The sequence below is a fragment of the Eucyclogobius newberryi genome, unplaced genomic scaffold (genome assembly GCF_026437365.1).
Source record: "Eucyclogobius newberryi isolate DKJ021-1_F unplaced genomic scaffold, fEucNew1.0.hap1 SCAF_227, whole genome shotgun sequence".
Lineage (NCBI taxonomy): Eukaryota > Metazoa > Chordata > Actinopteri > Gobiiformes > Gobiidae > Eucyclogobius > Eucyclogobius newberryi.
Window position 1 is genome coordinate 1 of NW_027315865.1, and position 133,949 is coordinate 133,949.

The following is a 133,949-nucleotide window of genomic DNA, read 5'->3' on the forward strand; positions in this document are numbered from 1 at the left end:
TCTTCCCAGTCACTCGTGAGTTTAAAACGCGCCGCTCTCTGATCTTTAGCTCCTGCAGGTCTGGAACAAGCTCCATATGAAACAAAAGCGCCACAAGTCGTTCCGTGCGCGCTGCGTGGCACAGATTCACGTGTTTTTGATTTAATATGTAAATTAAACGAATCATCGAGCCAATGAAATAATGAAGCTTTTTTGTAATCAAATTGCTCTATTTACTCGAGTAATTGTTGTAGCCCTGCTACTTATTGCAAGTAATTGCACCTAAGACATTAAGGTAGTGCAACTCTTGCATATTAACTTGCTGAGCTACTATACGACAGAGAAGGTCCTAAATACTGCAGTAGGAAAGCTCTTATTGTGCTCCTCAGTAGAGCGGCAGTGTGTTGGATAGTAATAGTGAGTAAATGGCTGGAGCGTGCTCTGTGATCTGTGGAGACGTGTCTGTACTAACGTGTTAATGTCATGTCAGTCCAGGGCCAAAACAGAGCCTGCTTTCTGCTACTTGGGCTGAATAGATGTGGGCTCAGTGGCCTTTTCCCTGAGTGATCATTTAACAGCCTTCCAAATCCATCCACTCCCTGTTCTCTTTCAGAAGGGCAGCAAAACTGATAGCAATAAGTCTAAGAAGATATTTGTAGGCGGCATCCCCCATAACTGCGGAGAGCCCGAACTCAGGGACTATTTCAATCGATTCGGAGTGGTAAGTATGGATAAAGCACCACACAAGCCTTATTTTGTCATTGGCCTCGTTTCCGTTGGAGCGCTATGGCAGAGGTCAAGTCACTGCATCACCAAAGGACTCTGCCATGCTAACCCAGCGCTAACCTGAGCCACACGATCCCCAGCCATGCCAACTCAACTTGAGCGGTGCTAACTTGAACCGTGCAATAGCGCTCCAGTAGAAACCAGAGTATGTATTCTATTTCAGTCAAATGAACAGTGGTCTGAGGGGGATATGAGTCGGGATGTTTAATTTCTTTATGGTGCTCGGTGCATGTCCGACTGCGCTCACTGTTTTCTTTTGTCCTGTCTCAAGGTCACAGAGGTGGTAATGATCTATGACGCGGAGAAGCAGAGGCCCCGAGGTAAAAGCTGATCCCACATTCACTCCCTCACCCCCTCTCCATCTAAATCACATGACAAACTATTATGGCCCAAAAGCATACCTCCTGTTTGGTTTATTGTTAATGACCTTGGAATACACAATAGACACTATCACTTGGGGGTAACATACTTTGTGCAATATACAGGCTTAGATGAGCACAGCAGGCAGGTTATCAGCCAAATGGAAGTCGATTTTTTTTCAACTCATTAGATTAATAAGGTCTTTAGGTTTCTATTTCAATTTACAAGCTTAACAAACTCCTCTTTTTAGGAATCCATTATTTATTACTCCGCAGCTTGTGTTTGTAAGTTACTTCTGAGGTCACAGAGTCAGGTGAGGTGTCTTGTCCAACTGTCACTTTATCACCTGAACAAAGTGGTCACCTTAACCCTTTATTGCCCCCATTATGTATAAAGTGGAAAAACAATGAATTTCATGTAAGAAAAAAGTTTAAAAACGTATATAAAAATAGCAAATTGTACATGTTGTCTATGAAATTAGATTGGTGATCAATAAAAATGTTTTTAGTTTATTTAGTTTATCTATTATTATTAGATATTTGAAAATGAAGCAAAAATCAGAGGAAACAAAATGCCCCATTATAATCAAAGGGAAAATAACAAACATGTAAAACATGCCAGTAATTGGTCAAATATATATTTGAGTGATAAACTGCATAAATGATAAATTTAGCAAAAATGAAACTATATATAAATAAAACATTTGTTATATTTAATTGTTATTAAGATGGTTGTATAAAAAGCTTTTTCTCCATCTTCATCAGAAGGTTCAATTAAAATCAATCAGAAGGTCATCACAACCGATTGTTATCTAATTCTACACAACTAAAAATTCCCTGTGATACTTTTGCTTCAGTTTGGACATTTTTGAAAAATGTTCAAAACTGGGATTTAAAGTGTTAAAGTTTGATTTTATATTTGGGATCTTTCATGAGGCAAGGATAGATCTTTAGATTTAGCCAAAACAAGCTAAAATATTATTCTTAGCTGTTTTTCTGTTTTTATAACCGTTTTTGTTTGTGGACATTAATTACTATTGTTGTGAGAAGAAATTTCATAATTTAACAATTATTCACAATTATTGTTGTACAGTATACAGTATTGTCTCATTCAAGTTATTCTAGATTCCAATTCCTCTTGTATGTGATTAGCTTAATGAAATCAAATTATAAAGTTATGCTAATAGGTTATTAGTATACTTAAAATAATATGTTTGAATAAGTTAACGTAATCAGCCAAATATAATGGCTTTATACATTCAGGTTTACTTTTTTTAGTATAGATTGAACTGAAATTACTTTTCAGTTAAGTTGTCAACAGTTAACATGACAATTTTACTGCATGTGTGAAATCCAAGTTTTCAAACTGGCATTTAAAGGATTTAAGTAGTATTTTTATTTATTTTCTGATGATGAAAATATATTAAAATTGAGAATACATTGTTTTTTTTAGCCGTTTTTGTGCATGTACATTTTTGTATTTAGGGTTCAGAGTGTGTCCTATTAAAGGGAAGCCTTGGTTTATTTTATATGGATTTTATACTAATGTTTAAAAAAGTTGACAAGCCTCTTTAGATGAAGGGGAAAAAACACACATCACAGCGAGGAAAGTATTCAAAAATGTATTGTTCAATATATTCATCCCACTTATACCAAGTGAAGAGAAGAGAGTGAAGAGAACCAAAAAGCAGGACAAAAGGGACAAAAGGGAAACAGAAGAGAGAAGGACGGGTGTTTCTATCCCTTATGTCTCGGGACTGTCTGACATGAAATCCCTGTTTATTTTAAACCACGCAACACTTTAAGACAAAAACTAGTTCACCCTAAGGACAAGATGCCGACGCAAAACAGAGCAATGTAGTTTATTCTGTCCAATGCACTGAAGAAAATTGTGAAGAGCGTTACATAGAAGAAACTAAACAGCCTTTGCTGCACAAGAGGCTTTATCAGCACAGAAGACACTGGCGTTCAGGACCACAGAGCGCCGTGCATCTTCATCTTAAAGCCACAAACCACTCTATCAAAGACAGTGAGGAGAAGATTCTAAGCAGGGAAAAAAGATGGTTTGAAAGAGGAGTTAAAGAGGCAAACTGTGTTAAAAAAGAAAAAAACATCATTAAATGGAAACGGGGGTTAAGATTCAAGTCGTTTATTATAGAATTTTGAATCCCTGCAGAGGTAGACGCCCAGGGAATTCGGATGCTAATCAATTACACAGGGAGGTGAGAGAGTGAGCCAGGGATAATAGGAGGCTTAATGCCCATTAAAGGACAGATAGTAAACAAAGAGGCTAGTTTGATAGGAAACAAAGAGGTTTAGTTTCTGGTGAAACCAATAACACCTTTTCATCAGGAGGTCCTGAGTACCTAGAGTAGGATAAATATCTGAGTTCCCGGTCCCGGCACGGGAGGAACAATAAATAAGTTAATAAATTCATGAAGAATATAGGACTGATTGACATCTGGAGGGAGATGAATCATAATGCACGCCAATATACCCATATTTCTAATCCACATGCAACTATTCCAGAATAGACTATTTTATAAAAATCAAAAACCACGGAGGCAGATTCTGACGTAATAGACTTAAGGGACCATGCTAATATCTATATCACTCTAGACTTGGAGGAAAGACAAAAAAACACAATATGGACGTTCAATGTCACTCTGCTTGATGACCCCTTGTTTAAAGAAAAAAAATTAAAAACGATATTAAGACTTTTCTGGAGGAATACACTTCCCTGCCCATCCTCTGGAATGCTTCTAAAGCAGTTTTGAGAGGAAAAATCATAGCCATAGCCTCTGCAAAAAAGGAAAAAAGGGAGAAAAAGCTAAATGATCTGCAAGAACGACTAAAATTGCTAGAGTTAGATAATGCCAAGAAGGGGAGTCCTCAAATGCCACAGGAATTTAAAAAGATACGAGGAGATAACTTGACCTCACAAGAAATGGTTAAGAAAATGCTTTTTACCAAACAAAGATATTATGAGAGTGGATCAACATTGTCTGAAATATTATCCTGGAAACTGAAAGCCTCAAGCTGAAAGATCTATTTTTAAAAATACGGGATAAAGAAGATTATATAAATTCCTTTATGGACACCCTCAATTTGCACGTTTTTCATGAGGGGAAAATAAAAAATTAGGAAGTGAAATAACAGAATCTGAAATACAAGGTGCATCAAAAGATTAAAGAACAATAAATCTCTGGGGAGTGATTGGTTCACCTCAGAGTGGTACAAAGCTCTTAAAGAAAGACATAACCTTGTGCTTTCAACAACATTTAACTGGGCACTTAAAAATACTGATCCCTCCAAGTTGGAAAGAAGCCATCATATCTCTAATACCTAAAGAGGGGAAGGCCTCATATAGGCCCATTTCTATTCTGAATGGGGACTATTGTATAGACCCCTCAATTATGTCCAAAATAATGGAACAAATATTCCCAAATTGAACTTGCAAGGATCAGACAGGATTTAGTAGCAGACGACAAACACAAGACAACATAAGACAATCTCTACACATAATGAACCACATACAAAAACAGCAAGACAAGGCTGTGATCATTAGTTAGAAAGCTTTAGATCCTGTAAGATGGTCTTATTTATCTAAGTTGCTAAACAAATTTCAAATTGACTTGATTGTAAAAAATATTGGGGCTCTTTATCATCAAGAATTAGAATCAATGGCCACTTGATGGACCCTTAAGAGAGGGGTCAGATAGGGCTGTGCCTGGTCTCCTCTCCTGTTTATGTTATATATTGGGCCAGTGGTTCCAGATGTAAAGCAATCAAAAACATAAGGGTGTCACAATGGATGGGATGGAACATGAAATTGCCTGTTACGCACACAATGTTAAAATCTTAAACTGGATGGCCTATGACCCAGGTTTTGCACCTAACGGCACACGTTTTTCATCAGATTGTAAAATATAATCATATGAAAAGTATTGACATATTTAAAGAATTATAGGACTTCGAGAAACAGAACTTTTATAGATTTGAACAAATATGGAGTTATTGTAACCAAGAAATGAAACAAAGCAAGAGCACCGAAAAACGACATTCAGACTTAATTTGGAAATAGACAAATTAGAATGACTTTGGACCAAATAGGGCTAGTATTTTTATGCAAATAAACCTTGATTTTGTTTGTATTTATGTTTAGTTGATGTTTACTTGTGTTTTTCATTTTGTGTTTTGTTATATTTAAGTTATGTTCTATATGTTTATCAAATTGGAACTGGATGTAAATGTTAATAAAGAGACTGTGCAGTGCTTTATTAATTTCAGCCCAATATTTATGAACAGTTGAACAACTCCAAAATGCATAAATTAGTAGTGAGTAGCTTTCACTTAATGATACATTTTCCAAACTAATTCATTCAAAACCTGAGATTATTTATGAGTTTTGAAAAGTTTTTGTCATTTACAAAGGTTGAGCAGAGGAGGAAGAGTTTTATTAAAATGGTTAAAATCTCAGTTTAATAGGGATTCAATGCTGGTCAATTTCCCAGGTTACAGAAAATAGGTGGCCTCTGCAAGTAACAATGCACTTCATCACACGTTCACTTGCTGCTCGCATTTTGAGAGCAGTTTGAATATCTCGAGGAGGCAAACGTTTGTCTTGTGAAAGGAAATTGCTCAGGAAATCACTTACAAACCTGAGCAGCCACTATGAGATCTGTCCACTTCAAAGTCCACTCTAATGAGCTAGGCCTCCCTGTAAACTGGCAACTCCACTCATGTGTAAGTAGAATGCATCCAAATAGTTTGTCATGTGGCTTTAACATGACCTTTGCACTCTCCAAACCTAGATTGTTATTGTGTATTGAACTAAAGTTGACTTTAGCTTTAACCTGATGCTCTTACATAAGAAGTATAGTATGTGTTCTCCCACATAGTTTGTTAAGTATTTGTAAGTTTTCTGTTTTCTTTCTCCTGTGCCCTGCTCCCTGTGAATGTTTTGTTTTGGATGTGATTTACCGTGTCTCTTCAAGATATGTCTTTTCTTCTTTAGGTCACTGCATTGACCAGTGCCACAGAGATACAGGCTAAAGCCCTCATTTGTCATTCCATCCATTACATTGGCCAGAGGCTGTGCACAAAACTGAGTTGGCCTCTTTTGTTGACTATAGTGTTGCCAAACTGTCATAGTTTCTACAATCCAATTTCACAAATAACTCAATATAATTTAAATGTAATTAGAACATTTTACATTATATCTGGTCACATTATGCTGTGGTTGACGCTATTGGAAACTAAAACGTGACGTCTCTAATATATACTGCATAGCTAATACAATATTAAATTTGTTTTATATTGAAGTTCTGCGCAGCCCTAGATGCATGTGTGCTCGGCTTATAGAGAATTTGTCAGTGTAAGCGCACAGTCTCATATTTGGATGTAGGACAGCTCATTGACTGATCTCTGTACGGGACTCTTCTCTGAGGAGGTTTAATTGGATTCAGGTTAAGTCCCTGGGTTGAGTAGCTCTCAACCCAGTTCTACCATAGAGCAAACTTCCCCCAATCACAAGGAGATTGCTGCGGAGCAGGACATACAATGCCAATGACTTGAGCTTTCATTTGGCCTTAATATTATTGTGTATCCAAACAACAATCTGATGTATTTTAAATTGCCCTGTATTTACACTCCTAAAACTTAAATCTCACTGTTTTGCCTTTATCTCTGTGTTTCTGTTTGTATATCTGTAATATTTTTATTGTCCATTGTTCTACTGACTCAAAGTAAATGTACTATAAAAACACAAAAAAAATTTCATAATTTGTTATGCATTAACAATGGCTGCTGCAAGTGTGCGTCACAGCAATTTACCAAAGGGCAGGTTCAGGTGGGGTTCACATGAGATGACACAAGGACCTGCACACCATTCTGAACACGGCACCTAACATTTAAAGCTGGGGTACCCCAACTTACTTTCCCTCATAATTAGTCAATTCTGTGTCAAAAAGTGTTTTGTAAAAGCTTCAACACGCTTTCTTCATCTAATTAGAAAACATGTTATCTTTTCAAACTTGAAAGAACTATGTTAAGTCACTTTGATGCTTTGATGCTGATCGGCGCTGCAGGATTATCACCTGCTTCAATTACATGTCTGAAAAAGCCGTTTCAAAGGTGTTCTAGTGGCCAAAGGTTTTGTTGGAGCTAAGAATGAGTTCGACATGTTAATACCAACCTTCTTATTTCACTGTTTGAAAATTAGGCACCTCAGCTTTAAGCACCAAATGCTAAAATGTGCACCAAATACATTAATATTAGATTAAGTTCAATCTGGTAAAAATAGTGAAAACTAAACCCATTTGTACCAAGTGTGTGCTATTTGCATCGTCATCTGAACGTCACTTGCCGCCCTCACTGCTGAAGCCTGATACTGTTTCATCTTGTGTTGTCACAACCCCTGCTACCTTGATTCACTCTTGGTCGTTGGCTAGGTTTTGGATTTATTACATTCGAGGCTGAACAATCAGTGGACCAGGCTGTCAACATGCATTTTCACGACATCATGGGCAAAAAAGTGTGTAGTTGTAGTTTTATTTTACCCTTCAAACTGAACAAAGGCTTGAGCGATGAGAAGTTTCCAATCATTGTTCATCTATCCATCAAAATATAATCCCATATTGCTATTGCTTTAGCATTTTTAGAGTATTTCTATAACGTGTGTATAGAATAATTGATGTATATATCAAAGTCGCTCAAGCCTTTGTTTAACTTGACCTCTCCTTTAGGATGTTATTGGGCGTACAAAACAACTATGAACATATTTCGGTCTTGAGATAATTACATGAAATAAATGCAATAAAATGTACAATACTGATTCTAACTAGTCACCTACAGGATTGGTCTAAGTACTTTGTTTCTTACGTGTTTTCTAATTTCTTTACATATCAACATTCTTTTCTCTATTTTTTTTTTTTTAAATCCCGGTGACCTCAGTTTAAGAATCTCCATACTGTGTTTGCTCATCAGGAATCACATTTACATTTGAGAAAACGTTCCAAATGCTGCTGCGTCTGACACATGCTTCAGTCAGAATATTGGGCTGTGAGGTGACATATGGGTGTTTGGGGCCTGACTCCAGCTGTAGAGGCTTAAAGTGAGCTGCTGACCAGAAGAAACACGTTAGTTAAGTTTACTGTTGCTGTAAACTGCGTAACAAACCATTCAGGATTGACCTTCCATCCATATGTGGACAGTGGGTTGAGTTAGACACAGGTGGACTTTGGACAAATACATTTAACTGGTTTGTCTGGATTGTTCTGCTAAAGAATATTCTCTTCAACGTAAGTGAGCAGCTTTTCTCCATTGAGAGCTCTAGGTGTGTTCTCTTCTCTCTCTCCAAAGAAAAGGACACTTGAATGACATTACGACATAATCTGGTTTCTGTATTGTCCTTTTTTGACTCTTCAACTAGCATTTTAGATGGGACCTGTCTCCTATCACAATATATATCTAATCTGACTGATCTTCTAGTAATGATGAGTAAATCTTCATCATTACTAGTGGAAAGGCTTGTGTCCTTGGGTCTGGGTTAACATGTTCAGAGGTCGTCTGAAACTGGTCATTTGGGGAATAAAGAAACCCAGATATAGATTGATGATGAAATTCATATATTTCATGTTACTTCCTTGAACATGATTGAATGTTGACCTCGTGATTAAAAATACTAAAAACTCATCAGTGACTATTTGAAAAGCTCAGATCTTGATTTGATTAAAAATGGATTATTTGCCCAGCTCTATCTGAGTTATCAGAATAGAGCTCTTGACTGAACATTACTTTACACTGGGACTTAAAGGAGACGGGGAGATCTGAGTTACAAAATTAGAAATTGGAGCACATCAAACTGTGTCACAAGTCCCAGTTCAGTTGTTGGGGACTGAACAAAAGTCATGTTATCCATCAGTGCAAGGCGTGATGCCCACGGGACAGGGGCCAGGTAGCTGCCGGAAGCATGTGCGTGTATTTAGGTCAACAGAGAAGGAGGACAGCCTACACCTTAAAGCGCCCAGGAATTTGAGATTCATTTTCCTCCTGCAAGGTGACCCCAATAGCTCAACCCTAAGTCTATTTCTGGTTGGCTCCCTCAGTAGCAGGCTGTTTCTTTGCTCTGGTTAATGGCAGGAAGCTTCGCCTAGTTACTTTCTTACTGAAGCCATTTATTTTAAAGCATGAATTGTCCGTGCAGCTTTACAGGACTAAACTCCTGTTAGAACGCATTAATGGATAATTTGCTGGACTAGTCAAAGGTCCATTGTAATAACACATGTAAGGTGAAAAGACATTCACCAGAATTGACTCTACTAATTTGAAGTAAATTCAATTGTATTTTGTCCATGCATGACACAGTATGAAGATGATTACTTTACCGTTTTATGAAACCCTGCATGTTTGATATTCTATCAGATGTGAGACACAAATTTGTCTCTATTGTCCATTCCCTGCTAAAACTGAAGTAAAAGTCATAATTGCCTTTTTGAAAAGTGTTAGCTAAAGAAAGGTAAGTGTTGACCTTTTTAGATGCCTTTTAAACAAATAGTGTAGATGTCACATATCCAACCTGTGTTTCTCAGGTACAGCTTGCTTAAAAATATGTTTGGAGAATAATTATTTGCTCAATGGTAATATCAGTTCTCTCCTAATATACTTCCATAGTACCTGCAAAACACAGTTTTAGACTCCTTGTTAGTCAGAAATAAAATTAGCATTGTTGACTTTTGCCACAGAAATATATAAAGATAAAGGGAAATCTTGGCCCAATGTTGAAGATTATAAAGGAAGGTGCTCGTGTGTTTGTTCTGCAGTGATACCAAATGTGCTCTGCATTTCCTTTGTCCAGGTGGAAGTAAAAAAAGCCGAACCTCGTGACTGCAAAGCTCCAGGGCAGCTTGGCCCAGGCCAGTGGGCCCCCAGGGGCATCCTGAGTGCAGCTAACGGCTGGGCCACACAGCCAACCCAGGGTTGGACACAGGCCTATGGCCCACCGGGTGAGTGGTTCAAAGGGGGGTGGGACACAGGCCTATGGCCCACAGGGTGAGTGGTTCAAAGGGGGGTGGGACACAGGCCTATGGCCCACAGGGTGAGTGGGTCAAAGGGGGGTGGGACACAGGCCTATGGCCCACAGGGTGAGTGGTTCAAAGGGGGGTGGGACACAGGCCTATGGCCCACAGGGTGAGTGGTTCAAAGGGGGGTGGGACACAGGCCTATGGCCACAGGGTGAGTGGGTCAAAGGGGGGTGGGACACAAGCCTGTGGACCACAGGATTTGTGGAACTTTATTTGACAGTCATAACGTGAAAAGAGAGTGGTAAAGACAGTTGGCAAATGTCGAGGGCTCCTTAAACCCAAACTAGATTTTATCAGGAGGTTCAGAAAAATGACCCGTTTTTTCGGTTTCTGTTTATGGAACTCAGGACATTTGGCCCAATTAAACTGATGATGAACTTAAAAATCCTATCAAAACAAAACTATGGTTCTATGAGTCCTGAATGACCACCAGAAACCCATTACTCCTACCAGTCAGTAAGGATGACCCAATATTTTAATAGATAGGATAAACTGGAACAAAGAATAAATTGTGAAAAAGTGTTGTGTCTACATGGAAAAAAATGATTTTTATATATTTCTTTCTGTTAGAAGGGATGTTTTTAAGGTTAAGATTAAGGGATACTTAATTAATCTTTCCTGAGGGAAATTCATTCTCTGTATTTGAGCCATCCTTTAATGCTGCTGGTAAAGCCTGTCAGGAGCAATGTGCAACTGCTGTACAACGCTCAGTGACCCATCTTCAGGCTTGCTCAGGACGACCAAAGCTGGAGGATTTGATCTAGTGCATGTTATAGGTTACTGAGGGTAACAGGTGGGCCAGACCTGTTTGCCATGTGCCAATATCATCAGCTCTTGGAAGCTAAGCAGGGTTAGTACTTGGGAGACCGGTGAAACACAGCGGGATGGTCAGAGGAAACTTCGTTGTGTCCTTGGGAATGACACTTCACCTACATCCCTCGTGAAGTGGTTTGAGTGCCTTGAATGTGGAATAAAAAATAATATGGGTTGATTGGGGAAACCGCAGTGCCCACCCAGACAAAAGGAGGCAAGAGTGCTCGCCATTCTGCAACTGTGCCGAGTGCAGGCCTTTTTCACATGGCGTCTGTGGTCAGGAAATAGCAGAATTTAAGCCTAATTGGTCCCTGTCATTTTGAAATGGAAAATACAAAATTGGAAACAAACCAATTTTCATTTCACGCTGTAAATCAAGCACCATGGCAAGTGCCCAGCAAATCTCTTCCTGGGAGTCAGAGGCAGCACAGAGGCAAACCCGCTGAGAGGTGCAGGGTCTGGGCATGTGCGGTGTGCCTCTCGGGCTCAGCTGGACTTCTGACTGCCCTGGCATCCTGTGAAAAGCAGCACTTCCCTCTCCACTTCTCCTGATGCTGTTGCCCCGTAACAGACGGGGGGATTTTGAGCAAGATTTGGATTATTTTATTTGCACTTGCGAGCAAACGGAGATTTGAGCATGTCCTGCCCTCTTGGTTCAATCTGTTCAGTCTACGAGGTTAGAGCTGGTGACTGTCCTCGTCCTCGATCTGTCCTCTCAAAAATACGGAGCTGGAAGATGAAGATGTCTGGGCAGGCTGTCTTTTCTGAGCTGTCATACACAGATCTCAAACTACCAACTTAGACCTCCACTTGGGTTTCTGTTGTTTCCTCTTCGTCTCAGCAACAAAACTCCTTGTTAAAGACTTCTTATAAAAACTTTGGGCACTCATCATAGAAGTTAAAGATGCCATGCGAAACACCAGCTCCATCCTCCAAAAGCCCTGCACCGATGGTGGCAACGGATCACGAAGATGCCATGGAAATAACAGCGCTGACAACCAAACCAGCCACTATACACCCACAATGTCGTTATTTCAAACAAGAACTATCAGAGCTGGCAGTCCTCACTTCAGCCATTCATAAACTGACTTCCAGATTTGATGAGTTCGAAGAGAAACTTTGGGACAGCTTGGTAATACTCGGCAACCTGACCAAGATCACTGAAGTGAACTCTGCTGAAATAAAGAAGTGTAAAACCAACTCCGTGTTCTGGAGAAGGCTGTCCCTGGTTCAAGAGAAAGCTGATTTGAAATAAAGGGTTTTTGAAATTGTCCGCTATAATGCTGTGTTAAAGTTCTGAGGTCAGATCCGATTGCTTACTGTCCCCCCTGTCGTGGCACCCTCCGCCCCATGATCATGGTCCTGTCGTCCGTTCGCCAACTCTCTGGCAATATCAGGCTAAATGTGCCTAAACTGCTAAGTTGTACACAGACTAATGTTGATTAAGTGATTAAATACTTTTACAAAATACAAATTTAGCTTGTAATGTATTTGGAAAGGCTAAACTACCTGCTAATGCTAGGCTGATTGAGTTATTAGCTGGGAGCTAATTTACCTTAAAGGGGGTGTGGCTATGTTAAAAGGGATTCATCTTGAAGAGTTGTTGATCGATTTACAGATTCTACTCAGGCAGTTCATCAAAGGCAAACACCTCTTGCAAACAAATTGAACACTAGGGCTATGAAAGAATGACCTAAGATTTATATCCCAACAAAAATAATCAGCTAAAATTGATGCAAAAAAAAATCTAAAACCTAAGCATTGACTGTCTGTTGTTCAGAGTCGCAGTCGTACTGAAAGCAGTAACCTCAGTGAAAGGAGAAGCGTGCACGGGAATGAAAGGTTTAAAACAGAAATTGGTAGGAAGTATAAATGGCTCCCTCTTGTGGTTAAAGAAGGGATTGTTGTTGCTCGTGGCGACCCTGAAGTGTTTGTGGGTTTAAATTCTGTCATCATTTTCTCTAAGGACATGACTAACCCTGTTTTGTGTCCATTTACAAAACAGAACCTGTGTGTCTCATGTTTTATATGCTGGACATTCATTGTTTCAGGTCTTGGAGTCAGTTCAGAAAACTGATATTTTTACCTGGCAAAAATACTATGCTATGCTGATTTTGTTTAGGCAAGTATTTGGTTTTCCCGCTTTTGCAGATTTTTCTGCTTGTTTTCAGTCTTATTTTTGGGTTTCACATATTTTGATGGCAATTTGAAGATTGGTATTTGCTACAGGTGCACCTTTTTCTTGTGTCTTTTATCACATTCACTTTTGGATGTGGTCAGCAGGGTCCTTATGTTTGAGTGCCTTAGGGACCTGACAGTGAGGTTCAGTTACTCCCCCCTGTGGTTTGGATATATCTTGAGGGCATGCGAATTTAACACATTCAAGTGGACAATAAGGCCTGTGGGCTGAATGTGTGCATTAAGGTAAAATCATAAGTGGTTTTGTCAGCAATGATAAGGGAGGAGGAATCAGAGGTGACCACCGAGGCCAATGGACTTGTGGACTTGGATTCTGAATAAGCCTGAAAAGAGTCATAAGTGACACACGGCTGTGCCAAAAACAATTCATTCTGAGATTAATTTTGTCCATTAGACATTTTGTGTTATGCATCAATGTGTTGGCTCTTGTAGAGTTGTGTTGCTGCACAAAGCATTGAGTTAAGCTCTCAAAGACATGTTTGGAGTCACTTTAAGGCCTGTTTTTCTGTGTTTGTGATAAAATAACAGGATCCAGAATTCAGAATTAATTTGTGTGGTTCATTTTTCGGATAATCAAATCAGCAGTGTTCAAAACAGCATTAAAATACCCAACAAGTCAATTTAATGGACCAAATCCTGTTGTTACATTTGAATTAATATTAAGTTAGTAAGTTTATCCTATTGAACAAATCAGTAAAAATAAATAATTTAAAATCACTCGCAGTCATGGTCCCATAGGGAGCGGCCCAGAACAAAAAGTCCAAGGTTTTTATTCTCCCATTAGCGGGGTTCAGAGGCCATCACAAAGACATGGATGACACCGACCTCACCAACGACCAAGGACTGGATTAACATATCATAACTGACATCAGACAAATGGAACCTGGGCGATAATTCAAGCCTGGAACACGACCTGAGGCTTCATTACTTCATTTTTGCCTTACTTCTCACCTGTGCAGTGGCAGGTCACTCCCTCGGCTCACACACCCCCCAGCAGCAAACCAAAGCCCAGCTCGCCTTATTTAAACCCCACGACCCAAGTCCTCCTCATTATCCTGGGCCTTCTCGACCACCACCAGTGTCCAGGCCCCGGGGGGGAGGCATCTCATAAATGCTCATCAATCCCAGAATGCTCATGTCTTCTGCCTGGGTCTGAGAGCCAAAGAACATAATAATACAATAATGCTCGTCGATTTAGTCTGAGTCTCTCCAGGTTGAATTGGTAAAACAGACTTTATTTTCAAATGTACAAATTTGACCAATTTTGAACTAAATGTGACTTTTATTTTAAGTTAAATGTCCTGTGATTTTGTTGCTTTTGATGCTTAGTTGAGATTAGTCTGTTTGTGTTCAGATTTAGATTTTCACTCTCTGGTCTTGGTGTGTTCTGGTTTGTGATGTTATGTGTTCCACGTTTATTCTTTAAAACATTTTTTTTTTGAGAGACAGATTCTGTAAGTTATTGCTGGAAATAAGTATTTGAACACCTGAGAAAATCAGTGTTATTATTGGTACAGAAGCCCTTGTTTATAATTACAGAGGTCATGAGTTCCCTGTAGATCTTTTCACGGAGCCTCTCCTTGGTTATCCTGGCTGTGTGCTTTGGTTCATTGTGATGTCGGAAGACCTACCCACACAACCGATCTTCATGGGTTTCAACATACAAATACATGAATTGCAAAATTGTACAATGTGATTTCGGAATGAAAAAAAAAAAATATGGGAAGGCATCATGGATCTATTAAAATAATGCATTGCACATGAACCAGACATTGCTGATTCATGTGTAGAGTTGCTCCGATCAGGATATTTGGGCCGATCACGATAATCTGACATTTTTATCTGCCGATACCGATCATGGCCGAGATGATCACACTGACTTTGTGTCCATTTTTTCCTAATCATATAAATAATAAGTATATGTTTATATTAAATATACATAATTTCTTATTAAAAGGCTGTTGATCATATGAAATTCTACCAAATCTATCGACTTTATTAGATCAACAGTGTTTCCTTGGCAATTTTAGGCTTTTTTAACTGCTCATCAATTCACCTCGTGGGTTGAATACTTGTGGCGTTCACGTCCGCATCGTGCAGCGGTGTATCTGGCGCTGCTCGCAGCCAAACAAAGTGAATGTAGGAGCAGGCTTTCATCCTCTGAGCAGTTTGGACAGTTTGAGGGAGGAAAATGTGCAGAAAAGAGCAGTGAGGACTACAGTGTTTCAAACGTGACTTTGACAAAACCATGATGTGCTTTCACTTTCCATACGCAGCCATTTGGTAACTGCAGCTTCAAAAAGCACATTTTCTCAGCTAAATAAGACAGGACAACTTTCACAGGGCCATGGCTGTTGTATATCTACGACACGCATGAAATTATCGTTTTTGTTGAGTAAATCACCAGCTTGTTTGTACTTGAATTTCGGGCGTTCTGTGGATGCAGTGGGAAATCATTTGGCTCAGTCTGAGTCAGTCACTTGCTGATGGACGACACATTTGGCTCTGAACCTCTATTATGTTTTGCACTAAAAGAGCAGTTCCGTGTGTGTTTACAGAAACACTTGGCTACTCGGTGTTGTTGTCCGCTCCGGGAGCAGGCAAGGTTTGAACAGGGAGCTGACGGTGGATGCATCAGAACTTAAAGGACCCCATCAGAGCGCGGTTTAACCAAGAGGATTCCATAAGGAGCTTTAAGCGACACTACTGCAATAACTTACGGATCATCTACCTCAAGGCAAATGTGATGACGACTTAAAGCCTGAGCGGCCCATTTTGCAGATCACGATCATGTGATTTTTGCGTCATCGGCCGTGTGCGTGTGCGTGCGTGTGTGTGTGTATGTGTAAAGTGAAGCTGAGCACTACTGCTGTGCTTCTTAAGCAAAGGGAATTACAACAGTGACCTTCTTTGTGTTTTTGCTCTATATTTGATGTATGCTGATCATAATGTAAGAGTCACATGACACGGCAGTAAATACAAGCATCATCAACACTGGTGCAACTGAGGCCAATCAGATATCAAAACAAGGCAGATTTGGGAAAATGTGTGGCCCATCAGTTTAAAGGGGGTGTAAGAGATGTTGTGCCCGTCGGCTTTATTGACAGGAAAGTACAGTGTGAAATGGGGGTTGAGAAAGAAGCAAGGACATGCAGTAAATAGTCGGAGTCAGGAATAGAACTCACGACATGTGTGCTATGCCTTAACCACTCAACCACTGTGCAGCACAGATCTTACTTTTTCATGGATAAAGATGGGCAGCAGTTCTAAGAAATCCTTCATGTTCCTACTTCAACTGATATATTAACAGTGTTTTTCTTTTCTCTAAAGGAGTGTGGGTATCGACCACAGGCCAGCCCATTGGTGAGTCTTCTAATGACTTAATTGTACTGTTGGTTAAGCATGCATTGATGTTGGTGTCGATGTGCTGGCTTCAGTGTTGTGCGTTTATCTAGACGTGCTTGTGTCAGACCGATGTGCAGACAGTTAACGTGTTCTCACTGAGGCTGCTGATGCTGTGCTTCAGAGACAGATCACAGTCTTGAATGGATCCTGCTCTGCAATTGGTCAAGCTCTGCTTCATAACAGCACCTCCAGGTCAACCTGCAGCCCGGTTGTGCAGGGTCAGCCCGCTCGCAAACACAGTTAAATACATACAGCACTCTTATTTTGACTTTCAATATGGTCCTCCGCTTTTTCAATAAAATGACAATATGTTCCAACAAGTTTGATTCAATTAGCTTCTTGTTGACATGCATTTTTAGGCCAGGTTACAAAAGAATTTCTGCAGCACTCAAGGTTCCTAAGAGCACAATGGTCTCCATAATTCTTAAATGGAAGAAGTTTGGGACGACCAGCCGTCCAGCCAAACTGGGAGAAGAGCATAGTTCCTCCCAGGGCAGCGTAGCTTAAACTGTAGGTTTTTATTTCTGTTCCTGGCCTGACCATAAGCCATTTAAATTTCTTCAATGTCCTATTGGAACTATTATGTTTGTTTATACATTGTTATCTAAGTAATCACAGCTTATTATTATTATAGCACCGCTTGTATATTATTGTTAGTAGGTTACTATACATATATATATTCACACGCACACACACGCACGTGCGCGCACACACACACACACACACACACACACACAGCCCGCGGAATAAAGCGCTTATAAAAATTCACCATACCTAAAAACTCCTGCAGGGGACACGGAAAAGCTGAAATAGTTTCGGTTTTAGTAGGAAGTTCTTTTTGCTCTCCATTAGCTTCCCGTTTCTTTTAGAATTGATTTAAACATTTTACTTTTTGTTTTTAAAGCTCTAAATGGCCTGGCACCTCCTTATCTGGCCGAGCTACTGTCTGTCCCAAACCCAAGCAGGGCTTTAAGGTCAACGCATCAGCTTCTGCTGGACGTCCCCAGAGCCAGACCTAAACACTGGGGTGATCGAGCCTTCTCTGTCGTTGGCCCCAGACTCTGGAACAAACTGTCCCCGACATGCGCACATCACAGATTTTAACCTTTTTTAATCCAGGCTTAAAACATATTTATTCAGACTGGCTTTTACCACTCTGTAATGTAGTGACATTTTATTGTATTATTTTTAGTATAGTTTGTTTTTACTTAGTTTTATGTTTTGTATTGCCTTGATTATTTTTGTTTTAATTGTGAAGCACTTTGGTCTCTTTGAGTGTTGTAAAGGACTCTATAAATATAGGTTGATTGATACCTTACCCTTAACAGGATACACAATTCAAACAAGGATCAACGTCAGTTATAATGCAAGCTATTTAATGGAAACCGGAGTAACTGGAGGAAAGCTCTGCAGACCCTGTGCCACCTGTTTGTGTTTGACATGGAGGATGATTCTGTGTCATAAGCTTAAGTGTCCCCACTCTTGTTTTGTCAGGTGGCTACGCTCCTGCCCTGACAGCTGCTCGGACCCCCACACAGCCCCCTTCACCTTTCAATGCCTTCCTGGTGACCACTCCAGCGGCCGGCTTCCCACCTCAGGGCTATTCTCACCAGGGTTACGGCACAACGCCACACTTTGGTGAGTACTCTGGTCATTACTGTGCATATTTCAGAGGACATTACATTATCTACTAAATCTGTAGTCGTGTGAGAAGGGAGGGTCCACCATCTCATCCCTGAGTGACAGCTAGAACTATATTAGTATAAAATCATATAATCATAATCAACAACCATATAAATGGGTCAGAATTTGACCTGCTCTTGAAAATTCAGTTTTGTGTTCTGAATCTTTTTTTATTATTATACTTGCGGCAATTCAAACTGTTGAGTGTTCTGTTGAGATAAAAACTATTAAAGGATTTTTTGGCCTGGTAACTTTATTAAGCCCCTTTCACACATGCAACCTTACCTGGGAAGCAGCAACATGTGTAAATGAAGACATAACTGAATTCCCTGCATTTTTTATGTGGCAAGTTCCCTGGTAAATTGCCAGCACTAATGGAGGTGAAGGTACATTATGTGCCATGGCTGCAAAAGAGTCCTGCACAGAGTCCCGCGCCTCTGATGACGTCAGAACCAAGAAGATGAACAGTTTTTACTATGGTTGTGATGGTTAGCCGAAACAAGTTTTAACTTTTGAAATGAACTGCTTACCTTCGTAATATGATCCAAAAGACAATCTTCCAACAGAAACATCAGTGTAAGCTACAGTAGAGCAGCAATTCCTGGTAAGAAATTCTCATCAAGTTGTGTATTAATAAATTAAAAGTTCAAACTTGTGGACCTCCGGTCATGGTGACGCACCTGACAACACTGCTGCAAAACCTGGTTTTAAAATCATCGTTTGACCCACCTAATCCCAAAGAACAAGGACGAGAGATGAGTAAACAAGGAAGACACAATCCGGTAGCGCCACGGGACCAAAACAAACAAAGCTGATGGCCCACGGCTCCATTGGAAAACAGTCCGCATCACAAGCTAACGAGGCTATTGAGGCTAACGAGTCTAACATGGCCAACAAACCTGAGAGCCACACTGCCGCCCCGCTGGAGACGCAGAGTTCCACCAGTGCGGATGGAGACTCTCGCCACTTGTTTGCGTCGGAAGGGGGAGAGAATGTAATTGTGGCTCAAGCCGAGTCGAGTTGTTAGCTCCCATAGCTCCGGCAGCGTCAGAGGCAGTAACCACTGAATTGAAAGCTGATGGAATAACCGGAGCATTGATGAAGTTGAGCAGTGTGTTTCGGACAATATGGACGATCTGCAGACAGTAAGGTCCGAGATGGAGGCTCCAGGACAAAGGCAAGCGTGTCTTCTTTGCTCCAGATATTCCAAAGAGGTGCTTTGTTAAGATATGACTTCACTCCCTTTACGATCTTTTTTGATCAGGTTTTGGGTTCGATACCCATTACCAGCATGAACCCTTTTGTTTTATTTTTTACCTTTTCAGTTGCTCTGTGTTCCTATGGTTCTTGTGTATGTTTGTTGTTTTCGACCAGAGAGATTAAAAATATTCAAAAGTTGTCAACGGTGGGATCAATACAATCAACCCAATGGCATCGGAATTGTTTCAAGTAGCATCAAGTTGCACCCAATCAAACGAACAAACATTTTATATTTACAAGAGACACTTGAATGACACTGAACGTCTAAAACTTGTAAAATTCTGTTATAAAAAATCCTATTATCCATCATACAGAGGCAAACATAAGAGGGGAGTTGCTATATTGATCTAAAACCGAATAGTTTCTGAACAGAGTTTTGAACGTAAGGATACAGAGTGTACTGGTTAAGGGGAATATTGATTAATTAACCCTAACCCTAATTTGTGGTGGCGATTGGAATCTTCGCATTCAGCCTATATTAGACATAGACATTCTTTAGCTATTGAGCAACATCTCTCCCTTTCCTCGGATGTGCAGACGGACAGGGCCTACCTACAGGGACGCGTCACACCTACAGGGACGCGTCACACCTACAGGGACACGTCATACCTACAGGGACACCTACAGGGACACGTCATACCTACAGGGACGCGTCATACCTACAGGGACGCGTCATACCTACAGGGACGTGTCATACCTACAGGGACACGTCATACCTACAGGGACACCTACAGGGACATGTCATACCTACAGGGACGCGTCATACCTACAGGGACGCGTCATACCTACAGGGACGCGTCATACCTACAGGGACACGTCATACCTACATACTTTACATTCCCACCGTCTCCAAGCTAGGCATTGTGGAGTGGGCGGGGAACGCGCGCTCTCGCTGAGATTACGTTATTCCGGGTGGGTGGGGGAGGCAGATCGCTCTTGGCGAGGGTGGGGGCAAATCTCAAACTAAGCTGTCTGCATTTCCGGGTTTGTGAGCGGGGTCCAAGATATGGGTGATATTTTATAAGATGTTATGGGTGTTGCACAACACTTATTATTATTAAATATACCCTTAGGGTAGACTACGAAACGGCCAGTATACTCATTTTTCTAATCCGCATACAATCTATTCCAGAATAGACTCCTTTTTTTTTCTCAATAAAGATCTAAAATCACTATAGTCCTAAGTGACCATCCTAAAAATCTACATTTCTGTAGATTTGTAGAAAAGACAAAAGAACACACTGTGGAGGTTCAAAGCCAGTCTGCTTAACGACCCTTTGTTTAAGGACAAAATGTCCAACAACATTTGGACTTATCTGGGGGATGCTTCCAAAGCGGTCTTGGAAAGCGGCTACAGCCAAATACCTACGCGAGTGAGGCAAGTCCTCAGAAGCAGCTCAATGGTAAGAACAAGTCCCGGGCAATAAACAGCTACGCCCTGCCAGTGATCCGACCCTGCAGGAATAATCAGTTGGCCAAAGGAGGAGATACAGACCACAGATGTTAAGACACGAAAGCTCCTGACCATGGAGGGTTCCATCCCAAATCCAGCACCCTGAGACTGGACACTAGCCGTGAGGAAGGAGGCCTCAGGCCGAGGACTAGTGAGCGCCACTATCAGGACAAAACGTCCAAGATCCAGAAGTACATCAAGGACCCTACAGATGAAGTGCTCAGTGAATGTCTCAGACAATGGGTAACAGAGGATAATGAGGTGCTGGAGGGACCATCATGGGAGGACACGCCCCTACATGGGATGTACCACCGGAACATAACTGAAGTGGCTGATATCACGAAATCCTACCAATGGTTAGAAAGAGCCGGTCTGAAGGACAGAGGCCCTGATCATGGCAGCACAGGAGCAGGACCTGAACACCAGATCTACCACACCAGACAAGACCCAAGGTGTAGGCTGTACAAAGGGGGCCCTGAGACCATCCCACACATAACTGCAGGTGTAAGATGCTGCAGGGACAGAATACATGGAGCTCCATCACCAGGAGCTGGCATAGTGAACAGAAACATCTGTGCAGAGTACGGGCTGGAGACCCCAAGGACAAAGTGGGAAACACCTCCAAAGGTGGTGGAGAACGACCGAGCTAAGGTCCTCTGGGACTTCCAGATACAGACAGACATTATGGTGATGGAGAACCAACCGGACATAGTGGTGGTCTCAGGGGTCAGAGGAAAGCCGTGGTGGTGGACATCGCAGTGCATCATGGGATGGAAACATCCGGAAAAAGGAACATGAGAAACTAGAGAAATACCAAGGCCTCAGAGAGGAGCTGGAGAAGGTCTGGAGCGTGAAGGTATCGGTGGTGCCAGTAGTGACCGGGGCACTTGGGGCAGTGACCCCCAAACTGGAGGAATGACCCCCAAACTGGAGGAGGGGCTTGAGCAGATCCAGGAAAAACATCTCGGTCCAGAAAAGTGCAGTGCGAGGCCCTCAAGCTCCCTGGCCTCTGGTAGAGGACCCGAGCTTGAGCTTGAAGGCGGATAAATAGAGACCGCCCGCAGAGGGTGAGGAAGAGTTTTTATATATATTTATATGACAAATTAAATCAAAACTATAATTTTAATTTCAATACGTAAGTGAGATCATATGTAATATGATATATTACTATAGCTATATCATGTAAAGAATTCAACAATGATTAAATACACACCTAAAAAAAACAACACCTTTTTGTTTTATTGCAGCACAGTCTTTTTGGACAGGAGACTATCAGCACGGCAAATACCGACTCCTGCAGCACTTTAATGTTGCTGTAGGTCAGCTTCCCTGACCAGTTTCCTTCTCGTCTTTTCATATATTTTGGAGGGACGTCCTGTTCTTGGTAGTGTTCCATTGTATATCCAAAGCCTTGAAAATTATTTTGTAGTGGTTGAGCCACGCAGTAATATGTAAACTAGTATTAGCCATATGCTACCTACCTGAAACAAACAGCTCACCGCTCAGTCCGAAGTGATTTCTATAAGTACACTGGTCCCTTCTGAGGACAGTTATCCATTTCTGCTGCCAAACGGGCTCTTTCGAGATGTTAACCAAGAGGAATCCTTTGTTTTGAGACTTTTTGTTGGCACAGCCCACAGTGCAGCATGCGGCTTTTGTCCTCAAGATGGCCCCTGCAACAAATGTGTCACGTCACTTGAATAGAAATGCTTCTCCTGTTGCCACACAGCATTCATAAGTGTGTGTTTGTTTGTTCCAGCAGGTTACAGTTTTGCCACAGCACAGGCCGAGCAGTTTGCCACACAGGTCCCCCCTCCCCCCACCACTCCTGTTAGTGCTCCTCTCGGCTTCGCTCCAGCCACAACTCCAACTCAGGACCTCAGCAAGGCTTCAACTGGGCAGCCTGACTTCTCCTACAGTCAATATGGTGAGCACTGCACTGTGGATACACCAGACATTAGGCCCATGGTTTTCCATGCCCACAGCTTCTGCAGTCATCCCCACATGCACAGGCTGGTGCTTACTGTATAATATACAGTGTATATGCACCAAGACATTGCTGTGATGCTGCTTCAGTGCTCTGTGGACATTCTACATCGTTGTGTTAAATTAGAGCAGCCTTTGCAGGTTTTAATCTGTTTGTGATATTAGCTTTTCCTGGATTAACTCCATTCCACTGCAGCATGAGAGCTCTTCCTCAAAGCCTCTATATCTTTGTGAGCTCTAACCAGCCATTTCTCCTAATTGCAAACAATATTCCCACTCAACCTGAACAATATTTTTTACTTTTCAATTAGAACTAGTTTAAAACATTCTTTTCACCAAAAATGTTAACTCTTCATTTGTCAATTTTGTTTTAATTCAGCATCATTGTTTTTCATCAGAACAAGCTGGACCTCAGTTATCTGTTTTTCCAGAGAACTCTTTTTTTCCTCCAGATTTTTAAAAACGGAACACAGAGACACAATGAGAATATATAATATGTAGTCCAGCGTAATTGTCCCATTTGAAACCAAAGTTTTATCATATGTGCCCTTTTTCAAATTGAAGGAATAATAGAGGATTTTTGGCGACCTGAGTTTAATTTCCTCCTGGCGTGGACAGCCGAGTAGTTCTCCCATTCCCTGCGTGCTACTGCACACCTGCAGGCTCGTTCCCAGCAGCACATTTCCCTGGCTGCGCATGTGTGGTTGATATGCCGGTATGTGTTTAGCGAGTTCTTTCAGTGTACAGTACAAAAATGGCTGAGGGACGACAGAGAAAGACTGTGTTTGAGCTGGCTCCGAAGAGTCGAAAATCTGCAGAGACAAAAGATGCGATACGATCCGTTGCGCCAATAAACAAATGCACGTGTGGCAGGGGAGCTGTCGCGTGCTCACGCACAAGGTTTGATGACAGGCGTCCTCTTGAAAAGAACAGGAGGGTGAGTGTGCTCATGCGCATTTAAAAAAAATGGACAGTCGCTTAAGTTCTCAAATCGGCGGAAAATCCTCTATTATTCTTTTAAGTCTGAATGTAATTTGTTCCATGTATCCATCGCAGGAGTTTTGAGGCCCAAAATTCATACGGTAGTTCTGTAGTCAAGTGGGATGCAGTTTGCAGTTCTTTGTTACTCTCAGTCCAATTGAATGAGAAATGGGACAGTCCCAAAACGCATGATGATGGTGGTCCAATTTCTCTAGCAACCTGTATTTCCCTGTGAGTCGGGCGTTACTTTGACATGATGTTATTAAAACCACTGTGTGTTAAAGATGAGCGGGTTTTAAGGAGCAGTTTCAGACAAATTTAATTCAAAGCTTTCCTTCACGACCCGTCTTGCGTCAGATTGCAGCGAGGTTGGAGAAAGTTTTTACAGCAAAATCATTCTTAATGTCTTTTATAGAAGCGACTGATGAGAGTTCGCTTCACAATACTTATCTATTCCGCTAGGGCTGGGAATCACCTCACGATACGATACACGGCTCACGATACGATAATATCACGATATGGCAATACTGCGATTAAAGATATATTGTCTATAATAACTGGCGATATATCATATTTTTAAAGAAATACTTTTTTTGTTGTAAATTTATCTCAATTTATTTTTTGTTGAAACAATGATAACTAAACTTGTATCCCATTTGTTAAAAAGGTTCTATGAGAGACTGTCATGCTGGCCCTTTAAGGGGCGGAGCCTAGACCACCGGCGAGCGGAGCGAGGGAGAGATAGTTTGGTGCGTCGGAGTTTGCATCACAGTTTAAATTAGCAGTTGGTTTGCGTCCCCAGTGTAGCAGTGTGTGCGTTATGTAAGAACACACACCCACATCATGTGAGACGCCAGACCTGGATCTGTAATATAATAGATCATGGTCTCGCCTCTTTTGTTTTCCTCATCTGACGGCATTTCCGTGTCCGTGTACGACTTCTTCTTTCTTTCCCTAGCTAACTCTAAAGAAGTGTTTCAACAAAGCAACGGGGAATAAAGCATTTATAGCGGCTTTTTACAACGTTAAAAGATCGATACTTGACAAGAAAGCATCAAGAATCGATTGCGGAAGTATATATTGCGATAGATCGCCATATCGATAATTTGGCGCACCCCTATATTCCGCTCACAAAAGCAACAAAAGGAATGAACTGATATACCTGCTGCTGTATGTGTGCACTGCAACAGGCAGCTAGGCTCATGTAACACCAACACCATCGCTGCATTCAGTGAAGTTTCATAATCATAATCATAATCATAATGAGAATGAGAATGAGAGTCAGAAGCAGAAGCAGAAGCAGAAGCAGAAAGGTGTTTATTGTGTTTTGGTGATTTGGTGCAACGTAAAGCAATGAAATAAAACAGTAAAGAATGAAACACCATCCTGCTCCACAGCATGTCAGCTTTATATTCTACCTCAAATCAACTTAAAAATATGTGTTTCAACTCATACATTTAAAAAAACATAACTCACTATTTGCTATTTGAAAATATAATAATATTATAAATTTGTATATTTTTGGTGAAAAAACTAGGCCTATTATAATACTCTTTATATTATAATATAAAAGAGATGCCATGAAGTTCTTGAAACTGGACCGTGGTAAAAGTTTAACGATCCCTGTTCTACGTGTTTACATTGTTCATCTGTCAGAACCAACTTAGCTACCATATTACAATACACATGGTATTGTTTATTTATCAGTTCATATTGCAGTCTTTTCACATGTAAATGCCTCTGGAGTTCTTTAAAAAATATATATGTATTCACATATAATGTATATTCACATATTCACGTATACATACACACATACTAAGTCTCTTATGCTTATATAATAATCATAATAAGAAGAATAAGAATCCATCCATCCATCCATCTTCTGCCGCTTTATCCGGGGCCGGGTCGCGGGGGCAGCAGTCTGAGCAGGGACTCCCAGACTTCCTCCTCCCCAGACACTTCCTCTAACTCCTCCGGGGGGATCCCGAGGCGTTCCCAGGCCAGCCGAGAGACATAGTCTCTCCAGCGTGTCCTGGGTCTTCCCCGGGGCCTCTTCCCGGTGGGACATGCCTGAAACACCTCCCGAGGGAGGCGCCCAGGAGGCATCCGGAACAGATGCCCGAGCCACCTCAGCTGGCTCCTCTCGACGTGGAGGAGCAGCGGCTCTACTCCGAGCTCCCCCCGTGTGGCCGAGCTCCTCACCCTATCTCTAAGGGAGCGCCTAGCCACACGGCGGAGGAAACTCATTTTGACCGCTTGTATCCGCGATCTTGTTCTTTCGGTCACTACCCAAAGCTCATGACCATAGGTGAGGGTAGGAACGTAGACCGACCGGTAAACAGAGAGCTTTGCCTTTCGGCTCAGCTCCCTCTTCACCACAACGGTCCGATGCAGCGACTGCATCACTGCAGCCGCTGCACCGATCCGCCTGTCAATCTCACGCTCCATCCTTCCCTCACTCGTGAACAAGACCCCGAGATACTTGAACTCCTCCACTTGGGGCAAGGACACCCCACCCACCTGGAGAGGGCAAGCCACCTTTTTCCGGTCGAGAACCATGGCCTCGGATTTGGAGGTGCTGATTCTCATCCCAGCCGCTTCACACTCAGCTGCAAACCGTCCCAGTGTATGTTGCAGGTCCGGGTTTGATGGAGCCATCAGGACAACATTGTCTGCAAACAGCAGAGATGAGATCCTGTGGTCCCCAAACCGGACACCCTCCGACCCCCGACTGCGCCTAGAAATTCTGTCCATAAAAATTATGAACAGAACCGGTGACAAAGGGCAGCCCTGGCGGAGTCCAACATGCACTGGGAACAGGTCTGACTTACTGCCGGCAATGCGAACACAGCTCCTGCTCCGGTCATACAGGGACCGGACAGCCCTGAGCAAAGGGCCCCGGACCCCATACTCCCGGAGCACCCCCCAAAGGACACCCCGAGGGACACGGTCAAAAGCCTTCTCCAGATCCACAAACACATGTGGACCGGTTGGGCAAACTCCCATGAACCCTCGAGCACCCGATGGAGGGTATAGAGCTGGTCCAGTGTTCCACGACCGGGACGAAAACCACTCTGCTCCTCCTGAATCCGAGGTTCGACTATCGGTCGGATTCTCCTCTCCAGTACCTTGGAATAGACCTTACCTGGGAGGCTGAGGAGTGTGATCCCTCTGTAATTGGAACACACCCTCCGGTCCCCCTTCTTGAACAGAGGGACCACCACCCCGGTCTGCCAGTCCAGAGGCACGGTCCCCGAACGCCACGCGATGTTGCAGAGACGTGTCAACCAAGACAGTCCTACAACATCCAGATACTTTAGGTACTCAGGGCGGATCTCATCCACCCCCGGAGCCCTGCCACCGAGGAGTTTGCGAACAACCTCAGTGACTTCAGCTTGGGTGATGGATGAGCCAGCCTCCGAGTCCCCGGTCTCTACTTCCTCTTCGGAAGACGTGACTGAGGGATTAAGGAGATCCTCAAAGTATTCCTTCCACCGTCCGACGACATCCCCAGTCGAGGTCAGCAGGCCTCCACCCGCACCGTAAACGGTGTTGGTGAGACACTGCTTCGGGGGTTGCCGCCACGACAGGCACCGGAGACCTTGCGACCACAGCTCCGAGCAGCCGCATCAACAATGGAGGCGGAGAACATGGTCCACTCGGACTCAATGTCCCCAGCCTCCCCCGGGACATGGGAGAAGCTCTCCCGGAGGTACGAGTTGAATACCCTACTGACAGAGGGCTCCACTAGACGTTCCCAACAGACCCTCACAATGCGCTTGGGTCTGCCAAGTCTGTCCGGCTTCCTCCTCCGCCAGCGGATCCAACTCACCACCAGGTGGTGATCGGTTGACAACTCTGCCCCTCTCTTCACCCGAGTGTCCAAGACACGCGGCCGGAGGTCTGATGACACGACAACAAAGTCGATCATTGACCTCCGGCCTAGGGTGTCCTGGTGCCATGTGCACTGATGGACACCCTTGTGCTTGAACATGGTGTTCGTTATGGACAATCCGTGGCTAGCACAGAAGTCCAATAACTGAACACCACTCGGGTTCAGATCGGGGAAGCCGTTCTTCCCGATCACCCCTCTCCAGGTGTCACTGTCATTGGCCACATGGGCGTTGAAGTCCCCCAGTAGAACAACGGAGTCCCCGGTCGGTGCACTGTCCAGTACCCCTCCCGAGGACTCCAAGAAGGCCGGGTACTCTGCACTGCTGTTCGGCCCGTAGGCCGCCACAACAGTGAGAGACCTGTCCCCCACCCGAAGGCGGAGGGACAGGTCTCATTCACCGGGGTAAACTCCAACACGTGGCGGCTGAGCTGAGGGGCTATAAGCAAGCCCACACCAGCCCCGCCTCTCCCCGCGGGCAACACCAGAGAAGTGGAGCGTCCAGCCCCTCTCGAGGAGATGGGTTCCAGAGCCCAAACTGTGCGTGGAGGTGAGGCCGACTATATCTAGTCGGTATCGCTCAACCTCCCGCACAAGCTCAGGCTCTTTCCCCCCCAGCGAGGTGTAGAATAAGAATCATCTAATGTAGCGTAGCCCATTCACTAATTGTTGACAACAGCAGCGCGAAGCGCTGCATTCCTCCAAAAACCCTCCTGGCATCGTCCCGTACGCGAGAATCCATGTCGCAGGCATGGGCCATGCTTGTATCTGCTCAAATCAATGGAAGTCTATGGGGAGTGGGCGGGGCATCCCGACGGAATAGGGAGTGACGAGCGCGTAAGCGCTCGTAATGATGATTACACCCCATGGCGGCATCGGGAAGGCTTAGAGCTTTCAAACGATGTATAATTTGTTGTTATAGTGGAAACAGCTATATTGTTTTTGCTAAAAATATTATTATTTTTATTTTTATTATTTTTCTTGTTCTTCTGCTTTTTGAGCTCTAATTTGACCCCCTGAACATGCTCAAAAACTCACCAAACTTTGCCCAAAATTCAGAATCGGCGAAAAATTTGATTTTTTCAGGGCCATTTTTTTTTTCGTCAAAAAATGGCGCGACAGCGCCACCGACAAAAGTCAAAATACATTGCGCCTATGGGAGACGCCCCGAGGTCAACTTTGTCGTAAAGCTACGAAATTCGGGACACGCATTCCTCTCGTGAGGACAAAAAAAAAAAATCATTGTGACCACGCCCCCAGACTTACCCTATGGCCGCCATCTTCCTTTGAAAATGAAAACACGCTGTGTTAGCCATTTTGTTCACGTCAAACTTTGACGAACTCCTCCTAGGGCGTTTTGCCCACCGACTTCAAAATCGGCGTACGTCCTCTGGACAAGTGGGGCATCTAAAGTTATCCAATTTTTTGAGATACCTTTTACGGTCTGTGTGCGGCGCAGCCGCAAAGTTGGACAACTTATTTTGGAATATTGCAGATCTAAAAATTGCTCCCATTTGATCAAAACGAGTCCGATTAGGACCAAATTTGAATCAGTTGTTAAACTTTCCGGTTTGGACCAGTTTATGATGACATAATTGAAATGGGCGCGATAGCGCCCCCTACAGAGTGACCTTGAAATTAACATTGAAGGTCAAAAATTAGTTTTACCAAAATGTTCTAAACTTCACCCAAAATTCTATTTTGGCGTCCCGATCAAAAAAGCCAATCAGACAAATGCCTTATTTTTTACGGCGTAGTCGTAGCGATGACAGAAACCTCCCATGTTATCCCTATGGGAAAACCGCAAAATCTCTCAAATATCCACATTTTTATGTTTCACACTTTAACGAACTCCTCCTAGTGCGTTTTGCCCACGAACCTCAAAATCGGTGTACGTCCTCTAGACAAGTGGGGCATCTAAATTTATCCAAATTTTAAGGATAACTTTTACGGTCTCTGTGCGACGGAGCCGGCAACGTTTCCCAGAATTCTGACTATTTGGCCTTCAGAGTGGCCTATATACAATAGAGTTTTTCCAAATGACATGATATTTTGAACAAAATTCTAATTTGCCATCCTGATCATAAAAGTATGAGAGCCAAAGTCATATTTTGTACGGCGTAACCGAAGCGTTGACAGAAACATCCCATGTTATCCTTATGGGAAAATTGTAGAATCGCTCAAATCACCACATTTTTACGCTTCACACTTTAACAAACTCCTCCTAGGGCGATTGCCCGATCAAGCCCATATTTGGGGAAAATCATCTTCACAAACGGGGCATCAAAAGTTAGTCATATTTTGATTTTAAGTGGTACGGTCTCTTTGCCGTGGAGCTGCAAATATACTGTCACAAATGGGAAAAACGCCAAATCCTTGAAATGTTCACATTTACGCTTCACACTTTAACAAACTCCTCCGTGGGCAATAGCTCGATCAAGCTTTACTTTGGGAAATATCATCTACACAGGCGGGGCATCAAAAGTTATCCATATTTTTATTCCAAGTGCTACGGTCTCTGTGCGGCGGAGCAGCACATTTGACTGACACTTGTGTTGATTTGCACTGGATTGGCCATGTCCAATGTGTCGCCGTCTGTCAAGTTCTTTTTTAATTCAACACACAATAAGGGCGCCATCTTTATCAAGTCGAAAGCGCAGAGTCGGAAGGCCGGCGGCCCGCGAGGGCCGTTGGATGTCGCTTGCGGCTTTAATTAGGCCCGAGCCCCAGCAGGGCGGAGGGCCTATTGCTCCCGCAACGCTGCCTTCGGCAGCGTTCAACTGTCTGACCAAACATGCGGGCACAGCCCGCATGTTTGGTGCCCCGTCGCCCCTGGCAAGTACAGTGAACTAGCCCATGCCGAAGGCATGGATAATGCATACTTACTCCTGCTATGACAGAAATAGTCAACAATTAGTGAATGGGCGTAGCCCATTCACTAATTGTTGACAACAGCAGCGCGAAGCGCTGCATTCCTCCAAAAACCCTCCTGGCATCGTCCCGTACGCGAGAATCCATGCCGCAGGCATGGGCCATGCTTGTATCTGCTCAAATCAATGGAAGTCTATGGGGAGTGGGCGGGGCATCCCGACGGAATAGGGAGTGACGAGCGCGTAAGCGCTCGTAATGATGATTCCACCCCATGGCGGCATCGGGAAGGCTTAGAGCTTTCAAACGATGTATAATTTGTTGTTATAGTGGAAACGGCTATATTGTTTTTGCTAAAAATATTATTAGGCCCGAGCGCCACAAGCTGGCGAGAGGCCTATTAATCTCGTAAGGCCGTGCGAAGCACGGCTGCGAAAGTGCGCACGTAGTGCGCACGAAATCGAGCGCGAAGCGCTCGCCCACTTCCAAACACTCACTAACGCACTCCTTCACTCATGCACGCCCCGTGCATACTAATTAGTAGTAGGAAAATGGAACATTACCGTTGTAAACGGGCGAAGCCCGTGCAAAAGTGCGCACTAAACGAGCACTTTACATTGAGATGACGACCGCGAAGCGGTCGTCATCCCCATATAAAGCACTCATTTGCGCTAAGTAGCTCACGAATACATTCCCCATCTCTTGCATGTTCCGTGCATATAAGCATGTAATGCAAAAATTGAACATTATTACTGTATAGAGGGCCAAAAACACAAAGTGGGCAGAGCCCACTCAAAATTAACGAAAGTACCTGTCAGTGACCAGGGACCCACACCATGAGGTAGGAAAGCGCGAGCGCTTTCCGAAAATGTATAGTTTATGATTTTTGAAAAATGGGAAACATTGTTTTCGCATCGGAATATTATTAGGCCCGAGCCCCAGCAGGGCGGAGGGCCTATTGCTCCCGCAACGCTGCCGAAGGCAGCGTTGCAACTGTCTGACCAAACATGCGGGCGCAGCCCGCATGTTTGGTACCCCGTCGCCCCTGGCAAGTACAGTGAACTAGCCCATGCCGAAGGCATGGATCATGCATACTTACTCCTGCTATGACAGAAATAGTCAACAATTAGTGAATGGGCGTAGCCCATTCACTAATTGTTGACAACAGCAGCGCGAAGCGCTGCATTCCTCCAAAAACCCTCCTGGCATCGTCCCGTACGCGAGAATCCATGCCGCAGGCATGGGCCATGCTTGTATCTGCTCAAATTAATGGAAGTCTATGGGGAGTGGGCGGGGCATCCCGACGGAATAGGGAGTGACAAGCGCGTAAGCGCTCGTAATGATGATTCCACCCCATGGCGGCATCGGGAAGGCTTAGAGCTTTCAAACGATGTATAATTTGTTGTTATAGTGGAAACGGCTATATTGTTTTTGCTAAAAATATTATTATTTTTATTTTTCTTGTTCTTCTGCTTTTTGATCTCTAATTTGACCCCCTGAACATGCTCAAAAACTCACCAAACTTTGCCCAAAATTCAGAATCGGCGAAAAATTTGATTTTTTCTGGGCCATTTTTTTTTTCGTTAAAAAATGGCGCGACAGCGCCACCGACAAAAGTCAAAATACATTGCGCCTATGGGAGACGCCCCGAGGTCAACTTTGGCGTAAAGCTACGAAATTCGGGACACGCATTCCTCTCTTGAGGACGAACAAAAAAAATCATTGTGGCCACGCCCCCAGACTTACCCTATGGCCGCCATCTTCCTTTGAAAATGAAAATACGCTGTGTTAGTCATTTTGTTCACGTCAAACTTTGACGAACTCCTCCTAGGGCGTTTTGCCCACCGACTTCAAAATCGGCGTACGTCCTCTGGACAAGTGGGGCATCTAAAGTTATTCAATTTTTTGAGATACCTTTAACGGTCTGTGTGCGGCGCAGCCGCAAAGTTGGACAACTTATTTTGGAATATTGCAGATCTAAAAATTGCTCCCATTTGATCAAAACCAGTCCGATTAGGACCAAATTTGAATCAGTTGTTAAACTTTCTAGTTTGGACCAGTTTAGGCTGACAAAATTGAAATGGCCGCGATAGCGCCCCCTACAGAGTGACCTTTAAATTAACATTGAAGGTCAAAAATTAGTTTTACCAAAATTGTCTAAACTTTACCCAAAATTCTATTTTGCCGTCCCGATCACAAAAGCCAATCACAAAAATGCCTAAATTTTTACGGCGTAGTCGTAGCGATGACAGAAACCTCCCATGTTATCCCTATGGGAAAACCGCAAAATCTCTCAAATTACCACATTTTTATGTTTTACACCTCAACCTCAAAATCGGTGTACGTCCTCTAGACAAGTGGTGCATCTAAAGTTATCCAAATTTTAAGGATAACTTTTACGGTCTCTGTGCGACGGAGCCGCAAACGTTTCCCAGAATTCTGACTATTTGGCCTTCAGAGTGGCCTATAAACAATAGAGTTTTTCCAAATGACATGACATTTTGCACTAAATTCTAATTTGCCATCCTGATCATACAAGTATGAGAGCCAAAGTCATATTTTGTACGGCGTAACCGTAGCGTTGACAGAAACATCCCATGTTATCCTTATGGGAAAATCGTAGAATCGCTCAAATCACCACATTTTTACACTTCACACTTTAACAAACTCCTCCTAGGGCGATTGTCCGATCAAGCTCATATTTGGGGAAAATCATCTACACAAGCGGGCCATCAAAACTTATCCATATTTTGATTCTAAGTGCTACGGTCTCTGTGTGGCGGACCCGCAAATATATGTCAGAAATGGGAAAACAGCGAAATCTCCAAAATGACCACATTTTCACGCTTCACACTTTCACCAACTCCTCCTAGGCCGATTGCCCGATCAAGCTCATATTTGGGGAAATCATCTACACAAATGGGGCATCAAAAGTTATCAATATTTTGATTTTAAGTGCTACGGTCTCTGTGCCGTGGAGCTGCAAATATACTGTCACAAATGGGAAAAACGCCAAATCCTTGAAATGTTCACATTTATGCTTCACACTTTAATGAACTCCTCTGTGGGCAATAGCTCGATCAAGCTCATATTTGGGAAAAATAATCTACACAAGCGGAGCATCAAAAGTTATCCATATTTTTATTCCAAGTGTCACGGTCTCTGTGCGCTGGAGCTGCACATTTGACCGACATTTGTGTTAATTTGCACTGGTTAAGCACAGCATTGTACATGTCCAATGTGTCGCTGTCTTAGTTCTTAGACAATTGCGTTAGCGCCATCTCTGTAAAATGCAGAGAGCAGAGTCGGAAGGCCGGCGGCCCGCGAGGGCCGTTGGATGCCGCTTGCGGCTTTAATTCTTTCTTCTTTCTTCTTCTCAGGACCAACCCCCCTATTTTCCACCCAGTGAACATTGACGAAAAGTCACAAAAATGTTCACACCTCTAAAAATCGTGCCTCTCTACATTCTGGCTATTTCCCTTTTCTAAAATAAAAAAATTGGCGCGTCAGCGCCCCCAAATGTACCAAAAATGCATTGAGAGATGGGAAATGACCCAAAAAAAATCTGATCGTAGAATCATGAAATTTGGCGCCGAGGTAGATGGTGACAAGAGAAGTAAAAAATATTATTACGGCAACGCCGTCCGCCCAACCAAATGTCGGCCATATTGCTTCAAAAATGGCTAAACATGACTTCGGAGTTTTTCCAAACGTGGTACTTTTACGAACTCCTCCCAGGGCGTTGGCCCTAAAAAGCTGAAATTTGGTGAAAATGCTACTGAGGAGTGGGACATCAAAAGTTATCCAAATTACATTGATACCTGTCACGGTCTCTGTGCGGCGAAGCCGCAAACTGTAGCAAGAATTTCAGAAATCTCCCAAATTTTACATTTCTGCCGTTTGCGCAGATAAAGTCCGAATTGCGTCAAATTAGAATCAGTTGTTAAACTCTTTGCCCTAAACCTACTTGAAGTGAAATAAATTAATTTGGCATCACAGCGCCCCCTACAGATTTTATATGGTGGTTAAATGTTTAGTTTTGCGAAATTATATGAAATTTGACACACAACTCAATTTTAGCATGCCCATCAAAAAAGTCAATGAGACCCATGTCATAATTGTTATGGCGTTGCCGTAACGATGACCGAAACCTTCCATGTTATTCCAATGGGGAAATCGCCAGAACATGTTTACACTTTAGACTTTCACAAACTCCTCTTAGGGCGTCAGCCCTATTAACCTGAAATTTGGTGAGACTCATCTTCATGGGTGGACCATCAAAAGTTATCCACATTTTTATTCAAAGAGTCACGGTGTCTGTGCGGCAAAGCCGCACATTTTGCCAAGAATTCAAAATAAAATTGCTTTTTGATGGTAAAACAAAGGGGAGAAGATGTGACAGCGTCACAGATTCAGCAGTAGGCGTAATAAAAGGACAATTGGGGCGCGTTAGCGGCGGCGTGGCGGCGGCGTGGCGAGGGCCGATCATTGCCGCTTGCGGCTATATTTATTATTAGGCCCGAGCCCCAGCAGGGCGGAGGGCCTATTGCTCCCGCAACGCAGCCCGCATGTTTGGTACCCCGTCGCCCCTGGCAAGTACAGTGAACTAGCCCATGCCGAAGGCATGGATCATGCATACTTACTCCTGCTATGACAGAAATAGTCAACAATTAGTGAATGGGCGTAGCCCATTCACTAATTGTTGACAACAGCAGCGCGAAGCGCTGCATTCCTCCAAAAACCCTCCTGGCATCGTCCCGTACGCGAGAATCCATGCCGCAGGCATGGGCCATGCTTGTATCTGCTCAAATCAATGGAAGTCTATGGGGAGTGGGCGGGGCATCCCGACGGAATAGGGAGTGACGAGCGCGTAAGCGCTCGTAATGATGATTCCACCCCATGGCGGCATCGGGAAGGCTTAGAGCTTTCAAACGATGTATCATTTGTTGTTATAGTGGAAACGGCTATATTGTTTTTGCTAAAAATATTATTATTTTTATTTTTTTTATTGTTCTTCTTCTGCGCTTTGAGCTCTAATTTGACCCCCTGAACATGCTCAAAAACTCACCAAACTTTGCCCAAAATTCAGAATCGGCGAAAAATTAGATTTTTTCTGGGCCATTTTTTTTTTCGTCAAAAAATGGCGCGACAGCGCCACCGACAAAAGTCAAAATACATTGCGCCTATGGGAGACGCCCCGAGGTCAACTTTGTCGTAGAGCTACGAAATTCGGGACACGCATTCCTCTCGTGAGGACAAAAAAAATATATCATTGTGGCCACGCCCCCAGACTTACCCTATGCCCGCCATCTTCCTTTGAAAATGAAAACAAGCTGAGTTAGCCATTTTGTTCACGTCAAACTTTGACGAACTCCTCCTAGGGCGTTTTGCCCACCAACTTCAAAATCGGCGTACGTCCTCTGGACAACTGGGGCATCTAAAGTTATCCAAATTTTTGGTATACCTTTTACGCTCTGTGTGCGGCGCAGCCGCAAAGTTGGACCACTTATTGCTAATCTAAAAATTGCTCCCATTTGATCAAAACGAGTCCGATTAGGACCATATTTGAATCAGTTGTTAAACTTTCTAGTTTGGACCAGTTTATGATGACAAAATTGAAATGGGCGCGATAGCGCCCCCTACAGAGTGACCTTTAAATTAACATTGAAGGTCAAAAATTAGTTTTACCAAAATTTTCTAAACTTTACCCAAAATTCTATTTTGGCGTCCCGATCAAAAAAGCCAATCAGACAAATGCCTTAATTTTTACGGCGTAGTCGTAGCGATGACATAAACCTCCCATGTTATCCCTATGGGAAAACCGCTAAATCTCTCGAATATCCACATTTTTATGTTTTACACTTTAACGAAGTCCTCCTAGTGCGTTTTGCCCACCGACCTCAAAATCGGTGTACGTCCTCTAGATAAGTGGGGCATCTAAAGTTATCAAAATTTTAAGGATAGCTTTTACGGTCTCTGTGCGACGGAGCCGCAAACGTTTCCCAGAATTCTGACTATTTGGCCTTCAGAGTGGCCTATAAACAATAGAGTTTTTCCAAATGACATGATATTTTGAACAAAATTCTAATTTGCCATCCTGATCACAAAAGTATGAGAGCCAAAGTCATATTTTGTACGGCGTAACCGTAGCGATGACAGAAACATCCCATGTTATCCTTATGGGAAAATCATAGAATTGCTCAAATCACCACATTTTTACGCTTCACACTTTAACGAACTCCTCCTAGGGCGATTGTCCGATCAAGTTCATATTTGGAGAATATCATCTACACAAGCGGGGCATCAAAACTTATCCATATTTTGATTCTAAGTGCTACGGTCTCTGTGTGGCGGACCCGCAAATATATGTCAGAAATGGGAAAACAGCGAAATCTCTGAAATGTTCATATTTACGCTTCACACTTTAATGAACTCCTCTGTGGGCAATAGCTCGATCAAGCTCATATTTGGGGAAAATCATCTACACAAGCGGGGCATCAAAAGTTATCCATATTTTTATTCCAAGTGCTACGGTCTCTGTGCGGCGGCACAGCAAATTTGACTGACACTTGTGTTGATTTGCACTGGATTGGCCATGTCCAATGTGTCGCCGTCTGTCAAGTTCTTTTTTTATTCAACACACAATAAGGGCGCCATCTTTCTCAAGTCGAAAGCGCAGAGTCGGAAGGCCGGCGGCCCGCGAGGGCCGTTGGATGCCGCTTGCGGCTTTAATTAGGCCCGAGCCCCAGCAGGGCGGAGGGCCTATTGCTCCCGCAACGCTGCCGAAGGCAGCGTTGCAACTGTCTTACCAAACATGCGGGCGCAGCCCGCATGTTTGGTGCCCCGTCGCCCCTGGCAAGTACAGTGAACTAGCCCATGCCGAAGGCATGGATCATGCATACTTACTCCTGCTATGACAGAAATAGTCAACAATTAGTGAATGGGCGTAGCCCATTCACTAATTGTTGACAACAGCAGCGCGAAGCGCTGCATTCCTCCAAAAACCCTCCTGGCATCGTCCCGTACGCGAGAATCCATGCCGCAGGCACGGGCCATGCTTGTATCTGCTCAAATCAATGGAAGTCTATGGGGAGTGGGCGGGGCATCTCGACGGAATAGGGACTGACGAGCGCGTAAGCGCTCGTAATGATGATTCCACCCCATGGCGGCATCGGGAAGGCTTAGAGCTTTCAAACGATGTATAATTTGTTGTTATAGTGAAAACGGCTATATTGTTTTTGCTAAAAATATTATTATTATTATTATTATTATTATTTTTCTTGTTCTTCTTCAGCGCTTTGAACTCTAATTTGACCCCCTGAACATGCTCAAAAACTCACCAAACTTTGCCCAAAATTCAAAATCGGCGAAAAATTTTGTTTTTTCTGGGCCATTTTTTTTTTCGTTAAAAAATGGCGCGACAGCGCCACCGACAAAAGTCAAAATACATTGCGCCTATGGGAGACGCCCCGAGGTCAACTTTGTCGTAAAGCTACGAAATTCGGGACACGCATTCCTCTCGTGAGGACAAAAAAAAAAAATCATTGTGGCCACGCCCCCAGACTTACCCTATGGCTGCCATCTTCCTTTGAAAATGAAAACACGCTGTGTTAGCCATTTTGTTCACGTCAAACTTTGACGAACTCCTCCTAGGGCGTTTTGCCCACCGACTTCAAAATCGGCGTACGTCCTCTGGACAAGTGGGGCATCTAAAGTTATTCAATTTTTTGAGATACCTTTTACGGTCTGTGTGCGGCGCAGCCGCAAAGTTGGACAACTTATTTTGGAATATTGCAGATCTAAAAATTGCTCCCATTTGATCAAAAAGAGTCCGATTAGGACCAAATTTGAATCAGTTCTTAAACTTTCTAGTTTGGACCAGTTTATGATGACAAAATTGAAATGGGCGCGATAGCGCCCCCTACAGAGTGACCTTTAAATTAACATTGAAGGTCAAAAATTAGTTTTACCAAAATTGTCTAAACTTTACCCAAAATTCTATTTTGCCGTCCCGATCACAAAAGCCAATCACAAAAATGCCTTATTTTTTACGGCGTAGTCGTAGCGATGACAGAAACCTTCCATGTTATCCCTATGGGAAAACCACCAAATCTCTCAAATTACCACATTTTTATGTTTTACACTTTAACGAAGTCCTCCTAGTGCGTTTTGCCCACCAACCTCAAAATCGGTGTACGTCCTCTAGACAAGTAGTGCATCTAAAGTTATCCAAATTTTAAGGATAACTTTTACGGTCTCTGTGCGACGGAGCCGCAAACGTTTCCCAGAATTCTGACTATTTGGCCTTCAGAGTGGCCTATAAACAATAGAGTTTTTCCAAATGACATGATATTTTGAACAAAATTCTAATTTGCCATCCTGATCATAAAAGTATGAGAGCCAAAGTCATATTTTGTACGGCGTAACCGTAGCGATGACAGAAACATCCCATGTTATCCTTATGGGAAAATCGTAGAATCGCTCAAATCACCACATTTTTACGCTTCACACTTTAACAAACTCCTCCTAGGGCGATTGTCCGATCAAGTTCATATTTGGAGAATATCATCTACACAAGCGGGGCATCAAAACTTACCCATATTTTGATTCTAAGTGCTACGGTCTCTGTGTGGCGGACCCGCAAATATATGTCAGAAATGGGAAAACAGCGAAATCTCTGAAATGTTCACATTTACGCTTCACACTTTAATGAACTCCTCTGTGGGCAATAGCTCGATCAAGCTCATATTTGGGGAAAATCATCTACACAAGCGCGGCATCAAAAGTTATCCATATTTTTATTCCAAGTGCTACGGTCTCTGTGCGGCGGCGCAGCAAATTTGACTGACACTTGTGTTCATTTGCACTGGATTGGCCATGTCCAATGTGTCGCCGTCTGTCAAGTTCTTTTTTTATTCAACACACAATAAGGGCGCCATCTTTATCAAGTCAAAAGCGCAGAGTCGGAAGGCCGGCGGCCCGCGAGGGCCGTTGGATGCCGCTTGCGGCTTTAATTTTTCTTGTTCTTCATCGCTTTGAACTCTAATTTGACCCCCTGAACATGCTTAAAAACTCACCAAACTTTATCCAAAATTCAGAATCGGCGAAAAATTTTGTTTTTTCTGGGCCATTTTTTTTTTTCAAAAAAAATGGCGCGACAGCGCCACCGACAAAAGTCAAAATACATTGCGCCTATGGGAGACGCCCCGAGGTCAACTTTGGCGTAAAGCTACGAAATTCGGGACACGCATTCCTCTCGTGAGGACAAACAAAAAAAATCATTGTGGCCACGCCCCCAGACTTACCCTATGGCCGCCATCTTCCTTTGAAAATGAAAACAGGCTGTGTTAGCCATTTTGTTCACGTCAAACTTTGACGAACTCCTCCTAGGGCGTTTTGCCCACCGACTTCAAAATCGGCGTACGTCCTCTGGACGAGTGGGGCATCTAAAGTTATCCAATTTTTTGAGATACCTTTTACGGTCTGTGTGCGGCGCAGCCGCAAAGTTGGACAACTTATTTTGGAATATTGCAGATCTAAAAATTGCTCCCATTTGATCAAAACCAGTCCGATTAGGACCAAATTTGAATCAGTTGTTAAACTTTCTAGTTTGGACCAGTTTAGGCTGACAAAATTGAAATGGCCGCGATAGCGCCCCCTACAGAGTGACCTTTAAATTAACATTGAAGGTCAAAAATTAGTTTTACCAAAATTGTCTAAACTTTACCCAAAATTCTATTTTGCCGTCCCGATCACAAAAGCCAATCAGACAAATGCCTTAATTTTTATGGTGTAGTCGTAGCGATGACAGAAACATCCCATGTTATCCCTATGGGAAAACCACAAAATCTCTCAAATTACCACATTTTTATGTTTCACACTTTAACGAACTCCTCCTAGTGCGTTTTGCCCACCAACCTCAAAATCGGTGTACGTCCTCTAGACAAGTGGGGCATCTAAAGTTATCCAAATTTTAAGGATAACTTTTACGGTCTCTGTGCGACGGAGCCGCAAATGTTTCCCAGAATTCTGACTATTTGGCCTTCAGAGTAGCCTATAAACAATAGAGTTTTTCCAAATGACATGATATTTTGCACAAAATTCTAATTTGCCATCCTGATCATACAAGTATGAGAGCCAAAGTCATATTTTGTACGGCGTAACCGTAGCGATGACAGAAACATCCCATGTTATCCTTATGAGAAAATCGTAGAATCGCTCAAATCACCACATTTTTACGCTTCACACTTTAACGAACTCCTCCTAGGGCGATTGTCCGATCAAACTCATATTTGGGGAAAATCATCTACACAAGCGGGGCATCAAAACTTATCCATATTTTTATTCCAAGTGTCACGGTCTCTGTGCGGCGGACCCGCACATTTGACCGACATTTGTGTTCATTTCCACTGGATTGGCCATGTCCAATGTGTCGCCGTCTGTCAAGTTCTTTTTTAATTCAACACACAATAAGGGCGCCATTTTTATCAAGTCGAAAGCGCAGAGTCGGAAGGCCGGCGGCCCGCGAGGGCCGTTGGATGCCGCTTGCGGCTTTAATTTTTATTGTTCTTCTTCAGCGCTTTGAACTCTAATTTGACCCCCTGAACATGCTCAAAAACTCACCAAACTTTGCCCAAAATTCAGAATCGGCGAAAAATGTTGTTTTTTCTGGGCCATTTTTTTTTTTTCGGTAAAAAATGGCGCGACAGCGCCACCGACAAAAGTCAAAATACATTGCGCCTATGGGAGACGCCCCGAGGTCAACTTTGTCGTAAAGCTACGAAATTCGGGACACGCATTCCTCTCGTGAGGACAAAAAAAAAATCATTGTGGCCACGCCCCCAGACTTACCCTATGGCCGCCATCTTCCTTTGAAAATGAAAACACGCTGTGTTAGCCATTTTGTTCACGTCAAACTTTGACGAACTCCTCCTAGGGCGTTTTGCCCACCGACTTCAAAATCGGCGTACGTCCTCTGGACAAGTGGGGGATCTAAAGTTATCCAATTTTTTGATATACCTTTTACGGTCTGTGTGCGGCGCAGCCGCAAAGTTGGACAACTTATTTTGGAATATTGCAGATCTAAAAATTGCTCCCATTTGATCAAAACGAGTCCGATTAGGACCAAATTTAAATCAGTTGTTAAACTTTCTAGTTTGGACCAGTTCATGATGACAAAATTGAAATGGGCGCGATAGCGCCCCCTACAGAGTGACCTTTAAATTAACATTGAAGGTCAAAAATTAGTTTTACCAAAATGTTCTAAACTTTACCCAAAATTCTATTTTGGCGTCCCGATCAAAAAAAACACTCAGACAAATGCCTTATTTTTTACGGCGTAGTCGTAGCGATGACAGAAACCTCCCATGTTATCCCTATGGGAAAACCGCAACATCGCTCAAATCACCACAGTTTTACGCTTCACACTTTAACAAACTCCTCCTAGGGCGATTGTCCGATCAAACTCATATTTGGGGAAAATCATCTACACAAGCGGGGCATCAAAAGTTATCCATATTTTGATTCTAAGTGCTACGGTCTCTGTGTGGCGGACCCGCAAATATATGTCACAAATGGGAAAACAGCGAAATCTCTAAAATGACCACGTTTTCACGCTTCACACTTTAACCAACTCCTCCCAGGGCGATTGCCCGATCAAGCTCATATTTGGGGAAATCATCTACACAAATGGGGCATCAAAAGTTATCCATATTTTGATTTTAAGTGCTACGGTCTCTGTGTGGCGGACCCGCAAATATATGTCACAAATGGGAAAAACGCCAAATCCTTGAAATGTTCACATTTATGCTTCACACTTTAATGAACTCCTCTGTGGGCAATAGCTCGATCAAGCTCATATTTGGGGAAAATAATCTACACAAGCGGAGCATCAAAAGTTATCCATATTTTTATTCCAAGTGTCACGGTCTCTGTGCGCTGGAGCTGCACATTTGACCGACATTTGTGTTCATTTGCACTGGTTAAGCACAGCTTTGTACATGTCCAATGTGTCGCTGTCTTAGTTCTTAGACAATTGCGTTAGCGCCAACTCTGTAAAATGCAGAGAGCAGAGTCGGAAGGCCGGCGGCCCGCGAGGGCCGTTGGATGCCGCTTGCGGCTTTAATTCTTTCTTTCTTCTTCTCGGGACCAACCCCCCTATTTTTCACCCAGTGAACATTGACGAAAAGTCACAAAAATGTTCACACCTCTAAAAATCGTGCCTCTCTACATTCTGGCTATTTCCCTTTTCTAAAATAAAAAAAATTGGCGCGTCAGCGCCCCCAAATGTACCAACAATGCATTGAGAGATGGGAAATGACCCAAAAAAAATCTGATCGTAGAATCATGAAATTTGGCGCAGAGGTAGATGGTGACAAGAGAAGTAAAAAATATTATTACGGCAACGCCGTCCGCCCAACGGCCGTATTGCTTCAAAAATGGCTAAACATGACTTCGGAGTTTTTCCAAACGTCGTACTTTTACGAACTCCTCCCAGGGCGTTGGCCCTAAAAAGCTGAAATTTGGTGAAAATGCTACTGAGGAGTGGGACATCAAAAGTTATCCAAATTACATTGATACCTCTCACTGTCTCTGTGTGGCGAAGCCGCAAACTGTAGCTAGAATTTCAGAAATCTCCCATATTTAAAATTTCTGCCGTTTGCGCAGATAAAGTCCGAATTGCGTCAAATTAGAATCAGTTGTTAAACTCTTTGCCCTAAACCTACTTGAAGTGAAATAAATTAATTTGGTGCCACAGCGCCCCCTACAGATTTTATATGGAGGTTAAATGTTTAGTTTTGCGAAATTTTATGAAATTTGACACACAACTCAATTTTGGCCTCCCCATCAAAAAAGTCAATGAGACCCATGTCATAATTATTACGGCTTAGCCGTAGCGATGACCAAAACCTCCCTTGTTATTCCAATGGGGAAATCGCCAGAACATGTTTACACTTTAGACTTTCACAAACTCCTCCCAGCGCTTTAGCCCTATTAACCTGAAATTTGGTGAGACTCATCTTCAGGGGTGAACCATCAAAAGTTATCCACATTTTTATTCAAAGAGTCACGGTGTCTGTGCGGCAAAGCCGCACATTTTGCCAAGAATTCAAAATAAAATTGCTTTTTGATGGTAAAACAAAGTGAGAAGATGTGACAGCGTCACAGATTCAGCAGTAGGCGTAATAAAAGGACAATTGGGGCGCGTTAGCGCCCCCTCCTCTTGCGGCGTGGCGGCGGCGTGGCGAGGGCCGATCATTGCCGCTTGCGGCTATATTTTTCTTTCTTTTCTTTATATGTAACTAAATACTTTTTTTTTTTTTAAATGTCAATAAAAAAAAGAAAAAGAAAACTTCACAAAAATCTCCCTGACTTTGAGAACGGTGGTGAAATGCACTGCCTGCCCAGCACATATTTGCTGTGGCATAGTTTCAGTAAAGCTTTTATAATATTAAAAGATTTGTTTCCATCCAGTGTTGCATTATTTTTCACCGATCTTGTGTTGATGTGGGAGAGAGTGACCACCACAGTGACCACCACAGTGACCACGCCTTAAGCCTCTGTCAAGCATTACAAAGGTGAGACTTCCTTTGTAATGCTTTTAGAAAAGTGGTTAAAATAAAGTCTATAGTTTAGCCCTGGACATTAAATGCTTCCCTGGTGTTCATTAATTCATTTTATTTATTTATTCAGGGAATACCCAATGAGAACACAGGATACTAAAACACAAATAAAACATTGAATAAAATACATAAAAACACAAATAAAACATTCAATAAAATACATAAAAACACATTTACACATAAAATATGAAATAAAATTATATAAAACAAGTGCATTGGCAGTTCTCTAAAATCAATAAAAGGCATAAAATGATTTAATTTAAAAAGTCTCTGTTTTGTTCCACCCTGAGGGAGCAAAGTTGATGAAAGTGTTTTTTCCTGTCTGTATTGATACGATGGGATTGTAAGATAAAAATGTCCTGAGTCCTCAAACGGTGAATACCTGAGCTGATGTGCAATAAACTGGATAAATAATCAGGCAAAATGCCAACTAGAGCCTTATTCACAAACAAAAGGCAGTGCTGTTCTCTTCTTGCATCCAATGATTGACATTCTACTTAACAATAAAATTTACAGTGATGAGTTCTGTGTCCTCCTGTAATGAACCTTTTTCCTGAATGATAAACCGAGTTCAGAGGTTTTAACACTACTGCTGTAGAATTCATATATATAATATCACCATTATATCACAGCCTGTTCTTCCTTTGATAAAGCACTCCCATTTTTATGGTGCAGCGAGTGGCTTTTGCTGAGACGTGCTGTGTATTCAGGCAGGATTAAGAGTTTGAGACCAGGCTGTGCGCACACATGGAGCCTGGAGGCTTCAGCTCGGAGAAAGAGCACAGTATAGATCTTGTCCTTTTTTTAAAATGATAGATTAATTCATTCATTCTCTCATTCATTCTCTCAATCATTCTCTCATTCATTCTCTCATTCATTCTCTCATTCATTCTCTCCCAGATCAGAAGTATAGGTCGACCCTCTGAGATGTGTGTAAGTAATAATACACAAGATATAGATGATTTTGGTTTTGTGGCTCTGCCGTATATTAACAGTGAATTTGACAAACAACATAAAACCCAATCTTTATTTTTGGCCGATATTATTGTCCATTTAATGAAGTGCTAATAATCGCCAACAGAATAAACTACATTGCAAAATCTAGAGTGTCTTGAATCAAACTGAAAGTTAATGCAATGTCCAAAAGCACACAAACTACCACAGTGCAATTTTCAACCTTAACCAGGTTGAAAATTGCACGTTTGATGGTACAGTTTGTGTGGGAGCGGACTTGGCTGTACACGGCCCCTACCAGACCGCAGGAGACTAATGTGGAAGATTTGTGTTGTTTAGTATTCAGGTTCTGGTTCCAGGCGGGTTCTTTGCTCACCATCCGTTATTTTCTTTTGTACCAGACTAGGCACTGGCCGGCATTGAACAGACAGGACCTGACATCAGTATCACTGTTAAATATTAGCTGGCTATTCATCTATATTTACATTCAGTTAAACAATAATCAAGTTACTTTTGTACATAAAATAGTCCTTTAATACTTTTGGTAAAAGTAAGATATCAGCATTTCAATATGTTATCAATGACAGTAAAATGCTAACACTGCATGTGGCTAATGCTGTAGCACAACAAAAACAAGACCGACAGACTCACCAAATTCCATTTTATATTCTGCGCGCTAGAACTCAGTGTTAGTGGTTGGTAATGGGACTTCTACAAAGTTACTATACACTTTAATTTAAGGTGCATTAAATGTAATAGAATTGACTTGTAGCTTTGATGAGACTAACCTGGTGCAGCGTCCTGTGGCCTCTCCCCACGCAGTGAATGGAGAGACGCACGGGAAGCTTGTATCGGCTGCGGCAAAGCGCGTGATTGGCTGAAGTGACGGTGTTTGCGTCACTTCAGAATGCGTAAACCACGTTACCGGATGTTACATTCACGGACATGAAATGATCTTCTTCACCTATATCACCACTTTTAATGTTCATTTTGAAGAATCCCTAAGGACTAGCTAGCAAGTGATCACATGACACTGTTCAAGCAATGAAAAGTCAGGAAACGGGACTTCCGGGATGATGGCAGCCTAGTTGGGTATGTCGGTATGTCGGTATGTCGGTATGTCGGTATGTCGGTATGTCGGTATGTCGGGCTGCGGTCGAATCTGTTGGATTTATCCATTTATATTATGAGTTCACCTGGGGAGATTTGATATTTTTTGGAGGGGGCAGTATTAAAATGAGTAGTATTATAGCTAGAAATGCGTGACTTAAAATCCAAGTCTAACAAACTGGGTAGCCGAGCCACACCTGCCTGAAATTCTAGTGTTGCAACACAGATTAAGAGGGTGGATCATTCTCTCACTGAAGCTGCTCTCCAGAGCGGACAGAGTGTCCTGCAGGGGGTGAGACTCATGGTCCAGCATAGATGTGAGTTTAGCCAAGACCCTTCTGTTCTCCACCTCCTGCACCGAGTCCAGAGCACAGCCCAGGACGGAGCTGGACTTGTGAATTTGTCCAGCTTCTTCCAGCTCTCTCCCTCTCTGTGATGCTGCTGCTCCAGCAGACCACACCGTACAGGAGCTGATGCCACCACAGAGTCGTAGAAGGTCTTCAGGAGTGGCCCTGTCACTCCAAAAGACCCAAGTCTCCTCAGGAGGTAGAACCGACTCAAAGTCCTGTGCTAGTCCTCTGTACGCCGCATCGTCGTCATCCGTGATGAGTCCGATGATGGCAGAGTTGTCAGAGAACTTCTGCAGGACACAGCTGTCAGTTTCATGTCTGAGATCTGCAGTGTAGAGGGTGAAGAGAAAAGGCGGAAGGATTGTGCCCCCGGGCGCCCCCACACTGCAGGTCCGAGTGTCAGACACACAGCGGCAGGAGCAGCGCCTGGATGGTGTTGAAGGTGCTGAAGAGATCAAAGAACAGGATCCTCACAGAGCTGCCAGGCTTCTCCTGGTGAGAGAGAGAGCGGTGCAGCAGGGAGATGGCGGCGTCCTCCACTCCAATGCCAGGCCGGTATGCAAACTGCAGCGGGTCCATGGCTGGGGTTAACCACGTCTCCGTAAAAAGCATGACGCTGCTGTCCCTGTACTCCTGCTGGGGCCGTTTGAGTCCACTAGCTCCACTGTCTTGTTCTGGAGAGATCTCACGTTTGACGATGGCGGGGAGAGCAGGTCTGAAGCATCTCTTCCTTTCCCGGAGTTTGTGTCTGCGCGCCGGCCTCTGCCTGTCTTGTGAAGCCCCTCCGCTGGAATCCTGTGTCGGTCCCGGGGGAAACCACCGACGTCATACTCAAAGAGGCAATCTGTGGCTTGTCGGTCTTCCAGAGGACACTGTAGGGAAAGACGTGGTCAAATTTATAGAGGTTTGGATCCCTTAATATCTAAAACTTCGAACAAAATCTGCCAAAGCTTGACTGTGCACATTGCTCCTTGACTCCAAAGCCGGCCCCGAACCAGCATCCAAGACCTATTATACTTAAGTTCCATAACTTGAGTGATAAACAGCGTGTCTAGATGTCTCGCTGCAGACCAGACCAGACCAAACGAGCTCCATGCCTCATTCTTCAATAACTACTCGAGAGTGGTAAAGAAGTGCAAAGCATTTGATCAAGTGAAGTCTCGCCTGAGACAGAAGAAAGTGTATTAGACTCTGCTTTATCCGACAACGGTGAGGCTCAACGCGGATGGAAAACCACACCGTAGGAGGCATCGGAATTCAAAAGATATGCTGCCAGATCCGTAAGCAATTTGACATTCCCCCTGGACTTTCTTGAAGACATGGAAGTATTTGCCCGATGTATCCCAGTGTGTTCCACCATTTGTTTGTATATATCCAAGTGAAAATTATGGAGGGGTCAGAAATGTTCATCGTAGGTGCATTTCCACTGTGAGAGAGTCTGTACAGTATCCACTGTCTGTATTTAAAAAGTCCACCTCTATTCCACTTATCAATCTAAATGAGTAGCCCCTGTTTGAGCTCGTTAGCTGCATAAAGACACTTGTTGACCCCACAATCAGTCAAACTCCAACTACTACCATGGGCAAGACCAAGGAGCTGTCAAAAGACACCAGAAACAAACTTGTAGACCTCCTCAAGGCTGAAAAGTGTTACGGGGTAATTGGCAAGCAGCTTGATGAAAAAAGATCAACTGTTTGAGCAATTGTTAGAAAAAAGGCTAAAGGTTACTGCCAATCTCCCTCGGACTGGGGTTCCATGCTCAATCTCACCTTATAGGGTATCAATAATGATAAGAAAGGTGAGTAATCATCCAGTACTATACTGGTGGTGCTGGTCCATGACCTTTTTTCAAAGGTTGCTATCAGTAATACACTAAGCTGTCTGGGCATGGAAGTTTCTCCTGCATAAGTCAGCACATGTTCAGGCCCGTCTGAAGTTTTCCAGTGATTATCTTGATGAGCCAGACGAGTCATGGGAGTAAGTCATGTGGTCAAATGAAATCAAAATAGAACCTTTTGGTATAAACTCCCCTCTCCATGTTTGGGGGAAGAAGAAGGATGAGTACCATCCCAAGAACACCATCCAAGCAGGACAGACTTGGCAGACCCAAGCGCATTGTGAGAGTCTGTTGGGAACGTCTTGCGGCGCCCTCTGTCAGGAGGGTATTCAACTCACACCTCCGGGAGAGCATCACCCATAACCCGGGGGAGGCTGGGGACATTGAATCCATCTTCTTCCACTTTTCCGGGGCCGGGTCCCGGGGGCAACGTTCTAAGCAGGGACTCCCAGACCTCCCTCTCCCCAGACACCCATAACTTCTCCGGGGGATCCCGAGGTGTTTCCAGGCCAGCCGAGAGACATAGTCCCTCCAGCGTGTCCTGGGTCTTCCCCGGGGCCTCTTCCCCAGCGAGGTGCCCAAGAGGCATCTGGAACAGATGCCCAAGCCACCTCAGCGCCTCTCAACGTGGAGGAGCTGCGGCTCTATTCCGAGCTCCTCCCGTGTGATTGAGCTCCTCACCCTATCTCCGAGGGAGCGCCCAGCCACCCGACGGAGGAAACTCATTTCGACCAGATCTCTGAACACAGAAACTGACTCTGGGGAAACACACCTACAATGAACATTTCAGACCCTTCCATCATTTCTAAATGGGAGAATTTGCAAAACTGTTTGGAATGTTCAAATACTTATTTTCCTCAGTGTATGTATACTTGCTATACACAATGGCGCAAGAGAGCACCCACGTAAAAAAAATGTGGTGCCTGAGTGAAAGACTATGGACAAAGATGAATCATGCATGAAACTATTGATTTGTTTACCTGCACAAATGGCTAACCTTTGCACTTTAGAGTACTTTAACCACTACAACAGTGCATAAATACAGTGTTTATGAGCTTTCATTCGGCCATGTTGTGCACAACGCTGCTCTTGCACTCTGGGCTAGAATGAAAAGAACAACAAAAGCACTGTGTTAACCTCTTATCGATCGTGAAAGGCTCTAACTAATGGTTAATGACAATTTCTAAATTTCAAAACCTCTTGTGTCTGTGCCCCACATGTTTGTTAGTTTTTTTGAAGGATTTTTGGCATACATGATTGACATGATGTCAACTTGCTTAAGGTTTTTTTTAGCGTTTCGGTTCTCGAGGGGATTCTCCAATCTGAAGCAGAATGAGCCTCATACTGTGGCAGCACTTGGGGCAGTAAGTTTACATATTATATTGACATATTCATTCTTATTTCAGTCTCCTCTGTCTACTCTGTGTTTTACTAGCAAGGATTCTTGGGGCCCCTTCATCCAATCCAAAGTATGGAAATGGATAGACATTTCCATAAAAGCACAGCAGCGAGTTTATCTTCTGTGCAAACGGTGGTGCTTCTGTGTCAGTGACAAGCTAAGGCTCCTTTTGTAAGTCTCGACTGTTCTCCTTTGTTTCCTGATTTGGTGGTTTCTCTGTGAAGGAAAAGAACAATTTACAGAGTATTGTCAAAGTGTGTCGCTGCAATGAATTGCCCTTTAAGGGATTAATCGTCTTCTGACAGCTCCGGCTCCATTTACTATTTCTTCATGTCCTCGCCCTCCAATAATGTGAGGCATCCTTGTGGTGGGTCTGTACCAGCATCAAACCGCAAACACCAACATTTGCATCAGGCCCCAGACTGTTCATTATTTGCTGCGGCTGCTGCAGTTTTTTCTTTAGATACAAGAAGCAAAAATTATTTTCTGCAGTTATTTTGGCCAAAACCTCAATAAAAATAAAAATGTGTTCTGCACCAGCAACTCCGACACCGAGTGAGATCAGAACGTCAGAGCTTTAAAACTCTCGCAACTCACGGCTTCCTAGATCGACCATAGATCCATGAGATCGACCAGTAGATTAACTTAAAGGATACGGGGTGGGCGTGGCTTTGGCTCGGGCTCCCATTCATTGAACTCGTCGTGTTCGAACGAGGAAATGAAGAATACGCGCCTTGACCGATTATATCAGAATCATTTTGTCGTTGTCATTTAAGTAGCACAAGTCGTCCTCATGTGGACATATCCTCCTCATGTGGACATGTCCATCTTGTCTGTGGAGTCACGTGTTCTCTTTTGAAGGCATTGTAAAGACGCTATTTGTCCAGATGAGTTGATCTGAGCTGCACGTCCACGACTCAAGTGTGTGAAGATTCCTACGCCACAGCGTTGGACTGTAGCCAAATTGAAGCTGCTCATTAAGACATTTTCATTCATTGCACACTTTGTGTTCCTGTCAAGACTCAATAAAGTTTATCAAAGCGACTTGTTTGGTCACGGGATGATTCAATTTCTGAGAAGTTGTCAGTCTGGGACTACTTTCTGTCAGTCCGGGACTACTTTCTGTCTGATCACTGTGAGTTCCACCTTCCATTAAACATTTAGTTTATGACATTGCAACGGCAGCGGTCCATCACTGAAACCTATGGAAGGAATGTTTACTTTAAAAACAAAGTTCAATGGATGTAAGTGTGTTAAACATGAACACAGGCCATCATAGCACTCCACAGTAAAGGTGAAGGTCATTCATTCACCAGGCTTAGGGTTAAGGTTAAAGGTGAAGGTCATTCACCAGGCTTAGGGTTAAGGCTAAAGGTGAAGGTCATTCACCAGGCTTAGGGTTAAGGTTAAAGGTGAAGGTCATTCACCAGGCTTAGGGTTAAGGTTAAAGGTGAAGGTCATTCACCAGGCTTAGGGTTAAGGTTAAAGGTCATTCACCAGGCTTAGGGTTAAGGTTAAAGGTGAAGGTCATTCACCAGGCTTAGGGTTAAGGTTAAAGGTCATTCACCAGGCTTAGGGTTAAGGAAAATCACTTTTTGTAGTCTACTTTATTGTGCAGTTGGCCAACATTTAATCTAAATATAGTGAACAGGCTGCACACCAGTGGTGCATCTATTATATATAATAATATGATCTTACATCATTGACATTTTGCTGGAGCCATCTTTTTTGAAGGCATTTTTGTACCGCTCAGTATAATAAGGGTTATTTTCCATTTCTTGCATTGATAACTATAATTATGTAGATAATGTAGAGAGGTGGTAGTAGGGCCTATATTCTAAGAATCCAAGAAATGTATTTAGAATAACATTTTATTTTTAAATTCAACTCCGGGAGAAAGTCCGTGAAACAACTTATTAAAAAACACTTCTCTTTTTTTTAACAATGATTGACTCTTTAACTCCTCCTTTCCAACCATATTCTCCCTGTTTAGAATCTTCACCTCACTATCTTCGATTGAGTGGTTTGTGGCTCTATAAATATCTGAGGTCCCAGACTCGAGTCGCAGATTGAGAATGACTTTTGGATGAGAATCGGAACGTTTTGTTTTTCTAATACTGAGTCCAGATGATACAAGTGAATCTTTTTCTACAATGGAACACTCCTGGACGAATGAGGATTACACTGACACGCCTTAACCTTTACTTGTGCTTTATGCTCTTGAAACCATATCTTTTATTTCTTAGGATTTCACAGCGCGGTGAACACCGGGCCGTGTGCGTCCACAGCGTCCACAGCGCGGTGAACACCTGGCCGTGTGCGTCCACAGCGCGGTGAACAACGGGCCGTGTGCGTCCACAGCGTCCACAGCGCGGTGAACACCGGGCCGTGTGCGTCCACAGCGCGGTGAACACCGGGCCGTGTGCGTCCACAGCGTCCACAGCGCGGTGAACACCGGGCCGTGTGCGTCCACAGCGCGGTGAACACCGGGCCGTGTGCGTCCGCGGCGCAGCAGTGCAGTGCTTCACATCTCGTGTTATTGCGAGATTCGTCGTGTAAAACGTTAAATTCCGCTCTGTTTAGCACATTTCAGACGAGAACAATGAGGCTCGGCTACAGCATGTTACCGGTCTGATGTCACTGATTTTGTGACAGCGGTTAAAGCATTCGGTTACCAAGGCGGTTGCTATGGCGCGTTCTCGGGTTTGGCCGAATTAACTTGGTTAAAACTAACCGTCCACTTATTAGGCCCGAGCGCCACAAGCTGGCGAGAGGCCTATTAATCTCGTAAGGCCGTGCGAAGCACGGCTGCGAAAGTGCGCACGTAGTGCGCACGAAATCGAGCGCGAAGCGCTCGCCCACTTCCAAACACTCACTAACGCACTCCTTCACTCATGCACGCCCCGTGCATACTAATTAGTAGTAGGAAAATGGAACATTACCGTTGTAAACGGGCGAAGCCCGTGCAAAAGTGCGCACTAAACGAGCACCTTACATAAAGCACTCATTTGCGCTAAGTACCTCACGAATACGTTCCCCATCTCTTGCATGTTCCGTGCATATAAGCATGTAATGCAAAAATTGAACATTATTACTGTATAGAGGGCCAAAAACACAAAGTGGGCGGAGCCCACTCAAAATTAACGAAAGTACCCGTCAGTGACCAGGGACCCACACCATGAGGTAGGAAAGCGCGAGCGCTTTCCGAAAATGTATAGTTTATGATATTTGAAAAATGGGAAACATTGTTTTCGCATCGGAATATTATTAGGCCCGAGCCCCAGCAGGGTGGAGGGCCTATTGCTCCCGCAACACTGCCGAAGGCAGCGTTGCAACTGTCTGACCAAACATGCGGGCGCAGCCCGCATGTTTGGTACCCCGTCGCCCCTGGCAAGTACAGTGAACTAGCCCATGCCGAAGGCATGGATCATGCATACTTACTCCTGCTATGACAGAAATAGTCAACAATTAGTGAATGGGCTACGCCCATTCACTAATTGTTGACAACAGCAGCGCGAAGCGCTGCATTCCTCCAATAACCCTCCTGGCATCGTCCCGTACGCGAGAATCCATGCCGCAGGCATGGGCCATGCTTGTATCTGCTCAAATCAATGGAAGTCTATGGGGAGTGGGCGGGGCATCCCGACGGAATAGGGAGTGACGAGCGCGTAAGCGCTCGTAATGATGATTCCACCCCATGGCGGCATCGGGAAGGCTTAGAGCTTTCAAACGATGTATAATTTGTTGTTATAGTGGAAACGGCTATATTGTTTTTGCTAAAAATATTATTAGGCCCGAGCCCCAGCAGGGCGGAGGGCCTATTGCTCCCGCAACGCTGCCGAAGGCAGCGTTGCAACTGTCTGACCAAACATGCGGGCGCAGCCCGCATGTTTGGTACCCCGTCGCCCCTGGCAAGTACAGTGAACTAGCCCATGCCGAAGGCATGGATCATGCATACTTACTCCTGCTATGACAGAAATAGCCCATTCACAAATTGTTGACAACAGCAGCGCGAAGCGCTGCATTCCTCCAAAAACCCTCCTGGCATCGTCCTGTACGCGAGAATCCATGCCGCAGGCATGGGCCATGCTTGTATCTGCTCAAATCAATGGAAGTCTATGGGGAGTGGGCGGGGCATCCCGACGGAATGGGGAGTGACGAGCGCGTAAGCGCTCGTAATGATGATTCCACCCCATGGCGGCATCGGGAAGGCTTAGAGCTTTCAAACGATGTATCATTTGTTGTTATAGTAAAAACGGCTATATTGTTTTTGCTAAAAATATTATTATTATTATTATTATTATTATTTTTCTTGTTCTTCTTCAGCGCTTTGATCTCTAATTTGACCCCCTGAACATGCTCAAAAACTCACCAAACTTTGCCCAAAATTCAGAATCGGTGAAAAATTTTATTTTTTCTGGGCCATTTTTTTTTTCGTTAAAAAATGGCGCGACAGCGCCACCGACAAAAGTCAAAATACATTGCGCCTATGGGAGACGCCCCGAGGTCAACTTTGGCGTAAAGCTACGAAATTCGGGACACGCATTCCTCTCGTGAGGATAAACAAAAAAAAACATTGTGGCCACGCCCCCAAACTTACCCTATGGCCGCCATCTTCCTTTGAAAATGAAAACAAGCTGAGTTAGCCATTTTGTTTACGTCAAACTTTGACGAACTCCTCCTAGGGCGTTTTGCCCACCGACTTCAAAATCGGCGTACGTCCTCTGGACAAGTGGGGCATCTAAAGTTATTCAATTTTTTGAGATACCTTTTACGGTCTGTGTGCGGCGCAGCCGCAAAGTTGGACAACTTATTTTGGAATATTGCAGGTCTAAAAATTGCTCCCATTTGATCAAAACCAGTCCGATTAGGACCAAATTTGAATCAGTTGTTAAACTTTCTAGTTTGGACCAGTTTAGGCTGACAAAATTGAAATGGCAGTGATAGCGCCCCCTACAGAGTGACCTTTAAATTAACATTGAAGGTCAAAAATTAGTTTTACCAAAATTGTCTAAACTTTACCCAAAATTCTATTTTGCCGTCCCGATCACAAAAGCCAATCACAAAAATGCCTAAATTTTTACGCCGTAGTCGTAGCGATGACAGAAACCTCCCATGTTATCCCTATGGGAAAACCACAAAATCTCTCAAATTACCACATTTTTATGTTTTACACTTTAACGAAGTCCTCCTAGTGCGTTTTGCCCACCAACCTCAAAATCGGTGTACGTCCTCTAGACAAGTGGTGTATCTAAAGTTATCCAAATTTTAAGGATAACTTTTACGGTCTTTGTGCGACGGAGCCGCAAACGTTTCCCAGAATTCTGACTATTTGGCCTTCAGAGTGGCCTATAAACAATAGAGTTTTTCCAAATGACATGATATTTTGAACAAAATTCTAATTTGCCATCCTGATCATAAAAGTATGAGAGCCAAAGTCATATTTTGTACGGCGTAACCGTAGCGTTGACAGAAACATCCCATGTTATCCTTATGGGAAAATCGTAGAATCGCTCAAATCACCACATTTTTACGCTTCACACTTTAATGAACTCCTCCTAGGGCGATTGTCCGATCAAGTTCATATTTGGAGAATATCATCTACACAAGCGGGGCATCAAAACTTACCCATATTTTGATTCTAAGTGCTACGGTCTCTGTGTGGCGGACCCGCAAATATATGTCAGAAATGGGAAAACAGCGAAATCTCTAAAATCACCACATTTTTACGCTTCACACTTTAACGAACTCCTCCTAGGGCGATTGCCCGATCAAGCTCATATTTGGGGAAAATCATCTACACAAACGGGGCATCAAAAGTTATCCATATTTTGATTTTAAGTGGTACGGTCTCTGTGCCGTGGAGCTGCAAATATACTGTCACAAATGGGAAAAACGCCAAATCCTTGAAATGTTCACATTTACGCTTCACACTTTAACAAACTCCTCCGTGGGCAATAGCTCGATCAAGCTTTACTTTGGGAAAAATCATCTACACAAGCGGGGCATCAAAAGGTATCCATATTTTTATTCCAAGTGCTACGGTCTCTGTGCGGCGGCGCAGCAAATTTGACTGACACTTGTGTTCATTTGCACTGGATTGGCCATGTCCAATGTGTCGCCGTCTGTCAAGTTCTTTTTTTATTCAAGACACAATAAGGGCGCCATCTTTATCAAGTCAAAAGCGCAGAGTCGGAAGGCCGGCGGCCCGCGAGGGCCGTTGGATGCCGCTTGCGGCTTTAATTTTTCTTGTTCTTCTGCTTTTTGATCTCTAATTTGACCCCCTGAACATGCTCAAAAACTCACCAAACTTTGCCCAAAATTCAGAATCGGCGAAAAATTTGATTTTTTCTGGGCCATTTTTTTTTTCGTTAAAAAATGGCGCGACAGCGCCACCGACAAAAGTCAAAATACATTGCGCCTATGGGAGACGCCCCGAGGTCAACTTTGGCGTAAAGCTACGAAATTCGGGACACGCATTCCTCTCGTGAGGACGAACAAAAAAAATCATTGTGGCCACGCCCCCAGACTTACCCTATGGCCGCCATCTTCCTTTGAAAATGAAAATACGCTGTGTTAGTCATTTTGTTCACGTCAAACTTTGACGAACTCCTCCTAGGGCGTTTTGCCCACCGACTTCAAAATCGGCGTACGTCCTCTGGACAAGTGGGGCATCTAAAGTTATTCAATTTTTTGAGATACCTTTAACGGTCTGTGTGCGGCGCAGCCGCAAAGTTGGACAACTTATTTTGGAATATTGCAGATCTAAAAATTGCTCCCATTTGATCAAAACCAGTCCGATTAGGACCAAATTTGAATCAGTTGTTAAACTTTCTAGTTTGGACCAGTTTAGGCTGACAAAATTGAAATGGCCGCGATAGCGCCCCCTACAGAGTGACCTTTAAATTAACATTGAAGGTCAAAAATTAGTTTTACCAAAATTGTCTAAACTTTACCCAAAATTCTATTTTGCCGTCCCGATCACAAAAGCCAATCACAAAAATGCCTAAATTTTTACGGCGTAGTCGTAGCGATGACAGAAACCTCCCATGTTATCCCTATGGGAAAACCGCAAAATCTCTCAAATTACCACATTTTTATGTTTTACACTTCAACGAACTCCTCCTAGTGCGTTTTGCCCACCAACCTCAAAATCGGTGTACGTCCTCTAGACAAGTGGTGCATCTAAAGTTATCCAAATTTTAAGGATAACTTTTACGGTCTCTGTGCGACGGAGCCGCAAACGTTTCCCAGAATTCTGACTATTTGGCCTTCAGAGTGGCCTATAAACAATAGAGTTTTTCCAAATGACATGACATTTTGCACTAAATTCTAATTTGCCATCCTGATCATACAAGTATGAGAGCCAAAGTCATATTTTGTACGGCGTAACCGTAGCGTTGACAGAAACATCCCATGTTATCCTTATGGGAAAATCGTAGAATCGCTCAAATCACCACATTTTTACACTTCACACTTTAACAAACTCCTCCTAGGGCGATTGTCCGATCAAGCTCATATTTGGGGAAAATCATCTACACAAGCGGGCCATCAAAACTTATCCATATTTTGATTCTAAGTGCTACGGTCTCTGTGTGGCGGACCCGCAAATATATGTCAGAAATGGGAAAACAGCGAAATCTCCAAAATGACCACATTTTCACGCTTCACACTTTCACCAACTCCTCCTAGGCCGATTGCCCGATCAAGCTCATATTTGGGGAAATCATCTACACAAATGGGGCATCAAAAGTTATCCATATTTTGATTTTAAGTGCTACGGTCTCTGTGCCGTGGAGCTGCAAATATACTGTCACAAATGGGAAAAACGTCAAATCCTTGAAATGTTCACATTTATGCTTCACACTTTAATGAACTCCTCTGTGGGCAATAGCTCGATCAAGCTCATATTTGGGGAAAATAATCTACACAAGCGGAGCATCAAAAGTTATCCATATTTTTATTCCAAGTGTCACAGTCTCTGTGCGCTGGAGCTGCACATTTGACCGACATTTGTGTTAATTTGCACTGGTTAAGCACAGCATTGTACATGTCCAATGTGTCGCTGTCTTAGTTCTTAGACAATTGCGTTAGCGCCATCTCTGTAAAATGCAGAGAGCAGAGTCGGAAGGCCGGCGGCCCGCGAGGGCCGTTGGATGCCGCTTGCGGCTTTAATTATTATTATTTTTCTTGTTCTTCATCGCTTTGAACTCTAATTTGACCCCCTGAACATGCTCAAAAACTCACCAAACTTTGCCCAAAATTCAGAATCGGCAAAAAACTTGATTTTTTCTGGGCCATTTTTTTTTTCGTTAAAAAATGTCGCGACAGCGCCACCGACAAAAGTCAAAATACATTGCGCCTATGGGAGACGCCCCGAGGTCTACTTTGGCGTAAAGCTACGAAATTCGGGACACGCATTCCTCTTGTGAGGACGAACAAAAAAAATCATTGTGGCCACGCCCCCAGACTTACCCTATGGCCGCCATCTTCCTTTGAAAATGAAAATACGCTGTGTTAGTCATTTTGTTCACGTCAAACTTTGACGAACTCCTCCTAGGGCGTTTTGCCCACCGACTTCAAAATCGGCGTACGTCCTCTGGACAAGTGGGGCATCTAAAGTTATTCAATTTTTTGAGATACCTTTAACGGTCTGTGTGCGGCGCAGCCGCAAAGTTGGACAACTTATTTTGGAATATTGCAGATCTAAAAATTGCTCCCATTTGATCAAAACCAGTCCGATTAGGACCAAATTTGAATCAAACTTTCTAGTTTGGACCAGTTTAGGCTGACAAAATTGAAATGGCCGCGATAGCGCCCCCTACAGAGTGACCTTTAAATTAACATTGAAGGTCAAAAATTAGTTTTACCAAAATTGTCTAAACTTTACCCAAAATTCTATTTTGCCGTCCCGATCACAAAAGCCAATCACAAAAATGCCTAATTTTTTACGCCGTAGTCGTAGCGATGACAGAAACCTCCCATGTTATCCCTATGGGAAAACCACAAAATCTCTCAAATTACCACATTTTTATGTTTTACACTATAACGAAGTCCTCCTAGTGCGTTTTGCCCACCAACCTCAAAATCGGTGTACGTCCTCTAGACAAGTGGTGTATCTACAGTTATCCAAAATTTTAAGGATAACTTTTACGGTCTTTGTGCGACGGAGCCGCAAACGTTTCCCAGAATTCTGACTATTTGGCCTTCAGAGTGGCCTATAAACAATAGAGTTTTTCCAAATGACATGATATTTTGAACAAAATTCTAATTTGCCATCCTGATCATAAAAGTATGAGAGCCAAAGTCATATTTTGTACGGCGTAACCGTAGCGTTGACAGAAACATCCCATGTTATCCTTATGGGAAAATCGTAGAATCGCTCAAATCACCACATTTTTACGCTTCACACTTTAACAAACTCCTCCTAGGGCGATTGCCCGATCAAGCCCATATTTGGGGAAAATCATCTTCACAAACGGGGCATCAAAAGTTAGTCATATTTTGATTTTAAGTGGTACGGTCTCTTTGCCGTAGAGCTGCAAATATACTGTCACAAATGGGAAAAACACCAAATCCTTGAAATGTTCACATTTACGCTTCACACTTTAACAAACTCCTCCGTGGGCAATAGCTCGATCAAGCTTTACTTTGGGAAATATCATCTACACAGGCGGGGCATCAAAAGTTATCCATATTTTTATTCCAAGTGCTACGGTCTCTGTGCGGCGGAGCAGCACATTTGACTGACACTTGTGTTGATTTGCACTGGATTGGCCATGTCCAATGTGTCGCCGTCTGTCAAGTTCTTTTTTAATTCAACACACAATAAGGGCGCCATCTTTATCAAGTCGAAAGCGCAGAGTCGGAAGGCCGCGGCGGCCCGCGAGGGCCGTTGGATGTCGCTTGCGGCTTTAATTCTTTCTTCTTTCTTCTTCTTTCTTCTTCTCGGGACCAACCCCCCTATTTTTCACCCAGTGAACATTGACGAAAAGTCACAAAAATGTTCACACCTCTAAAAATCGTGCCTCTCTACATTCTGGCTATTTCCCTTTTCTAAAATAAAAAAAATTGGCGCGTCAGCGCCCCCAAATGTACCAAAAATGCATTGAGAGATGGGAAATGACCCCAAAAAAATCTGATCGTAGAATCATGAAATTTGGCGCAGAGGTAGATGGTGACAAGAGAAGTAAAAAATATTATTACGGCAACGCCGTCCGCCCAACCAGATGTCGGCCATATTGCTTCAAAAATGGCTAAACTTGACTTCGGAGTTTTTCCAAACGTCGTACTTTTACGAACTCCTCCCAGGGCGTTGGCCCTAAAAAGCTGAAATTTGGTGAAAATGCTACTGAGGAGTGGGACATCAAAAGTTATCCAAATTACATTGATACCTGTCATGGTCTCTGTGCGGCGAAGCCGCAAACTGTAGCTAGAATTTCAGAAATCTCCCATATTTAAAATTTCTGCCGTTTGCGCAGATAAAGTCCGAATTGCGTCAAATTAGAATCAGTTGTTAAACTCTTTGCCCTAAACCTACTTGAAGTGAAATAAATTCATTTGGCGCCACAGCGCCCCCTACAGATTTTATATGGAGGTTAAATGTTTAGTTTTGCGAAATTATATGAAATTTGACACACAACTCAATTTTAGCATCCCCATCAAAAAAGTCAATGAGACCCATGTCATAATTGTTATGGCGTTGCCGTAACGATGACCGAAACCTCCCATGTTATTCCAATGGGGAAATCGCCAGAACATGTTTACACTTTAGACTTTCACAAACTCCTCCCAGGGCTTTAGCCCTATTAACCTGAAATTTGGTGAGACTCATCTTCAGGGGTGGACCATCAAAAGTTATCCACATTTTTATTCAAAGAGTCACGGTGTCTGTGCGGCAAAGCCGCACATTTTGCCAAGAATTCAAAATAAAATAGCTTTTTGATGGTAAAACAAAGGGGAGAAGATGTGACAGCGTCACAGATTCAGCAGTAGGCGTAATAAAAGGACAATTGGGGCGCGTTAGCGCCCCCTCCTCTTGCGGCGTGGCGGCGGCGTGGCGAGGGCCGATCATTGCCGCTTGCGGCTATATTTATTATTATTATTCCACTTATTAATTAACATTGCAGACCATCTTTAAGGAAAAAGCTTGATACTTGATACTTTCGATACCACAATCATAAAAAAGCTCTTCTTTTAGAGAAACTAAAGAGACTTTTTCAACTGTGAATAATCTAGTCCTGAGTTCTGTTCTTTCTATTTCTGACGATGCTCAAGAGAAAACACAAGATCAACATTTCAAAGATAATTTCCCAGATATTCTTATGAGATCTTGCTCCATCGCTACAATGAGTCATTCATGCCTCTGAGCTTAAATTTAGAGAAGCTAAAACTCTTTATTTGTTTTTCCACATATTGAATTATTTACAGACATTTGCAAATGACATGAATTAGGCTGAGCAAAATAATATGTCTGTTTGCCGTAACCCGACCGACCCGCTATGAAACTAGCCGACTGAAAAATAAATATCAGCATTTTGCTGAAAAAACGCCAAAATCTTTTATTTTTCAATTATTTCGCAGACTCACCGACCAATCTGTCCTGAACCACTGTGTCAAATATTATTATCACGCTTGTTAACTTGACTTTCATCTCAAAGGACTGATAACGCACTGCGTAACACATGCGCATCATCATTTTCAGTCCTCCATGTGCATCTGTTACTAAACGGATCGCGCATAGGAATCATAATATTGCCTTTTTAAAGTAGTAGAAAAAGCTTCAGTTGTAGTCATCTGGACTCAGTTTGAAAAAATAGACGTTTCGACTCTCATCCAAGAGTCATTGTCAATAACAGAATTTATGTCGAGAACTCCGATATTAATACTGTTCTGTGGTAAGACCCGCCCATTGGGAGGAGCTTTCCTGAAGTAGAAAGAGTTGTTTGTTTCAACAGAAACTCCCCCTTGTATCTACCGAGCTAGCCTATTCAGAATCTTAATGGGCTATTAGAAACCTCTTTGTCTTTGTGAGACCCTGGCTCAACCACCCTGAGTACCTGATTAGCATCTGAATGTCCTTTACCTTTCCAGGGGTTCAGAATGGAAAGGTAAAGGACATTCAGATGCTAATCAGGTACTCAGGGTGGTTGAGCCAGGGTCTCACAAAGACAAAGAGGTTTCTAATAGCCCATTAAGATTCTGAATAGGCTAGCTCGGTAGATACAAGGGGGAGTTTCTGTTGAAACAAACAACTCTTTCTACTTCAGGAAGGCTCCTCCCAATGGGCGGGTCTTACCACAGAACAGTATTAATATCGGAGTTCTCGACCTAAATTCTGTTATTGACAATGACTCTTGGATGAGAGTCGAAACGTCTATTTTTTCAAAGTGAGTCCAGATGACTACAACTGAAGCTTTTTCTACTATGGAACACGCCTGGACGAATGAGGGATTACACCGACACTTTTTAAAGTAGGTTTACCCTTGTCGGCGCCACTGACATGTCCAGAGTAATGCCAGGCTCAGTCAGGGTGTTAAATTTGACTTATGCAAATGCATTCTGGGATTAAAACACGCCCAGTAGCGTCATCACAACAAACATGGCGGCGCCCGTGTCCCCCGCATGTTCCCCCCACTCGCCTTAGCTACCAAAATGAAGGATAGCGGCGTACAAAAGGTCGATTGAAATATCTTAAAATCGTGAGATTTAGTCTCCCGATCGGGTTGATAGAGACGTTTTCCATCATTGACTGTTGAAGCCTGACCCCTGGTGGTCACTCTGAATCAAAAAATGACTAAATTTGGATATTTTTTTTGCCTTCAAAGTGAAAAAAAAATAAGAATTTGCCTACCGACCGAGCCAGATGAAAAATGTTGACTCGGGTTACAGCAAACAGACAATTTATTTGGGGTAGCCTTATCATTATTATTTTATATTGTCCCATATGATTAGTGAATGGGAACCCTGTATAATCAATACAGTACAATACAGGTGTTAAATCACAGTTAGCCATGAGTTAGCTACAGTTAGCTTGGCTGGTAGTGTCTGGTCAGTGACAGTAGTTGGTCGGGTCCAGTCATCCTTGGTTTGCTCGTCTTGTCCCGATAGGCCTTGGTAACTACCCCCAGGACCTCTCGGCCTTTGGACCCACACGCCCCACTCACACTTATGGTCAGGAAAAGCAGGCAGGAGGCGTTAGTGCAGGTAGGTCTTCTATGAACTCTAGACTCTCCTCTCTCTGCTTCAGAGCTGCACTAGACTTTGGCTCATGTCTCATTACTTTGTGATGTTGTGCATGTACATTCTGCATGTACATCCTGAGGGCGTGGCCTGCTGCTGCAGTGAGCCACAGCCAGAGGAAGCCTTTCCGCTCCAGAGGATTTGAAAAAGAAATGAGCCTTGAAGTGTGCTCTCAAAGGCTGTGGTTTGCTGCACTCAGACATGTCCTCCTTTTCCACATTTCTGTTGCTTTGCTGATTTTAAACTAAAGGATGATCTAATTGTCAGACACTTTTTCATGGTTGAGTTGTCAATCCATCATCACCCATTGTGTTCTTTCCTTGCTGTCTCCACATGTTTAGCTCAAAGGCTAAAGAAGTCTTTAGAAGGCTAAGATAAGAGTCAAATCTACCTTTTCCCTTGTATTCTCCACTTCTTGGTCCTGTTGTGACCACTCGATCTGTTTTATTGTGAAACTACAAGCACATTGTCTTTGGCAGACTTTGCCTTCCTGGAGCTGTTTCCATGGAGAAGTACTGGAATGTGAACAGGCGCCTCGAGATAAATTTAGCTTATAATAAGTTTGTAAATGACATTAAATACCTTACATTTGATTAAAATAAGTATAAATGTACAGTACCTTAAGCCCAAATTAAGATTTCCTCTCTTAAATCATTTAAGTTCTCATCATCCTGCTCCCAAAAGAATTGGTATGAATTTAGCCTTTGGACAATAAATGGTTACAATAAATAATTATAAATCCTAGCATTTAATGTACAATAAAAACATTACATTTGACGTAATTATAACAAGATAAACTACCAACACTGGTTCTCAACTTTATATTTAATGGAACATAAAATGTAAGACTACATTTAAATCAAAACTAAACTTTGAATGAGCATCTTAAAAACAGACCAGAGCTGTGGACCATTTCGCTCATCAAACACTTATATAGTTTTAAATATGCAGTGTTATAATTGAACTTGTTTTCTTGATAATCACATTATGTTTATCGTTACCGTGACAATGACTGAACCTGGTCTGAACTGACTCGACTCGTACAAACTGCTCTGTGACGCTCCCTGTGTCTTTCAGGAGAATACCACCATCTAATGTTCATAGACAGTCGTTAGATTTACTTTTCCCTCATGGACTCATCGAATTAAGAAGAAAAATCCACCATAATGCAGCATGTTGAGCCTTTTGCAAATTCAAGCCTGGCCGGCCATCTGACTTCCTCCCGTGTTCAACAGGGACGATTGAATGGGATTTCACAGTTGTCAATCAGATAAAGATAAATGTGTATGTGTAAAGACGGCTGTATAAAACTGTTTTTTATGCTTAAATATTCTTGGAGGAGAACCACTTTTAGCTTCTACTGTCTGTAGTGTTAAAGCCAATGGGTGATTAGCTGCAGCGGCCATCTTGTTTCTGAAATCATTTTGGCCTTGGATACATCACGTCTCTAGTCCCGCCTCCTGGCTGTGATTGGTTCAGTGTTCTTGCAGAGGAACTCAAACCTGAAAGAAGAACCAGTTCCTCCTTCCTCATCCACACTTCCACCGCTCTCCGTTTCAGCTTTGGCTTTGGCTTCTTAACCACGCCCCCTCAATCAGACTGAACCGACAGGCATGGCCCGTTACCGGGAGAGCACTGCCCACTAATGTCGCCGATAAAGTTTTACATTAAATATTCATTGTAAGGCTGAGCAAAATAATATGTCTGTTTGCTGTAACCCGAACCAACATTTTTCAAGTGGGTTGGTCGGCAAATTCTTATTTTTTTTACTTTGAAGGCAAAAAAAAAGGTCCAAATTTTGCAATTTTTTGACTCGGAGTGACCACCAGGGGTCAGGCTTCAACAGTCCAGGGGTCATGCTTCAACAGTTCAGGGGTCATGCTTCAACAATCCAGGGGTCAGGCTTCAACAGTCCAGGGGTCAAGTTTCAACAGTCCAGGGGTCAGGCTTCAACAGTCCAGGGGTCGGGCTTCAACAGTCCAGGGGTCGGGCTTCAACAGTCAAGGGGTCGGGCTTCAACAGTTCAGGGGATGGGCTTCAACAGTCCAGGCGTCGGGCTTCAACAGTCCAGGGGTCAGGCTTCAACAGTCCAGGGGTTGGGCTTCAACAGTCCAGGGGTCGGGCTTCAACAGTCCAGGGGTCGGGCTTCAACAGTCCAGGGGTCAGGCTTCAACAGTCCAGGGGTCGGGCTTCAACAGTCCAGGGGTCGGGCTTCAACAGTCCAGGGGTCGGGCTTCAACAGTCCAGGCGTCGGGCTTCAACAGTCCAGGGGTCGGGTTTCAACAGTCCAGGGGTCGGGCTTCAACAGTCCAGGGGTCGGGCTTCAACAGTCAAGGGGTCGGGCTTCAACAGTCCAGGGGACGGGCTTCAACAGTCCAGGGGTCGGGCTTCAACAGTCCAGGGGTCGGGCTTCAACAGTCCAGGGGTCAGGCTTCAACAGTCCAGGGGTCAGAGGCTTCAACTGTCCAGGGGCCAGAGGCTTCAACAGTCCAGGGGTCAGGCTTCAACAGTCCAGGGGTCGGGCTTCAACAGTCCAGGGGTCAGAGGCTTCAACTGTCCAGGGGCCAGAGGCTTCAACTGTCCAGGGGTCAGGCTTCAACAGTCCAGGGGTCAGGCTTCAACAATCCAGGGGTCAGGCTTCAACAGTCCAGGGGTCAGGCTTCAACAGTCCAGGGGTCGGGCTTCAACAGTCCAGGGGTCGGGCTTCAACAGTCCAGGGGTCAGACTTCAACATTCCAGGGGTCAGGCTTCAACAGTCCAGGGGTCGGGCTTCAACAGTCCAGGGGTCAGGCTTCAACTGTCCAGGGGTCAGTCCAGGGGTCAGGCTTCAACAGTCCAGGGGTCAGGCTTCAACAGTCCAGGGGTCAGGCTTCAACAGTCCACGGGTCAGGGTTCAACAGTCCAGGGGTCGGGCTTCAACAGTCCAGGGGTCAGGCTTCAACAGTCCAGGGGTCAGGGTTCAACAGTCCAGGGGTCAGGCTTCAACAGTCCAGGGGTCAGGCTTCAACAGTCCAGGGGTCAGGCTTCAACAGTTCAGGGGTCAGGCTTCAACAGTCCAGGGGTCGGGCTTCAACAGTCTAGGGGTCAGACTTCAACATTCCAGGGGTCGGGCTTCAACAGTCCAGGGGTCAGACTTCAACATTCCAGGGGTCAGGCTTCAACAGTCCAGGGGTCAGGCTTTAACAGTCCAGGGGTCAGGCTTCAACAGTCCAGGGGTCAGGCTTCAACAGTTCAGCGGTCAGGTTTCAACAGTTCAGGGGTCGGGCTTCAACCCGATCCGGAGACTAAATCTCCCCAATTTAAGATACTTCAATCGACCTTTTGTACGCCGTTATCCTTTATTTTGGTAGCGAAGGCGAGCGGGGGGAACATGCGGGGGACACGGGCGCCGCCACGTTTGTTGTGATGACGCTGCTGGGCGTGTTTCAATCCCAGAATGCATTTTGTAAGTCACTTCAGTGGCGCCGACAGGGGCCAATCAACCTGTAAATGAAAATATAGCATTCGTCTTGCATGTTCTGTTTTGTTACAGAAACATGTGGGGGACCAAATATGAAGTCGCACATGCAAGATAGGTTTACCAGCGTGAAAAAAATATTCAACACGGCGGTTTAGGAAAGACCGGTCGGTGAGTCGGCAAAATAATTGAAAAATAAAAGATTTTGACGTTTTTTCAACAAAATGCTGATATTTTTTCTTCAGTCGGCTAGTTTCACACCGGGTCGGTCGGGTTACAGCAAACAGACATATTATTCTGCTCAGCCTAACTAATACTCTTTTCATGTTAATCGACATCCTCATGCTCTCTTTTCTATGTGACTGAAGGAACTGGTTTGGACTAAAACCATGAGCATTAATAAAAGTTACTCGTGTGGTGGATTTTCTTCCTTCATCTTTAGATAAGAAACTTGTTCCATGTTTATGTGATAATACAAAAGCTCCTCTTGTGTCTTGTGTCTGGTCCCGTGCAGGTTATGGCCAGGAGCTGACCGCGTTCACCCACACTTTCGCTGACCCCACGCAGCCTCCCGCCTCTTACGGGACCCACACAGCACAGGCCCCGGCCCCGGCCCCTCAGCCCGCTCCAAGTGCCTTTGGACGGGGACAGAACCACAACGTACAGGGCTTCCACCCGTACAGGCGCTGACCACACGCCCGAGCCACAGGAACCAGAGCGTCAGAGTCAGGGACATGTTTTACAAATGTGGATTGTTCTTTGCAACCGCTGAATGCACACGTTTTGTCACGCAGGGACCCAGGACATTTTAGTGGGCTCAAAAAAGAAGAAAGGGTCAGCAAAAGAAGCTTTTATCCCCGCCCCACCTCCATGTTTTATAGTAGAACTACTTTGCAATAACTTTGATTGTCTGGTCAAACACTAGCACAGAGAATATATGTGAAGAGACTTGTATGTACAGTATATTTATGGTGGACTTAAGTCAAAACAGGGTCTCGACTTTTCTCAGCTTTAAATTCATGGGAAAATGTTTTTATTTTTCATTTGATGAATTTTGTTTACTTTCTGAGTCTTTAAAATTTGTTTAAAATGGAGATGATGAATATATATTATACACAAACTGTGCAATTTAAAAAAATCACTTTTGTACTATAAATGTACACTTTGCTTGTTTTTTATTTAAATATGTAGACTTCCCTCAGGTGGCTGTTTGGGTGCATTTTGCACTAATGCAAAAAGAAAAAAGGAGAATTAAAAATAAATGTTTTAACAAAGTTAAGTTCCCCTTTATTTTCATGTTTAGAAATGACACATCTCTGTTCTGGGCTTGTCACAAGTAAGTGCTGCTTTAAGGTTTTGTCTGGCGCGTCATGGGGAGGTCACTTTAGGACCAACCATGGGCGGAGCCAAGCCCTGGCTTTGGGGCTTGAGCCCTGGATCTTTGTCCAAAAGCCCATGATCTTTTAAAAATGCATCATGACGGCACTAAGTAGTTAGCGCTTACAGGTCGAGTGTAGACAGACACACTCCACACAAACACAACACACAGACACACACACTCACACACACTCCTCACAAACACACACACACTCACACACACATGACACACACACTCACACACACGCACTCCTCACAAACACACACACTCCTCACAAACACGCACACACACACACACAGACACTCACTCACTCACACACACTCCTCACAAACACACACAGACACATACACACACGCCTCACAAACACAGACACACACACACACACACACAGACAGACACACACACACTCCTCACAAACACACACAGACACACACACACACACTCACACACACTCCTCACAAACACACACAGACACACACACACAGACAGACACACACACACTCCTCACAAACACACACAGACACACACACACACACTCACACACACTCCTCACAAACACACACAAACATACACACACACACAGACACACACACACACACACACACACACACTCACACACACTCCTCACAAACACACACAAACACACACAGACACACACACACACACACACACACTCACACACACTCCTCACAAACACACACAAACACACACAGACACACACACACACACACACACACTCCTCACAAACTGAGCTGGTGCAAATGATGTGTCGCTCTCTCTCCCTGTTTATAACAGATAAAACCCCCTGACCACGAGCTTTGTGCTTCCATATTCTCGATAATGTATGACATGTATTTCTGAATCACAGAGTCGTTATAAAACTGTAGTAAAAGTTCACTCAGCGAGGCAACAGTACGTGTGCCTCATGGAAGAGGGCGCTCCTGAGCCCGGCCGTGCGTGGACAGGTGCTGACAGGTGCTCGTGCGTGGACAGGTCTCTATCTTCTTTGTCAATATTGTGTATGTAGAATCTGGACAATCTGGACGATTACATTTCAAAATCTGGATTTTCAATCAAAGCAAGAGGTTAGAACTAAAGGAGCTGCACCGGAGCTGAACAGGTTTGTTCAGACGGAGTTATATCTCTAAAAATGCTCAATCCCTCAAAACGCTTGCCTCAAATAACTTTAGTTTTGGGATGAGTTATGTCAGAGATGAACAGAGGCAATGGTTCTTTAACATTTTTGATAACATCAGTGTCAGATTAAAGTCAGGTTTGATCATTTTAGCTTTCCTTGGTTTAAACTTTAGTGGATGCACAACATTTTGTAAAATCCCAACATTTTGATGACACAAAAGTGTCAAAATATGCAAGTTTTTTTGTCTTTGTGAGACTAAGGGCGGAGCTAGTGAGACTAAGGGCGGAGCTAGTGAGACATGGGTTAGGGTTGGGGATAGGTGTCAAACTCTGGCCCGCGGGCCAGATTCGGCCCTTCAGACATTTTAATCCGGCCCGCCGAACATTTCAAATTTATATTTAAAGAAATGTTTTTTTAAGAAACAATATATTTTAAAATCGATTCATAGAACTGTAATTACATCTGTAACCGTTTTTTCTTATTTTATTTCTTATATTTTTAATAGTTTTATGTTTTACGTTATGTTCGGCCCGCGACCCAGCCTGAGCGTCGAAATTCGGCCCGCGGCCCAAATGAGTTTGACACCCCTGCTCTATAGCATGTTTAGGGCACACGTAAGACGATCTTTTTGTTAGCTATTATTATTTTTTCTGCTGATTTAATTACTTGGTGAATAAACCACTTAAAATAATTCTAGTTTCTGAATTTTATGGTTATTTTATACGAGTCAGTAAAACCGTTAATCTTCCTTCAGAATGAACAGCCAGTGAATAAAACATGTTTATACTGAACTCTCTGGTGCATCGTTTTATTGTTATAGTGTTAATTAACAATCCTAGATAATTAACTTATAAACTCTCATTTAGAGACACAACACCCCCCAAACCAAAAGGCAAAATCTTTATCCAAAGTCTTGTGGGAACATTTCATTGTTATAAAAGGATCAAAGTGCTTAGCGACCTGGCCAGGATCCAGAAAGTCTGATTTTGACTTGATCTATATTATTGAAATGATTTGTGCTTTAAATGAAAGCTCCTGGTCAAATAAGACTGAGGTTTCTTGCAGTAGAACTGGAGGCGACACTGACATTGCTCAGAAGCAAGCTTCACACAAGCTCTACGTCTGTCTACTCAATCACTCTGATCTGGTTTCATTGATAAATACAGCTGAGTGTCATCTGCAGAGCAGTGGAAGTTAATGGCATGTGACGTGATCATGTGACCTAACGGCAGCATATGAAGAGGAAACAGAACTGGACCCAGTACTGACCCCTGTGGAATACCGTAGGTTACTTTAGGTGAGGAGCTCTGGTTTACATGAACAAACTGGTACATATCAGATAAATAGGATGTAAAGCAGTTGAGGATGGGACCTCTGAGGGTGGGACCTCTGAGGGTGGGGCCTCTGAGGGCGGGGCCTCTGAGGGCTGGGCCTCTTGGTGTCAAACGCTGAATTTGAGTCATTTAGATGTGTCATATAATATGTCATAAGCAAAAAGGCCTTGAAAATAATGATTCAGGTTGAAAGAAAAACACTGAACAAAAATTTCAATTTTGACAAAATATTCTTGATTATTATATGTTCTATAACGGAACAGCCCTAATTCAAACTGGTACTTTGACTCGAATGTTCACATGTGGCCACTAGATGGAGACACAGGAGCTGATATGCGTTAAACATAAGTACTGTTTTTTAAAAATATCAAAATAAATATACATTAACATGAAAGATTATACAATTATAAGAAACACCAAAGTCTCCTCATAATATCACAAACAAATTGTATTTAGAAAACCAACTGTTAAAAATATATTCTTGGGTAAATTGGTAAAAATTCTATGTTGAAAATGTGGCATAAAACTGAATAATAAAACAAAAATATAATATATATATATATATAAATAAATTATAAAAATAAATGAAATATATATATATATATATATATATATATATATATATATATATATATATATATATATATATATTTATATAACTCTGAACAGTGTACACACAGGACTTCATGAGACAAACTGCATTATGGGAAAGTAGTGTTTACATCTGTTTGATACTGACTCATAAGTGTGTTCAGTACTGGCACAACACAAATGTACTCATGGTTTTCATGTTCTGTTGAGAACATCGTTAGAGGAAATCAAAAGATAAGTCTTAACAAACGCAACAACACAACATTTACAGTAACACGTCATGTCGGTAAATATATGTGTTATGTAAATGTTCACCAGAGACTTTAAAGCTGCTCTGTGTATTTAGTCACTGTTTACACTGTAGTTGTTTTCTATTGATTATATATTGTATGTTGTTCAACTGAAGTAGGTTTTAAAACTCTAAAAAAGTTGGTCTCTATATGTTTCATCATTTTTGATGTTTAATGATTTGATTACTTCTATTTGCACTTTAAAGTAGGTATTTTGCTGATGAAATTTGCTCAATCCTTATTGCAAATTACTCTTTGTTTAATCTTCAGGTGTTCTTGTGTTCTTGTATTCTTGTGTTCTTGTTCTTGTGTTCTTGTTCTTGTGTTCTTGTGTTCTTGTTCTTGTGTTCTTGTGTTCTGTGTTCTTGTGTTCTGTGTTCTTGTGTTCTTGTGTTCTTGTGTTCTTGTGTTCTTGTGTTCTGTGTTCTTGTGTTCTTGTGCTCTGTGTTCTTGTGTTCTTGTGTTCTGTGTTCTGTGTTCTTGTGTTCTTGTGTTCTTGTGTTCTTGTGCTCTGTGTTCTTGTGTTCTTGTGTTCTGTGTTCTGTGTTCTTGTGTTCTTGTGTTCTGTGTTCTTGTGTTCTTGTGTTCTGTGTTCTGTGTTCTTGTGTTCTTGCATTCTTGCGTTCTTGTGTTCTTGTGTTATTGTGTTCTGTGTTCTTGTGTTCTTGTGTTCTGTGTTCTGTGTTCTTGTGTTCTTGTGTTCTTGTGTTCTTGTGTTCTGTGTTCTTGTGTTCTTGTGTTCTTGTGTTCTGTGTTCTGTGTTCTTGTGTTATTGTGTTCTGTGTTCTGTGTTCTTGTGTTCTGTGTTCTTGTGTTCTTGTGTTCTTGTGTTCTTGTGTTCTGTGTTCTTGTGTTCTTGTGTTCTTGTGTTCTGTGTTCTTGTGTTCTTGTGTTCTTGTGTTCTGTGTTCTGTGTTCTTGTGTTCTGTGTTCTTGTGTTCTTGTGTTATTGTGTTCTGTGTTCTTGTGTTCTTGTGTTCTGTGTTCTGTGTTCTTGTGTTCTTGTGTTCTTGTGTTCTGTGTTCTTGTGTTCTTGTGTTCTTGTGTTCTTGTGTTCTGTGTTCTGTGTTCTGTGTTCTGTGTTCTTGTGTTCTGTGTTCTGTGTTCTGTGTTCTGTGTTCTTGTGTTCTGTGTTCTGTGTTCTTGTGTTCTTGTGTTCTTGTGTTCTGTGTTCTGTGTTCTGTGTTCTTGTGTTCTGTGTTCTGTGTTCTTGTGTTCTTGTGTTCTGTGTTCTGTGTTCTTGTGTTCTTGTGTTCTGTGTTCTGTGTTCTTGTGTTCTTGTGTTCTTGTGTTCTGTGTTCTGTGTTCTTGTGTTCTTGTGTTCTGTGTTCTGTGTTCTGTGTTCTGTGTTCTTGTGTTCTGTGTTCTTGTGTTCTTGTGTTCTTGTGTTCTGTGTTCTGTGTTCTTGTGTTCTTGTGTTCTGTGTTCTGTGTTCTGTGTTCTTGTGTTCTTGTGTTCTGTGTTCTGTGTTCTTGTGTTCTTGTGTTCTTGTGTTCTGTGTTCTGTGTTCTTGTGTTCTTGTGTTCTGTGTTCTGTGTTCTGTGTTCTGTGTTCTTGTGTTCTGTGTTCTTGTGTTCTTGTGTTCTGTGTTCTGTGTTCTGTGTTCTGTGTTCTTGTGTTCTGTGTTCTTGTGTTCTGTGTTCTTGTGTTCTTGTGTTCTGTGTTCTGTGTTCTGTGTTCTTGTGTTCTTGTGTTCTGTGTTCTGTGTTCTGTGTTCTTGTGTTCTGTGTTCTGTGTTCTGTGTTCTTGTGTTCTGTGTTCTGTGTTCTTGTGTTCTGTGTTCTTGTGTTCTTGTGTTCTTGTGTTCTGTGTTCTGTGTTCTGTGTTCTTGTGTTCTTGTGTTCTGTGTTCTGTGTTCTGTGTTCTTGTGTTCTGTGTTCTGTGTTCTGTGTTCTTGTGTTCTGTGTTCTGTGTTCTGTGTTCTGTGTTCTTGTGTTCTGTGTTCTGTGTTCTGTGTTCTGTGTTCTTGTGTTCTGTGTTCTGTGTTCTGTGTTCTGTGTTCTGTGTTCTTGTGTTCTGTGTTCTGTGTTCTGTGTTCTTGTGTTCTGTGTTCTGTGTTCTTGTGTTCTTGTGTTCTTGTGTTCTTGTGTTCTGTGTTCTGTGTTCTTGTGTTCTGTGTTCTGTGTTCTTGTGTTCTTGTGTTCTTGTGTTCTGTGGTCTGTGTTCTGTGTTCTTGGTTCTTGTGTTCTTGTGTTCTTGTGTTCTTGTGGTCTGTGGTCTGTGTTCTGTGTTCTGTGTTCTTGGTTCTTGTGTTCTTGTGTTCTGTGTTCTTGTGTTCTTGTGTTCTTGTGTTCTGTGTTCTGTGTTCTTGTGTTCTGTGTTCTGTGTTCTGTGTTCTGTGTTCTGTGTTCTTGTGTTCTGTGTTCTTGTGTTCTGTGTTCTGTGTTCTGTGTTCTTGTGTTCTGTGTTCTGTGTTCTGTGTTCTGTGTTCTGTGTTCTTGTGTTCTGTGTTCTGTGTTCTGTGTTCTTGTGTTCTGTGTTCTGTGTTCTTGTGTTCTTGTGTTCTTGTGTTCTTGTGTTCTGTGTTCTGTGTTCTTGTGTTCTGTGTTCTGTGTTCTTGTGTTCTTGTGTTCTTGTGTTCTGTGGTCTGTGTTCTGTGTTCTTGGTTCTTGTGTTCTTGTGTTCTTGTGTTCTTGTGGTCTGTGGTCTGTGTTCTGTGTTCTGTGTTCTGTGTTCTTGTGTTCTGTGTTCTGTGTTCTGTGTTCTTGTGTTCTGTGTTCTTGTGTTCTGTGTTCTGTGTTCTTGTGTTCTTGTGTTCTTGTGTTCTGTGGTCTGTGTTCTGTGTTCTTGGTTCTTGTGTTCTTGTGTTCTTGTGTTCTTGTGGTCTGTGGTCTGTGTTCTGTGTTCTTGGTTCTTGTGTTCTTGTGTTCTGTGTTCTTGTGTTCTTGTGTTCTGTGTTCTTGTGTTCTTGTGTTCTTGTGTTCTTGTGTTCTGTGTTCTTGTGTTCTTGTGTTCTTGGGGTTCCCCACTAGAGGGCAGTGTAGTGTCTCACAGCCTGTTGTTTCTTGATTTACTCTGACGAGTCCAAACTAAAATGATGCATCATCATCTGTAACGAACACGAGCTCTATAAGTGTAAACTATTGTTCATTATTTGGTTTCATGAATATCTGACTGAAAAACTGTTTTCATTGGTTAATTAATGTACAGTGTGATTTCTCTCAGTCAGGTTTTAGTGCATTTATTATGCATATATTTATTTATTGGAGGAATAAGCTAATAACTCCAACATGCTAATGTAATGGAAGTCATTTGAAAGTCTGGAAATTTGAAACCAATTATTTTTGGTTTCCCCCCACGACGGGACCTAAGGCTAAAGTGAAGGTGGACGGCATCGGGGTGTGGCCACTGTGTATATATAAGATATTCCTTTATTATATATATATATATATATATATATATATATATATATATATATATATATATATATATATATATATATATATATATATATATATATATATACGGACTAGTGACCCTTCGGACTTGTGACCCTTCGGACTTGTGGACAGTACTTTATGTTTATGCTGCTCAGAGAAGACCGGCTGTAACAGAATGAATGGAACAAATGCTGGACGGAGGGTGTGGAATGCAAATATGGGAAAGTTTTGTGTTTTTAATGCTACAGGACGCTACACCTCCTGTCCTCTCTGCTGTGTGGACAGAGTGCGGGTCAGTCCTGCTCCTCTCCTGTCCTCTCCTGTCCTGTCCTCTCCTGTCCTCTCCTCTCCTGTCCTCTCCTCTTCTCTCCTCTCCTGTCTTCTCCTGTCCTCTCCTGTTATCTCCTGTCCTCTCCTGTCCTCTCCTGTTCTCTCCTGTCCTCTCCTGTCCTCTCCTGTCCTCTCCTGTCCTCTCCTCTCCTCTCCTGTCCTCTCCTCTTCTCTCCTCTCCTGTCTTCTCCTGTCCTCTCCTGTCATCTCCTGTCCTCTCCTGTCCTCTCCTCTCCTGTCCTCTCCTCTCCTCTCCTGTCCTCTCCTCTTCTCTCCTCTCCTGTCTTCTCCTGTCCTCTCCTGTCATCTCCTGTCCTCTCCTGTCCTCTCCTCTCCTGTCATCTCCTGTCCTCTCCTGTCCTCTCCTCTCCTGTTCTCTCCTGTCCTCTCCTGTCCTCTCCTGTCCTCTCCTCTCCTGTCCTCTCCTCTTCTCTCCTCTCCTGTCCTCTCCTGTCCTCTCCTGTCCTCTCCTGTCCTCTCCTCTTCTCTCCTCTCCTGTCTTCTCCTGTCCTCTCCTGTCCTCTCCTGTCCTCTCCTGTCCTCTCCTGTCCTCTCCTCTTCTCTCCTCTCCTGTCTTCTCCTGTCCTCTCCTGTCATCTCCTGTCCTCTCCTGTCCTCTCCTCTCCTGTTCTCTCCTGTCCTCTCCTGTCCTCTCCTCTCCTGTTCTCTCCTGTCCTCTCCTGTCCTCTCCTCTCCTGTTCTCTCCTGTCCTCTCCTGTCCTCTCCTCTCCTGTCCTCTCCTCTCCTGTTCTCTCCTGTCCTCTCCTGTCCTCTCCTCTCCTGTCCTCTCCTCTCCTGTTCTCTCCTGTCCTCTCCTGTCCTGTCCGCTCCTGTCCTCTCCTGTCCTGTCCTCTCCTGTCCACTCCTGTCCTCTCTGCTGTGTGGTATTGGCAGATATTTAGTTTAAAAAAAAACCTTAATAATAAGTTATGATAAAATGAAATAAAAAATAGAAATTCTGACTCGGTTTATCTTTATTTAGATCAATTCTTTGCTTTTAACATTTCATATTTAATGTCTGGTCTTTCTGTGTTTGTTGCTGTTCTGTTGCTACAACAGCTTTAGTGCCAGCCTTTGGGCGGGGCTCTTTGGGCGGGGCTCTTTGGGCGGGGCTCTTTGGGCGGGGCTCTTTTGTTCTTCATGTCATTGTGTCATTGTCTTTGCACTTGACTCTCTCATTCACCGGTTGTCTTTCAGATGAAAACATGTTCTCACTAAAACTCTTTCACTATTTTTAAAAACAGCAACAGGAGGATTTTCCATGAGCTCAGACCGTTCAGAGAGAAAAAAAACAAAATAAAACAAACTATTCAAAATCAAGTTTTATTATTTCATTTAATTCACTTCAATTCATATTATTTTTGTATAGCCCAAAATCAAACAATAAAAGTTTCCTTGGAGGAAACACATTTACCAGCAGAAAGTTAGAAAATCAAACAATGAAACAGTTATTGAAAGATAAATGTTTCAACAAACAACAAACAACAAGTGAAATATTAGATATTGTTGAGACGGAAAGAAGAAAGTGCCAAAGCTTAAAACTTGATTTTAGAACAATGTGTTTGTGCTTCAGAACTCCTGCGATGGCCACAATCATTGATTCTGGTGGACATCAAAACCTGAAAGAAAATTAGACATTTTACTTTATTACATGAATTAAATTAAATTCCAGTAGGTTTTATTATTTACAGAAATAAATAATAAAAAAAAACACTCTTAACAATAAGGTTATTAGTGTGAATGGACTTTACAAACACAGAGGAGCACTTCCGGATAACTCTAACATGACATCATTATTTTATCATTTTATTACTGGTTCATAAATTCCTGCAGAGGCAAGTTTAACATTCTGAAAACAATCGTTGTTTTAGTTACAGTTACATTTTGGCCGTGTTTAGTTTGGAACCCAAACTGGAATATCTCACTTTACTGGTCCTGCCAGTACAAACCCTGTCGCCCTGTCACATGGACGCTCTGAGGCCCTGACACGCCCTGACACGCTCTGAGGCCCTGACACACCTGATGCATCCTGGAGAGGTTGCCTGATGCATCCTGGAGAGGTCGCCTGATGCATCCTGGAGAGGTCGCCTGATGCATCCTGGAGAGGTCGCCTGATGCATCCTGGAGAGGTCGCCTGATGCATCCTGGAGAGGTCGCCTGATGCATCCTGGAGAGGCTGCCTGATGAATGCTGGAGAGGTCGCCTGATGCATCCTGGAGAGGTCGCCTGATGCATCCCGGAGAGGTCGCCTGATGCATCCCGGAGAGGTCGCCTGATGCATCCTGGAGAGGAGCTATCTGTGTCCTCAGATATGATAAAAACCTGTTCAAATCTACTTGACTCATAGCTACTACAAAACTACACGTACAGTACAGTATAATTTTATAAACTACATAGAAATACGTATAAACTACATAGAATTTACGTCATAAGGCGCTGGTACAGCTGGTAGCCCGGTGTAAACGCTCCTCTTTTTTCTCCGCTATATCTGCTATATTTTGAAAATATTTTTTTCTATTTTACTATACGATAGGGACACGCGCTAGAATCGTTCTTAATTCAACTGTTTTTGACTTTTTTCGTCTGGATTTGAGTGTTTTTCGTCGTGTCGTTGTGATGTGAGCTAACTCTGAGCTAGCCCCCGGCCCCCCCGCACCCTCCGGCCGCCGCTAAAGTACGTATGTGCTGCGGTACACGACCTGAAGAGCGCCTTCAGGTCAGGGAACAAGGAGGAGCTGAGGACTGTGCAGAAGGAGCTGAGGAGGAAGATCAGGCAGGCCGAGGCCGGCTACAAGAGGAGGATGGAGGAGCAACTACAGCAGAAGAACATTCACGGAGTGTGCAGAAGCCTGAAAACCATCTCGGGCTTCAAAATCCCCCCTGCCCAGACAGAGGGGGATCTACAGTGGGTGAATGATTTAAATGCTCACTTCTTGAGATTTGATCGGTCACCCGCCCCTCCCCCTGCACAGCTGCATGCTCCCTCTTCCACAGCTGGACAATGCCCTGCATCTGTTCCTCTTCACTTCTCTGCCCCGGACCATCAGCTCCCCACTTCGCCTGGACTCACCCATCCCCCCAGCACACAGTCCCCCTGCCAACCACTGACTGTCTCAGCAGCACAGGTGAGGAGTGAGCTGAAGAGGATTAAAGTAAGGAAGGCAGCAGGACCTGACGGCATCAGCCCCAGGCTCCTTAAGTCCTGCGCAGATGAACTGTGTGGAGTTATGGAGCATGTCTTCAACATGAGCCTGAAGCTGAGGGTGGTACCACAGGTCTGGAAGACCTCCCGTCTGGTACCTGTGCCCAAGACACCGCGCGCCAAAGACTTCAACAGCTTCAGGCCGGTGGCTCTCACGTCCCACCTGATGAAGACACTGGAGCGGCTGGTCCTGGACCACCTCCGCTCCACGGTGAGCGCAGCCATGGACCCGCTGCAGTTTGCATATCGGCCTGGCATCGGAGTGGAGGACGCCGTCATCTCCCTGCTGCACTGCTCTCTCTCTCACCTGGAAAAGCCTGGCAGCTCTGTGAGGATTCTGTTCTTCGATCTTTCCAGTGCCTTCAACACCATCCAGCCGCTGCTCCTGAGGGACAAGCTGGAGACGGCTGGTGTGGAGTATGACCTGGCAGAGTGGATCCTGGACTACCTCACAGACCGACCCCAGTTTGTGAGAGCCCGGGACTGTGTGTCTGACACTCGGACCTGCAGTGTGGGGGCGCCCCAGGGCACTGTCCTCGCGCCCTTTCTCTTCACCAGTAACACTGCATGCTTCAGACATGACACGGACAGTTGTGTCCTGCAGAAGTTCTCTGACAACTCTGCCATCGTGGGACTCATCACGGATGACGATGATGTGGAGGACAGGGGACTGGTGTCAGCAGAACCACCTCCTCATCAACGCAAGGAAGACCAAGGAGATGGTGGTGGATTTCCGCAGACGTCACCCCACTGCCCCCTCACCAGTGAACATCCAGGGACGGGACATTGAGAGAGTGGACAAGTACCTGGGTGTTCATCTGAACCACAAACTGGACTGGACTCATAACACAGACTGTACAGGAAGAGCCAGAGTCGGCTCTACCTCCTGAGGAGACTCAGGTCTTTTGGAGTGACAGGGCCACTCCTGAAGACCTTCTATGACTCTGTGGTGGCATCAGCCCTCCTGTACGGTGTGGCCTGCTGGAGCAGCAGCATCACAGAGAGGGAGAGGCTGGACAGAGTCATCAAGAAGTTCAGCTCTGTCCTGGGCTGTGCTCTGGACTCGGTGCAGGAGGTGGGGGACAGAAGGGTCCTGGCTAAATTCACATCTATGCTTGACCATGAGTGTCGCCCCCTGCAGGACACTCTGTCCGCTCTGGAGAGCAGCTTCAGTGAGAGACTGATCCACGCTCGCTGTGTGAAGGAAAGGTTTCACAGGTCTTTCCTTCCTGCTGCTGTCAGACTTTATAACAAACACTGTTAGTCCTGAACACTCGCAATACTGACCTAACCATGTGCAATTCCGTCAAATGTGCAATTAATTTTTAGTTGTCCTTGCGTCCCCGTCCGTTTCATGTCTTTTCCTCCCACAGCAGCTGACCGGCTGACCCGCTGACCTCCTCCTCTCTCCACCCTGGTTTCACTGACAGGTCCATCGTTCGCAGGAGTAAACACGGGAGGACTAAGGTTTGTCACTTCAGACTCTCGATTTCCTCATATTCTCGTCTTCCTGGTCCCCCTGGTTGTTCATTGAATGGTTGAAAAGGCTGTTCTTGTGTTCAGAGAAAATGTTGAAAAGTTTTGTTCCTTTTTTTGCCTCCGGCTTTGCACATGACTTCACATTTGTCCACACAAGGACTGGAAAACAGGGGAAATGCCCCCGGGTGCTCAGATGTTTGTGATCCGTGCTTCAAAGGTGTTTCCACGTGTTGAGTTGTATGTTTAGGAGGAGAAAGTGTGTTTGCACTGAACACAGAGCAGCTCTGATGTCTTTACACCTTTGACAAACAGAAGCTTCTGTGTCACTGTTCGTGCCTCACTGATACGATACATGATTCGTAGCTCACTGATACGATACATGATTCGTAGCTCACTGATACGATACATGATTCGTAGCTCACTGATACGATACATGATTCGTAGCTCACTGATACGATACATGATTCGTAGCTCACTGATACGATACATGATTCGTAGCTCACTGATACGATACATGATTCGTAGCTCACTGATACGATACATGATTCGTAGCTCACTGATACGATACATGATTCGTAGCTCACTGATACGATACATGATTCGTAGCTCACTGATACGATACATGATTCGTAGCTCACTGATACGATACATGATTCGTAGCTCACTGATACGATACATGATTCGTAGCTCACGATACGATGAAATGATTGCTAAGATTATGAAATGTACCGTGACCGTCGTGTAGGACTCTCCTGTGATGTCCGTCCATCACAAGTGAGCCCCGCCCTTTAAAGTGCAGACTCAATTGAGCGAATGAGCATGGCTCTGATCAGCTCTGATCTGTGGAATATAATGGAAGTATATATTATTTCTATAACTTTTTTCACAGATATAAATGTACAAAAGTGTTTTACATGATAAAAAACACATTTGAACATTTTGAGCCTGAATTTATCCAGATCGGAAAATATAAGAGAGGAGCACCAGACCCCATGATCCTCCCGTTCACAGACCCCATGATCCTCCAGCCCCTCCCGCTCACAGACCCCAGGATCCTCCCGCTCACAGACCCCAGGACCCTCCCGCTCACAGACCCCAGGATCCTCCCGCTCACAGACCCCATGATCCTCCCGCTCACAGACCCCAGGATCCTCCCGCTCACAGACCCAAGGACCCTCCTGCTCACAGACCCCAGGATCCTCCCGCTCACAGACCCAAGGACCATCCTGCTCACAGACCCCAGGATCCTCCCTCCCGCTCACAGACCCCAGGACACTCCCGCTCACAGACCCCAGGACCCTCCCTCCCGCTCACAGACCCCAGGATCCTCCCGCTCACAGACCCCAGGATCCTCCCGCTCACAGACCCCAGGACCCTCCCTCCCGCTCACAGACCCCAGGACCCTCCCGCTCCCAGACCCCAGGAACCTCCCGCTCAAAGACCCCAGGACCCTCCTGCTCACAGACCCCAGGAACCTCCCGCTCACAGACCCCAGGACCCTCCCTCCCGCTCATAGACCCCAGGACCCTCCCGCTCACAGACCCCAGGACCCTCCCTCCCACTCACAGACCCCAGGACCCTCCCGCTCACAGACCCCAGGACCCTCCCGCTCATAGACCCCAGGACCCTCCCGCTCACAGACCCCAGGAGCATTAGTTACCTTCATATTGTCTCACTTTGTCATTTCTCAGTTTAAAAGTAAACCGTGTGAAAAGCGGTTAAAGAACAGGGAGTGACATTTAGCAAATTGTAAAGAACCAGAGCCATGTGAGTTGTATCTTCACGAGCTCCGGGAGCTTTATGAAGACATGACTCTATTTGGTACTAAAAATATACAAATGAAATAAACACTAATTACTTACAATAATTGATCTTGTCTAAAACATATAGGAATACTTAATTTACTATTTAGAATTAAAATCTGCCCTGTTACCTCACAAACTTAATAATCCCCACAAACAAAATTAAAAAAAAAAAAAAAAGTAATACTTTTTACATGTGTAGAAGTTTATGATGTTTATGGGGCCCTCCTGAGGCCCCATAAATGTAATAATTTTTCCATTTTTCCAACAGATTTTCTCCAAATGTAGGATTTTGTGTTCTTCCACTGAGATACACACACGATAGTTTCACATTCCTCGACCGTCTAATACGATTACTCCTTTCCATTTATATTTGAATGTAATTGGTAGAGAGGCGGTTCAAATTATTCTTGCAGTTATATAATCTAAACATGATTCCCCCTTGAAAGTTATGATTTATAAGCTTTAATAAATAAGGGTTGCAGTGGTTTTTGTTTAGTTTCATTTCTTGCTTATATTAACTGATCTGTGGGTGTAATACCTCATTTGTCCAGTGTTCCATTGTAGAAAAAGATTCAGTTTTATCATCTGGACGTTTCGACTCTCATCCAAGACAGAAGAAGAATATTGGATTTGCAGATGAGAGTTGAAACCTTTAGAGTCCAGATGATGCAACTTAAACTTCTTCTACAATTTAAGCTTCTTTGTAAAAGCCTAAACTCACCTACGATCATGAGCTTTGGGTAATGACCGAAAGCACACGATAGAAGTGGTCCAAATGAGTTCCTTCAAGGCTGGGCCCGCCCTCAGAGGTAGGGGGAGGAGCTCAGTCACACGGAGGAGCTCGGAGTAGAGTCACTGCTCCTCCTGGGAGGTGTTTCGGGCAGGTCCCACCGGGAAGAGGCCCCCGGGGAAGACCCAGGACACGCTGGAGGGACTATGTCTCTCGGCTGGCCTGGGAACGCCTCGGGATCCCCCCGGAGGAGCTGGAGGAAGTGTCTGGGGAGGAGGAAGTCTGGGAGTCCCTGCTTAGACTGCTGCCCCCGTGACCTGGCCCCGGAGAAGAGTAAGAAGATAGAAGGATGTAAATTCCTATTTAAATGTGTTTCTTGTAGGTACATGAAACGCCCCTCAGGGAAGTGAAGAAGAAGAAGTGAACGAGGTTGAACAGCTCGCGAGGTTCATTTTTCACTGTCGCCCTCCGAGACGACCGCTGTTGTGATTTTGGGTGTTACAAAAATAAATTAAATTGAATTGAGTTGCTCCTGGGGCAGCGGAGCTGAAACTAGTTTTATATTTCTGTTCCTAACTGGCCTGACCATGAGCCATTTCAAAGAGGAACGCTTAAAGACTTAAATGAAGAGACTGTGTCAGAGCTAGTTCCATTACTCAGGAGATTGGTCAATAATGGTCAATAATGGCCAATAATTCTCCACAAATCTATCAGATTTAAAAACAGAAACCGTTGGCATAATATAGAAGATTTGAAGAGGACAAAGTGCTGTGACTTTGGGTTAAGTCGTATTATGGGCCACAGTCTTAATATTGACTGAAAACAGTGGCAGAACTGTAGTTGTGTGTAGGTGTGTGTAGGTGGGTGTAAGTGTGTGTAGGTGTGTGTAGGTGTGTGTAGGTGTGTGTAGGTGTGTGTAGGTGGGTGTAGGTGGGTGTAGGTGGTTGTAGGTGTGTGTAGGTGTGTGTAGGTGTGTGTAGGTGTGTGTAGGTGGGTGTAAGTGGGTGTAGGTGGGTGTAGGTGTGTGTAGGTGTGTGTAGGTGGGTGTAGGTGTTTGTAGGTGTGTGTAGGTGTGTGTAGGTGTGTGTAGGTGGGTGTAGGTGTGTGTAGGTGTGTGTAGGTGTGTGTAGGTGGGTGTAAGTGTGTGTAGGTGTGTGTAGGTGTGTGTAGGTGTGTGTAGGTGGTTGTAGGTGTGTGTAGGTGTGTGTAGGTGGGTGTAGGTGTGTGTAGGTGTGTGTAGGTGGGTGTAGGTGTGTGTAGGTGTGTGTAGGTGTGTGTAGGTGTGTGTAGGTGTGTGTAGGTGGGTGTAGGTGTGTGTATCAAATCAAATCAAATCAATTTATTTTTGTAAGGCCCAAAATCACAACAACAGTCGCCTCTGAGGGCCACAGGGAGAAATGAATCAACAATGTCTGTGGTGGCGATGGAGTCAGACAATGTCTGTGGTGGCGAGGGACGATGTCCCAGGGTCCTCTGTCCTTACACTCTCCTTCTCAGCCAGGAAAAACTACAAAAAAAACCTCTTTGGGAAAAAAGCGTAGAAACCTGGAGGAGTTCCAGTGAAGGAGAGATCCGACTCTCACAGACGAACAGACGGACACGAGGAGACTGGAGCTGGAGCCACTCTTCAGGCAGATGAGGGACCGACTGAGGCGAACTGGACCCACTCTTCAGGCAGATGAGGGACCGTCTGAGTCGAGCTGGACCCACTCTTCAGGCAGATGAGGGACCGTCGGAGGCGAGCTGGACCCACTCTTCAGGCAGATGAGGGACCGTCTGAGTCGAGCTGGACACACTCTTCAGGCAGATGAGGGACCGTCTGAGTCGAGCTGGACCCACTCTTCAGGCAGATGAGGGACCGTCGGAGGCGAGCTGGACCCACTCTTCAGGCAGATGAGGGACCGTCTGAGTCGAGCTGGACCCACTCTTCAGGCAGATGAGGGACCGTCTGAGTCGAGCTGGACCCACTCTTCAGGCAGATGAGGGACCGTCGGAGGCGAGCTGGACCCACTCTTCAGGCAGATGAGGGACCGTCGGAGGCGAGCTGGACCCACTCTTCAGGCAGATGAGGGACCGTCTGAGTCGAGCTGGACCCTCTCTTCAGGCAGATGAGGGACCGTCTGAGTCGAGCTGGACCCACTCTTCAGGCAGATGAGGGACCGTCTGAGTCGAGCTGGACCCACTCCTCAGGCAGATGAGGGACCGTCCACACAGGGCAGGGACCACTTCACCAGGGGAGGGGCATCTGGGTCCACAGGTCCTCAGGAGTGAGAGAAAGAAAAGAAGGCGGTGAACAGTTTGCAAGTGGAATCAAAAAATAAATATTGTTTGATAGCATAAGTAGTCAGAAGAAGAAGAGGATAGTGCTCAAGCTGTCATACTTCCCCCAGCATAGTTACTCCTAGGGCAGCGTAGCTAAAGCTGTGGGTTTATGTTTCTGTTCCTAACTAGTCTGACCATAAGCGATTTCGAAGAGGAACGTTTTAAGCCTGGACTTAAATGAAGAGACTGTGTCAGCATATTTAACATGGGTCGGGAGCTGATTCCATAACACAGGAGCTTGGTAGCTAAACGCTCTACCTCCTACAGTACTTTTAGAGACTCTTGGCACCACCAGAAGGCCGGCATTCTGAGAGCTCTTGTGCGTAGGTGTGTGTAGGTGTGTGTAGGTGTGTGTAGGTGTGTGTAGGTGGGTGTAGGTGTGTGTAGGTGTGTGTAGGTGTGTGTAGGTGTGTGTAGGTGGGTGTAGGTGTGTGTAGGTGTGTGTAGGTGTGTGTAGGTGGGTGTAGGTGTGTGTAGGTGTGTGTAGGTGTGTGTAGGTGGGTGTAAGTGGGTGTAAGTGAGTGTAGGTGGGTGTAGGTGTGTGTAGGTGGGTGTAAGTGGGTGTAGGTGGGTGTAGGTGGGTGTAAATCAAATCAAATCAAATCAATTTATTTTTGTAAGGCCCAAAATCACAACAACAGTCGCCTCTGAGGGCCACAGGGAGAAATGAATCAACAATGTCTGTGGTGGCGATGAAGTCAGACAATGTCTGTGGTGGCGAGGGACGATGTCCCAGGGTCCTCTGTCCTTACACTCTCCTTCTCGGCCAGGAAAAACTACAAAAAAACCTCTTTGGGAAAAAAGCGTAGAAACCTGGAGGAGTTCCAGTGAAGGAGAGATCCGACTCTCACAGACGGACAGACGGACACGAGGGAGACTGGAGCTGGACCCACTCTTCAGGCAGATGAGGGACCGACTGAGGCGAACTGGACCCACTCTTCAGGCAGATGAGGGACCGTCTGAGTCGAGCTGGACCCACTCTTCAGGCAGATGAGGGACCGTCTGAGTCGAGCTGGACCCACTCTTCAGGCAGAAGAGGGACCGTCTGAGTCGAGCTGGACCCACTCTTCAGGCAGATGAGGGACCGACTGAGGCGAGCTGGACCCACTCTTCAGGCAGGTGTGTAGGTGGGTGTAAGTGGGTGTAGGTGGGTGTAGGTGGGTGTAAGTGGGTGTAGGTGGGTGTAAGTGGGTGTAGGTGGGTGTAGGTGGGTGTAGGTGGGTGTAAGTGGGTGTAAGTGGGTGTAGGTGGATGGAAGGTGCAGTCACAACATGGAAAATAAATATATATTATATATTGTTCATTTGCAGTGCTGTGTTGTGGCTGGAGGATAATGGACCTTCATTAGTAGAAAATACCATTTCATGTTGACATAAAACTGGCTCCTGCTTTGGCTGAAAGAGACGCCACATTCTGCCTGACAAAAGAACCAGTCTGACATTTAAATCAACATTTCAAAGTGTATTTCTGCTTTTGTTGTCATTAGTTCTGTGTCGACGTTAGCAACACAACAATGTCTTTATAATTACAGAGGCTCAGAGTCGACACTAGAGAGAAACTAAAGGGAAAATATCACAGAACGCAGCAACGGTTTGTCTAACTCTGGTCAACTTGGGGTTTTCGAGTAAGAATTCCAGGATGTGACGTGTTCAGAGTGAGACCTCCACACCACACGAGGCTGAACTCAGGCAAATTAAGATATTTAGTCTAAAACAGGTATTATCCACATAGAGTGCCCGTCTCAGGAGTCACCACGCCCCACCAGCTCAAAACGCCAGCGCGGCGTCTCCACTTTTACGCTGTATTCGCAACTTTTTGTGAAGGTTGTGCCACGCCTCTTTCTTTGCGCAATGGCCCTGTGCAGTTTGTTTTGTGTACAACCCTCGTGCAACCCTCCTGTAATACAAACTATTATTCACTTTTCCTGTAATATGAACTATTATTCATTGTCTTTGTGTTATTTTTCACCAGCGCAAATACAATGATGTTCACTATGTTTCAGTAACATGAGAAGTCTAACCACGGTAATCTAATATGAACTAATATAAAACAAGATAAGATAAGATGAGATATTCCTTTATTGTCCCACATGGGGAAATGTCATTGGTGCAACGCAGGTAGATACAGAGGTAGATACAGAAGAAAAGAACAGATCACTTATAGGAAGTTTGAAAAAAACTCCTATAAACAAAAACTCCCATAGAGAAAATCCAACAAGGGATGGAGGGGAAAAAATAATAAAGATAAAAATAAATAAATACAGAAATACCATTGATTGTGATCACGACAGTAATTGCACATGAATATGTTTCACGATGGCACATGGATTGCAGATGAATTTCACAGTAATTGCACATATGACAGAATTGCACATGGTTTGGTCAGTATTGCGAGTGTTCAGGACTAACAGTGTTTGTTATAAAGTCTGACAGCAGCAGAAGGAAAGACCTGTGAAACCTTTCCTTCACACAGCGAGCGTGGATCAGTCTCTCACTGAAGCTGCTCTCCAGAGCGGACAGAGTGTCCTGCAGGGGGTGGCACTCATGGTCCAGCATAGATGTGAATCTAGCCAGGACCCTTCTGTCCCCCACCTCCTGCACCGAGTCCAGAGCACAGCCCAGGACAGAGCTGGACTTCTTGATGACTCTGTCCAGCCTCTTCCTCTCCCTCTCTGTGATGCTGCTGCTCCAGCAGGCCACACCGTACAGGAGGGCTGATGCCACCACAGAGTCATAGAAGGTCTTCAGGAGTGGCCCTGTCACTCCAAAAGACCTGAGTCTCCTCATGAGGTAGAGCCGACTCTGGCTCTTCCTGTACAGTGCGTCTGTGTTATGAGTCCAGTCCAGTTTGTGGTTCAGATGAACACCCAGGTACTTGTATGAGTCCACTCTCTCAATGTCCCGTCCCTGGATGTTCACTGGTGAGGGGGCAATAGAGTGGCGTCTATGGAAGTCCACCACCATCTCCTTGGTCTTCCCCGCGTTGATGAGGAGCTGGTTCCGCTGACACCAGTCCACAAAGTCCTGTTCCAGTCCTCTGCCCTCCACATCATCGTCGTCCGTGATGAGTCCGATGATGGCAGAGTCGTCAGAGAACTTCTGCAGGACACAGCTGTCCGTGTCATGTCTGAAGTCTGCAGTGTAAAGGGTGAAGAGAAAGGGCGCGAGGACAGTGCCCTGGGGCGCCCCCACACTGCAGGTCCGAGTGTCAGACACACAGTCCCGGGCTCTCACAAACTGGGGTCGGTCTGTGAGGTAGTCCAGGATCCACTCTGCCAGGTCATACTCCACACCAGCCGTCTCGAGCTTGTCCCTCAGGAGCAGCGGCTGGATGGTGTTGAAGGCGCTGGAAAGATCGAAGAACAGAATCCTCACAGAGCTGCCAGGCTTTTCCAGGTGAGAGAGAGAGCGGTGCAGCAGGGAGATGACGGCGTCCTCCACTCCGATGCCAGACCAATATGCAAACTGCAGCGGGTCCATGGCTGAGCTCACGGTGGAGCGGAGGTGGTCCAGGACCAGCCGCTCCAGTGTCTTCATCAGGTGGGACGTGAGAGCCTCCGGCCTGAAGCTGTTGAGGTCTTTGGGGCGCGGTGTCTTAGGCACAGGTACCAGACAGGAGGTCTTCCAGACCTGTGGTACCACCCTCAGCTTCAGGCTCATGTTGAAGACATGCTCCATAACTCCACACAGTTCATCTGCGCAGGACTTAAGGAGCCTGGGGCTGATGCCGTCAGGTCCTGCTGCCTTCCTCACTTTAATCCTCTTCAGCTCACTCCTCACCTGTGCTGCTGAGACAGTCAGTAGTTGGCAGGGGGACTGTGTGCTGGGGGGATGGGTGAGTCCAGGCGAAGTGGGGAGCTGATGGTCCGGGGCAGAGAAGTGAAGAGGAACAGATGCAGGGCATTGTCCAGCTGTGGAAGAGGGAGCATGCAGCTGTGCAGGGGGAGGGGCGGGTGACCGATCAAACCTCAAGAAGTGAGCATTTAAATCATTCACCCACTGTAGATCCTGTAACATGTAATAATATGAACTAATGTATTCATAAGACTCAACATGTGAAGTTCAGTTTAGTTTATTTGTGTGCAGTCCGGCTGCTCAGTCACTTCCACACATATATACTTATACACACATACATATACATGTACACACATATACATATACATGTACACACATATACATACATATACACATATATATACACACATATACATATACATGTACACACATATACATATACATGTACACACATATACATACATATACATGTACATATAGATGTACACACATATACATAAACATGTACACACATATACATATACACGTACATATACACACATGTACATATACACACATATACACACACATGTACATACATTATACAGAGTGCACTCTCTCTCCTCTCAGTAAACAGTGCAGGCTCATTTTCATATTTACAGTACTAATATTTCCATACAAAACAACCATGCGGTTCAGTAAACTAATATATGGTCATAAAACGTGAAGTTAAGATAAATACATTCACACTGTCGGTGGGAGGCTCACAGAAGACACAATCTTGAGACACAATTGTAATAAATATGTAATGTAAGTATAAATATGTAAGTATGGTACTTCTGTGGGTGCTGCACCTGACAGAACAGGGTCTTATTTACAGCCCAATCATTTCATAAACGTAACATTTTGCCCCAAGAATTTGAAAATGTATCTCAGTTTATAGATGTAATGGTGGTTCTCAAACTGTGGTGTAAGTACCAGTCACAAACTGCATCTGGTGCAGATCTAGTGTTTTACATGTTTGTAAACTATGTTAATAAAATAATATATATAATAATATTGCTTGAATTAAGTAGTATTTGTCTTGATTTGAGTAGATTTTGACCAGATTGTCAAAGGAACAAGCATAAAATGTCTTAATAAAAAAATAAGATAAGAACGAGAATTTCTCCAACGCTAATGTCTGGACAATGTTGTTTATATGTGCAGAGAACAAACTAACCAATAAACCAAATAATCTTATGCATTAAGAGAGTCAAATGATACTCAAATTAAGATATCTACTTAATTCACACACATCTTAACTAACTTATCTTATTCTAGATTGAGGACTAAAGTAATTCAATCACAACATTGTGATTAAAGTCCTCGTTTGGACCTGGTTTAGTTCTGGAGGTTCGCAAAGCCAAAGAATCGTACAAAGGTTGTACTTGATGTGAAACGTTCTAGAAGGACGGGTAAAAAAAAGGCCTCCAGGGTGCTGTATTCAGACTGTTCATCCTTTCATCTGCCGCCACTCTTCACTCAAGCTTTAGGCAAGACCGTTACAAAGTGGCTTCAAGTTTTGGACTGAGGGTTTAACCCTCGGACTAGGTCTTGGACAAGTTCTTGGACAAGTTCTTGGACAAGTTCTTGGACAAGTTCTTGGACTAGTTCTTGGACTAGTTCTTGGACTAGTTCTTGGACTAGTTCTTAGACTAGTTCTTGGACTAGTTCTTGGACTAGTTCTTGGACTAGGTCTTGACGTTGGCCTCTCCTGTGGCTGTTGAACATAGATCTCTGTAAAAGTGCGACTGCAGAAAGCGTGGGTAGGAGTTGTTCTCCATGAGGCTGTAGACCTTCCTCTGAGCGTGGATGAAGATCGATGGACTGGGCGTCGCCAGGTCGTGGGTGATGGCGTTTCTGGTTTGATAATCCAGGTTAATCTGGGGAGAAGAGAAAAACCTTCATTTTAGTTGCGGAATGATTTGTACTTAAATTGGTTAAGACTGAAATACAGATCATGAAGTGTTGATTCCCTTTCTAATAGAAAGCTAGCTTTAGCTTTAGCTTATTAGCAAACAAATCACACTGTACAGCTGCCATTTTTTTGTGTGCGCTCAGAGGTTGAGAATAACCCATTATAAATAGAACGATCCCTTTTCTTTTCTCAGGAACTGCTATGTCAACATTCTCTGTTAAGACACATTTATGACTCATTTGACTTTGCTATAAGTACTAATACTACAACTGCTATTACTATTACTGCCACATTCAGAAACTTCCACTACAACAACTTCTACTATACTATTACAACATGGTACTAATCCTACTACTATTACTTCAAACCATATATTGCATCCAACTCCACCTGTTACTACTCCTACTACTACATTGAGCAATACAATTACTAATAGTTTAATAAAGGAACTACGACTACTTCCACAACAACTACTACTAATACTACGACCACTACTACAAACCACCAAGGATCAAATGAAGAAACAGACCATATTTAACCCTTTAAAGACACATATACTGCATTATTTCTACTGTTATTGGCCTTAAAACTTGCTCTTGTACTTTTGTTTTGGCATTTCATATTATAGCAGTTTAAAAATGGTACACTTTCAAAGTCACACATGACTTTCTACCATTAAGGATTTGGTGCTAGCGCTCCATCTACTGGCAGCAGAGTGAATTACTGTAGATAAATAAAGAAATCTAGCTTTCCCTTAACAGGAGACCTCAGAATCTCTATCTTTGACATCACAAATCCGGGAAAACAAAGGAACTCGCAAACTGGATTAAAGAAACTGAAACTGTGTGAATGAAACTTATGACAAGTTCAGCTATTTTTGATGAGGGAACAATGTTTTAACGGCTAAAAGCTCAAAAAAGTCTATTTAGCCTCACATTTGTCCTTACATTTGTCCTTACATTTGTCCTTACATTTGTCCTAACATTTGTCCTTACACTTGTCCTTACATTTGTCCTTACATTTGTCCTTACAGTTGTCCTTACATTTGTCCTAACATTTGTCCTTACAGTTGTCCTTACATTTGTCCTTACATTTGTCCTTACATTTGTCCTAACATTTGTCCTCACATTTGTCCTTACAGTTGTCCTAACATTTGTCCTTACAGTTGTCCTTACAGTTGTCCTAACATTTGTCCTTACATTTGTCCTTACATTTGTCCTTACAGTTGTCCTAACATTTGTCCTTACAGTTGTCCTAACATTTGTCCTTACATTTGTCCTTACATTTGTCCTTACAGTTGTCCTTACATTTGTCCTCACATTTGTCCTTACAGTTGTCCTTACAGTTGTCCTTACATTTGTCCTTACATTTGTCCTTACAGTTGTCCTTACATTTGTCCTTACAGTTGTCCTTACATTTGTCCTTACATTTGTCCTTACAGTTGTCCTTACAGTTGTCCTTACATTTGTCCTTACAGTTGTCCTTACAGTTGTCCTAACATTTGTCCTTACAGTTGTCCTTACATTTGTCCTTATATTTGTCCTTACAGTTGTCCTTACATTTGTCCTTACATTTGTCCTTACATTTGTCCTTTCAGTTGTCCTAACATTTGTCCTAACATTTGTCCTTACAGTTGTCCTTACAGTTGTCCTTACATTTGTCCTTACATTTGTCCTTACAGTTGTCCTTACATTTGTCCTTACATTTGTCCTTTCAGTTGTCCTAACATTTGTCCTTACAGTTGTCCTTACAGTTGTCCTTACATTTGTCCTTACAGTTGTCCTTACAGTTGTCCTAACATTTGTCCTTACAGTTGTCCTTACATTTGTCCTTACATTTGTCCTTACAGTTGTCCTTACATTTGTCCTTACATTTGTCCTTACATTTGTCCTTTCAGTTGTCCTAACATTTGTCCTAACATTTGTCCTTACATTTGTCCTTACATTTGTCCTTACAGTTGTCCTTACAGTTGTCCTTACAGTTGTCCTTACATTTGTCCTTACAGTTGTCCTTACATTTGTCCTTAAAGTTGTCCTTACATTTGTCCTAACATTTGTCCTTACAGTTGTCCTTACATTTGTCCTTACAGTTGTCCTTACAGTTGTCCTTACATTTGTCCTTACATTTGTCCTTACAGTTGTCCTTACAGTTGTCCTTACAGTTGTCCTTACATTTGTCCTTACAGTTATCCTTACATTTGTCCTTACAGTTGTCCTTACAGTTGTCCTTACATTTGTCCTTACAGTTGTCCTTACAGTTGTCCTTACATTTGTCCTTACAGTTGTCCTTACAGTTGTCCTTACATTTGTCCTTACATTTGTCCTTACATTTGTCCTTACATTTGTCCTTACATTTGTCCTTACAGTTGTCCTTACAGTTGTCCTTACATTTGTCCTTACAGTTGTCCTTACAGTTGTCCTTACAATTGTCCTAACATTTGTCCTTACAGTTGTCCTTACATTTGTCCTTACATTTGTCCTAACATTTGTCCTTACAGTTGTCCTTACATTTGTCCTAACAGTTGTCCTTACATTTGTCCTTACATTTATCCTTACAGTTGTCCTAACATTTTTCCTCACATTTGTCCTTACAGTTGTCCTTACATTTGTCCTTACATTTGTCCTTACAGTTGTCCTTACATTTGTCCTTACATTTGTCCTTACAGTTGTCCTTACATTTGTCCTTACATTTGTCCTTACAGTTGTCCTTACATTTGTCCTTACAGTTGTCCTTACATTTGTCCTTACAGTTGTCCTTACATTTGTCCTTACAGTTGTCCTAACATTTGTCCTTACAGTTGTCCTTACATTTGTCCTCACATTTGTCCTAACAGTTGTCCTTACATTTGTCCTCACATTTGTCCTTACAGTTGTCCTTACATTTGTCCTTACATTTGTCCTCACATTTGTCCTTACAGTTGTCCTTACATTTGTCCTTACATTTGTCCTTACAGTTGTCCTTACATTTGTCCTTACAGTTGTCCTTACATTTGTCCTTACATTTGTCCTTACAGTTGTCCTTACATTTGTCCTTACAGTTGTCCTTACATTTGTCCTTACAGTTGTCCTTACATTTGTCCTTACAGTTGTCCTTACATTTGTCCTTACATTTGTCCTTACATTTGTCCTTACAGTTGTCCTTACATTTGTCCTTACAGTTGTCCTTACATTTGTCCTTACATTTGTCCTTACAGTTGTCCTTACATTTGTCCTTACAGTTGTCCTTACATTTGTCCTTACAGTTGTCCTTACATTTGTCCTTACAGTTGTCCTTACATTTGTCCTTACAGTTGTCCTGCCTCTCACCTCTTTGGGGGCCTCACTGCAGACGAACTCCTGGTAGATGCTGTTGGCTCGTGTCTCCAGGTCTTTCTTGGAGCTCAGGGTCCTGTACTCTTCACACTTGGACCAAAACTCGATATTCTCTTCGCAGAATTCCGACTTCAAGAAGACGAAGAATGCCGTTTTGCCGTCTGGAAAAATAAACCAAAAATATTGTTAGTTTTTAGTGTGATTTCTGCATGAAAGGTGATCATAGTATCCACAGATGTCACGTGAACCCAATCTACAGTGTATTTCTCACTACCTGACCTTTGTTTCTGACACTGCTCAAGCAGGACAAATCAATACAAACAGGACAGAAAATGTATAAAAGGAAGAAGTAGCTTGAATTGATCAACTCTGTCAACATTAGACTAATAGCTGTTTTGTCTATGGCGACGACGGCACTTTCATGCTTTCAAACTTGTCCTTTAATGACTGCAAAAAGTCCCACAAATTGTATTATCTTAAAAATATGCATTATTCAAGCATTGACATTGTCAGTAGAAAGTTGCGAAGGAATACGAGACAAAACCGACTTTGTTTGTCCTGCCTCATTGTTCACTTTCTCAAAGATCTATTTCAATTGTATCATGAATTTTGAGTGCTCTGGAAATTGCCGTTTTCACCCACCCCCTATCCCCGCCCACTTCTCTGTACTTAGTCATAAACAGCTCGACTCTGGGTCACATATGCCTTTCAACAATAAAAGCTTTTCAGAAGCTTTTCAGTTCTGCTGCTCTGAAAAGAAGTGAATGGAACTATTATTAAGTCATTTTAGACTCATTTTGCATTTACAATGAACAAAATCTATGAACTTGTGTTATAATTTCTAACCCCAGATTTAAACTCAAATGACAATAATGTGAGTAATTATTGCGGCTCATAAAGTGCTTTTGTCTCAGGATCATGAGTCACAGTCGCACAGACGCTGAAGGTTCTTACATTTGTGAGCGAGGAGGTGGTCGAGGGACTGGCCCCAGTGCAGCACGTCGTCAGTGCTTGGCCTGAAGGCACAACGGACAAAAGAGGAACCAGGGTTAGACAAAACACAAGACAAACAGGTCAGATTCAGACGAGGAAAGAGAAGAAGAAGAAGGTAGAAAACATGCTGTAATGTGTCTTAATCTGCAAAATGTAATTTAAAACGTTTTGAATCCAAACTATTACGTTGTTTTTAGCTTTCACACGATTACATTAGTGATGTATAGCACTAGATTTATTTATTTGTGTTTATATTTATTAATGTTTTTTTTTTATTTAATATTTCCAGAGTGGCATAAGAGACTTTCAATTATGTAAATGGTTAAAGACACATGCCAAAAGTAGATAAATTAGCTTCAAAACAAGAACAAAATAATAAAACTAGTTAGAAATACTGTAAAACTAAAGTCGATCAATCCTAAGCAGATGCAATGATTCAAAAAACAAATGCAGCTTGTGTTTTAAAAGCATCAGATGGAATGATGATGATGATGATGATGATGATGATGATGATGATGATTCACCTGGAGGGTTTGTTCTTCATCAGGTGAGTTTTCTTCTTCAATAATAACGAGATCCGAATCCTCCAACTTTTCCTTCTGAAAAATAGATAAATGTGTTGTTTTGTTAATGTTTTGTTGCAGTGCATTCATGTGGACTTTAATGTGTTAGTTTAGGAAAGTAATGCATTTTCTTAAATGAGCAGAGCTTTGTAAAAATGTGAAAACAAACGCCATTACACGAAAGAAGCTGTTAAGAAAACTTAAAATGTTGTTATTTTCTTAATATAGTGAGAATGCAAGTTTCCTTTTAACATGCGTTGAATTGGTCATTTACAAATTCTATGCTAAGAATATTATTGGAACTAAAACTTCTCCAAATAATCAGCCTATTTAGAATATTAGGCTCTGCAATTAATACACATTTTTTTGTTCAAGCTGAGGTTTGTTTCAAATAAAGCAGCTGTGATTCTTATATATATTCATGTTTGGATCATTATAATGTTTACCTGGACGATACAAACTCAAACACACACGAAATGACCAGATTGTAAGAAAAATAGTGGCATCATTTCAGATTTTCATTGAGTCAACACTTTATTTATAAATGCGTTTTATCTAAAAGTTTTCAGTCCCATATTTACATCTTTATTTGGTTTACAATGTGTTCAAAAATGTAATCGCTGACAAGTTAACGACCGATACATATTTGAGTTGCAAAGTATGAAAAGCCATATGCAAAAACATGTGATTATGCAAAAACTGTCTTACAATGTAACTAGTGTCGCTCAATATTCCAAAACATCAGCGGGTTTGACGTATGGCATTACATTCTGACTCTGTTTGTCATTTAAAGATTGTTGAAAAGTAATGACGTTGCAATATTTATTTAAAGTACAATTCAAGTAAAATAATGAAAATAAAATGAATTACAATTAATAATAATACATAAATAAATAATAATAATTTAAGTATAATAATGAAAGTAAAATAAATTAAATTACAATCAATAATAATAATGTATAAATAATTATAATTTAAGTATAATAATGAAAGTAAAATAAATTAAATTACAATCAATAATAATAATAATAATAAATAAATAAATAATAATAATTTAAGTATAATAATGAAAGTGCAATAACTAAAATACAACAATTAAAGTACAAAAATACAATGGAGAAAACAATGCTACACCTTATTAAAAACTTGCACTCACCGAACCGCTTTCTTCTCGGTGTTAAACTCGGTGATATTTTCGGTAAAGGCCATTTTATTGGACTCCAGTGTTTCTCTCATGGTTCAAACTGCTCTCTCTCTCTCTCTCTCTCTGTTCTGCTCTTTATAAAGGCTGAGGAGGCGGGCTTCAGGCGTCAGAGCTCCGTGCTGATTGGCCGGCTGTGTCTTTCTGTACAAACACTGTGACTTGGCCTGGTTTGGCTCTGTAACGCTCCAGGGCAGGACGCACGCCCAGAGCTCGAGTGACGCAAACTCGTCTTCATTTGCACAAGTGTCACTTCTTTTTCCATTATTCCCAGAAACATTTAAAAATAGAAACATGGAAACGTTTATTTAGATGTTAAAGGCCAAACTCAACAACAACATTGTCCAATTTGCACCTAAAGTTGAGTTTTACTTTAATTGACTAAACTTGCTATAGATTTATGTGAGACTTTGTAACTTCAATGCTGTTTTTCTCTTCTATGACATGAAGGTAGAGCGCCCCCTGCAGCTCTCCTGTGGAAACACACGGTCAGAGAACACACTCAAAAGCTTGTTTTATTTTTTCTACTTATTTTTTATTAAAACAAGTCAGTTTATTCCTATACAAAGTTGAAAGTTACATGTTTTGTAATAAAGCTTTTGATAAAAGTAGAAGTACTTGTAATACAGGTTTGCAGAACTTTGCAACTACTACTAGTAGTAGCAGCAGCAGTAGTAATAGAAGTAGTAGTAGCAGTAGTAGCAGTAGTAGCAGTAGCAGTAGTAATAGAAGTAGCAGTAGCAGTAGTAATAGAAGTAGCAGTAGTAGCAGTAGCAGTAGTAATAGAAGTAGCAGTAGCAGTAGTAATAGAAGTAGCAGTAGCAGTGGCAGTAGTAGTAGTAGTAGCAGTAGTAATAGAAGTAGCAGTAGCAGTGGCAGTAGTAGTAGTAGCAGTAGTAGCAGTAGCAGTAGTAATAGAAGTAGCAGCAGCAGCTTTAGCAGTAGCAGTAGTAATAGAAGTAGCAGTAGCAGTAGTAATAGAAGTAGCAGTAGCAGTGGCAGTAGTAGTAGTAGCAGTAGTAATAGAAGTAGCAGCAGCAGCTGTAGCAGTAGCAGTAGTAATAGAAGTAGCAGTAGCAGTGGCAGTAGTAGTAGTAGCAGTAGTAATAGAAGTAGCAGCAGCAGCTGTAGCAGTAGCAGTAGTAATAGAAGTAGCAGTAGCAGTGGCAGTAGTAGTAGTAGCAGTAGTAGCAGTAGCAGTAGTAATAGAAGTAGCAGCAGCAGCTGTAGCAGTAGCAGTAGTAATAGAAGTAGCAGTAGCAGCTGTAGCAGTAGCAGTAGTAATAGAAGTAGCAGTAGCAGTAGTAGCAGTAGCAGTAGTAATAGAAGTAGCAGTAGCAGTGGCAGTAGTAGTAGTAGTAGTAGTAGTAGTAGTAGTAGTAGCAGTAGTAGTAGTTTTATGCTTTGCCATCACTTATCCAGATTATGCTCAGACAAGTCACAAAATACTGTACTTATATGTTTTGTGGTTGTTAATTCTTTTAAAATTGCAGGTACTATATATTATTATGTGCCAAAATACTGACACATTTAAGACATTTCAATTGAAATCCTCGCTGTGACATTTGAGAAGTGGAGGCAGTAGTAGTAGTTCAGTTCAGAGCTGCAGATTTACTGTCACCTTCAGGGAAAACGTGTCATTTTGCTCAGGTCATTCTTGCTCTAGGTCAATGAATAGTGTAGATCTGAGAGAACACTGTTTATATCATGATTCTTCTGGTTCACAGTGTTCTCACTAAAGCAGACGACCGCGTTCGTCTACGAGAATCTGTTACAGGCTGAACTCAGACACACAACATTTACCGTCTGTTCCAGGAGCCGCGTCCAGACTGCAGCGTCACAACAAGTAACGTTTAAATATCATACTCAGTGAATACTTCATACTTCAAATTCATATGGAACTAAGAATATATGTGATGCTATTTTCTAAAGTGTTATTACCAATAAGTAGTACTAATAATCTACAAGTAGAAGAGTTTAATCAGTTTTTAAAGTAAAATCGTACGTCTGCGTTTGCCCTACAAAGCATTAGTTAATTTACCATCTTTGAAAAGCTCAGAATTGTGCTGCAGACACTCAGTGAGAGAAGTTTTAGTAGGAACGACTTCTGAAGTACACCAGCCAAAAACTGACGACTGTTCAAGTAGTATTCATCTCCGTAAAAGGACCAAATGTAAATTAAAGCCGCAAGCGGCATCCAACGGCCCTCGCGGGCCGCCGGCCTTCCGACTCTGCGCTTTCGACTTGATAAAGATGGCGCCCTTATTGTGTGTTGAATAAAAAAAGAACTTGACAGACGGCGACACAATTGACATGGCCAATCCAGTGCAAATCAACACAAGTGTCAGTCAAATTTGCTGCGCCGCCGCACAGAGACCGTAGCACTTGGAATAAAAATATGGATAACTTTTGATGCCGCGCCTGTGTAGATGATATTTCCCAAAGTAAAGCTTGATCGAGCTATTGCCCACGGAGGAGTTTGTTAAAGTGTGAAGCGTAAATGTGAACACTTCAGAGATTTCGCTGTTTTCCCATTTCTGACATATATTTGCGGGTCCGCCACACAGAGACCGTAGCACTTAGAATCAAAATATGGATAAGTTTTGATGCCCCGCTTGTGTAGATGATATTCTCCAAATATGAACTTGATCGGACAATCGCCCTAGGAGGAGTTCGTTAAAGTGTGAAGCGTAAAAATGTGGTGATTTGAGCAATTCTATGATTTTCCCATAAGGATAACATGGGATGTTTCTGTCAACGCTACGGTTACGCCGTACAAAATATGACTTTGGCTCTCATACTTTTGTGATCAGGATGGCAAATTAGAATTTTGTTCAAAATATCATGTCATTTGGAAAAACTCTATTGTTTATAGGCCACTCTGAAGGCCAAATAGTCAGAATTCTGGGAAACGTTTGCGGCTCCGTCGCACAAAGACCGTAAAAGCTATCCTTAAAATTTGGATAACTTTAGATGCACCACTTGTCTAGAGGACGTACACCGATTTTGAGGTCGGTGGGCAAAACGCACTAGGAGGACTTCGTTAAAGTGTAAAACATAAAAATGTGGATATTCGAGAGATTTAGCGGTTTTCCCATAGGGATAACATGGGAGGTTTATGTCATCGCTACGACTACGCCGTAAAAATTAAGGCATTAGTCTGATTGGCTTTTTTGATCGCGACGCCAAAATAGAATTTTGGGTAAGGTTTAGAAAATTTTGGTAAAACTAATTTTTGACCTTCAATGTTAATTTAAAGGTCACTCTGTAGGGGGCGCTATCGCGCCCATTTCAATTTTGTCATCATAAACTGGTCCAAACTAGAAAGTTGAACAACTGATTCAAATTTGGTCCTAATCGGATTTCTTTTGATCAAATGGGAACAATTTTTGGATCTGCAATATCCCAAAAGAAGTTGTCCAACTTTGCGGCTGCGCCGCACACAGACCGTAAAAGGTATCTCAAAAAATTGGATAACTTTAGATGCCCCACTTGTCCAGACGACGTCCGCCGATTTTGAAGTTGGTGGGCAAAACGCCCTAGGAGGAGTTCGTCAAAGTTTGACGTGAACAAAATGGCTAACACAGCGTGTTTTCATTTTCAAAGGAAGATGGCGGGCATAGGGTAATTCTGGGGGCGTGGCCACAATAATATTTGTTTTTTGTCCTCACGAGAGGAATGCGTGTTCCGAATTTCGTAGCTCTACGACAAAGTTGACCTCGGGGCGTCTCCCATAGGCGCAATGTATTTTGACTTTTGTCGGTGGCGCTGTCGCGCCATTTTTTAACGAAAAAAAAAAATGGCCCAGAAAAAACAAAATTTTTCGCCGATTTTGAAATTTGGGTAAAGTTTGGTGAGTTTTTGAGCATGTTCAGGGGGTCAAATTAGAGTTCAAAGCGCTGAAGAAGAACAAGAAAAAATATAGCCGCAAGCGGCAATGATCGGCCCTCGCCACGCCGCCGCCACACCGCCGCCACGCCGCAAGAGGAGGGGGCGCTAACGCGCCCCAATTGTCCTTTTATCACGCCTACTGCTGAATCTGTGACGCTGTCACATGTTCTCCCCTTTGTTTTACCATCAAAAAGCAATTTTATTTTGAATTCTTGGCAAAATGTGCGGCTTTGCCGCACAGACACCGTGACTCTTTGAATGAAAATGTGGATAACTTTTGATGGTCCTGAAGATGAGTCTCACCAAATTTCAGGTTAATAGGGCTGACGCCCTGGGAGGAGTTTGTGAAAGTCTAAAGTGTAAACATGTTCTGGCCCCATTGGAATAACATGGGAGGTTTCGGTCATCGTTACGGCAACGCCATAACAATTATGACATGGGTCTCATTGACTTTTTTGATGGGGATGCTAAAATTGAGTTGTGTGTCAAATTTCATATAATTTCGCAAAACTAAACATTTAACCTCCATATAAAATCTGTAGGGGGCGCTGTGGCGCCAAATGAATTTATTTCACTTCAAGTAGGTTTAGGGCAAAGAGTTTAACAACTGATTCTAATTTGACGCAATTCGGACTTTATCTGCGCAAACGGCAGAAATTTTAAATATGGGAGATTTCTGAAATTTTAGTTACAGTTTGCGGCTTCGCCGCACAGAGACCGTGAGAGGTATCAATGTAATTTGGATAACTTTTGATGTCCCACTCCTCAGTAGCATTTTCACCAAATTTCAGCTTTTTAGGGCCAACGCCCTGGGAGGAGTTCGTAAAAGTACGACGTTTGGAAAGACTCCGAAGTCATGTTTAGCCATTTTTGAAGCAATATGGCCGACATTTGGTTCGGGGGACGGCGTTGCCGTAATAATATTTTTTACTTCTCTTGTCACCATCTACCTCTGCGCCAAATTTCATGATTCTACGATCAGATTTTTTTGGGTCATTTCCCATCTCTCAATGCATTTTTGGTACATTTGGTGGCGCTGACGCGCCAATTTTTTTTATTCTGGAAAAGGGAAATAGCCAGAATGTAGAGAGGCACGATTTTTAGAGGTGTGCAAATTTTTGTGACTTTTCGTCAATGTTCACTGGGTGAAAAATAGGGGGGTTGGTCCCGAGAAGAAGAAGAAGAAGAAGAAGAAGAAGAAGAAGAAGAAGAAGAAGAAGAAGAAGAAGAAGAAGAAGAAGAAGAAGAAGAAGAAGAAGAAGAAGAAGAAGAAGAAGAAGAAGAAGAAGAAGAAGAAGAAGAAGAAGAAGAAGAAGAAGAAGAAGAAGAAGAAGAAGAATATTCCGATGCGAAAACAATGTTTCCCATTTTTCAAATATCATAAACTATACATTTTCGGAAAGCGCTCGCGCTTTCCTACCTCATGGTGTGGGTCCCTGGTCACTGACGGGTACTTTCGTTAATTTTGAGTGGGCTCCGCCCACTTTGTGTTTTTGGCCCTCTATACAGTAATAATGTTCAATTTTTGCATTACATGCTTATATGCATGGAACATGCAAGAGATGGGGAACGTATTCGTGAGCTACTTGGCGCAAATGAGTGCTTTATATGTAAAGTGCTCGTTTAGTGCGCACTTTTGCACGGGCTTCGCCCGTTTACAACGGTAATGTTCCATTTTCCTACTATTAATTAGTATGCACGGGGCGTGCGTGAGTGAAGGAGTGCGTTAGTGAGTGTTTGGAAGTGGGCGAGCGCTTCGCGCTCGATTTCGTGCGCACTACGTGCGCACTTTCGCAGCCGTGCTTCGCACGGCCTTACGAGATTAATAGGCCTCTCGCCAGCTTGTGGCGCTCGGGCCTAATAAAAATAATAATATTTTTAGCAAAAACAATATAGCCGTTTCCACTATAACAACAAATTATACATCGTTTGAAAGCTCTAAGCCTTCCCCATGCCGCCATGGGGTGGAATCATCATTACGAGCGCTTACGCGCTCGTCACTCCCCATTCCGTCGGGATGCCCCGCCCACTCCCCATAGACTTCCATTGATTTGAGCAGATACAAGCATGACCCATGCCTGCGGCATGGATTCTCGCGTACAGGACAATGCCAGGAGGGTTTTTGGAGGAATGCAGCGCTTCGCGCTGCTGTTGTCAACAATTTGTGAATGGGCTACGCCCATTCACAAATTGACTATTTCTGTCATAGCAGGAGTAAGTATGCATGATCCATGCCTTCGGCATGGGCTAGTTCACTGTACTTGCCAGGGGCGACGGGGTACCAAACATGCGGGCTGCGCCCGCATGTTTGGTCAGACAGTTGCAACGCTGCCTTCGGCAGCGTTGCGGGAGCAATAGGCCCTCCGCCCTGCTGGGGCTCGGGCCTAATAAAAATAAAAATAATAATATTTTTAGCAAAAACAATATAGCCGTTTCCACTATAACAACAAATTATACATCGTTTGAAAGCTCTAAGCCTTCCCCATGCCGCCATGGGGTGGAATCATGATTACGAGCGCTTACGCGCTCGTCACTCCCTATTCCGTCGGGATGCCCCGCCCACTCCCCATAGACTTCCATTGATTTGAGCAGATACAAGCATGGCCCATGCCTGCGGCATGGATTCTCGCGTACGGGACGATGTCAGGAGGGTGAATGGGCTACGGCAGCGTTGCGGGAGCAATAGGCCCTCCGCCCTGCTGGGGCTCGGGCCTAATAAGATTCCATTTGGGGAAAGCATTGTTTTGATTAAAATAAGAAAACTTAATTCTATTACATAAAACATATTCTATTCCATCGGCACATGACATTTCACTTTAAGGTCGTATTGCACCTTATTTTTGTGTTGTTTTTCAGACCAGATGGGATTTGAACCCACATCACCACGACGACTGCAGTTTTACCCTCTGCTGTTTCTATATGACACAAGCTCTATGACCACAGCGTCTTCACCTGACGTGATCTAAGCATTCAGAGTTATTCTTCTGCATAAACTAACACCATTACTTCAAATAGTGGAGCTTCTGCAAAATGTTTAAAAGTCCATGAGGAGTTTGAGTTTAAAGAACATGTCACTGATGTAAATGTCTGTGTTGAGCTTCAACACGTCACATGGGCTGGAAACGTTCAAACATGTGAGAAAAGTGGAAGCAGAAGCACAAAACTGAAGTGATACAAAAACGTCAGAGGATTAATTATGATTTATGCGTTTTTGGAAAATAATATGCTCGATGAATGAACGCAGGACTCACCCGGACAACACTGTGTACTGTGTACTATGTACTGTGTACTGTGTACTTTAAGCATTAAGTCACAGGACAAAGCTTAAATAAAGTTGTTGTGTGTGATTAAAATGTTTGGGATCTTTACTGTTGAAGGCAAAATACTGCATTAAATCAAATAATACAAATATATATTAGGTTCAAATTGGACAATTTTGAACGGTATGGTGTGTGTGTGTGTGTGTGTGTGTGTGAGAGTGTGTGTGTGTGTGAGTGTGTGTGTGTGTGTGTGTGTGTAAGTGTCATGTGTGTCATGTGTGTGTGTGTGTGTGTGTGAGTGTGTCATGTGTGTGTGTGTGTGTGTGTGTCATGTGTGTGTGTGTGTGTGTGTGTGTGAGTGTGTGTGTGTGTGAGTGTGTGAGAGTGTGTGTGTGTGTGTGTGTGAGTGTGTCATGTGTGTGTGTGTGTGTGTGTGAGTGTGTGTGTGAGTGTGTGTGTGTGTGTGTGTGTGTGAGTGTGTCATGTGTGTGTGTGTGTGTGTGTGAGTGTGTCATGTGTGTGTGTGTGTGTGTGTGTGTCATGTGTGTGTATGTGTCATGTGTGTCATGTGTGTGTATGTGTCATGTGTGTGTGTGTGTGTGTCATGTGTGTCATGTGTGTGTGTGTGTGTGTGTGTATTTAAATGAAAAAAGGAAAGATGATGTGGCCAAAATACAGCGAGGAGGATCTGTGCCAGGAGCCAAGGTCACACAGATTGTTTGGTTGGGGACGGCGCGATAAGTCACGTGACGCATGAAAAGATAAACACACATTCTTTTCCAAGCGCCACTGTTTCTGAGATAACGTCACTCCTTCCAAATATTATGGCTAAGCATGGAGGAGCTAAACAGCTGATTGTGCACGTGGGTGCAGTGGACATGCGGCGGGAACAGACTGAAGTTTTGAAAAAAGACTTCTTGAAGTTATTCGACGTGCTTGATAAAATGGAAATCAAAACATTCATAAGTGGACCTCTTCCAAACATCGACAGGATGATAAACAAGTTTAGCCGGCTTCTTCAGCTGAAAACATGGCTGTCCAAAGAGTGTGCCCCGAGAGGACTACAATACATTGAGAACTTCTATCTATTCTGGAAACGAGAGGACCTGTTTAAGAGAAATGGCCCCCACCTATGCAGAGGTGGAGTGAGGGTGCTGACAGAGAACCTGCTCCACACTCTGAGGCATTGGACTGGGCCTGGACAGGGTCCTGAGCAGATAGTTAGAGAAGAGAGAAATGAGAGAAGAATTCCTGCTCCATCAGCCAGAGACCGAGCCAATGTTTCAACATCAAAAGCACCACAACCTCAGCCTCCACCAAAGGATTCATCAGCAGCTGCTCCACCACCACCAGCAAAGGATTCAGCTCCAGCTGCTCCACATTCACCTCCACCGCCTCCAGCAAAGGAACAATCTTCAAAGGCCTTGGACCCATCTGTGAAAAGCCCAACAACATCCCTGTCATCGCCCCTGCCTTCACACCAGCCCTGGGTTCCCCCTGCAACATCTACTCCCACTAAAGATTCATCATTCTCCTTCTCATCTCCACTCTCACCCATGGGCCTTCCTAGCCATTTTGAAAGTCTGATCAAATCAGGCATTAAGATGGCTCCACTCACGCCCAATATAGCGAGATCAAGGGCTATGTCAATACTTATCAACTCTTCCCTGCACAAGCCGACTACACCAACAAAAGCCCCACCACCCATCCCCCCTCGCCTCTCACCTGGTCCCAAACTCTCCTTGGCTACAAAAGCCCCACCACCCATCCAACCTCGCCTTTCACCTGGTATCTCCCATAGCTAGGATGCACTGGGTCTCAGCGTTGCCGGGACTTATTGTCACATTAAAAATCAAACTAACCCGGGGCCCTATGTAAAAAGAGCCCCCCCTAGTGCTATTTCTCTAGTCACTTCATCACACAGATGGAAAAACAAAATGCGAGTCAGGCCCAATCTGAGAAATGTGATTCATATTCCCTGTGAAAAGATAAAGCCCAGTCCCACTGAAACTAGTCTGAAACTTGCTGTGATAAATGTCAGATCCTTATGTAACAAATCTCTCTTAATTAATAATTGTATTTCTTCTTATAATCTTGATTTTATGTTTTTAACTGAAACATGGCTTGACAAAAACACAGGAAATGTAGTTCTGATAGAATCTGCTCCACCCAACTTTAAGTTTGAATCTGAAACAAGAGAAAACAAAAAATGGGGTGGAGTCTGTGCTGTCTTTAGAGATGAAATAATTACCCGCAGGTTGTCTTTTGGGGTGTTTTCATCATTTGAGTATGTATCCTTTAAAATGGAGCTAAAACGGTCTCCATCCATTCTCTTCATTGTTTTATACAAGCCTCCCCAGCACTGCCAAAGTTTTGATTTTACTGAGATGCTTTCAGTCGTATGCACAGACTTTGATGGTTTGGTCATTACAGGTGATTTCAATGTGCATGTTGATAATATTTGTGACAGAAACGCTAAAGAGCTTGATGCTGTCCTTGAAACCTTCAGTCTTACTCAGCATGTGAGAGGCCCCACCCACAGCAAAGGACACACTCTAGATCTCATAATTACAAAGGGGGTAAATATTTCAAATGTCAATGTGATCGATGTTGCTCTGTCTGATCATTTCTGTGCCTTCTTTGACCTGTCTGTTTCTCCCCAACCTCCGGTTGGTCCTGCAGTTGTTCAGAGGAGACACATAAGTGATGGCACAGGTGCACTGTTTATGGAAATGATAAACTTTGAAAATGTCTCATGTTCTAATGTAAAGTGTATGTGTCATGTGTGTGAGTGTGTCATGTGTGTGTATGTGTCATGTGTGTCATGTGTGTGTATGTGTCATGTGTGTGTGTCATGTGTGTCATGTGTGTGTGTGTGTGTGTGTGTGAGTGTGTCATGTGTGTGTGTGTGTGTCATGTGTGTGTATGTGTCATGTGTGTCATGTGTGTGTATGTGTCATGTGTGTGTGTCATGTGTGTCATGTGTGTGTGTGTGTGTGTATGTGTCATGTGTGTCATGTGTGTGTGTGTGTGTGTGTGTGTGTGTGAGTGTGTGTGTGTGTGTCATGTGTGTGAGTGTGTCATGTGTGTCATGTGTGTGAGTGTGTAATGTGTGTGTGTGTGTGTGTGTGTGTCATGTGTGTGTGTGTGTGTGTGTGTGTGTGTGAGTGTGTCATGTGTGTCATGTGTGTGTGTTTCATGTGTGTGTGTGTGTGTGTTTGTGTGTGTGTGTGTCATGTGTGTGTATGTGTCATGTGTGTGTTTCATGTGTGTGTGTGTGTGTGTGTGTGTGTGTTTTATGTGTGTGTGTGTGTGTGTTTGTGTGTGTGAGTGTGTCATGTGTGTCATGTGTGTCATGTGTGCCGTGTGTGTGTGTGTGTGTGTGTGTGTGTGTGTGTGTGTGTGTGTGTTCTTGGGCACATTTTGGCAGATTTACAGACTATTTTGTTTTTTAAAATGATGTGAATTTCATTATTAAGTCTATTATTTTCTCTGGATTTCACAACTGTTTGATTTCTGGGCTTGTTCCTGTTCTTGTGACGCTGTGAGGTCCAGGTTGATCTGGTGTAAAACTCACTTCAGACAAAACCTTTAAACATGCAACGTTTATCTTTAACTCTGAGTAAATCTCTAACCAGTAGATGGCGCAAAAACTCAGATTCAAATTATAGTTTTAAAACAAGAGATGCCAAACTTAAATATACAAGAAATAAAAAATACACACATATAATGTATGCACATTGCATTGAAAATTGATGGTATTGATTCTTAAAGGTTCAAACATGGAAAAGAAGGAAGTTGAGGCATATTTTGTTCAACTTTCAAATAGAGGAAAGATAAACATATCTACAGAAAAAAACATCTTTGGAATTTATGACTCAAATGATCAACCAAGTTTTGAAATGCTGTTCATGTCTGAACGTCACACAATCTTTGGGCTCAGCGTCTCTGCAGGAGACGGATCTGCTGAAAGTCTCACCTCTTTTCACTCACTGAGTTCCAAATCATTCAAATTATGTTTTTCTTATGCCAAATAGTCAATATCATCATCACTATTATCATAACAGTCATCATCATAAGTCATCCACCTAGGGCACAATTCAAAGGTTATTAAACAATCCTCCCAATGATAACAGTATTTTTTTCAAAAATCAAAACTTAAAATGCACAGTTCAAAATGATTGTGCACAATAATGTTATTGTTGCAAAAGATGTGAAAATGATCATTTGTTAAATTAGAAGCATTAGCAGACCATATTTACTGAAATCAAAAGCTATTTCACTCAAAACATTTGAACACAGGAGCCTTTATTTTGTAGGAGCATCACAGTTCTTCATCCACTGTTTGCATTTCTTTGCAGGATTCAGGTCAGAACAGCCTCCCAGAGCTGCAGTTTGGATGTGAACTGTCAATCACCCTCAAATCTATCACTTGAGGATGCTCCAAAGGTTCTCAATAGGTTTGAGGTCAGGGGAGGATGGGGGCCACTCCATGAGTTTATCTTCTTTAATGTCCAAAGCCAATGACACAGAGGGATTCCTTGGAGCGTGAGATGGTGCATTGTCCTGCATGAGGAGGATTTTGTTATGGTTCTTCTTTTGTACCGTGAAAGAAAGTGGTCAATCAGAAACACAGTGGTCAGTTTCATACTTTCTGGGATCCTATAGGGGCCGACCAGCTCTGTCCTCATGATTCTGACCTAAAACATGACTCCGCCTCCTCCGTGCTGACATCGCAGCCTTGTTGAGACATGGTGACCGTCCACCACTCCATCCATCTGGACCATCCAGGGGTGCAAGGTTCATCGGTGAACAGGACTGTTCATCGAAGGTTTATGCATAACTAAGAGCCTCTGGAGGATCTACACCTCGATGTTTGAGAGACTCCAGCGACAGCAGCAGCTTTTTCACGAGCAGGGAGCACGCCACAACAATGGAGTATGAAAGAATGTTTATTGATAAATAATGACGATGGAGCGACGATGGAGCGACGATTGAGCGACGATCGAGCGACGATCGAGCAACGAGAGTTGGCTGGATAGAGACTCAGGATGGGGGCTCTGTCTCGGGTGATCAGCCCCGCCCCCTCCGTAGATGGTGATGTGTTAAGGTGAAGATGATAGAGACATGGGGTGTGAGGGCGGGGTCGAGAGAGCAGAGTCAACAAGAGATGCTGTGAATTATAGGCCTTATAAATAGGGCTTCTGGGTAATTAGAGGTGTGGTTAGAGAGTGGGGAGTGTTTACTGGTGGAGTAGAGGTTGAGGCCTGGTCCTGCTCCTGAACCCACGTTGGCGACTAACATCTCCAACCCCACAAATACCTGTTTGCTGCTTTGTAATGTCATTTTAGCAGCTGCTCTCTTAATCCCGAGTATGTGTCTTGCAGAAACCTTCCTCATTGGGCCTTTATCTGCACAAATCCGTGTGTGCTCTGAATCAGCTGCAAATCTCTTAATAGTACGACCATCATAATAATATATCTTGGACAAGGTTTTCGTTTTCGGCACGAGAGAGATCCTTTTTCTTTCCCATATTGCTTAAAAATGGTGATCTGCTTAATAATGTGCAACTTCCTTCTTGAGTAATTTTTCCTTTTATTGGACTGACCTGGCAAACTAATTGGCGCAAGAGTCTGAGATGAGTTCACTGACCCAAAGAGAACAATACTATCCATGAGTTTCACTGGAAAACAAACAATAATTATGACACTTAAACACAATTTGCATAATCATTGGGAACAAGTGTATTTTCAGGAGGAACTAACAGCAGAGATGCAACAGGAGAACAGGCTTATGAAGAAAAAGTGTCTCTCAGGTACAAGCCAGGCCCTGAGCATTCCGGACTCCGCCCTGACGATTTCCATTCCAAAGCGCTCTAAAGTGGACTGGTCACCTGCTTAATTGTCTTGACTTAATCTGCAGATGTCGTGGTTGGTGAATTACAGCAACATTATGGTTTTCAGTGCAAATGTACAGCCCTGTTGTAAGTGTCACATGACCTCATGAAGTGTGTCATTACAGTGATCAGGTTCAACACAGGTAAACGTCTGCGTGGGTTTAAAATAAGAAACAGCAGTACATTCTTCACATAGCGGCCAAACAAAGATCTGGTGACGTTAGTCTGAAATGTTCATTTTCATAGTTGCAGTTCAGAAGGACTTGTCAAAGATAAAGATCAAGATAATAATTCAATGCACAAGTCCATACATGCTCTGAGTTTTTGTACATAATATCACCTTAAACTTGGCTGATTGATTTTGGCTGTTTTTACAAATATCTAAACTGGGGTCAAACAGATTTGACTTTACTTTGACATGATAAACATCAGGTCCTGTTAACACCAGTGTTCTGAAATACATGGCTTAGTTTATCAATTCATATTTCAGTCTCTCAAATGTGTCTACAATGTGCACTCTGCATCTGTAAATTCAACTGTAAATTGTACATAGTAAGCCTATTTATTCTCTTTTTTTTTCTTATAGTCTATTTTTATTCTTATCCCATAGCAGATTTAAATTGTTTCTCTTTTTGACTAATATATGTTGTTTTATCATTGTTCATTGTTTTATGTTGCACCGAATCACCAAGAGTCACCTTATATCACCTTATATCACCTGATCACCTTATATCGTCTGATCACACCCAGAGGAAACCTGCCTCCAGGTGAGGTGCACTGTAAACTATGAAGCTATGTCACAAATGTGGGTTCAACTCCAGACTGTGAAAACGTGTGTCACATACAACCTCACGAAAATACACCTATACCTACAATGAATGAAGCAAGTACTCAGAAGCCAAATACCTACAACGAGTGAGGCAAGTCCTCAGAAGAAGCTCAATGGTAAGAACACAACCACACACATGTAACACTCATAACCACTGCACCACCAGCAAAGCACAATATACATGCATTTCATTATTTAAAAATTTTTTAGCGGTAAGAAATCAATCTTAGTTCTGAAAAAACATTCAAAATACAAGGTGGAGAAAAAATAAAGTATGAGATGTAAAATTTGGAAAAAATATTGGGTTCCGCCCACAATAGCCGACTCCCTGTGGTGTTTAGGGCGGGGTCATGATATCATATTTTACTTGTCCCGCCCTGTCCCCTGTGACTGTGCAGTCGCCCTGTCCCCTGTCCCCAGTGACTGTGCAGTCGCCCTGTCCCCTGTGACTGTGCAGTCGCCCTGTCCCCTGTCCCCAGTGACTGTGCAGTCGCCCTGTCCCCTGTGACTGTGCAGTCGCCCTGTGACTGTGCAGTCGCCCTGTCCCCAGTGACTATGCAGTCGCCCTGTCCCCTGTGACTGTGCAGTCGCCCTGTCCCCTGTGACTGTGCAGTCGCCATGTCCCCTGTGACTGTGCAGTCGCCCTGTCCCCTGTGACTGTGCAGTCGCCCTGTCCCCTGTCCCCTTAGACTGTGCAGTCGCCCTGTCCCCTGTGACTGTGCAGTCACCCTGTCCCCTGTGACTGTGCAGTCGCCCTGTCCCCTGTGACTGTGCAGTCGCCCTGTGACTGTGCAGTCGCCCTGTCCCCTGTGACTGTGCAGTCGCCCTGTCCCCTGTGACTGTACAGTCGCCCTGTCCCCTGTCCCCTTAGACTGTGCAGTCGCCCTGTCCCCTGTGACTGTGCAGTCGTCCTGTCCCCTGTGATTGTGCAGTCGCCCTGTCCCCTGTGACTGTGCAGTCGCCCTGTCTCCTGTGACTGTGCAGTCGTCCTGTCCCCTGTGACTGTGCAGTCGCCCTGTCCCCAGTGACTGTGCAGTCGCCCTGTCCCCTGTGACTGTGCAGTCGCCCTGTCCCCTGTGACTGTGCAGTCGCCCTGTCCCCTGTGACTGTGCAGTCGCCCTGTCCCCTGTGATTGTGCAGTCGCCCTGTCCCCTGTGACTGTGCAGTCGCCCTGTCCCCTGTGACTGTGCAGTCGCCCTGTCCCCAGTGACTGTGCAGTCGCCCTGTCCCCAGTGACTGTGCAGTCGCCCTGTCCCCAGTGACTGTGCAGTCGTCCTGTCCCCTGTGACTGTGCAGTCGCCCTGTCCCTGTCCCCTTAGACTGTGCAGTCGCCCTGTCCCCTGTGACTGTGCAGTCGTCCTTTCCCCTGTGACTGTGCAGTCGCCATGTCCCCTGTGACTGTGCAGTCGCCCTGTCCCCTGTGACTGTGCAGTCACCCTGTCCCCTGTGACTGTGCAGTCGCCCTGTCCCCTGTGACTGTGCAGTCGCCCTGTCCCCAGTGACTGTACAGTCGCCCTGTCCCCTGTGCCTATGCAGTTGCCCTGTCCCCTGTGACTATGCAGTCGCCCTGTCCCCTGTCCCCTGTGACTGTGCAGTCGCCCTGTCCCCTGTGACTGTTCAGTCGCCCTGTCCCCTGTGACTCTGCAGTCGCCCTGTCCCCTGTGACTGTGCAGTCGCCCTGTCCCCTGTGACTGTTCAGTCGCCCTGTCCCCTGTGACTCTGCAGTCGCCCTGTCCCCTGTGACTGTGCAGTCGCCCTGTCCCCTGTGACTGTACAGTCGCCCTGTCCCCTGTGACTCTGCAGTCGTCCTGTCCCCTGTGACTGTTCAGTCGCCCTGTCCCCAGTGACTGTGCAGTCGCCCTGTCTCCTGTGACTGTGCAGTCACCCTGTCCCCTGTGACTGTGCAGTCGCCCTGTCCCCTGTCCCCTGTGACTGTGCAGTCGCCCTGTCCCCTGTGACTGTGCAGTCGTCCTGTCCCCTGTGACTAATAATAATAATAATAATAACTTTTATTTATATAGCGCTTTTCAGTGACCCAAAGACGCTGAACATAATAAAAAAGGGGGGGGTATTTACAGACAGGGGGGACAACACGTACAGAACACATTAATATACAGATAAAATGAACAAGACAGAAGAAGTAGAGAGAAAAAGATGGGGATGTAACAGGGGGTAGAAGTGTAGGCAATGGGGTAGAGGAGGCTAGGGGTAGGGGAGGTCATAGGCTTGAGTGAAGAGGTATGTTTTTAGGCGGGATTTGAATGTTGTGAGTGAGGGAGAGTGGCGGACAGGTTGGGGGAGGGAGTTCCAGAGTCGGGGTGCTGTTCGGGAGAATGCTCTGTCGCCAAAAGTTTTGAGTCGGGATGTTGGTGCAACACTGTGCAGTCGCCATGTCCCTTGTGACTGTGCAGTCGCCCTGTCCCCTGTGACTGTGCAGTCGCCCTGTCCCCAGTGACTGTGCAGTCGCCCTGTCCCCTGTGACTGTGCAGTCGCCCTGTCCCCTGTGACTGTGCAGTCGCCCTGTCCCCAGTGACTGTGCAGTCGTCCTGTCCCCTGTGACTGTGCAGTCGCCCTGTCCCCAGTGACTGTGCAGTCGCCCTGTCCCCTGTGACTGTGCAGTCGCCCTGTCCCCAGTGACTGTGCAGTCGTCCTGTCCCCTGTGACTGTGCAGTCGCCCTGTACCCAGTGACTGTGCAGTCGCCCTGTCCCCTGTGACTGTGCAGTCGCCCTGTCCCCTGTGACTGTGCAGTCGCCCTGTCCCCTGTGACTGTGCAGTCGCCCTGTCCCCTGTGACTGTGCAGTCATCTTGTCCCCTGTGACTGTGAAGTCGCCCTGTCCCCTGTGACTGTGCAGTCGTCCTGTCCCCTGTGACTGTGCAGTCACCCTGTCCCCTGTGATTGTGCAGTCGCCCTGTCCCCAGTGACTGTGCAGTCGCCCTGTCCCCTGTGACTGTGCAGTCACCCTGTCCCCAGTGACTGTGCAGTCGCCCTGTCCCCTGTGACTCTGCAGTCACCCTGTCCCCAGTGACTGTGCAGTCATCCTGTCCCCTGTGACTGTGCCGTCGCCCTGTCCCCTGTCCCCTGTGACTGTGCAGTCGCCCTGTCCCCTGTGACTGTGCAGTCACCCTGTCCCCTGTGACTGTGCAGTCGCCCTGTCCCCAGTGACTGTGCAGTCGCCCTGTCCCCTGTGACTGTGCAGTCGCCCTGTCCCTTGTGACTGTGCAGTTGCCCTGTCCCCTGTGACTATGCAGTCGCCCTGTCCCCTGTGACTGTGCAGTCGCCCTGTCCCCTGTCCCCTGTGACTCTGCAGTAGCCCTGTCCCCTGTCCCCTGTGACTGTGCAGTCGCCCTGTCCCCTGTGACTGTGCAGTCGCCCTGTCCCCTGTGACTGTGCAGTTACCCTGTCCCCTGTGGCTGTGCAGTCGCCCTGTCTCCTGTGACTGTGTAGTCGTCCTGTCCCCTGTGACTGTTCAGTCGCCCTGTCCCCAGTGACTGTGCAGTCGCCCTGTCCCCTGTCCCCTGTGACTCTGCAGTAGCCCTGTCCCCTGTCCCCTGTGACTGTGCAGTCGCCCTGTCCCCAGTGACTGTGCAGTAGCCCTGTCCCCAGTGACTGTGCAGTCGCCCTGTCCCCTGTGACTGTGCAGTAGCCCTGTCCCCAGTGACTGTGCAGTCGCCCTGTCCCCTGTGACTGTGCAGTCGCCCTGTCCCCTGTGACTGTGCAGTCGCCATGTCCCCTGTGACTGTGCAGTCGCCCTGTCCCCTGTGACTGTGCAGTCGCCCTGTCCCCTGTGACTGTGCAGTCGCCCTGTCCCCTGTGACTGTGCAGTCGCCCTGTCCCCTGTGACTGTGCAGTCGCCCTGTCTCCTGTGACTGTGCAGTCGTCATGTCCCCTGTGACTGTGCAGTCGCCCTGTCCCCAGTGACTGTGCAGTCGCCCTGTCCCCTGTGACTGTGCAGTCGCCCTCTCCCCTGTGACTGTGCAGTCGCCCTGTCCCCTGTGACTGTGCAGTCGCCCTGTCCCCTGTGACTGTGCAGTCGCCCTGTCCCCTGTGACTGTGCAGTCGCCCTGTCCCCTGTGCAGAGAAGCACCCACACAGCATGTTTCCAACTCCATGCTTCACAGAAGAGATGGTGTTTTTGGGATGGTACTCATCCTTTTTCTTCCTCCAAACACGGCAAGTGGAGTTTATATCAAAAAGTTATATTTTGGTCTCATCTGACCACATGAATTTCTCCCATGAGTCGCCTGGATCATCCAGATGGTCAACGGCAGACTTCAGACGGACCTGGACATGTGCTGACTTAAGAACCTTCTGTGCGATGCATGATTTGACACCATGAAGGTTTTAGTGTATTACTGATTGTAACTTTTGAAACTGTGGTCTCAACTCTCTTCAGGTCATTGACAGCTCCTCCTGTACTTCTGGGCTGATTCCTCACCTTCATCATCATTGATACTCCACCAGGTCAGATCCTGGATGGAGCTCCAGTCCGAGGTGATTGACAGTCATCTTTAGTCTCTTCTATTTTCGGACAATTGCTCGAACAGTTGAATTGCCCGTGGCCCTTTCCAGCCGCGTGGAGGTCTGCACTTGTTTAAACAGCTGCAACTAATTTAAACACTTTCTCACAGTAGAAATGTACATACTATGAAAATGTCAGACCTTTCAACAAGCGGGAGACTTGCAAAATTGTAGGGTGTTCAAATACTCCTCAATGTATTTGTACTTTAGGATAATATGGGCCAATCAATTCACCAAGAGGCCAGAAAAATTGAGGTCTTCTTGAGGGCCGGTCTGGGTGATGTCCAGGGCTGGAGGATGTCCAGGTCTGGGGGAAGTCCAGGTCTGGGGGAGGTCCAGGTCTGGGGAGGTCCAGGTCTGGGGGAGGTCCAGGTCTGGGGGAGGTCCAGGTCTGGAGGATGTCCAGGTCTGGGGGAGGTCCAGGTCTGGGGAGGTCCAGGTCTGGGGGAAGTCCAGGTCTGGGGGAGGTCCAGGTCTGGGGAGGTCCAGGTCTGGGGGAAGTCCAGGTCTGGAGGAGGTCCAGGTCTGGGGGAGGTCCAGGTCTGGGGGAGGTCCAGGTCTGGAGGATGTCCAGGTCTGGGGGAGGTCCTGGTCTGGAGGAGGTTCAGGGCTGGGAAAGGTCCAGGTCTGGGGGAGGTCCAGGTCTGGGGGAGGTCCAGGTCTGGGGGAGGTCCAGGTCTGGGGCAGGTCCAGGTCTGGGGAGGTCCAGGTCTGGGGGAGGTCCAGGTCTGGGGAGGTCCTGGTCTGGAGGATGTCCAGGTCTGGAGGAGGTCCAGGTCTGGGGGAGGTCCAGGTCTGGGGGAGGTCCAGTTCTGGGGGAGGTCCAGGTCTGGGGGAGGTCCAGGTCTGGAGGAGGTCCAGGTCTGGGGGAGGTCCAGGTCTGGGGGAAGTCCAGGTCTGGGGGAGGTCCAGGTCTGGGGAGGTCCAGGTCTGGGGGAGGTCCAGGTCTGGGGAGGTCCAGGTCTGGGGGAGGTCCAGGTCTGGGGGGGGTCCTGGTCTGGAGGATGTCCAGGTCTGGAGGAGGTCCAGTTCTGGGGGAGGTCAGGGTCTGGGGGAGGTCCAGGTCTGGAGGAGGTCCAGGTCTGGGGGAGGTCCAGGTCTGGGGGAAGTCCAGGTCTGGGGGAGGTCCAGGTCTGGGGAGGTCCAGGTCTGGGGGAGGTCCAGGTCTGGGGAGGTCCAGGTCTGGGGAGGTCCAGGTCTGGGGGAGGTCCAGGTCTGGGGGAGGTCCAGGTCTGGAGGATGTCCAGGTCTGGGGGAGGTCCAGGTCTGGGGAGGTCCAGGTCTGGGGGAAGTCCAGGTCTGGGGGAGGTCCAGGTCTGGGGAGGTCCAGGTCTGGGGGAAGTCCAGGTCTGGAGGAGGTCCAGGTCTGGGGGAGGTCCAGGTCTGGGGGAGGTCCAGGTCTGGAGGATGTCCAGGTCTGGGGGAGGTCCTGGTCTGGAGGAGGTTCAGGGCTGGGAAAGGTCCAGGTCTGGGGGAGGTCCAGGTCTGGGGGAGGTCCAGGTCTGGGGGAGGTCCAGGTCTGGGGCAGGTCCAGGTCTGGGGAGGTCCAGGTCTGGGGGAGGTCCAGGTCTGGGGAGGTCCTGGTCTGGAGGATGTCCAGGTCTGGAGGAGGTCCAGGTCTGGGGGAGGTCCAGGTCTGGGGGAGGTCCAGTTCTGGGGGAGGTCCAGGTCTGGGGGAGGTCCAGGTCTGGAGGAGGTCCAGGTCTGGGGGAGGTCCAGGTCTGGGGGAAGTCCAGGTCTGGGGGAGGTCCAGGTCTGGGGAGGTCCAGGTCTGGGGGAGGTCCAGGTCTGGGGAGGTCCAGGTCTGGGGGAGGTCCAGGTCTGGGGGGGGTCCTGGTCTGGAGGATGTCCAGGTCTGGAGGAGGTCCAGGTCTGGGGGAGGTCCAGGTCTGGGGGAGGTCCAGTTCTGGGGGAGGTCCAGGTCTGGGGGAGGTCCAGGTCTGGGGGAGGTCCAGGTCTGGGGCAGGTCCAGGTCTGGGGAGGTCCAGGTCTGGGGGAGGTCCAGGTCTGGGGAGGTCCTGGTCTGGAGGATGTCCAGGTCTGGAGGAGGTCCAGGTCTGGGGGAGGTCCAGGTCTGGGGGAGGTCCAGTTCTGGGGGAGGTCCAGGTCTGGGGGAGGTCCAGGTCTGGAGGAGGTCCAGGTCTGGGGGAGGTCCAGGTCTGGGGGAAGTCCAGGTCTGGGGGAGGTCCAGGTCTGGGGAGGTCCAGGTCTGGGGGAGGTCCAGGTCTGGGGAGGTCCAGGTGTGGGGGAGGTCCAGGTCTGGGGGAGGTCCAGCTCTGGGGGAGGTCCTGGTCTGGAGGTTGTCCAGGTCTTGGGGAGGTATAGGTCTGGGGGAGGACCAGGTCTGGGGGAGGTCCAGGTCTGGGGAGGTCCAGGTCTGGGGGAGGTCCAGGTGTGGGGGAGGTCCAGGTCTGGGGGAGGTCCAGGACTGGGGGAGGTCCAGGTCTGGGGAGGTCCAGGTCTGGGGAGGTCCAGGTCTGGGGGAGGTCCAGGTCTGGGGAGGTCCAGGTCTGGGGGAAGTCCAGGTCTGGGGGAGGTCCAGGTCTGGGGAGGTCCAGGTCTGGGGGAAGTCCAGGTCTGGGGAGGTCCAGGTCTGGGGGAGGTCCAGGTCTGGGGAGGTCCAGGTCTGGGGGAAGTCCAGGTCTGGGGGAGGTCCAGGTCTGGGGGAGGTCCAGGTCTGGGGGAAGTCCAGGTCTGGGGGAGGTCCAGGTCTGGGGGGGGTCCAGGTCTGGGGGAGGTCCAGGTCTGGGGAGGTCCAGGTCTGGGGGAGGTCCAGGTCTGGGGGAGGTCCAGGTCTGGGGAGGTCCAGGTCTGGGGGAGGTCCAGGTCTGGGGGAAGTCCAGGTCTGGGGGAGGTCCAGGTCTGGGGGGGGTCCAGGTCTGGGGGAGGTCCAGGTCTGGGGGAGGTCCAGGTCTGGGGAGGTCCAGGTGTGGGGGAGGTCCAGGTCTGGGGGAGGTCCAGCTCTGGGGGAGGTCCTGGTCTGGAGGTTGTCCAGGTCTTGGGGAGGTATAGGTCTGGGGGAGGACCAGGTCTGGGGGAGGTCCAGGTCTGGGGAGGTCCAGGTCTGGGGGAGGTCCAGGTGTGGGGGAGGTCCAGGTCTGGGGGAGGTCCAGGTCTGGGGGAGGTCCAGGTCTGGGGAGGTCCAGGTCTGGGGAGGTCCAGGTTTGGGGGAGGTCCAGGTCTGGGGAGGTCCAGGTCTGGGGGAAGTCCAGGTCTGGGGGAGGTCCAGGTCTGGGGAGGTCCAGGTCTGGGGGAAGTCCAGGTCTGGGGAGGTCCAGGTCTGGGGGAGGTCCAGGTCTGGGGAGGTCCAGGTCTGGGGGAAGTCCAGGTCTGGGGGAGGTCCAGGTCTGGGGGAGGTCCAGGTCTGGGGGAAGTCCAGGTCTGGGGGAGGTCCAGGTCTGGGGGGGGTCCAGGTCTGGGGGAGGTCCAGGTCTGGGGAGGTCCAGGTCTGGGGGAGGTCCAGGTCTGGGGGAGGTCCAGGTCTGGGGAGGTCCAGGTCTGGGGGAGGTCCAGGTCTGGGGGAAGTCCAGGTCTGGGGGAGGTCCAGGTCTGGGGGGGGTCCAGGTCTGGGGGAGGTCCAGGTCTGGGGAGGTCCAGGTCTGGGGGAGGTCCAGGTCTGGGGAGGTCCAGGTCTGGGGGAGGTCCAGGTCTGGGGGAGGTCCAGGTCTGGGGGAGGTCCAGGTCTGGGGGAGGTCCAGGTCTGGGGAGGTCCAGGTCTGGGGGAGGTCCAGGTCTGGGGAGGTCCAGGTCTGGGGAGGTCCAGGTCTGGGGGAAGTCCAGGTCTGGGGGAGGTCCAGGTCTGGGGGAGGTCCAGGTCTGGGGAGGTCCAGGTCTGGGGGAAGTCCAGGTCTGGGGGAAGTCCAGGTCTGGGGGAGGGGAGAAGAAAGAAGCTGCAAGGACATGTCCCAGATTAGACTCTTTTCTGTCGTATTGTGTGAATCTTTGAGAACCTGCAGTGGGTTTCACTGAACATTGAAGTTACACATTTTGGAGTCTCTATTCATTTGAATCATTGCATCATTCCAATAATTCTAATAAACATTTTACAGTAATATCATAAGCTATTATTTGTTTTAGATCAAGATAAGATTTTCAACATACTTCAGATCCCAGACATTAGTCACTGCTTTGTTCCAAATCTATTCTTGTCTTTTACATTCTGTCCGGATTGAGACCTGTTTTAATGCGTGCCTCAGTATGTCAAGTACAAAAGATTGACTTGTCGTGCATTTCAATGATTCACCGCAGACGTAATCCAAAACTGGTTCGACACGTTTTGGATGATGATAGATAAGATGCACGGTTTAAACTTTCCACAGGCTTTGCATGCAACGCTGCAGATATGAGCCAAAACAAGACCCATTTAGAAGCCATAAGTCTAAACCGACAGGAGAGTGGAAAAGTAAACTCAGATTCATAACACTAGAGCTGTAAGTAAAACAGAGAGATGGAAATAGAATGTGTGAAGTAAATCCAGTGTAAACAACATGTATTTAGCCTGTTTCTGCTGCTACTATTACTGCTAATGTTTTACTTATACTACAAGTATTCCTGATCCTGTGTAAGTCAGAGAGTAACAGAGTAACACACATGACATGTTAGCTTCTTATAAATGTATCATGTATTCACATTGTGAATCTACTGTTTTGTTTAGTACTTTTATTTATTTACTTGGAAGATAAAGCCTCATTAAAGCATTGTCACATTTATTTATTAGGTTATTTTGTTTACTTGCGACTAATTGATTATCAAGATAATTATCAACACATTAAGTTAATAATTGTTATCTGGACTAAAGACTTTTATGATTTATTCAAAAAACATTTTATTTTTTTTCTACTGCGACAAGTTGGCCACTGTCCAGGGTGTACCCCGCCTAAGGCCCGAAGTCACTGGGATAGGCTCCAGTCACCCGCGACCCCGAAAGGGAACAAGCGGTAGAAAATGGATGGATGGACAATTTTTCTGCAAATATACTCCATGTTCCCAAACGGTGTCATCTTAGCTTCATCTAGGTCGAATTTAGTCGAACAATGGCTTGATAATCGAATAGCAAAATAATTGTTTGTCCAAAATAGTCAGCAAATGATCGTACCATAAACCATACCATACACACTCCCTGCGTAAGTGTTAGCGGGCCGGCCTTGCGTCATGTCTTGTTGTAGACGTCCTTCTTGTTTTAGCTCCTGCTGAGGACATGCGGGTGCTCGTGCTCGTGCGGGTGCTCGTGCGGGTGCTCATGTTTGTTATGGTCCCGTCTCTGTGTAAATCTCTGTCAGCGCAAGAGAAGACCAAAACCAGAAAGTTTTCATGTGCAGCGAGCAGAGACGTGGAGGGAGAACCTTGTGTTTGTACGATGGCAGCAGCTGATGCGTGTGTGTTTGTGTTTGGGGAATCCTCTGTTCTAGGCTTTATGTTTATTCTTCAAAAGTAGAGCCGGTTTCCAGGCATCACGCGCTTATGGTGTCGCAATAACTGTACATTTGACATCAATGTGCAGCAAAAAGTGCACCATCCAAAAGCAAAATCAGAATTTACACTGTTATTGGCAATATTGGATTTCATTTCTAAGGATATTTGTTACTAATCTAACGCCCCAAAACTTAAAAAAAATATTTGCATTGTTATTGGATTTTAGGCAAGGCAAGTTTATTTGTAGAGCACATTTCATACTCAAGGCAATTCAAAGTGCTTCACACAGCAGGAAAAATGCATTAAAATCACAAAGAAATGACAGAAACAGAAATACAATAAAATTAACTAAATAAAAATAAAAAACACCGAGCCAAATCCAAATTTATCTGACCACATTGGCAGCATTCCAGACACTCATATTTATTTGACATTGCAGCATGACAGGCGTCTCCGGGATGGTCACATCACTTTTAGATTGATTTGTTCCCATATCTGCGCGCTTTCTGCTTTTAAACCTGCTTATGAATAACTTTACTTTACTTTAGAACTTCAAATAATGTGTACATTGCAAATAATACTTGTCTTTCTACCGGTCAGGAGCTAACACTCCACCTACTGGCAGCACGAGAACATGACCATGACCAACTGACTGGGTTATTCTTATTCTGAAAAGCAGCCCTGAGGAGTCCACAGCCCTGAGGCGTCCACGGCCCTGAGGCGTCCACGGCCCTGAGGCGTCCACGGCCCTGAGGTGTCCACAGGTCCACGGCCCTGAGGCGTCCACGGCCCTGAGGCGTCGTCCACGGCCCTGAGGCGTCTACGGCCCTGAGGTGTCCACGGCCCTGAGGAGTCCACAGCCCTGAGGCATCCACAGGTCCACGGCCCTGAGGAGTCCACAGCCCTGAGGCATCCACAGGTCCACGGCCCTGAGGAGTCCACGGCCCTGAGGCGTCCACGGCCCTGAGGCATCCACGGCCCTGAGGCGTCCACAGGTCCACGGCCCTGAGGCGTCCACGGCCCTGAGGCGTCCACGGCCCTGAAGGCGTCCACGGCCCTGAGGCGTCCACGGCCCTGAGGCGTCCACGGCCCTGAGGCATCCACAAGTCCACGGCCCTGAGGCGTCCACGGCCCTGAGGCGTCCACGGCCCTGAGGCGTCCACGGCCCTGAGGAGTCCACAGCCCTGAGGCATCCACAGGTCCACGGCCCTTAGGCGTCCACGGCCCTGAGGCGTCCACGGCCCTGAGGCGTCCACGGCCCTGAGGCGTCCACGGCCCTGAGGCATCCACGGCCCTGAGGCATCCACAGCCCTGAGGCATCCACAGGTCCACGGCCCTGAGGCGTCGTCCACGGCCCCGAGGCGTCTACGGCCCTGAGGTGTCCACGGCCCTGAGGAGTCCACAGCCCTGAGGCGTCCACGGCCCTGAGGCGTCCACAGCCCTGAGGCATCCACAGGTCCACGGCCCTGAGGCGTCGTCCACGGCCCTGAGGCGTCTACGGCCCTGAGGTGTCCACGGCCTTGAGGCATCCACGGCCCTGAGGAGTCCACGGCCCTGAGGAGTCAACGGCCCTGAGGCGTCCACGGCCCTGAGGCGTCCACGGCCCTGAGGTGTCCACGGCCCTGAGGAGTCCACTGCCCTAAGGCGTCGTCCACGGCCCTGAGGCGTCCACGGCCCTGAGGCGTCCACGGCCCTGAGGCGTCCACGGCCCTGAGGCGTCAACGGCCCTGAGGCGTCCACGGCCCTGAGGCGTCCACGGCCCTGAGGAGTCCACGGCCCTGAGGCGGAGTCCACGGCCCTGAGGCGTCGTCCACGGCCCTGAGGCGTCCACAGGTCCACGGCCCTGAGGCGTCCACGGCCCTGAGGCGTCCACGGCCCTGAGGCGTCCACGTCCCTGAGGCGTCCACAGGTCCACGGCCCTGAGGCGTCCACGGCCCTGAGGCGTCCACGGCCCTGAGGAGTCCACGGCCCTGAGGCGTCCACGGCCCTGAGGCGTCCACAGCCCTGAGGCATCCACAGGTCCACGGCCCTGAGGCGTCGTCCACGGCCCTGAGGCGTCTACGGCCCTGAGGTGTCCACGGCCTTGAGGCATCCACGGCCCTGAGGAGTCCACGGCCCTGAGGAGTCAACGGCCCTGAGGCGTCCACGGCCCTGAGGCGTCCACGGCCCTGAAGGCGTCCACGGCCCTGTGGCGTCCACGGCCCTGAGGCGTCCACGGCCCTGAGGCATCCACAGGTCCACGGCCCTGAGGCGTCCACGGCCCTGAGGCGTCCACGGCCCTGAGGCGTCCACGGCCCTGAGGCGTCCACGGCCCTGAGGAGTCCACAGCCCTGAGGCATCCACAGGTCCACGGCCCTGAGGCGTCCACGGCCCTGAGGCGTCCACGGCCCTGAGGCGTCCACGGCCCTGAGGCATCCACAGCCCTGAGGCATCCACAGGTCCACGGCCCTGAGGCGTCGTCCACGGCCCCGAGGCGTCTACGGCCCTGAGGTGTCCACGGCCCTGAGGAGTCCACGGCCCTGAGGCGTCCACGGCCCTGAGGCGTCCACAGCCCTGAGGCATCCACAGGTCCACGGCCCTGAGGCGTCGTCCACGGCCCTGAGGCGTCTACGGCCCTGAGGTGTCCACGGCCTTGAGGCATCCACGGCCCTGAGGAGTCCACGGCCCTGAGGAGTCAACGGCCCTGAGGCGTCCACGGCCCTGAGGTGTCCACGGCCCTGAGGAGTCCACGGCCCTGAGGCGTCCACGGCCCTGAGGCGTCCACAGCCCTGAGGCATCCACAGGTCCACGGCCCTGAGGCGTCGTCCACGGCCCTGAGGCGTCTACGGCCCTGAGGTGTCCACGGCCTTGAGGCATCCACGGCCCTGAGGAGTCCACGGCCCTGAGGCGTCCACGGCCCTGAGGCGTCCACGGCCCTGAGGCGTCCACGGCCCTGAGGAGTCAACGGCCCTGAGGCGTCCACGGCCCTGAGGCGTCCACGGCCCTGAGGCGTCCACGGCCCTGAGGCGTCCACGGCCCTGAGGAGTCCACGGCCCTGAGGCGTCCACAGGTCCACGGCCCTGAGGCGTCCACGGCCCTGAGGCGTCCACGGCCCTGAGGCGTCCACGTCCCTGAGGCGTCCACAGGTCCACGGCCCTGAGGCGTCCACGGCCCTGAGGCGTCCACGGCCCTGAGGAGTCCACGGCCCTGAGGCGTCCACGGCCCTGAGGCGTCCACAGCCCTGAGGCATCCACAGGTCCACGGCCCTGAGGCGTCGTCCACGGCCCTGAGGCGTCTACGGCCCTGAGGTGTCCACGGCCTTGAGGCATCCACAGCCCTGAGGAGTCCACGGCCCTGAGGAGTCAACGGCCCTGAGGCGTCCACGGCCCTGAGGCGTCCACGGTCCTGAGGTGTCCACGGCCCTGAGGAGTCCACGGCCCTGAGGCGTCGTCCACGGCCCTGAGGCGTCCACGGCCCTGAGGCGTCCACGGCCCTGAGGAGTCCACAGCCCTGAGGAGTCAACGGCCCTAAGGCGTCCACGGCCCTGAGGCGTCCACGGCCCTGAGGCGTCCACGGCCCTGTGGAGTCCACGGCCCTGAGGCGTCGTCCACGGCCCTGAGGCGTCCACAGGTCCACGGCCCTGAGGTGTCCACGGCCCTGAGGCGTCCACGGCCCTGAGGCGTCCACGTCCCTGAGGCGTCCATAGGTCCACGGCCCTGAGGCGTCCACGGCCCTGAGGCGTCCACGGCCCTGAGGCGTCCACGGCCCTGAGGCGTCCACAGGTCCACGGCCCTGAGGCGTCCACGTCCCTGAGGCGTCCACAGGTCCACGGCCCTGAGGCGTCCACGGCCCTGAGGCGTCCACGACCCTGAGGCGTTCACAGGTCCACGGCCCTGAGGCGTCCACGGCCCTGAGGTGTCCACAGGTCCACGGCCCTGAGGCGTCCACGGCCCTGAGGTGTCCACAGCCCTGAGGAGTCACGGCCCTGAGGCGTCCACGGCCCTGTTGAGTCACGGCCCTGAGGAGTCCACAGGTCCACGGCCCTGAGCATCGTCCATGGCCCTGAGGCGTCTACGGCCCTGAGGTGTCCACGGCCTTGAGGCATCCACGGCCCTGAGGAGTCCACGGCCCTGAGGAGTCAACGGCCCTGAGGCGTCCACGGCCCTGAGGCGTCCACCGGCCCTGAGGCGTCCACGGCCCTGAGGAGTCCACGGCCCTGAGGAGTCAACGGCCCTGAGGCGTCCACGGCCCTGAGGCGTCCACGGCCCTGAGGCGTCCACGGCCCTGTGGAGTCCACGGCCCTGAGGCGTCGTCCACGGCCCTGAGGCGTCCACAGGTCCACGGCCCTGAGGCGTCCACGGCCCTGAGGCGTCCACGGCCCTGAGGCGTCCACGTCCCTGAGGCGTCCACAGGTCCACGGCCCTGAGGCGTCCACGTCCCTGAGGCGTCCACAGGTCCACGGCCCTGAGGCGTCCACGGCCCTGAGGCGTCCACGACCCTGAGGCGTCCACAGGTCCATGGCTCTGAGGCGTCCACGGCCCTGAGGGGTCCACGACCCTGAGGCGTCCACAGGTCCACGGCCCTGAGGCGTCCACGACCCTGAGGCGTCCACAGGTCCACGGCCCTGAGGCGTCCACGGCCCTGAGGTGTCCACAGCCCTGAGGAGTCACGGCCCTGAGGCGTCCACGGCCCTGAGGAGTCACGGCCCTGAGGAGTCCACGGCCCTGAGGAGTCACGGCCCTGAGGAGTCCGCGGCCCTGAGGCGTCACGGCCCTGAGCTCTGGACTGAGATGAACCATCTGAACACAAGCTTCGCAAGGTTTCACTTTATAATACAGGATGTGTTTATTACAATGTTATAACATACTGTGTATAGTTTTACAGTATACAGAACAACTAACGTCATTTTAGTGGAAGTACCAAGTGAGAGTATATATAGATATCTATCTAAATATCTATCTATCTATCTATCTATATCTATCTATCTATCTATATATATATATATATATATATATATATATATATATATATATATAGAGAGAGAGAGAGAGAGAGAGAGAGATTGTTCTGTATACTGTAAAACTATACAGATATATATATATATATATATATATATATAGAGAGAGAGATTGTTCTGTATACTGTAAAACTATACACAGTATGTGTTCAGATAGTTCTCTTGAACTCTTTACGACAGTGAACTGGCTCCTGTGGCTCAGAGATTAGACTTTAAAGCAGCTCTGCTTGTGTACAAGTCTCTCCATGGCCTAGCACCAAAGTACATCTTGGGTATGTTAGTGCCATATGAACCATCTCGGACTCTGAGGACCTCAGGGACCGGCCTCCTGCTGGTTTTCTGCAGCTAAAATCTGGAACAGTCTTTCTGAAGATGTGAGACAGGCTTCTACTCTGACAATGTTCAAATCTAAGCTAAAAACAGTTTTGTTTAGCTCTGCATATGACTGAAAGGATTTTTTCTTTGCACTCTTCTCTTTTGTTTGTGATTTTATTAGTTTAGACAATCAGTTGGATTGATAATTTTTTATTTAGTTAATTTTATTGTATTTCTGTTTCTGTAATTTCTTTGTGATTTTAATGCATTGTTCCTGCTGTGAAGCACTTTGAATTGCCTTGTGTATGAAATGTGCTCTACAAATAAACTTACCTTGCCTTGAACCATGGTTAAACCCTAAATGACTTTGCTAAACAGGAACATCATAAACACATTCATAGAAAATGTGCTTATCAAGTGCATTTCCAGCTCCATGTTTTCCTTCCTTTGCATGATTATTCTGAGATGCAAATGTGTGGAACATATTCAAAACAACGCATTTAAATGTTTCCACAACGCGCCAATAACTTACTGCTCACACACGTTCATGTCGAGCTGTATTTGTGTTCTTGTTGAATAGTTTATGTCGTTGATATTCAAATGGTTTTGGAACCAGACGAACTCCTTATGAGGCGAGAGGAGCTGTTAGCATTAGCATTTCTGACATTAAGTTCAAATGAATAGAACTAACAATGTCACACAGAGAGACAATGTCACACAGAGAGACAATGTCACACAGAGAGACAATGTCACACAGAGAGACAATGTCACACAGAGAGACAATGTCACAGAGAGACAATGCCACACAGAGAGACAATGTCACACAGAGAGACAATGTTACACAGAGAGACAATGCCACACAGAGAGACAATGTCACAAAGAGAGACAATGTCACAGAGAGACAATGCCACACAGAGAGACAATGTCACACAAAGAGACAATGTCACACAGAGAGACAATGTCACACAGAGACAATGTCACAGAGAGACAATGTCACACAGAGAGAGAATGTCACACAGAGAGACAATGTCACACAGAGAGACAATGCCACACAGAGAGACAATGTCACACAGAGACAATGTCACACAGAGAGACAATGTCACACAGAGACAATGTTACACAGAGAGACAATATCACACAGAGACAATCTCACACAGAGAGACAATTTCACACAGAGAGACAATGTCACACACAGAGACAATGTCACACAGAGAGACAATGTCACACACAGAGATAATGTCACAGAGAGACAATGCCACACAGAGAGACAATGTCACACAAAGAGACAATGTCACACACAGAGACAATGTCACAGAGAGACAATGTCACACAGAGAGACAATGTCACACACAGAGACAATGTCACAGAGACAATGTCACACAGAGAGACAATGTCACACAGAGACAATGTCACACAGAGAGACAATATCACACAGAGACAATCTCACACAGAGAGACAATGTCACACAGAGAGACAATGTCACACAGAGACAATGTCACACAGAGAGACAATATCACACAGAGACAATCTCACACAGAGAGACAATGTCACACAGAGAGACAATGTCACACACAGAGACAATGTCACACACAGAGACAATGCCACACAGAGAGACAATGTCACACAGAGAGACAATGTCACACACAGAGACAATGTCACAGAGAGACAATGTCACACAGAGAGACAATGTCACACAGAGAGAAAGGCTTGTAACAATAAGGAGCAGGCAGAGGAAGTTAATAGCTTTATTATATTTCAGTTTGTATTAATTGTTACATTAATATCATTAGTTGCAGTCCACATCTGTACATGTGTATATTACATATTATTATATATACATTAAAGTATGTATTGATACAGGGGGAAAACTCAACCAACTCTCATTTCATGAGTATCCTGTCAAACAAGCTAGTGTCTGTGTGTGTGTGTGTGTGTGTGTGTGTTTGTGTATATATGTATTTATGTGTGTGTGTGTGTGTGTGTATATGTGTGTGTGTGTGTGTGTGTTTGTGTATATAAGTGTGTGTGTGTGTGTGTGTGTGTGTGTGTGTGTGTTTGTGTATACATGTGTGTGTATATGTGTGTGTGTGACGAAGCCAGTCCGTCTCTGGTTGTAGTCTATGTTTGTAGTCTCTGGTTGTAGTCTATGTTTGTAGTCTCTTTGTAGTCTCTGGTTGTAGTCACTGGTTGTAATATATGGTTGTAGTCTCTGGTTGCAGTCTCTGGTTGTAGTATCTGGTTGTAGTCTCTGGTTGTAGTCTCTTTGTAGTCTCTGGTTGTAGTCACTGGTTGTAATATATGGTTGTAGTCTCTGGTTGTAGTCTCTGGTTGCAGTCTCTGGTTGTAGTATCTGGTTGTAGTCTCTGGTTGTAGTCTCTGGTTGTAGTCTCTGGTTGTAGTCTCTGGTTGTAATATCTGGTTATAGTCTCTGGTTGCAGTCTCTGGTTGTAGTCTCTGGTTGTAATATCTGGTTGTAGTCTCTGGTTGTAGTCTCTGGTTGTAGTCTCTGGTTGTAATATCTGGTTGCAGTCTCTGGTTGTAGTCTCTGGTTGTAGTCTCTGGTTGTAGTCTCTGGTTGTAGTCTCTGGTTGTAATATCTGGTTGTAGTCTCTGATTGTAATATCTGGTTGTAGTCTCTTTGTAGTCTCTGGTTGTAGTCTCTGGTTGTAGTCTCTGGTTGTAGTCTCTGATTGTAGTCTCTGGTTGTAGTCTCTGGTTGTAGTCACTGGTTGTAATATCTGTTTGTAGTCTCTGATTGTAGTCTCTGGTTGTAGTCTGGTTGTAGTCTCTGGTTGTAATATCTGGTTGTAGTCTCTGATTGTAATATCTGGTTGTAGTCTCTTTGTAGTCTCTGGTTGTAATATCTGGTTGCAGTCTCTGGTTGTAGTCTCTGGTTGTAGTCTCTGGTTGTAGTCTCTGGTTGTAGTCACTGGTTGTAATATCTGTTTGTAGTCTCTGATTGTAGTCTCTGATTGTAGTCTCTGGTTGTAGTCTATGGTTGTAATATCTGGTTGTAGTCTCTGATTGTAATATCTGGTTGTAGTCTCTTTGTAGTCTCTGGTTGTAGTCTCTGGTTGTAGTCACTGGTTGTAATTTCTGGTTGTAGTCTCTGGTTGTAGTCTCTGGTTGCAGTCTCTGGTTGTAGTATCTGGTTATAGTCTCTGGTTGCAGTCTCTGGTTGTAGTCTCTGGTTGTAATATCTGGTTGTAGTCTCTGGTTGTAGTCTCTGGTTGTAGTCTCTGGTTGTAATATCTGGTTGCAGTCTCTGGTTGTAGTCTCTGGTTGTAGTCTCTGGTTTTAATATCTGGTTGCAGTCTCTGGTTGTGGTCTCTGGTTGTAGTCTCTGGTTGTAATATCTGGTTGCAGTCTCTGGTTGTAGTCTCTGGTTGTAGTCTCTGGTTGTAAAATCTGGTTGCAGTCTCTGGTTGTAGTCTCTGGTTGTAGTCTCTGATTGTAGTCTCTGATTGTAGTCTCTGATTGTAGTCTCTGGTTGTAGTCTCTGGTTGTAATATCTGGTTGCAGTCTCTGGTTGTAGTCCCTGGTTGTAGTCTCTGGTCGTTTGCTGAACAGGGCCTGTTCATGCCGTCCGCACAGACCAACACACACACACAACACTCACACGCTCATTCCCCGCTCTCCTCCGACACTCATTTGCCGGCTGCACACTCGCGTTAGGATAGTTCTATTAATCATACACACCAGCCTTTACCATCATGTCTCTTCTGATGCGGCGCGTTGGATCGACACCGAGGCCGTACTTCCTGGTAGTTTAAATGGGCGCTGTTCACGCCGTGGTGCTGACCATGTGACATAATGAGGCTAGTGAGGTGTAGGAAGATGCCCCACACAAGGAGAGAAAGGGAGTGAGTCACGGCCACAGAGCAGGTAACAGGGGTGAGCAGGTGACAGGGGTGAGCAGGTGACAGGGGTGAGCAGGTGACAGGGGTGAGCAGGTGACAGGGGTGAGCAGGTGACAGGGGTGAGCAGGTGACAGGTGCAGAGAGTCTGACCGGGATAGTTTAAGGAGACGTAAGTTGAAGTCTACATTGGAACGATGTAAATATATGTATTTTTGCTTTTTGGAGGCAAAATAAATCCACCAGAGCACTTGGAGTTTGACTTGGCCTGTGTTCTAAAGAGAGCCCAGCTACAGACACATAAAACATGTGCAGGTGATATAAAAATGTGCATGAAAATATATTTGGTCAGTGGTCCAGTTAACTCAAGATAAATACATAAATACAGTTAATCCAGCTGCAACGGTCCAAAAAAAATCAAGCTATACTATACTTTAATCCACTTAAAAGAACTGTTTTTAGAGTGTTCCATAAATGAGGAGCATATCATCTAAAACCTGTTTTCCCTTGTTCAGTATGAATTTGTCTGTTCTTGAAAGCGAGCTTGGTGAGGAAGAGGAACTCGATATTGTGGAAGTTTTGACATTAAAACTTTATCAATAAAAACGTGGGTTTGTCGACATGCATCAGTCGCTATGACGAGTGGCGTTATGGTCGTTATGGTTACACTGCCTGTAACTGTACTTGGAGGTGGTTCGCCTCCTGCTGGATGACTGTGGAAAACAACCGTGTGGAAAGACAAATCCCATGGTCATGGAAAATATGTCAGTGTGTTTGAGAAGGGACAAACACACTCCAGAACACACAAACACACTCTGAACCTGAGTGTTTGGAGCTGGAGCGGGCGTGGTCAGTGGTGCAGTGGATTGATTGAATGTTTTCCTGTTAATATTAATAAACAGGTTTTATTTCCGCAAATACAAATGAAAATGTATGTTGTGTTGAGAGGATGAATCTCAACACAAAATATGAACATATGAATATGTGTTCACCATTTAATCTGCAGATATGATTATTACAGGAGTTTATACCAGATGTAAGGTTGACCATGTATATATATATATATATATCCATCCATCCATCCATCCATCCATTTTCTACCGCTTGTTCCCTTTCGGGGTTGCGGGTGACTGGAGCCTATCCCAGTGACTTCGGGCCTTAGGCGGGGCACACCCTGGACAGTGGCCAACTTGTCACAGGGCCAACACAGAGACATGGATATTACAGACAGTTCACGCTCACATTCATTCACTAGGGCCAATTTAGAGTCACCAATTTTGCCTAACACGCAAGAGCGCTAACCGCCTTTGCCACCGTGCACCCATATATACATATATATATATATATATATATATATATATATATATATATATATATATATATCCTCTGTCTCTCCTCTTCCTCTGTCTCTCCTCTTCCTCTGTCGCTCCTCCTCTTCCTCTGTTGCTCCTCCTCTTCCTCAGTCTCTCTTCCTCAGCCTCTCCTCCTCCTCCTCCTCTTCCTCAGTCTCTCCTCCTCTGTCTCTCATCTTCCTCTGTCGCGCCTCCTCCTCTTCCTCTGTCTCTCCTCCTCTTCCTCAGTCTCTCCTCCTCCTCTTCCTCTGTCGCTCCTCTTCCTCCTCAGTCTCTCCTCCTCCTCTTCCTCTGTCGCTCCTCCTTTTCCTCTGTCGCTCCTCTTCCCTAGTCTCTCCTCCTCTTCCTCAGTCTCTCCTCCTCCTCTTCTTCTGTCGCTCCTCCTCTTCCTCTGTCGCTCCTCCTCTTCCTCAGTCTCTCTTCCTCAGCCTCTCCTCCTCCTCCTCTTCCTCAGTCTCTCTTCCTCTGTCTCTCATCTTCCTCTGTCGCGCCTGCTCCTCTTCCTCTGTCGCTCCTCCTCTTCCTCAGTCTCTCCTCCTCTGTCTCTCATCTTCCTCTGTCGCGCCTCCTCCTCTTCCTCTGTCGCTCCTCCTCTTCCTCAGTCTCTCCTCCTCCTCTTCCTCTGTCGCTCCTCTTCCTCCTCAGTCTCTCCTCCTCCTCTTCCTCTGTCGCTCCTCCTTTTCCTCTGTCGCTCCTCTTCCCTAGTCTCTCCTCCTCTGTCTCTCATCTTCCTCTGTCGCGCCTCCTCCTCTTCCTCTGTCGCTCCTCCTCTTCCTCAGTCTCTCCTCCTCCTCTTCCTCTGTCGCTCCTCTTCCTCCTCAGTCTCTCCTCCTCCTCTTCCTCTGTCGCTCCTCCTTTTCCTCTGTCGCTCCTCTTCCCTAGTCTCTCCTCCTCTTCCTCAGTCTCTCCTCCTCCTCTTCCTCTGTCGCACCTCCTCTTCCTCTGTCGCTCCTCCTCCTCCTCAGTCTCTCCTCCTCTTCCTCTGTCGCTCCTCCTCTTCCTCTGTCGCTCCTCCTCTTTCTCTGTCGCTCCTCTTCCTCAGTCTCTCCTCCTCCTCCTCTGTCGCTCCTCCTCTTCCTCTGTCGCTTCTCCTCTTCCGCAGTCTCTCTTCCTCAGTCTCTCCTCCTCCTCTGTCTCTCCTCCTCTTCCTCTGTCGCTCCTCCTCCTCTGTCTCTCCTCGTCCTCTTCCTCAGTCTCTCCTCCTCCTCCTCATTCTCTGCTCACACTTTTCTACTGAACACATAGACTGTGCTTTATAAACGATGCAAACTATAAGACTCACTAAAGGAGGATGTTTAGGATGTTTAGGATGTTTAAGTGTCTGTAAGTGGTTTATTTCTTCAGTTCAGGAAAATAAACAGATCAGATCAGATAATCTACATAAATTAACTCTAGTATAAATTAATAATATAAGTTTCCTCATCAAATAAATACACATAGAGCCACAAGAAGAAAGAAAAAAACCTTTACTTTAACCACTTTGTTCTACAATTTAAATAAGTTAACACAAATATATCATAATCTCTAGCACAGCAACAAAAACAAAATGTGTCAGATAATAAATAATAAAAGTATTCATATTTTTCTCCCATGAAACATCCAAAACTTGCTCTGTACAGTCAGTGAAAAGAATGTTACAGCTAAGTTGTTACACTCAACAACAATAATGTCACGTTGATGTGGTAGAACGATGATAATGATGAATACACGACATGATCAAAACAACAGCAGTGCAGCAGGTAACACAGTATTATCATATTTAACTTGAAAACACTGACAAATAAATCTCTACTTTTGTTATATATATAATGTATACATTTCTCTGTTATTTTTGTTGCTTATTATTACAGCTTTGGTATTTCCTTTTAACTTTAAATAATGTTTATACCTTGTCCTAGAATTACACCAAAGTTTAGAGTTGGAACTGAGTTGATATAAAACTGAAAAAGATCAGTTTGGAGAAGCTGTGTGGACTTTAAAAACATGGAGGAGCTTCTGATGCCAGTGGAGGTTTAACATAATAACATGCTTAAAAGCTCAACAGTGTTAGTTTGACTCATTTTGCAGTTGAATTAACATATGTATAAAGCAGATTCTCTTTTTGCATTTCAACACAAATGTCTTTAGACAAGTTGTAAATAGACAAAAGAGGGAAAATATACCACACACATAAAAATAAGACACATATAATTCACAATTCAAGTCACTCATGTGGATTTTGCAGTGAACAGACTGAAATACAGTGGTTTTAGAACCGGGCTAAAGCTCTAAAACTGTCTTAACCATCTATAACAGGACTAGATTAGAGTTTAACCAGGTTCAAACGAGGATTAAAGCAGGTCTAAGGTAGATCAGGTTCAAACTGGGACTGGATCAGGTTCAAACTGGGACTGGACCAGGTTCAAACTGGGACTGGATCAGGTACAAACTGGGACTGGACCAGGTTCAAACTGGGACTGAACCAGGTTCAAACTGGGACTGGCTCAGGTTCAAACTGGGACTGGACCAGGTTCAAACTGGGACTGGATCAGGTCTTAATCAGACTTTAACCAGGTTTAGAATAGGACTAAAGCAAGTCCACAACTGGACAAGATCAAGTTTAGACTCAAACCAGGTCCAACATGATTAGTTCAGGTCTAAAGTAGATATAAGACAGGTTTGAACTGGGACTAAACCAGGTCTTAATCAGACTTTAACCAGGTCTAGAATGGGACTAAAACAGGTCTAGAATGGGACTAAACCAGGTCTAGAATGGGACTAAACCAGGTCTAGAGTGAGACTAAACCAGGTCTAGAGTGAGACTAAACCAGGTCTAGAATGGGACTAAACCAGGTCTAGAGTGAGACTAAACCAGGTCTAGAGTGCGACTAAACCAGGTCTAGAATGGGACTAAACCAGGTCTAGAATGGGACTAAACCAGGTCTAGAATGGGACTAAACCAGGTCTAGAATGGGACTAAACCAGGTCTAGAATGGGACTAAACTACGACTAAAACCGTTTTAAAGAAGGGCTAAACAGAAAGACTGACACATGTGAATTATCTCTGAAACTATGTGAACTCATATTCCAGTGAACACTTTGTGAAGCTCCAAATGTTTTCTCACGAGTGCGTTTTCTGGATTTG

At 45.1% G+C, this 133,949-nt stretch overlaps 2 protein-coding genes across 6 annotated transcripts; one reads left to right on the forward strand and one right to left on the reverse strand.

The window, feature by feature from the left end:
- The first annotated feature begins 269 nt into the window (after positions 1 to 269).
- Positions 270 to 67,992, forward strand: LOC140372402 (DAZ-associated protein 1-like). Of its 5 annotated transcripts, none has more exons than XM_072459497.1 (9): positions 270 to 700; positions 1,037 to 1,085; positions 7,577 to 7,659; positions 9,982 to 10,129; positions 16,550 to 16,582; positions 18,119 to 18,262; positions 22,783 to 22,947; positions 63,130 to 63,225; positions 67,233 to 67,992. In XM_072459497.1, the coding sequence occupies exons 2-9, from the start codon at positions 1,052 to 1,054 to the stop codon at positions 67,406 to 67,408; spliced, it is 879 nt and encodes a 292-aa protein (XP_072315598.1). In that variant the 5' UTR covers positions 270 to 700; positions 1,037 to 1,051; the 3' UTR covers positions 67,409 to 67,992. The 5 variants fall into 5 exon arrangements, with proteins under 5 accessions (XP_072315598.1, XP_072315599.1, XP_072315597.1 ...); XM_072459496.1 differs by having other exon boundaries at positions 273 to 700; positions 22,780 to 22,947; XM_072459498.1 differs by lacking the exon at positions 7,577 to 7,659 and having other exon boundaries at positions 271 to 700; positions 22,780 to 22,947.
- A 21,754-nt stretch (positions 67,993 to 89,746) lies between these two features.
- Positions 89,747 to 96,569, reverse strand: LOC140372401 (regulator of G-protein signaling 2-like). The gene is made up of 6 exons (XM_072459495.1): positions 96,453 to 96,569; positions 95,258 to 95,332; positions 94,695 to 94,756; positions 93,735 to 93,901; positions 90,180 to 90,394; positions 89,747 to 90,052 (listed from the first exon to the last, which is right to left on the reverse strand). The coding sequence occupies exons 1-5, from the start codon at positions 96,530 to 96,532 to the stop codon at positions 90,203 to 90,205; spliced, it is 576 nt and encodes a 191-aa protein (XP_072315596.1). The 5' UTR covers positions 96,533 to 96,569; the 3' UTR covers positions 89,747 to 90,052; positions 90,180 to 90,202.
- Positions 96,570 to 133,949: the final 37,380 nt, after the last annotated feature.

Excerpts from the sequence above, each read along its gene's own strand:
- LOC140372402 (XM_072459496.1), top strand. The coding sequence starts at position 1,052 with ATGATCTATGACGCGGAGAAGCAGAGGCCCCGAG. Across the intron at positions 16,583-18,118 it reads GACCACAGGCCAGCCCATTG|GTGGCTACGCTCCTGCCCTG; the intron begins GTGAGTCTTCTA and ends TTGTTTTGTCAG. Across the intron at positions 63,226-67,232 it reads GGCAGGAGGCGTTAGTGCAG|GTTATGGCCAGGAGCTGACC; the intron begins GTAGGTCTTCTA and ends GGTCCCGTGCAG.
- LOC140372401 (XM_072459495.1), bottom strand. The coding sequence starts at position 96,532 with ATGAGAGAAACACTGGAGTCCAATAAAATGGCCTTTACCGAAAATATC. Across the intron at positions 94,757-95,257 it reads ATGAAGAACAAACCCTCCAG|GCCAAGCACTGACGACGTGC; the intron begins GTGAATCATCAT and ends TTGTGCCTTCAG. Across the intron at positions 93,902-94,694 it reads CCACCTCCTCGCTCACAAAT|ACGGCAAAACGGCATTCTTC; the intron begins GTAAGAACCTTC and ends TTATTTTTCCAG.